Source organism: Triturus cristatus, chromosome 9 (assembly GCF_964204655.1).
Source record: "Triturus cristatus chromosome 9, aTriCri1.1, whole genome shotgun sequence".
In the NCBI taxonomy this organism is placed as follows: Eukaryota; Metazoa; Chordata; class Amphibia; order Caudata; family Salamandridae; genus Triturus; species Triturus cristatus.
In genome coordinates, this window is record NC_140592.1 from 399,024,885 (window position 1) to 399,169,063 (window position 144,179).

At 46.3% G+C, this 144,179-nt stretch overlaps 1 protein-coding gene across 1 annotated transcript; it reads right to left on the reverse strand.

The window, feature by feature from the left end:
- Window positions 1–36,426: 36,426 nt before the first annotated feature.
- On the reverse strand, window positions 36,427–81,344 carry LOC146798031 (uncharacterized). The gene is made up of 3 exons (XM_085627688.1): window positions 80,790–81,344; window positions 76,504–80,708; window positions 36,427–36,556 (listed from the first exon to the last, which is right to left on the reverse strand). The coding sequence occupies exons 1-3, from the start codon at window positions 81,342–81,344 to the stop codon at window positions 36,427–36,429; spliced, it is 4,890 nt and encodes a 1,629-aa protein (XP_085483814.1).
- Between the last annotated feature and the right edge of the window lie 62,835 nt (window positions 81,345–144,179).

Below are 144,179 nucleotides of genomic sequence, written 5' to 3' on the forward strand. Positions count from 1 at the left end.
CTCTGTGTAAGGGCAAATGCACCACGTGCCATAAAAAGTACACAGGTGGCATGAGGGGTACGACACAATAAATGATCCAGACTCACACTGTGCATCAGAAGGTACACCAGGATTATGTGCAGCACCTCAAAGCAGTCACATGCCACAGGCCACTGACGCTACCTCAGCAGAGTACACAGACACACACAGGCACAGGACATACACCTGCCATTGCCAAATGCAGCTACAAACCTCACTCTGCACATGTGCCACTAGACTGGGGGGGCTCACAGGTGTGGGGCTGGCTCTGCACGTCAGACACACAGCACTGCTCCCTGCTCGCATCAGATGGGCAGGGTATATCCATACCTCATGCAGCTGGGGTGCTACACTGCAGATATGCACCCACCCACATGACAGGGGACTTACACACACACCAATGTCCAGGGTACGCCCACATCATGTGGACACTCTCAGCACAGGTACACTGAACAAACACACATCTGTGGGTACAGTCACCTGTCACACTGGGGTGACCACAGAATCACATGAGGACTGTAGAAGCAACATTCCCAGGAGAATTAGACAGGCGTAATGTGGCATACACCATGCAGTGATTGTCACAGTAAACACAATGCAAGTGAGGACGGCAGACATGCACCACAGCATGCTCTTGCTGGGAGACATCAGGCATTCCCCCCCCCTGGGACCCACTCTACAGTACAATGCATGTGTGTCACACCTGGACACAATGCCAGAAGTCCCAGTCACAAAAAAGGGACACAGTCTGTGCTAGTGGACTCTGCACTCACCTGAAACCCTGGTCGCCCATACAGCATGGGGTACTGTGGGAGGATCACATCCAGCAATGCCAGATTCTCCTCCAGGGTGAAAGGCTGGCCCCTCTCCACAGACCTTGACATGGTGCCAGGGAATCACGAGCAGCAGCAGTGTTGTAGAATCAAAAGATGTGCAGGCAAGTGCTCTCTCATGGGACCTGGCTGCCTTATATCTGCCTTGCTGGCCTGTTTCATGCACAGGAGTACAGAGTGATTGGTCACTCACATTTGCATCCTATGTTTCCTCCAATCCCTTTAAACCTAGCACAGTCAGTGGCTTTGCTTTTTTTTTTCTTGAGCATGATGTCAACTCCACAACCACTTTGCAACAAAGTAGATTCTTTCAAACCGACTTTTGCTGGGCACCTGATGAAAAAAATCAAACTTTAAACTTGGTCTCCATGACAACCAGCATGCATGTAGGGCTTTATACTTGTCCCTCATGTGTCCCCTATGTAATTTGTAGATTCACAAACAGGTACGGGGCGTTCCGGGGCCCTAGGGCACCCCAAATGCATAGCAACGGGCCGTACAGGCATGTGTACGGTCCGTATCACTATGGGTACGCATACGCGAGCAAACCCATAGTGATACGGACCGTACACACGCCTGTACGCTCACTATCACTATCGGTGTGCTCGCGTATGCGTACCCATAGTGATACGGACCGTACACACGCGTGTACGCTCACTATCACTATGGGTGTGCTCGCGTATGCGTACCCATAGTGATACGGACCGTACACACGCCTGTACGCTCACTATCACTATGGGTGTGCTCGCGTATGCGTACCCATAGTGATACGGACCGTACACACGCGTGTACGCTCACTATCACTATGGGTGTGCTCGCGTATGCGTACCCATAGTGATACGGACCGTAGACACGCCTGTACGCTCACTATCACTATGGGTGTGCTCGCGTATGCGTACCCATAGTGATACGGACCGTACACACGCCTGTACGCTCACTATCACTATGGGTGTGCTCGCGTATGCGTACCCATAGTGATACGGACCGTACACACGCGTGTACGCTCACTATCACTATGGGTGTGCTTGCGTATGCGTACCCATAGTGATACGGACCGTACACACGCATGTACGCTCACTATCACTATGGGTAGGCCTACGGCAGCACTCCCATAGTGATAGGGAACGTACACATGCCCTCAGAGCGAATGTACGGTGCCTTTCACACATAACAGTGGTGACAGGCAGCACACAGAAAGGAATAGAGCTGACATACTTGTCCATGGATGGACATCAAGGCATTGTCTGGGCAGTAATACATGTGTGGGGCACAGGTGTGAAAGGCTGTGATGTGGCACATTACTCCTGAGTTGTGAAGGCAATAGATGTATGATGAGATGTTTACAGATGTTATGTGTGATGGTGCACTATGTGCCAGACATGCCCTTCACTCCTTTGACATGTGTGCATGTCGTACAGAACACTTGAGATGAGCGTCACTGGCATGGCACAGTCAACAACACACGCAAGTGTCCCCTGATGCCCGCTACAGGGGTTACCACACCTGACATGTGACTACCCACGTTGCACGATGTGACTATGTCATGTATGTGTGGTGTGTTCCCATTAGCTTGATGTTGGTGTTCCCTCAAATGCATCTGCAGTTGCTGCAACCAACATGTGTCTGTGTGTAGATGGCCATGGCACACTGTTACGCACACCAGGCCACATGTGGTATCGGATGTAAGGTGTGTATGTATGCATGGGACACGGAGTAGCGTAAGAAGGACCTATCTGCATCCTCTCAATGTATGTGTGGTCAGTCATGACATGTACACCTTCATGGCAAGGTGTGTGGGCTGTCCTAGTGTAATGTCATGTGACCTGTGGCTCTAGTGTTCCGCTACCTGTCTCTGCAATCAACATCCTACTTCTGCTGATATGTTGATGTTTGTCACTCCTGTATTGCGTCTGGCTGTTCACTTACACTGGGACACAGCTAGTCCCATGCCATGGGATGTGGAGGTTCACAATCTCCGTGTGTAGCTGGGTCTTGGTAGGAGTGTCACCTGGCAGCCATACGTGTCCAGGGCATGTAGCACATACCTGACTCTGTATGTAGCATATGTGTATTGACAGATTAACATGTGCTCAGTACATATAAATTGTTGTTGTAGTGCACTCACTCTTCCTTGTCACTTCCAAATTACTGCAGAGCGCCGCCTCTTCCCCGACCAATTCCGGACTTGGCTGACATGCGGGAGAATGACTGTATACGCTGCTACCGCTTCCCCCAACCGTTGATTGAGGAGTTGACGGCAAGGCTGGCACCACACCTGCAACCGCTGCACAGGTATCCTACGGCACTGACACCCAAGCTGAAGGTAATGGCAGCCCTACATTTTCTTACCACGGGTACCTTTCAATATACCATAGCTCATGTTGGTGGCATGTCCCAGAGCATGTTCAGCCATGTGCTGCATGATTTTTTAGAGGCCATGTTGCTTCACCTGGATGAGTTCATCCATTTCCCAACTCCTGAACAGTTGACAGGTGTCAAGCGTGGATTCTATGCCCTGGGAGGGATGCCCCATGTCATTGGGTCCATAGATGGGACACATGTGGCTTTGGTACCACCACAGGCACAGGAGGTAGAGTACAGGAATCGCAAGCACTACCACTCCATCAATGCCCTTGTGGTGTGTCTGTCCAACATGGTGATTTCACATGTCTGTGCTCATTTTCCAGGATCAGCACATGATGCCTACATCATGCGGCGTAGCAGGGTGCCTGAAATGATGACGCAGCTGCGCAACGAACGAGCATGTGTTGTTGGTGGGTACACTCTGTCTGTCCTGTATTTTGCGTAGACTTCCAGCCCGACTGCTTCTCCTGTCCTACTTATGTCCATGTGGTTTCCATGTAGGGGACGCTGGCTATCCCAACATGCCATGGCTGATCACACTTCTCCGCAACCCCAGCACGCCGGCCCAGCTCCGCTACAACACCGCCCATGGCTGGACAAGGCGAGTGATAGAGAGGACATTTGGCCTCCTGAAGAGCCGATTCAGGTGCCTACACAAGACCGGCGGCGCCCTCCCATATGCCCCGGCGAAGGTCTGCAAAATCTTCATGGTCTGCTGCATGCTGCACAACATGGCAGTTGAGAAAGCTGTGCCACTCATCCTGGATCAAGATGATCAGGACCATCCACCCGTGGAGGACGAAGGGCTTGGCAATGGGGCTAGTGATGTGGAGGATGTGGTTCCGCAAGAGGACATCCGGAGTCGGCTCATACGCGACTTCTTTGCTTAGTGGTGAGTACCATTGTCTGAGTGTGCACGCATTGGTCCTTGTGTGGCATGTGTTGCAATGTGTGTGTCCATCTGCATGTATGCCACGTGAGTCAGAGGTGTGTGTGGATGTGTCACTCGAGTGATGGTGCCAGTGATGAGTGTATTTCCACAGTCATAATTGTGACCTAGCATGTTGTCATCCTTACATGTGTCGAGTACATGCACATGCAAGTGGATGTGCTTTTTGTGGCTGACTTCTTGTGTGTCTCTCATCCCCAGGTACTTCCGCAAGCCGTCTGCTGGTTGCATTGTTGTGGCACTGCTATTCCTCATGGACACGTCATCGTGTGCTGACTCAGCGTTACACGCACGGACAAGTTTGGAAGTCTCCTTAGGGTAAGGGATGCATCAGGGGTGTATTGGGTGTGGCAGTTGTTTACGATGTGTGCACACTGCCCCTGTTGATGTTTGGTTCCTCTGCAGACATGTCGCATCACTATGGGACACATGACATGTAGCTGGATACACCTGAATAGATGGTCAGACTTGTAATGGGATAGTGGATTGTGATGATGGCATCAATGTGTGTAACACTGCCCTCGGACACATACGGTTTGCATTGGCTTGACATGGTGTGGGACTTCCACATCAGAGGATCAATGGTGTATGGCAGCCTCTCCGTGAGCAGCAGGGGGTGTTTAGCTGTTACCCGACACTTGTGTGCCAGTTCCATGGATATCAAGCATTTGTGGTGCAGAAGGGGGGTGCCAGTGTTGGACCCACATGTTACTCCACATGACCTGTGTATGTGTACTCCGAGTTGCCTCTGCATTCCGGAATACATGACTAATAAAGGTGTCCCTATGCCTCCAAGGTGCCTCTTCTCAGTCAATGCTGGTGTGTTGCCACGGTGCATACGGCATGTATGGCATGGTTTTCAGTGATAGTGGCTATGTGTCTATGTGTAGAGTAGCAAGATGCAAGCTGTTTGTCTGGGATTAGACTCTGTATTGTGCATGATGTCCATGACTGTGTGGGTATTGTGACATGTACCATCCCCATGCATCCAACGTTGGCCAGGCCACCATTCTCTGCATCCACCTGACTCAAGCTTGCAGGACATGGTTCTGCCACCTGTCTACACATACCTGGGTGCCCCCCAGGACACTCCACATGATCCCTGACCTCTGCGCATGACTGTTGCCGTACTCAATATGTCTGTCGGCACAGTTGTGCGGCCACCCCCTCAGCTGGTTGGGCCCATCACGGGTGTGTATGGTGCTCCATGTCTGTCTTGCCTAATACATTGTGACCCATGTGTGTCCTGTGCCAGACTCAGGCCCCAGGGCATGGATGGTTGAAGTCATATGAGAACTCAGGCATGGTTAGACTTTACAAGACACTTGTAAGGTAATAATGCAAAATGTAGGCATCATCTCTTGATTGTGTACGTTTTTATTTGTGTTGGGGTACGTGTTGGGGGGGGGGTATGACAAGAGGGGCTTTCCGGGTGTGTGGAATCCAAAGTTCACTGGGGGAGTTGGTATCCTTGCCATTGGAAATCATCAGAGTCCATGCCACAGTCTTTGTCAACATTGGTCAGACAGTGACCAGCAAGTCTATGTGGCAGAGAATGTCATTTGCTGTTGTGCTGCTGTTGGTCCAGTGGGCCAGGTGCCAGGCCAGGTGTCCTGGGAGATGGTGCTGTTGCGCCGACCCTCACGGTCTTTTCCGTGGACGACCCGCCCTCCTGCGGGAACCCTCAGAAGCAGGCCGTGACGATGTTTGGGATGCTCCGTCGGATGTATCCTCCTCCTCCTGATCCCTCCCTGTGGGTGGTGATGTTCTTCGCCTGGTGGCACAGGGAGGGTTGCCCATGTTGTCGGCTATCCGACGGAGTGAACGGTTAATTCCCGTGAGCACCGTCACGAGCTCAGCCTGTCTGTCCTCCATCCGTCCTTGGTGTCGCTGTTGACATGCATGTTGCTCCGCATGTTGCTGGGCCTGCTGGGTCTTGATCTCCTCGAGGGTCCCCTTCATCTCGTTGAGGGTGGACACAACCTGGCTCATGCCCGTGGTGTCCTGCCGGTATGTGTCCAGGATGTTTCTTACATGGGAATATACCGGTTTCGCAGCCAACTGGTCAGGCTCGCACCTCCGCCGTCCTCCACTCCCACCACCCCTGCCCACTTGCACCTGGCCTGCCCTTGTGGGCACATCGGGTCTCCGGGACCCCTGAGGGGTGGCATTTGCGTTGTCGCCTGCCTCTTCCTGGGTGCCCGGTACACCGTGTTCCTCCTGGTCAGCCTGGCTGCGTTGTGGTGGTGGGGCAGGGTTCCTGGGTGTCTCCTGGGATGTGGCAGGAGTGGGGGTGGTGGTTGGCCCAGTTGTACCTGATGCAGGTGCTGCAGGTGGTTGGACACCAGAGGGGCCAGGTTGGTCGGGGTCGTCCACAGAGTGGTGAGAGTCGTCGCTGCCGGTGGGATCGTCATCCCGCAGAGCCAGGTCCTGTGTGTCTTCCCCCCCAGTGTTGGGGGGTGATCCACGACGTTGACCTGTGTGTGAGAGAGACAATGTTATTTTTGTTCCATGCAACATCCATGTTTCATTAGTTTCAAAGTTGGCACATTTCCTCTGGGTATTTGGATATGTCTTGCATTCCACTCACAGTGCACTTGTGCATGGGTATGTCCCTTGGCCACAACTTTTGAGACTTTACCTATGTGTGACACAGTCTTACTTGCTGCGTCAATTGTGACTGCAGTCAGCAGTGGAGTGAGCAGGTGTGGCGAGCCATGCATTGGCGCCTTCCGTGTTGCACTGTACGTGGGCACATGGAGTTGTTCCACACACTTATATAATGCAGGTAGCTGGCGTTGTGCTCGTGCACAGGTTGAGACATGGCCCAGTGTTTTGCCATGGAGAAGAGAGGGGGATTCAGGCACTGGCCACCCTTGTCTACATGCACGCAGTCCACCTGCTGACGAGCAGACATTCCCACACCACCCAAGGCTGAATTGGTCTCCCTGTGTATCCCTTTCTCACTCCCTCTCTGTCCCCCTCTCCCTCCCTCACTGTGTCAGCCTCCTCCCTCTGTCCGTCTCCCTGTGTCTCCCTCCCTCTCTCTCCCCCTCTCCCTCCCTCTGTGTGTCACCCTCTGTCACCTCAGCCCAGCTTCCTAGGCACACACTTTTTGCAGATCTTTGAATGGCCCTTGGCTTGTTCATGTGAGTTTGTTTCTGATCTCCAGGCACCCATTGGGTGTAGTGTCTGTGTCTGTGCTGCTGCTGTGGTGGTGTGTGCTGCCACTCTTTCACAGTGTTGGCTGTTCATTGGCTGCTGTCATGTGCAAAAAGTGCCTTCACCCCCATGTCTTCATGCAAGGCGTCCGCCATTTGCAGGCAAGTCTTTCATGTGTGGGGACACACTGTTTGTCTGGCTGTGACCTAGGCCATATGGGCAGAGGGCATTGTTGTCTGCTTCTGAGTTGCACTATGTGATTTTTGAGGCCCACACTCCCGCCATCCGGGTTACCGTGTCTTGTGTTGGTGTTTTCTGTGGCCTGTGACTTGGCATTGTCTAACTGGGTGCATGGGGCATGGTGGCGCTAGTGGCATGTGCGTGTTTATGGAGTGTGGTTGAGTCATGCGATAGCTTTGGGGTGGTTGCGTGCATGATTGTGGGTTTGGTTGTGGATGACGTTCCCCCCATGTGAGGTGAGTTGTTTGTGGACTCACCAGGCTCTCGGAGTCCTTCTACTCCCTCCACTGCCACCACCGGCAGTATGGCCATCACCTTCTCCTCCCAGGGATGGTATTGTACGCGTCTCCGGGCCGGCCCTCCTCCAGTGATGTTGGCCTGGTTGTGGTCGTCGGTCATTTTGCGGCGGACCGTCCTCCGCAGATCGTACCACCTGGCTTGGCATTCATGCCTGGTCCTTCTGGTGGACGCAACTGCATTCAGAGCATCGACAATCGTCTGCCACATGGCTGTTTTTTCGGAAATGCTGGTCTGTCTGACCAATGTTCCAAAGAGGTGTGGCTCGACTCTGATGATTTCGTCGACAAGGACCTCCAACTCTTGGCTAGTGAACTTTGGATTCTTGTTGGTGGGCATGGTGAGGGGTGTGGATGGTGGTGGGGGGTGTGTGTGTGGTTGGTTGTGGGTGTGTGTGTGGTTGTGCAGGTGTGTGTGTGAATGTGATGAGGGGGTGTTTGTGAAGGTGGTTGTGTGAAGGTGTGCAGGTGTAAGGTGTAGTGGAGGTTGTAGTATGGTGCAGTTGTTTCTCTGTGTGGTCTGGCAGCAGTGGGTCTGTTGCAAAGGATCATGGTTTGTGTGTGTTGGGCCTTTTTATTGGTCCATTGGTGGGTGTGGCTGTGTTTGAACTTTGGGTGGGTGTGTTATAAGGAGTGGTTGTGTTTTGGGCCTCTGTTTGGGAGTTTGGCAGTTGCAGGTCAGTGAATAGGTTGTATTTGTGCTTGTTGGACATGTTTTGTGGCTTTGTGCGATTCGAATGGAGTCTTCTTGTGTTGTTTTGCTTTGTCCTGGTTGTGTACGTGTGTTTTTAGCGTCTGTACGGTGCGTACATCGGCCATTTTGTTGTACAGTGCTGTCATTGTCTCTGGCTTGGTACGACTCATACATGCGCGATGTTGGGTGAGGGTGCTGGTGTTGGGCCTGGGGTGTGCTCCGTACTTAGACTGGTGGGGTGTGTGTTCGCTATCTACATACACGGGTGGGGGTACGGTCTGTACATACACTGTTGGGGTGGGGGTATGCTCCATACATACGCGGGTGGGGGTACGGTCCGTACATACACTGTTGGGTTGGGGGTACGCTCCATACATACGCGGGTGGGGGTACGGTCCGTACATACACTGTTGGGGTGGGGGTATGCTCCATACATACACGGGTGGGGGTACGGGCCGTACGTACACTGTTGGGGTGGGGGTACGCTCCATACATACGCGGGTGGGGGTACGGTCCGTACATACACTGTTGGGGTGGGGGTACGCTCCATACATATGCGGGTGGGGGTACGGTCCGTACATACACTGTTGGGGTGGGGGTACACTCCATACATACACGGGTGGGGGTACGGGCCGTACGTACACTGTTGGGGTGGGGGTACGCTCCATACATACGCGGGTGGGGGTACGGGCCGTACATACACTGTTGGGGTGGGGGTACGCTCCATACATACACGGGTGGGGGTACGGGCCGTACGTACACTGTTGGGGTGGGGGTACGCTCCATACATACGCGGGTGGGGGTACGGGCCGTACATACACTGTTGGGGTGGGGGTACGCTCCATACATACGCGGGTGGGTGTACGGTCCGTACATACACTGTTGGGGTGGGGGTACGCTCCATACATACGCGGGTGAGGGTACAGTCCGTACATACACTGTTGGGGTGGGGGTATGCTCCATACATACGCGTGTGGGGGTACGGTCCATACATACACTGTTGGGGTGGGGGTACGCTCCATACATACACGGGTGGGGGTACGGGCCGTACGTACACGGTGTATATACACGGGTGGGTGTACGGTCCGTACATACACTGTTGGGGTGGGGGTACGCTCCATACATACACGGGTGGGGGTACGGGCCGTACATACACTGTTGGGGTGGGGGTACGCGCCATACATACACGGGTGGGGGTACGGGCCGTACGTACACGGGTGTATATACACGGGTGGGTGTACGGTCCGTACGTACGGGGGTGTACATGCACGGGTGGGGGTTCGGCGCGTACATACGAGGGCTGGGGGGGTGGTTGGGCGCGTACATACGGGGGCTGGGGGGGGTGTTGGGCACGTATGCGGGCACATGTCTCCATGGTTGCTATGGGAGTTCGGTGCGGACGGTGTTTTTTCCATACGGTTGTAACATCGGACGCACGGGATGGATCGTACTTGCGCGGTCGGACTTCACTTTTCACATTTGTATGGTAAATCGTCCGGAGACGTGTCGGACACGTTTTCCGACCCGAGGACGTGTGGGGAATTATTCACAATGCGATTCGTATGGACTTTTTCCCATGCGAATCGTACATGGCAGTTTGTACGACACTTGTACGATTCGTACGGTAAAAAGACCGGATACGAGTCGTACGGGGAAATTTTTTCCAGGATCCTAATCGGCACCTATGTTGGAAAGAGAGACGTTATTTTTTTTTTAAACAAAAGTGTGTTTTAGTTAATGAAACTAATAAAGTTATCACACTTTTTTTTCACCTGGATTTCCAGGAGCGTTTGTTACTATTTTGACCTATTTTTCGGGTTTTTGAGTGTTTCACGTTTTTGAAGTTGTCGAGGATGGATTTACATTGGATGTGTTGATTTTTAGCTTTTTTGGGGGGGCTAAATTTTTATTATTACTATGGATTGATATACAAATGGAAGGAGTCTTACTTGGTGGAATTCATCTCCTATGGCTACATCAATGGTAAGTTATATTTTTAAATAATTTGGGTGGGAAATGTTGTTATAGTTTATTGTTATATATATTATATTTAGATAAATAATTTAATTGTACATATATATTTCCTATATGAAAACGAAATGTATATGACAATTATATATTATTTAGGAAAATATAGTATTAATATATGATTGCAATTGTTTATTGTATTGACCAATTTCATTTATTAGCTGTGGGTATGTTCATTATAAAATGCTTTTGGCTATTAGTGATAGGTAGTCTAGGCCACTTGTTGATGGGTATAGGTTTACTTGACTTTGTAGTAGATCAAACATTTGTTTGGTTTGTTTAGTTAATTTAGGACCTATTTGAGTAACAGATTGTTGCATCCGTAATTCTTGGTAGCTTTGTTCTTTTTGTAGAGATTCCAGGAGTTTTTGTAGGGTAGGTTTCACTCTGCTTGTAGTTGCTTGGAAAGCATTATTCCATCCTTCAACACTATTGTTTGTTTTGGATTGTTTCTTTAAGGTACTCAGGTATACATTCCACCAAGGAATGTGGAACTTTGGTTGTCTTCTATGTCCTGATCGGTGTAATCTTCCCACCCAGGTGTCCTCAATGTAGTCTAGGAGTTGGCTTAATTTGTCTTCGTTCTTTTTGTAATAGGGACTTTCTATTAGAATATTATAGTGTTCGGCTACATCTGTTACAGGTACGTATGCTAGTGCTATTAGTTTTTTTACCTGGTAGGGAAAAAGTACTATCTGTAGCGTATTGTACACTTAGGGTGGACTTTTGCAGATGTCTCCATAGACTCTGGTTAAAATGATAATAGCAACCTTGGATTGCTGTGTGTGGATAATTTTTTAGTATTGAATTGATCATGACTAATTCGAAATCAATAATTATTTTTTGTGGGAAATAATTATTGGTTTCTTCTTTTATTTTGGTTAACATTTCTATGTATGTTGTTTGCTGTTTATTTGGTAAGAGGGCATAGATGAATGGAATGTTAGAATGTTGGTACAATCCATGCACTGTGTACAGCTGGTAGAATGGTTTTGGACAAACTTTAAAAGTTCCATCCATCATCCAAGTGTGACATTGTTGTAATTTCACTAAATTGTTTGCAGTAGCAAACATAATTATTCTTTTATCAGGAGATTTGTTATAAAAAAAAAAAATGGTTCATTAGTGTGAGTTATGCTTAATTCTGGGGGAATTATTACTGTTTCAAATGTTTTAGGGGTAGGTAGAGTTTTGGTAGTTTTTTTTTTTGTCTAGCAATAGTTCTTTTTAAACAATCAATTGAGGGTAATTGTGCTGATGCATGGTGTGGTATTTTTAATAATTGTTCTTTGAGTATTTGGGTGGTGGGTTCATCAGTGCTAGTACTTGCTTCTTTAATGTTTTCAAGAGCATTTCTAACTTCTATCTCTGTTATATTGGGGGGGGTGATTATGTTCTTTTACAGAAAGAACAGTGGTTTCTTTTGTAATAGCTCTCCCATAGCATTTGTTTGAGTAGTATTTGCTACATTTCCAAAACATTTTCAGACCACTTTGCTTTTCCTGTGTATATACATAACCCATATAACATAACAACATTTTATTTTTTTGAGACGTTATAAATTCTGCACCTTCAGTCATGTTGTTCTGTATTATGCTAGGGGAGATGAAAAAATATTTTGTAAATATAAACAATGTTATAGATATTTTTGATATATTAAAAATTTAGTGAATATACTTACAATGTTTCATTTGATGTGTTGAAAGATGTTAATTAGCTGATATCAAGCTTTCAGTTTAATCTTGGAGATAGATTTTCTGTTGGTAAGAGAAAAAAATTAGCTAATAGTTGGATACATTTTTTGGAATGTGATACTGTTTTAAGGGGAAAGTAACATTCTGGCTGCGTATTTTAGGCTGTTTAAGGATTGAGGTTTATATACTTACTTATTTCTTTGGTCCAGTAGGTGATTGTGTAGAAGGTAGTTTTGGATGGTTTTGTGGTTTTCTGTAGAGGAGAGATAAATAAATATGTATTAGAATTATATATGTAATTAATACTTGTAGGTGGGTAGGAAAAATTTAAAATATACTTACATTGATTAATATTAGATTTGTGGGGATGTCCAAAATATTTCTGTCTGTTTAGAAGGTATCTGTAGAGGAGATATGAATGCAATTAAATAAAGTGTAGTAAATTACTTTATAGAAATAGTTTCAGCTGTAGCATTCTAGATTTGTTGCTTTTTAAATAGAGTTAAACTTACTTTCTGTAGTTGTAAAATTTTCTTTAGGACTGTAAATCTTCTTTCAGGAAACAGTTGAGTAGAGTTTCATCTTATTTGTTCTTTTCAGTTTGTAGTGTGAAAGACATGTTGAAATGTAGTGTTTTTACAGTGTGAAATTAATTAGTTGCTTCATTTTATTGGTTTAATTTGAAATGTGAGCATTTCCTTGGTCCACCTTGATGTTTTTTTTCTTTTTTGGCTGTTTGTTTCCATGTAAGGGAAACGCTAATTAGCAACTTATTAGTAGTGAGTGATGGTTTATTTGTAGTATTAAATGCTTTAAAGAAATGTTTAAATGTGGTTTAATGAATGTATAATAGTTATAAAAATATTTATGTTGTGAAATGTATTCATATTGCTTATGGAATGTTTATTTTTAAATGTATGTGTTTGAAAAAAAATGTTTAATGTTATTTAAGTGTTTTATTATGTATTAAAATGCTAATGTATGTCTTGTGCTAAAAGTATATTTTCGTCATAGTTTTTAAGACAGTCGATATTGTGAAATATTCTATATATTGGTTGTCTATATTTCGGGTTTCGATAATTTTGTCATTCACATAGTAATTTAAGGTTAGACGATATTTTTGTTAACGATATTTATCAGTTCGATATAATGATATACGATATTTGGTAAAGACGATATTGTGTACTCAATATTTTAGTACTTTCTTTAATAAGTATAGTGAGTCGATAATATTGTAGTCGATAATTTGCCCACGATATTTTATGTAGTCGATATTTTGGTAATCAATATTATGTCAGTGATCCTCTTCTGGCACCTGGTACTTCATATCCAGCTTTGGAAAGACTGCTGGCACAGATGCTGGATTTTTCATCAGCTTGATACCTTCCTGCCACAAAAAGTCGATAATAGGGATTGCCCTAACCGAACATTGAGTGGACGCCTTAAAATCATACAAGAAGCATTCCGCTTGCTTGACGGGCATAGGAAGGTTGAAGCGTTGTGAACCTCTTTCAAGCAGATCGTGGAAGCTGCCGATGTCTGCAGGTGGAGAGTCAGCCACTGGCAACATGAAAGAGGGTGGTGTATGCGCTACGTAGTCCATCCACTTGTCATGGACATCAGTGTTCACTTGTGTCTCTTCCTCTTCCAGGTGATGGTCTCCACTGTCCGATTGTCCTAGTTGACATTTTCAGAAGAGGTAAGGACTTCTGTTTCGGTGGAGCCAGTGGGGTTTCCTAAACTGGAGTCATGGCAGGTTCCAACTGGCGAGAAACTGTTTTTTGGGCCACATTGGCTTCAGGGAATCGCTTGTAGTAGTCATCTAGCATGAAACGTAAGTCTGTGACTAGTGACATTGGCACATTAATGGAGGGTTCTTGATGATCTTCCTCCTCCTGTTCATAATATGGATAGTGCACCTGGAAGGTATCCAGCGCCTCTCTGAAAATTAATAGTGTACCCTCAAAGTAAATCGAAGGATTATCTGGCTGATCCTCTTCATCAGATTCCTGCCACTTCACTCACTGTTGAGAGGGGCTGTAGGCAGGGTCAAACGAACCTTCATCCTCTGATTCCTGAAAATCCAGGAGGCGAGAAGAAGGCAGAGGAGGTATTTTTGAAAAGTCTTGAGATAGAGAGTTTGAGACTGGTATGTCCATTTTCCTCATCGACGGGACCGTTGCCAGGATTGACACCAGGGACTGTGATGACGGCAGAGACGCTCGTCGACGGCGCGGCATACAATTGGACCGTTGAAGGTGAAGCTCTCGTTGACAACGAACTCCTCACCGAAGCCGCCGACGACATCACTACTTCCATCCTCGTCAACGAGACAGCCGTCGCCATCTTCACCGTTGATGTCGTCAATGTCGCTGATGAAACCGTCGATTTAGCCTTCTTTTCGACGGTCGTAGGCGGAGAATGCCTCGACGACGGGACAATTTTTGTGAGGGAGTAAGTGGTGCAGAAGGAGGTGCAGAGCCAGATCTGTTTTGGGTCTGAGGAGAGCCAGGTTGCTCTTTTTACCTCTCTTTTCCACTGAAGACTCCTTGCTCATTGATCTTTGTTTTTTCATATCTCTCTGACCAGAAGAAGGATCTCTTCCTTCCTTTTCTTTGAGGAGGAGTGAGACCTCTCCTCACTCTCTGAGTCAGAATCCCCTATAGATCTTTTCTCCTGAAGCCAAATAAGAAGCCTACCCTCAATGCCTTTGAGGGTTTTTGAAGAAAAATTCTGGCAGTGCTTACAGTCTTTAGGCTCATGCTTTGGGTAAAGGCAATATAAGCACTACTTATGAGGATCCTCTGAGAACAGCCTGGACTTTCCACAAGTCGTGCAGGGCCTGAACAGCCCTTTTTTACACTCTAACATTTTGTAGAAAATACAGAAAATAAACCGTAAACTCACTTTCTAGCAGCACCTCAGTTGAAGAGAAGGTTGAGGAAAGAGAACTGCCAGTTGAAAGTTGAAGAGTTCAAAGTAGAAACACTGTGACTGAGCAGAGCTCAGGGAGACTCCCTAACACATGACGTGCTGTAAGAAATTTGAGGTATGGTGGCTTTGCAGGGGATGGATACTCAGCAGTCTGCGATGTGATTGGCTGCAGTTTGGATGTTCCTTAATGAGGTTAACTGGTTACTAAATACTGTTGATTTTCAAGAGAGATTGTCCTTTTAGCTTTATACTGTTATTTTACTGTTACCGTGGGACTCCCACCATGACGACAGGGAAGATTTAAGCATGTGAATCTATAAAAGATACAATACTGGAGAAATGGGAATGGCCTACTGGTTGGTAAGTGCATCTGAAGCACACGAACGACCTCATGACAGTAAAATGTGTTGGATAAAATAGCCATATTTGTGTTGGCTGAATGAGACAGTGACAGTGCATACGTAGCTGGTATGGGCTCATACTTGCACCATACTACATGGCACATGTGCTATACAAACTTGCAAGTTACACATGTTAAGAACTGCTCACCCGCTGTGGGCCTCACGTACAAGAGGCCAGCCTTGGCGGAGCTTCAATTTCCATGATGCTCTGGTGAAGCAGGTCTCCCAATCATATCTTTGAGGCAACGCAAAGTCACCGAGCATGCCATAGAAGGGCCTTATATATATGGGGTAAGGAAAGGTGGTGCAAACTGCTGCGTTACCTTACTCTATGTCTAGTATGTGTTCCATGGGCCTTGCAGTGGCTTTTCCCATGCAAAACCAATGAGTTTTGACAAATTTCCAGATTTTCAAGGATATGTAAACCTGGGAATGTGATCAAAACTATGTGCTTTACTAGGGGATAGGTAACAAGGAGAAATATCTTTTTTTTCTGTGTTATTACCTATTCCAATATGGGCTACATTCTGCAGCATACATAGAAAGAGGAAAAAGCCTCCATTGACTGATGATTTTGTGCAGTAAGGTCTCCCTTACCGCATAAAAACCATTAAGACAACTACAAAAACATGCCTGAACCATGGTACAAGGGTGCCTGTGTTGGCACTAGGCAACAATTTTTGGTCTTGCGCAGTCAGAATGAACACTAATGCGCTGTATGTCAACAACACAGCACATTCCTGCTCTTTCATTTTGATGCAGGGCATCGCAGCTAAGTGACTTACTGTGCTGCCCTGCTGCAACAACTTGTAAATGAGGCTCTCTGTGTGTTCCAAAATGGTGGAAAGATCCTCAGCAATACAACACTAAGTAAAATTCTGTGTTGCAACACAGTGTTGAAGAAAGGGTCTCCATTTCTGTTGTCTGTGTGTCTACAGGTAACTCCAATGGTCATTAGGATTGTCATGTATCCAATACTTGTGAAACTGAGACATGTTATAAATAATTGGTCCTCTTCAGGTCACGTGTACTGTGGGAATGTACATTAGTCATCCTCTACACACACTTGTCATCCTATGTGCAATCCATTTTGTGCCACACAGACCTACTCTATTAGTACTACAAGGGTTCAGACTGTGCAGCTAGGTAGACCCTCATTTACAAAGGATATCTCATAGGACAGGCAGCCACACATTCAACATTTTGCTAATGTGCTTGTCTGGTGCAATGCTGTCCATTGTCTGCCAGTCCAAGCTGCAAAGCCAGTACAGCACAAGACACCCACATATCACTCCCCTTGTGTTCTGTCAACATAGTGGACACAGTACACTGCCATGTGTAGACTATCATGTCTCACATTGACCCACACACTAATCTCTCCATGGCAGTAGCTAATGATCAACAGTGACTACAACTGTCACATCTAAATATGTGTGAATGAAGGGGACAACATCATTTGCACTGGCTAAATTGTGAAAAAGTAGTAGGTCAGAAATATCAATAGTAGTCCCAAACCAAAACAATAGAGAAGTGTGAAAGCAGTGTCACCTCAATGACTGGGATTCACCACGCTCATGGCATTGCCACTCACAAGTATTACAAATAGTAAGTGTATCACCCAGGCCATTATCCGTGTATGTGCAGTACAGTGTCAGTCATACCAAAAATGAAAGTTTGTGTGTGCCAAACAATGTCAGTGCACGTCCCATAATGGTTGTAATGTGTAGGAGCTATTCAGGACATATAACAGAATGTACTTGGATGTGGGCCCATCAACAATCATGACCATTGACTGATGTTCTCCTCCTTTCTTTTCAGCTGATCAAGGATATGGTCTGCAGCCAAGGTCCATAACCCCATATGCACAGCCCTAGACAGAGGTCCAACGGATTTACAACCATGCACTTTGCAGGACCTGGTCCATAGTTGAGTGGACTTTTGGAGTCCTTAACTCACGCTTTCGTTGTCTCTACATGTCTGGAGGAAGATTGTTCTACTCCCCCCCATGGTACTTTATACTTGTGTCCTGCATTTTGGACAACATATGTGCGTGTACTAATGTCCCATGGGACGAGGGAAAAGGGGACCATGCAGGCCCAGAGGTTGATGATGAGGAAGATGAGTACCAACTCCACAATGACCATAACATTCCTGGGACAAGACAGAGAGACCAAATAGTACAGAATGTTTTTGCAAATGCATGAGTCACATCAATGGACACAAATATATGGACTATATGAAAACCATCTCCTAAAATTCTAATAAATGTATGAACACCTCCATTTAGAAAGAAATCGTACTTCATAGTCAGTGTAAACATAAAAATTCTCACATCACACATTATAGTAATAGACCCATAATAAGTTCAAGTAACCCCTCAATATAGTAACATATTGTGATGCCATTAGCAAACATATACCTCCTTGGAATAAAACAGACTTATTTTGGCTACCCAAGCTGGCCTCGTGATCACCAAAATATAGGCAAAGATTTCATGTAAATACTAATGTGCATTGGCACTGTGCATATGCTACACATATTCTTCCAGAACCAAGCCCATACAGCAGATGTGTGTCACACGACATGATATGGTGGCTGTTGGTTAATATTCTATGGTAACTGTTGATTTGCACATATCAACATCTGTCATATATGTCTAGTCACATCCATTACACATCTAGACAGTCAATGTGTCCTCCAGCTGCCACATACAGTGTAGTATAGCTGAACCAGTCAGCTTTTGTCAATCTCAGAGTGAGCAATGCATCCATAACACATCCTAGGATTGGAATGGAGCTGGTGTCGCTGGTGGCTGGTGTAGCTGGTGGCTCACTACTTTGGGATCTCAGGTGGCACAAGCCTCTCAACCATATCTATGAGGCCACACGAACAATCACCCTGTGTGGCTGATCATGACCATGTAGCTATGGAGTAAATCAAGACACCTCAATAGGCTGGCTTAGTGAACTCTGTGCCGAGGGGATGTTGCAAGGGTATTGCGGTGGGCGGGAGGGTCACCCTGCAACCGCCTGTTCAGGCGGGTTCCCTCATGCACAATAAAACACAGAGGGGCAGATTTACAAGCCTCTTGCAACACTTTTGCGCCACCGTTGCATCATTTTTTGTGACGCAGTGGTGGTGTACACAATGCGCCACGTTGCAGCCCATTTACAACGTGATGCATCTATTGAGATGCGTCACATTGTAAAGCCCTGTGTCACATTATACCTACAAAGCCATGTAGAACTGACGCAGTGAAATTTATATTTCACTGCGTCACTCTACGCCTTCACTGCATCAAAATCCCTTTGCATGTTAAGATCAGGCATAAAGAATGACGCAGGGCTTTTTGAATGGGACTCACCTATCTGTTGTGGCGCAGTGCTGGAGTTGTGTCACTTTTATGAGCAACTCCAGCAATGCGTCAGTTTTGTGCCAAAAGATGTGTCAGATATTCTGTTAATCCTTGCACCATGGAGCACAGTATTGTAAATACAGCACATCCATGGTGGCACAAGGACATTTGGCGTTGGCTCAAGGAAACTGACACATCTATGCAGATATGTCAGTTCCTTGTAAATCAGGTTCCGGGCGTCTTTAAAGCAGCTGCTCCATTTTACACATGAATGTACTGTCCCAAGGCCAGCACAAGTTGGTGGCACGTAATCGGGCATACTTTCCCTGTTTGCCCACGGCACACACTTTTGTAATGCACGCCATGCCGCAAACAGAGAAAGTGTGCACTATGCGTAATAGGGCCCCAGTAATACAAGTTACACATATGTGCACTGTCAACACACACATGCAACACATCCCAAGTCTACACGCATGTCAACCAAGAAATTATAAGCAAGAAAAGTGACCCCTGGGAGTCTTTACCTGCATTGTACCAATCAAGACGCTTTACTACACACAAAGTGTTAGTTGCATCAATGAAAAAAGTACGCTTTGGTCCGTAACGTAACGGATTGCACACAGAAAGTCATTTGGAAGCCAGCCATCAACGTCAAAGTCTCTGAAACAAAGCATGGTGCATTGCCATGTGTTGTGTGTAACTTGTGCCTTGACTAGTTTCCTACCAATGTGTAAGAAATAAATTATTCTTTTGTAGAAAATGTGACAATATAGTAGTAAACGTTACACTATAGTAGTAAACATGACACTTTAGTAGTAAACGTGACACTATAGTAGTAAACGTGACACTCCTATAGGAAAGGTGATGCATTTGCAGTATAAGTGACACTTTTGTAGGAAAAGTCCCACACTACCTGAAAACGTGAGGCTTGAGTAGGAAAGGTTACACTTTAGTAGGAAAGGCAACACATTTATAGTAAACGTGATGCTTTTGTAGAAAAAGTCCTGCTATACCTGGAAATGTGGAGCTTGAGTAGGAAAGGTGGCACTCTAATAGGAAAGGTGACGCATTTGTAGTAAAGGTGGCACTTTTGTAGGAAAAGTCCTGCTTTACCTGAAAACGTGGTGCTGCAGTGGAAAGAGCATCGGAAGGAAGCCACGCAAAATTATCAAAAACACTGCTCTGGGCATTGTCATGTGTTGTGTGTAACTTGAACCTTGGCTATTTCCGTAGCAAAGAGTCTGAGAAAAAGATCCTTTAGTATGAAATATGATACAGAGGTCAGAAACGTGACACATTCACCCAGGAAATGATGCAGTGACTCAGCCATGCTGCAAACTAGGAACTGTGAAGTTCCTTTCACTTACAGTCTTTTTGTCTGTGCTGGCAAGTGGAGGTGTTTGTTGTTTGCTGGAGAGTTTGGTGCTGTTTCTTAATCTTGTTGGTGTTTGTGCTGTCCCTGTTGTATCCCCATACTGTCGTTTTTGTTTTCTCATTGTAATTTGTGTTGTTTTGTGTAGTGTATTGTTGAGTGTTTGTCCAAATAGGGGATTATAGTTATGGGGGTAGGTGGAATGGATAGTGTTTTTGCTGTTGGGGTTAGGTTTAGGGTGACTTTTGAGGTTAGGGATATGTCGGGCAGGGGCAGGGCCAAGAACCTGATAGAGGAGGAGTTTGGGGGCCTGCGGTGGCTGATATTCAGGTACCTCCCCAACATGACCGGGAGTGGAGGCCAGGTAAGCTAGGGATACCCAACTCTTGAGCGCTGTCAGCATTGGGAGATAGAGCGGTTTTAGCTGTCTAACATCTTGAAAGTCCAGTGGAGAGTCCACCAACGCAAGTACTAGTGGGTAGATGTCATCAGCCAGGAGCAAGATCTCCTGGACCACCTGGGGATTGAAGTTGGTGGGGCTACCGGTAAGTCCCCTATATAACATGAGCTTGTAGTTGTGTGGCTTTCGCACAATGCTTTGAATGGTTTTCATACCAGAAGGCCAAGATATGTACATAGGTTACTATGGCATGATACGGGCTAACTCCATTACACACACTGAACATGCCACAGGGGCATTTGCCAGTCGTCTCATGAGGGACTACCAGACATATTGAAGAGAGGCATTGATCCAGGAATCGTGGTTGTGGAACATTGTAACCCCAACTTAATATGGATTATAACCTTGCCACAGGACAATCAGGTGGCGATGATCTACATGGAACTTCTTATGAAACCCTTGACTGAATGTGAAGGAGATATTCCTCTTATATAAAAAGAAAAGCCCTGATGAAGTTGGCTGTTTTTATGAAAGAAATCAAATCTCAATAAAATAGATTACAAATTCAAAAAAGGACTCTGGACTTTCTGTTGTTGGGTGCACCATTCTTTATTTTATGCCACAGGGGCCTGTTCATAGAGCATCACATTAGCCAAAACATACCATGCAATGCAGGGGAGGTCCAGAGGTGATGTGGGATCCATCCCCCACTGTGCAGGGAGTATTATCACACAGCCTGGTAGGTCCATTACTGACTTAGAACTGTGGGAGCCATCCGCCATGTATGCTGCAGCGGAGCGCACTCATCTGGCCACAGGTTGGACAGGGTGTTTGCCCCTCGCCCCAATGATCAGACATGCATCTATGTGACAATAATGGTAATAATTCATTTATGAGCCTGTATGGGCCTCGATTATTCATTGTTCATTTACAGTGCACTGGTCACATGTAAGGAGCTAAGTGAAGAAGACAAACACACGAGTACTGTCGGATTTGTGTAGCATGGTAAAGAACACATATTGACTTGAGAAGGCCCCAGAATGATCATACTATACATAGTTTGGTCCATCAAATTGGACTGTTCACATAGCTATCAAAGTCTGGCCCCATGTTGCAAGCTAGGCTTCTCTTGCACCTTGTCTGCACTCTGTGCACCTAATATGTGATGTGCTTGCTATCATCTGAATACACTGCAATATAGCATACATATGTTCCTAATGAGGGTGTTCCAACCGTGCCTGATGCTACAAGATCAACATACAAACAATCCTAGGTATTTGTGATGTCAGTGTACTGTGCTTCAAATGTACACAGATTACATGTTCAGCATTCACAGAGCAATGTACCATGTTTTTGCCTTGTAGTAGACTAGACCCAAACACCCATGGTGAGGTGGTGACCTTTTGAGATCCCGGTGCTATTAGTATGTGTTTCCTGATTGTTTTTGTGCTCTGTAAGGATTGTGCATGTTTGCTTAAATGGTTTGCAGTGAGATGTGAAAGGTTTTATCACTCTGCAGAAACAAGCTGTACCTTACATGTAGATTCACTACAGAAGTAAAACAAAGTTGCATGTGCTATTGACAGGGCCAAATTGGTATGTGGAATAATTTCCAATGTATACAGGTCCACATGATGGATGCCTCATAAAATAACGTGCAAGTGTTGTGGCAGCTATGGTGTGGATGCTTATGGCACATGAACCATCACCTGCCCCCAAACCTGATGGTGATTGGTTCTAATGTCTCTCACCCATACTATGGACAGAAAATCCCAACATGTTAGCTGAAGTATGTGACACAAATGTTGCATGATAGCATGTGATTTCCCTGACACAGTATGTTTGTTTAAGTCCCAATTTGAGAAGCACACAGGTGTGGTTGAGTTGAAACACATATATCAAACCATATTTCCAATTCTAAACAGCAAATCAATTGTTCACAATTGCACAGTGGACATTTTACCAAAATATGTGTCCTCCTATTGTGTGTTCATATCATACCATGCACATGCCTGCAGGTTACTGTCCTCCACCCTACCAACATTGGTACAGTATAAATGATTGAAGGCATGTCAGACATTCATGCTACTAAAACAGCAAACTGTTTTGTGATCCATACATGTACCTGTAGTACAGCATCTACCCAAAGTTTGGACTCCAGTGGACTTGGTGTACCATGTGAGCAGGCTCGGCATACCAAAACATGATTCCATCCTAGTATAGATGCTGCATTTATATATGTGTTAGTTGGTATAGTTAACATGCATCATTCAAGATAGCATAACCAGTGGGCAAGATACAGATACCCATTTGCTGCAGTAAGTGCATAAGTCCATTGTCCATGTCAATGACTTACGTGTGGGTTAATTCACCCCTTAGCCCACATTGATCACAATATGTGACAACTGCCATCCTGCATCATGGGTACCAGTGCATCCCTCAGAGTACTGTATATCAGTACAATGTGAGATGGGGTGCAAAAAGCGATATTGGGTAAATGGTATGGTGGTACAAAGGAAGTTATGATGAAACTCAATGTGAACATGGAATTGAAGGGATGACCTTCTATCTGCCTGTCTGCTTCATGTTGTTACTGTAGGCGTACACTTGGGAATTTACGGTACTTTTTATGTGACAGGTCTAAACAGGCTGTGATGTATCCAACACCTGTGCAGATTGAATAAGTATGAGTGGATGTGGGGCATATCACCAGTCCACACATGCCAATGCTGTTACTTGTCTGGCTCCTGCCCCATATATCTAATGCCCTGTAATAGACACAAGTCCATACCTTTGCAGTGTTTTGTGAAAAATAAGGCCAATGGGTTAAGTACCAAAGGCATTTGTGCACTATGTTTTCAGCATACAGGCCATTTAACCGTCCACCTACTGCTGCAGTTACCCATACTGTCTACCCCATGGAATGTCAACTTTGAACCATTTTTGCCAATTACCTGCAATATACAGCACAATGCACTCATATATTTGAGACCTAGAGCATGCATGCACACACTCATCACATGGATTAAATATGAGTTGATGTGCATCTGGGTAACAATTTTTACAGACATTTATGGATATACTCTTGGATATGTGAAGGGCCACATGCCATTGGTAGGTTTCCATTACGTGGTCTAGGTTAAAGTGTTCCAGGTATGTCCACGTGTCATCCTTGGAGAAGTGTTCATTAACAGGTTTGTTGATTTGGAGGTAACTAGCCGCACTCTCTCTATGTCTCAAGTACCTCGCACAGTGTCAATCGATGCTGCAATGTGTGTGGCCTTGTGTATCTGCCATAACAGTGAGGCACTGCTGAGGCCCAGTACATGTACCTGCTACACATTACTAATTTCATACAGGTGAAACGCCATTGATTTTACCCTCTTGCATACTACATTACTATCCCCAGGGGGTACCTTGATGGACCAGGAGTACCATTCCATGAGTACCCAATATAATTGTGAAGAATCTGTCTTAATATGCACATGGGTTAACGTTTATTAGTCCAGACACTGCCATTTCATGTACCAACAAGGCCGAGACCTGAGTACGTTTGTGTTGTACCTTTAGGAGAAGTACATGCTTCTTGTGACGTTTGGCCATGATTTATTCCATAGATGTCTCATATTTGGCTGGACATGCCACTTGTGCAGCTAATTGTAATTCATGTAAGTAATTGATGAGAACCTGGACAGTTTCAGCTTGGGTTGATTCATATCTCCTTCCTCCCCAGAAGACATGACCTCTGAGCAGGAACGCCAGTACTGCATCAGAAAGTAGCGGTATCGCCATATCAGGCATGTGGCCAAAGGCTTCCAAAGAATGGGGAGCTAGTACGAAAAGACTAGGGCAGCAGGGGCCTGGAAGTCACCACCTCGGGCCCAGACAGCACAGGACAGGGCAAGCACCAGACTGAAGTGGTCCTCTCACATACGTTTGATCCCGGTGCAGTAGCAGGACCCTCCACAGCACCACCAGCAGTGGCACCAAGGCAGTGCCCCCTTCTCCAGCTCAGCCTACGGATTTTGAGAGGTAAACCCTGAAGGACAAGGCAGATATGAAATTGAGACTGACAGGGCTTGAACTTCACATCACAACACTGTTGCAGATGGTGAAAACACTACAGCAATCAGTGGACAAAATAGCTGAGCAAATGTAGGCGCTCACTCCAAGGTTCTGCCCCTCCCAAGTTATCGTTTTGTATTTTTTATATAGTTTACCATAGGTTAGGAAAAGTTTTAGCTTAGTTATAGAGTAGGATAGTTTTAGTGTCTTTATAGATTTTAATATTTATGTGCTGTTAGGTGGGGATATGGGTTGGTAGGTTGTATAGTGGGTGGAGGGTATGTTTAGTAGGAGTAGAAAAAAATAAAAAAATAAAAACATATATATTTGTTTAGGTTTAGGTAGTTTGTGTATTTCATGTTTGTCTCATGTGCAAATATGTATTAAGGAGGGGGGGTTAATGTTTCACCTGTCTGATGTGGTTTATGTGTAGAGTAGTATAAGTTAAGGTTAGGTAGGTTAGGTTAGTATTAAGCAAGGATAGTGCAGTTGATTTTAAGTTAGTGTAGGCATAGTTGAGGTAGGAGTAGTTAGTGTAGTTTAGTTAGTTTTGGATATCAGTTGTTAATGGTGTTTTAAATAAAAAATGTTTAGCACTTTCACAACTGTTTGCTCATTGACTGTGTGGCAGTTGCTATATATGCTTTGTTTAGGTAGAGCACATGGTGTAGGATTACCTGGCAGTGCTTGTATTCATGTGGAACTAGGTGAGGCACCTAAGGAGGGGGTCCTGACAAGTTTGCAATGGAGTCACTTAAAGGATCTTTAAAGGTTATTTTGCACTATAGGTGGCACTCTTGCTGTGAATGGACACACAGCCCAAAACAGGCATTAAACTCATGTTGCATTGTGTATGTGTTGCTACATGTTTCGTGTGTATGATTGAGTTAAACTATTGTGACTGAACTTGGGTGTCTTGTGTGCCACATGGATGGCAGCCACTTATACACTCTCCCTAGCACCATTCTTTAGTCACATCCCTGTTGATTGATGGCCAGTATGCATGGGGGTATCCCCCACCTTTGCAGAAACATAATTCAGTCAAACCATTGACTTATTGCTTATTGTAGCACTTCATGCATGTGACCTTAGGTACCTTTTTGGTAGTTTATATGCACATAGCGATCACAAAAACTATTTTGCATGGCCTGTGCAGTTTTACCCCTCGGTTTATGATACACATTTATTTTAGATAGTGTCTTTAGGGTCATCACTTACACCACTGTCTACTTAGTCAAATAAAGAACAGATATAAAACACGCTGGTTCTTGTTAGTGAATTTAATGGCATGTGAAACAAGGAGCAAATCACATTCCCTGGGGCAACAACTCCAACATAGTTTGGAAGCCATTGGTTGTTCAGAGTTCATGGGGGATACATGTCATGGGGCATGTAGAGTAGAGGAGTGTTCCAGTGATAAGGAGGACCAAATTGCCCTTAGGAAAGATAGGCCACATAAACAGTCCACAAATGAGTGAGATCAACAAGTGGCAAAGCAAAGGGAGGACAGTACTAGTTGAGAAGTACACTGGCATGGCCATAAGCACAGGTAAATGTGGAAACTGGCCATGTGGTACAGAGAAATGCTACCAGCCAGGTTTGCTTTGGAAAGAGGGAACATCCACATCTTTTTCCTCTGATGTATGTGGTGCCTCCTATGATGGGAGTGTTGTCGGTGCTGGTGGGAAAGGAGGCACACACACATCAGGGCTGAAGATGTGGTTCTCCTGTCCCCAGCAGCATTTATCTGCATCAATAAGTGAGGCAGCACAGCACTAAGAAGGGCTTTCTGGTTTGCCAGCGCAGCAACAACATCTCGGTCTAAAGCACTCATTGTATGTATCTGCTTCATGCATGTTGTGGACCACCCCCAGCTGGTTAGCAACCTCGCTAGGGCCACTTCAGCAGGGCAATTGCTCGTGCCTCTGCCTCATGACAGCAGCGATGTCAGCCAGGGACTGTTCCAAGGCATGAAGCAGAGGGTAGGTGCCTCTTATGGCCTCTGAGGTGCCCTTCTTGGGACTGAGGCACCTATAGACTCCCTCCAGGGGCCTGCTATGGTCTCCATCCCAACCCACACCGCATCTACCAGCTCCTGTGGGACTCCTACAGCACAACATTGGAATTCAACTTGCGGGTCCTCGGAGTCCAGGGCTGAGGGTGGGCTGGCTTGTGGTGTTTGTTGGGTGATAGCCGGATCCTCTGGAGGCCCCACAATGCTGTTGGCCCTTCTTGCACCTGGAGATGGTGTCCAAATGGAGTACAGAATTTTCCGGATGGTACTTGGTTGAGGGTTGGCAGGCTTTCATCCTCAGCAGGCTCCTCATCCAGGACATGCAGCGGTTCAGGAGTAGTTGGTACATCCTCTGCAATGAAATAGAGATATGCAGTTGTTGGTCTATGTTAGATGGTGACATGAGTAATCTGGTTTACACTCTCACTTCCTACTCATTCCCTGTCAGGTCAACATTGATGCTTAGGACATCTGTCACTCATAGGACTTTTGCAGCGTAGTTGCCTTTTAGATGACAGTATCTCTGCATTGTTCACACAATCAGTGTGTGACAGGGCTGACCTGTCGTGTCATGACACATGTTGCAACACAGTTACACAGCTCACTGGGCCTGCCATTCCTGCATGCCTGATATGAGGCACCGTCAACCTCTGCCTTGGTGGTTGGCTTTCTTTTTAACAATGCCTAGACTGATAGTGTTTTGACATATTGACACCACTACAGTGCATATTGCACCTAGTTCCCAGGGCGCCTGCATTCACTGTGACCAGCACTCAGCCCATAGCCCACAGCTCCTGTGAAGGGGAAGATTAAGTGGGTTTTATCATGTATTTGTCATGATCCTGCATTCTGCCTTTCAAACAGTACACCACAGTACTCTGCCTAGTTGTACTGTCTTGCATGCACATTGTGCTTTCATGTGGCCAAGGGTTCAGTTCTTCTCACATATCCTGCAGCCCTCTACACAGCTTACAACATGGCAACACTGTAGGAATGTGTGAGGGCATGTAGTTGCCATGGCTTTCCTATTCAGGAATACTCATGTTATTTGATGACACACGCAGTTGTCTCCATATTTGTGGACAGTGGGCACTGTGTAGCACCCCGAGGGGATAGACACAGTCATACTAGATAGATTGCTAACACTCACACTCAGACCATTTCATCATTGACAGAGAAGGCCCTCTGCAGAGTATCAGACATCTGTTTACTCAGGCCTCGTCACTTTTACGTGTATAGTCCTCCTCTGCCAAACTTGATTTTGGGCCAGGCACTAAACTACCTGCCACACACTGATGGTACCCAGATGATAAATTAATCTCATGTGCCTAGAAAACGCACAATATGCGTGACCATATTCAATGGACTGACATGGCTAGCTGTTTTTGAGGGCTATGGGATGAGCTGTAGGCTACATGATGCTAGTGCTAAGATTGGTGACATGTACCTTCCCAGGTTTGCAACACAACTGGGCCCATCCAGCTCAGCCTCCAACCATCCCTGACTCTTGCCCTTTGTGGTGGCAAAGTAGTTCATCTTATACCTTGACAGATCCCTGTTTCACATCCTCTGACTTTGACATATGTAGCATGGTGAGACATTTATCCTTCTGGCTCTCTCGTGCCACATGCCACATCTTCACCCAGGCCCACATCACATGTTGGATCACAATGGCCTCTTCTCTGTCATCCCTTCCTGGCTACAGCACGAGTGTGAAACTGTCAGACACAGCAGTGCATGTGTCTGGGTCAGGCTACCTTGAGGTACACATATCCCTTCTCACCTCCTTGCCATGCAATGTCTCCCCATTCAGACACAGTGGCAGTCAACATGCTCAGCCAGCGTTTACTATGCACTGCACTGCCAGGGGCCCACCAGGGACATTCCAGCAGCGCACACTGGAGAGCCATATCTACAAGGCCATGTAAAGCCACTCTGCATGCTTTTCATGGTCTCATAGATATGGTGTGAGGCAACTCAGCACAAGTCACTGAATTCCCTCACACTGAGATGGGGAGGCGTGCCACAAGCGTTACGGTAGGTGCTGCCACGTAACACCCATGGCATTTGACACATTTCCGGATTTACAATATGCTGTAAACCTGGGAATGCGTCAAAAGCCTATGCTTCCCCAGGGATGGTGTAGGGTTTGTTTGAGTGAAGGAAGTGGTCCCTTCCCCCACAAAAACAACCTGATTTAAAAGCAGACACTCTTGCACCATGGTGCAACTGTGCCTGCGTTGGCGCTAGACAGCCATTTGTGCACTAGCACAGTAGAAGAGGACAGGGATGTGCCGTATCTCATAGACACGGCGCTTTCCTGCCCTTTTCTTTTGACTAAGAGCAGCACAGCAGGAAGGCTTGGGGTGCTGTCCAACTCCAAAAATTTGTAAGTAAGTGCCCATGTATCTTGCTTTGTATTGTGGGACTTGCAGTTCTAGTGACTCATGTTACACATTGCACTACAAGTGCTAGAATATAAAGGTAAACTGGGACTAGTACTGTACTTCACACATGGAAGGGATACATGTGAGGGAGTTGAACTGAGCTGGTCCACATGTGACTGGACACTTCTGTGATGTTTAATGGTACATGGCCCAGATTCCTACCTTTTGCCCTAAACGCAGCACAGTAAAGTGCTAGGACCTAGCTAGCTGCCTGCACACCATGCCTTTCTTTCCAAATTGACCCTTGTTGCAACTTACCATGTAGGCCTTGTTGTTCCTCATGGGCTGCACTGTCTTGTCCTAGAGCTCCTGTCACCAACTCCTGTGAGATGACCGCTGCCACCCACTCCTTCAAGACATCCAGCTCCTCCTGTGACACCGGACTTCCACCTCCAGTAGCCATAACTTACCAGATCAGAAGAACCAGCATCAACACTGATTATTTGCTTTGACACAATCAGTCCCTAATTAAAGACTTTTGGAAAGCCTGTTCTATCGTAACAGGAGAGTTTCATTTTGGATATCAATAAGAATTGTTTCTGCATGCATGGCAGTATCACTGACAGCCTTCGTGCCTTCTGTTAGAATCCTTAAAGCTTTCCTCTACATCATATCCCAATTTATTGGTGCCAACATTCACATATGACCTATTCGGCCAAGATCACTGATGCATACAGCATGGTATAAAAATACAGTCTTAATGTCAACATCAATACTTTCAAAAACAAAAAGGGAAGAAAAGCAAAGAAAAAATAACATAACGTTCCAAAATACAACACAGAGTGCTATGTCCTCGCTTTGTTCCCCAGCGATTTCCCCCTGCACCACAGTGTTCCAAAAGCTGTTAAATCATATGGCTGTACATTCACCAACATCGCTATTGACACTCATTCTCTATAGCTAGTCATTGGAGTTGGATGATCTAAATAAAGGCCTCGGTAGTCCTGTTGTGTAGTTCCTATAAACCTATACAGGACCTGCACGTTTAGACAACATATACTGTAGGATTGGTGTCTGGACTGATTCTAGACCACCCCACCAGGTATGTTAGCCTATATTCCAGCTAGCTCACAGTGCCACTAGAAACCCCTCTTACCAAGGAGAGAATAGTTCTTGGCAACTATAGAACATGACAACCCTGATCCCTCAGGATCGTTGAAACAGAGCGATACTTTTCGCTCAGTCACTCGTGCTCACTTTGTCTCAGAGAGATACACAGAATAAACGGTGGGGACGTTTTTCAATAAGCATTTATTGAATCAGCGTCATTCAAGTGTAAAATAGGTGTGCTGAAACAACCATGAGACAGAAGCAGATATAAATGATTAGAAGCACTAACAGCGTAAAAGGATGGTAGATTTCTACCATCGTGCTAAAACAAGGAATACAGGCAAGTATATAAAATACATACCAGTTAAATGCGTACTCCTACGATGTGACCCTAACTAGATGTACCTAAGTGCTCCTAGCATGTATGTAGGTGTAAAAATCCCTCTAGGATAACGTCAACCCCATTACCTGAAGTGAGAGACTGTGGGACCCCGTCTTGGTCTCGAGATGGACACCCCACAGGGGATGTCGGACCACTGTGAGCTGGAGTGTCTGCATGCAGGAACCTCAGCGTCTTGCGTCAGTGTATCAGCATGGAAGTCCTTTTCTACTCTGACTACCTCTGCAAGATATGGTGTTTATATACCCGAAGTGCTACCCTCAGGGGTTCTACTTTGCTGTGTCATGTCGGGCTTAGGATGACAGAAGGAGTGACCCTTATACATAGTTATTATGCAGGAGAAGGTAGTCCTGCCGAGTTTCTTAGAATTCTCATGCAAAATGGATGAGACTAGTTTTCAGGCAAAACCCTATGTCCTGTAAGCAGTACTGTAACTAGGTAAGAGGTCTGTCCCAAGAACCGTTATATAGTGTAATGGTAGGCGAAAATATAGGTGAAAGGTTAATTGACCACCTGAGCCTATATTGGGGTACCTATATGAAACATAACAGTCTGCCCATCTCTGCCAAATGTTAGGATGTTTCTGTGGGCATCTCCTGGCTTTAAATATAGGTACTTCCATACCCATGCAAAAACCCCACACCCTTTTTCCAAGCTCCCAACAAATGAGGGGTAGTAGCTTTCCATAATCTAGCAATATCTCATTTTGCCAGTGTGAGGCCCAAAAACAGTAAGTGACGCTTGTACCTATTGGCCCCAATCTCATCTGCGATGTGTAGTAGGGCCAATCTCGGTGACAGAGGGAGATCCTAGCCCAATACTTCGGAAAGGCAAGTCATGACCACCCTCCAAAACCTAGTTAATGCCTCACACAGACAGATTGTGTGTAAAAATGTGCTGTCGCTATTACCATAGCGTAGACATGTAGGAAATGCTATTAGGTGAGCCCTACAAAACTAATGTCTGATAAAGTATACACAATCCCATACGGTCCGCCGCTGCTATCGCGTTATGAGAGCGGTGAATATTATAGAAAGTTGCACGGAGGGGCATGAAGCCAGCCTTATTTGGGATGTCATAGTTCAGTTATATAGGGTAGAAGAAGGTTGGCAAGGGCTTTAGTGAGTAAATTGCCTTCAATAATTAATAGAGAGATTGGACGGTATGATGAGTGCCATTTAGGGGGCTGGCCAAGTTTAAGAAAAACGACTACTTTGGCATGTCTCCAGTCTGACGGGAGTCGCCACGCCACTATTGCAGCATAAACTACCTCAAGGTAGTGGGCTCCAAGTTGTGATTGGAATATTTTAAAAATCTCACATGGAAAGCCATTGGGGCCTGGTGCTTTGCATGAGCGGAGGTCTGCTAGAGCCGTGCCCAATTCTTCAATTGTGAGAGGAGCGTCTAATAGTGTTCAGGTCGCATCCGGCAGGGCTCTCTGGAGTAAGTTGTCCAAAAAGCGCTGTACTAGGCCTTCTGGCAGAGTGCCATGTTAAGCATAAAATTCCTTGTAATAGCCTGCAAAGCTATCGCAGATGGGTCCATGAGAGCATTATCCTTTAGGTCACGCAAACTGATAATATGAACCGCTCATAGCATATGCTGGCATAAATGGTGTAATAATGTGCTAGATTTATCTCCCCATTGGTATATCCTACCACAAGAAGCCAGCCATGCTAATCAGCCCTCCTCCAGTATTTCATCATTATAAAGCTGTTGTGTGAGAAGTAACTGATGATGCATAGGTCCCCCACCCTCTCCCCGACCCCGTCGCTCTAGGTCTATAATTTGGGCTTCAATCTGAGTCACCTTCTCGCGGCGTGGTTTATGCTACGCTGCACAGAAAGAGATGTCAACGCCACGCAGAATCAGCTTCATGTCCTCCCACAAAGTCTCGGCAGATGCCACCATCCCAGAATTATGAGTAAAGTAATTGTCCACGCTTAGTGCATATGTGTCCTATACTGCTGGTCTCATGTAAATGCCAGGTTGATAGACGCCAGCAAAAGGGGGGAGCCTGCCTGAAGCCCAAGTGCCTGCTTAGAGTGGTCTGACAGGTCTCTGGGCAATATTTCTACAGCCGAGACTCTTTGGGGGTGGCTAGAGGTCACAAACATATAGTCAAGACGGGAAAACGAGTTGTGTACGCTTCAGTAGTATGTATAACCTTGTGCAGTCGGGTGAAACCTCCTCCAGGTGTCCATCAATCCCATTCTGTCCACGAAATATCGGAACCGCGATTCCCGTGCCTCTGTCGGTCTACCTGCAGCTCGCCACCTGTCCACGGTCGAGTGCAATACGTCGTTCCAGTCTCCCCCTTTTACCGTCAACCCATCTGGACCTTCGTCCACATGGTCACTATACGTTCTACAAGGGCCCAGGCAAGGGGTGGGGGAGCGTATATGCTACCCAGGACTACTTGCTCACTGTATAGTGTACCTGTAACAATAGCGCACGTGCCCTGGGTATCTATCCATGATCTAGAATGCTCCAAGGGGACTCTACGATGGATCAGGACGCCCACTCCCCAGGAACCTGTAGTGAACCCAGAATGGAAGACCTGGATATATCCAAATTGGGACAGACATGGTGTTTTAGTTCCTAAAAGGTGAGTGTTTTGTAGCAGTAAGAGATCCAACTTGTAATCTTTAGCTTGTCAGAGCACAGCTCTTCATTTAATCTTGTCTAGGACACCTTGTACATTCCAGCTAACTAATGGGAGCCCACTCCGTGGGATGTTAGTAGTACTATTTGTCATGTAATCGGGTGATCTGTATAGGTGGGAGTGGGCCTGGGAGAAACTATAGGTGTAGATAAGAGACTTAGCACAAATAACAAGTAACTTCTCATCCTCTCTCACCACTCTCCCTCCCCAATCACTCAGAGCAGTTGGAGTATCTGTCGCGGATGGGGTGTAGTCCCAACCCCAACGGGAGCTGGAAACTGAGCCCCTCCAATGGTCCCCATCAAACTAACCATTAACCTGTGGTTAACCTGTGGTCCCCCCTAGACTTTAGTGTTTGTTTCTCAAGGGGGTAGCTCATCAATAGTGCCACCGTATTCAGCGGAGAGTCAATGAATTTATACTTTTACTACATGGTTTTTACACCGCAATACCATCACAACGCGGTTGTTACATCGACCGCGTTGTTACCACGCAGTGCCATTACAACGCAAGTCGTTACAACGACTTGTGCTAGATGGCGCACGGGACTTAGGAATAGTATGATTTACTATTCCAACTCCAGTGTGTGTGTTTCCCTTTTTCCTGCTCTGGACTAAGGCCCGAAACACTTAGGTTGTGAGAATACCATCTACCTGCCTGATGCGAGTGCATCTACAAGGAGGAATGGCCAACTATGATTGAGGAACTGAGCCTAGCTGTGTGAAAAGGCAAGTGTGTGACAGCGCAATACCCACAGTACAACGTTATCTGGGCCCAGAAGTAGCATATCACCTCCAATCCAATAATGAAGGGCAGGTCTGCTTCATCCCTGTGCCACTGGGAGCCTGTTTCCTTCACTCAGGTTGTCCTCCCTAATTTTGAGGTGGGGGCATATGGGTGCTAGGGTAGCTAGAAGCAACTAATTCTCCAACCACTGGAATTTTGTTGGTAGCCCAAGCTTTTCGGTAGACAGGGCCCCATGCCAACATAGTCTTAGTGCATGCTCCTGGTACTACGGCTGCCCCCATCACCATCAGAATACCTTGACCACAAAACAGGGCCCAGACCTGACGATCATCTGTAAATGGGTATTCAGAGTAGCCCAGCACTCTCAACAACTGTTATGCTCAATGGGTAGTCCGCAGGCTATTAGATTGTTCGACCCCAAAGGAAACTGTCCCCTCTTTGGGCACAAGAAGCCGATAATTGCATGAGGGATCAATAAAAGTCAACCAAGGAAACAGTTTTTTTTGCCAAGCTTGGAGTGAGCACTTTGTCCTGTGGGAGGTGAGCTAGGGGAATCTGTCTATGGTGCTGCATCCAGCATTAAAGCACCAGTGCCAAATCTCTATAAAGTAACTACTGAACGTTACTTTTACTTTGTAGTGTGACACTTAGGACATCTGGCTTTGGACTGTATCTCTGAACAACACTGATTCAGGTACTGCATTAGGTGAAATGATCCTTTACCGAGTATCATTAGTTTTGGCGTAGTTACACTGCAGAGACTCCCGGTAGTCTTTGTGAACAATTTTCATAAAACCTCATGTAATCAGTATTTCTTGCGCTTAGGAGCTAAACTACTACTTGGAGTTGGAGCTCTAGCTAGGAAGGCAGCAGACGTCTGGTTTTCAGTGCATCCTAGTTATGTGTGTAGAATTGCATGATTAATTGTCTTAAAAAACTTTCCTTTAGGCAAAAGAACGGACTGAACGATAACCTTAATAACTGTTGCTACTGAGAAAACATTCTGAGTTTCTAACCTCACACAACCCCCTTGAATAAGCACTGGCTGCTCCACAAGCTACCACTGGAGAGTCAAGAGCTAAAGCATATTGAGTTGGAGCACAGCATCAACACACCAGTGATAAACAACCTCAACTGTTAAAATTCAGGCATAGTGGCCTGGGGCCCCAAGAAAGGGTCCTGCAAATGCCACTGATCTTCACAGTAATTTTTAAGGCTAGGTTCAAATGCCAGGTGAAAGTTGCACTGTCAAGCCAGATCTAAACATCCAAGTAGGTTATTGACTGCCCTCCTACTATCTGTACAACTGCCCGAGAAAAGCATCATAAACTATGTAGTTACCAAAGACACTTTAATAGCAATACAATGTCATGTGTGAACTGAAAGATCAAGTTTAGGCATTAAGATAAATAAACAAAATGATTACAGCTGCGTTGAGGGCAAGCCTTTTCTTGTGGAAGCTCACATCTCCTGCCCAGTCAAAACATTTACTCCTGGCTCCCAACATGTGAGGGGAGCCACATCCTCTCTCTAGTGATGCTCACATAATTGTTTGGCGACAGCTGCGCTGTCAAGCCAGACCACAATAAAGGGAAAATGCAGGACACCATACAAAATACAAAGACAGTTCATACAACGGCAACAGAGGAAAAATATGGGGAAGTCAATGGGTGCAGTTAAAAATATTCGGGGGCACTCTCCTATACCTAGGACATCCCACAGTACAACATTCAAAAGCTGAATAAGCTGCTGCTATGTTCTAGTGAAGAGCAGTGGACTATTCTTCAGTGCACTATTCCCTATTTATTTGGTAGTCACAAATGACGCACAACTTGAACAGACCTTCAACAGATGTGAACTATGAACATTGGAGGCCACAAATCAGGGATGTCCAACAAGGGGCCAGGAGGACTTGATCCACTCCAGATCTTTAGGCTCACCATTCACCACGTAAAAGACTTCCATTTACATGCAACAAATGAAAATCTGCCATGGTTCTGCCCCTCTTGGACCAATGGTGGACACAATTGTCATAAATCAAAGCAGAGCTTATCTGATATCTTCCCACACAAATTATTAGAGAAGGGTAATGAACACCTGTCTAGCGTTTTCAATAAATCCTGCCTTTCCTTATAAATGCTTTGACTGAGAACCTAGGTGAAATAATTTCACAGATAGACCTTGCAAGCACACAGCAACTGGCACTCATGAAGCCCGGCAGTCCATAAAAAAAATTGTCAATTTGAAACAGTCACAGTACATTCACATTCATTTTGCTTTATTAATAATAGGAAACAGTTAGTCCCCATGTACTGACTGCAAGTCATAGTAATCCAGGCAGAACTTTGTGCCAGCCACCAGAGATCCAGCGAGCTTGAGAGTGGAGACCCAAGAGGGCTCAATTAAATAGTTCTTCGAGGAGGTCAACCTGTATGGAAGAACAGAGTGCATACAATGAAAAGTGGAAAACAATTCTCCAAGATGGTCTTCATGAGAAAAGCAAATTTTATGTATACATATCTATTCATGTAGACTCTTCAACAAGCGGGATAACCATGCCTATTTTTAGCAGGAACGTGCTAAAAGACAAATGTTACTTACCTTTAGTAATAATATTTCCAGTAAATACGTAAACTTCCAGCAGATTCCTCATCGTCTGACTATCCTTTCTTGAGTCAGACTGGTCTGGAAAACCTTTTCACATGAATAGCTTTCCATTGTTGACAGTTAGGGGCCCATTAGTGTGTCGGGCGGATCGCCACCGCCCGCATGGTGGTGGCGATCCGCCCGACATTTCCTCCCGCATGTAAATTCCCCTGCCATATTACTATGGTGGGGGGACCCCGGCGGACGGAAAGACCATCCGATGAGTCGACACGGAAGGGCATGCGTTCTTCTACATTGGGGGTCCATAGCGGGCCCCCAGGGATTCTAGGGGGTGGAGGGTGCACATGGGGGGTACCTTTGGTACCCCCCTGCATTTCAATGTACAACGTGGCAGGCACCGCGTGCACAACTTGGATTTTTGGCATTGCGGCGGACGGTGCTTTCAGCACCGATCGCCACAATGTTAGGAATGCGGGATGCGCCCGCCAGTGTGGCGGGCGCATCCTAATGGTATGTGCGGGACTGCCACATGCATTGCCGGCGGTCCCATATACCGGAGGTATGGCGGGCGGACAACCTAGGAACCTAGAGAGCATAATCAACAATGACAGCATATAACTTGCCTGCATACCTTCGGATCTTATTATGCACATCCCAAACTTATCAGGAGATGAAAGGGTGATTTGCAGGAAGTCCATGTGTTCACCAGAAATATTTCTACTCCAAGTAAGTAACTTTTTCATACATCTTCCAGCTGATTGCTAATATTATGAATAGGTTCAAAGCAATACCTCCTGTGGGAATCACTGACAGAATATCGAAGGTCAGAATATCGACCTACAGAAATATCGACGCAAGAATATCGAAGTCAAAAATATTGTTGTTAAATATATCGTTTTTTATTTAAGTAAAAAAATAATGTAAAATAAAGTAAATAATACATAAAATTAAAATAAACATAGTTAAAAATATTTTTTAATGTTTAAAAATTATAAGTAATATAGATATAATGTAAAAATTCATTAAACATATACATATAATATATAATACATATATATATAGGGGCAGATTTACAATAACTGGCGCATCCCTGCATATCAGCAGGGATGCGCCAGTTATTGTGCGTCACGGCTCCACCACCATGGATGCGCCGCATTTACAATGCGGCGCACCATGGGGCAAAAATCGGACATATGCTCACGCATCTGTGCCATAAAGGCAGCGCATTGCTGGAGTTGCGTCGCAAGCGCGGCGCAGCTCCAGCAAGGCTCTGGGGTGCCCTATCTTCACAATGCTGCGTCAATCCTTACACCTGCTTCAAGCAGGCGCAGGGTTTTGACGCAGCATGGGCTCAAAAGTGACTGAGTGAAATCTTGTAGATTACACTCAGCCACTTTTAAGAGGCGTTCCTGCGACGGAACGCCCCCCCCCCTACGCAGGAAAGCTTACTTCTGGCGCAGGGCTTTACAACGTGACGCATCTCCCAGATGCGTCACGTTGTAAATACCCCGCAGCATGGAGCTCGTTTTGCGCCGCCGCTGTGTCACAAAAGTGACGCAACGGCGGCGTAAAAGAGGCGCAAGGGGCTTGGAAATCTGCCCCATAGTGTCTCGGCCTTGATTCTGTGATCTCTTTCGACCGACCTGACGGGAGAAACTTGCCGTTGAGGATTGGTGGTATGATGACTGATTATAAGATTGTCAATACTGAGATTGATACTGCTGATTTTGTTGGGTTGATTGGTATCCTCCTCTTGACGTAAAACTACATCCTCTTGCGCCTCTGAAAGACCCTTCGCCTGTATTGAAGGGCACATAAAGATCTAGCGGTATCCGTCTCAGTTTTAATAGCTAGGAGGGCCTCATCAATTTGCTTGCCAAACAAAGAATCCCCGTCGTAGGCCATGTCAAGAATCTTTGTTTGGACTTCAGGTCTGAAAGTAGTGACTTTAAGGCACCCCTGGAGTCTAAGCACTGCAGCTCCAGCAAGTTGACGGAAATTGGTGTTAACAATGTCCAGTGCACAATCTATCGTTTCTGATGCAGCACGTTCACCCTACAATAGGATTTTCCTGGCCTCATGTCTATGGTCTTCCGGGATGAGGTCAATGAGACCCGCCATATCTGACCACATTTGTCGGTCATAACGGCTGATAATCGCTAAAGCATTAGCAGCTCTAATAGAGGCCGCTGCCATTGAGGAAAATGTCATGCCTATGAGGTCCAGATGGCGTCCTTCCTTGTCAGGAGGCGTGGTGATAGGCGTTGCAGGATTCTTTGATCGCTGTTGGGCGGCTTGCGAAATGACTGAATCCGGTCGTGGATGACCTATAAGGCAAGATGGGCTATTTGCAGGAGCACGGTGTTTCTTCTCTATGTGAAGAAGCACTGCCGGGATAGATGCAGGCGTCTTCATTATCTTAACCCCCTCCTGCCAGATGTAGTCTATGATGGGTACAGCTCGCATGATTTTTCTGGACTCCTCCTTGAAATCATGCAAAAAACAATCTGTCTGTTCGACAGTAATGGACAGTTGGAATCTAGCGGCCGCCCCCTGCATCAAATTATGAAAGCTCCCGATAACCTCAGGAAGAGAATCAGAGGGTAGTGGAAGAGGCGGAGAAGGCATCGGAATTATATATTCGTCCCAGGGATCCGGAATGGGAGTATTGTCAGGTAATTTGCCCTCCTCAACCTCATCTTCAGAGGAGGAAGTGTCCTGCTGCACCTGGTCAGAAGGACCCGAAGGATGAGCCGGTGTAAAAGGAGCATCAGGCTCAGGTAAACGATCAGGAACCACCGCTGGTGGGGTTGGAGTTTGAGAGACAGCCTGTTGAGGGGGAAACCTTTGGCGGTAATCCGCCAGCATAGCTTGAAGATCCTGCATCAGCGTTGGAGGAAGGTGACTTATTTCCCTCTGGTGTGACTCCCTTCTGTGGAACTGATATTTATGATGTGGAATCATAAGTTGCTCCTGATAATATTGTTCCTGATGGTCGTCGTCATCCTGACATTTGATGTTAAGCTCAGAAGGATGATGAGCTATGCCATAAGGTCCCTCATCGTCCTCGTCCTCATAATCATCATCTTCTACGTAAGTTTCTAAGAGGTGTGAAGGCAGAAGCGGAGAAATCTTACTATAATCCTGTTGCACAATGGGCCTTTGGAAAGTCTTGAGTTGGGAAAGTCCAGACGACATTGGCATTGACTGTGAAGGTACAGTAATCACCGTTGACTCGTTGATTTGAATTGGTATATCCATAGTCGACGGACTCTTCGTCGACGGACTCTTTGTGGACGGGCTCTTCGTCGACGGGCTCTTTGTCGACGGTGTCTTCATCGTCGGTGCCGTCGTTGACGGAACGGTTATTTGACGGAGCAGTAGCCGACGGTGTCATCGTCGACGGGACAGACATCGACAATGTAGTAGACTTTGTCGATGGTAACGCCTTCGTAGACGATGGAGGGTTCGTCGACGTTGCCCTCGACGATGGATTTGACGTCGACGGTGTAGTCGTCGACGGGGACTTCGTCAATGATTTTCTCGACGACAATTCTTCAAGAACAGACTTAGGGGTCTATTATAATGGCGAGCGATCTGCCCGCCATTATTCACCGCCCGCCTCCAATTTCCCCCCACCATATTAGGATGGCGGGGGGACCCCGACGGACGGAAAGACCGTCTGCCGGTTTTCCGCCGGTCTAACAGGAGACCGGGCAGAAAAGGGGATTGATATGGTGGCGGTGTCTCCAAGACACCGCCATCCATATCAAGATGAAGGCAGTGAAGTGCCTTTACATGGCGGCATTGCCGCCATGGAAAGGCATGCAGAGTCTGCATGTGGGGGCCCCTTGCAGGCCCCCAGGGTGTTGAGGGGGTGGGGGTGCACAAGGGGGGTACCTATGGTACCTCCCTGCATTTGCACACACAACGTGGCAGGCACCACGCGGTGCCTGCCACGTTGTGCATGCAAATGCACAAATGCCTTTTTAACATTGCATCGGGTGCTGCTGAAAGCACCGCCTGCCAAATATTAAAAATGCGGGATGCGCCCGCCAGTGTGGCGGGCGCATCCTAATTGGATTTGTGGGACCGCCGCACACATAGCGGGCAGTCCCATTTGCCGAAACGATGGCGGGCGGACATCGTAATAGACCCCTTAGTCTTGGTTGTGATTAAGATTCTGGTAGACAGAATAGGTGAGGTAATGGCCGTCGTCGAGACAGTTGCTGTCGACGATGGGGCAGAAGAAGTCACACAAACCATCATCTACGAGGGCGTCAATGTGACAGATTTGACATGTCCTTTACTCACGGTTTTTGAAGAAAATGTTTTCTTAGACTCCTTGACCGATGTAGAGGGTGTAGACAGCGTTGACCCAGAGGAAATATTAGGTGACCCATGTAAAGGGTCAGTGACATCATGGGAAGATTTGTGGTATTTTCTTCCCTCACTAGAAGAGCTGTCATGAGATCTAGCTCTCTTGCTAGAAGTAGAGGCTCGGTCTTCCTCCTCAGCCGAAGTGGATTTGAGCCATAAAAGTAGTTTTTCCTCTCTATCCCTAAGTGTCTTGTCAGGGAAAATACGGCAGATCTTGCAGTCTTTTGCCTCATGCTTCGGATAAAGGCAATAAATGCAATCCTTATGCTGGTCATCAACATGGACCCTTTTCTTATCACAGGTCTTGCAGGGTTTGAATAGAGCTTTCCTGTCAGACATTCTGAAGAGATGAAAAGAAGAAACTGAGAGGCACTCAGGGAGAATCCCTTCCATACGACGTGCGGTGAAAATCTGAGGAGAACTGCCTCTGCTGAGAGTGTTCCAGAGGGTGCTGGTAGCTGATTGGTTGGAGCTGACTTTTGGTTCTTTTTACCATAAGGATGTAGATAGCTACTAAGATTTAGGCCTTAGGCTTTTTTCTTTTTAGCCTACTATTTATTTATGACACTACTTTTGTATTTTACCGTGGGACTCCCACCTCGGCGACGGGGAATGATTCAGGCATGTGAATCTATGAAAGATACCCCAATTAAAATAAATTACACTTATACATATAATATATAATACATATACTTATTAATATGTTTTAATAATTATTTTAATAACTCATAAATTGTTAAAACATATCTTATAAATTATAAATACATCTATACATATAAAACAATAATATAAATACAAATTAAATAAATATATATTACAATTTTTTTTTTTTAAATCTTTTTAAAATTAATTATATACTACATTAACTAAAACAATACAAAAAATATTAGATAGCAGAGGAAATAAAATTACTATTCCAACTCCAAACAGTACAACAGTAGGGAAAGTGTTGGATAGATTAGGGGTAAAAATTAGTATTCCCACAGCAGAAATTGCAACAGTAAGGAAAGTGTTAGATAGCGTAAGGATAAAAATTACTATTCCAACTCCAAACAGTAGAACAGTAGGGAAAGTGTTGAATAGCGTAGGGTAAACATTACTATTCCCACTCCAGTGAGTACAACAGTAGAGAAAGTGTTGGATAGCATAAGGGTAAAAATTACTATTCCCACTCCAGGGACTGCAACAGTAGGGAAAGTGTTGGTTATCGGAAGGGTTAAAATTACTATTCCCACTCCAGTTAGGGCAGTTAGTGCAACAGTAAGGAAAGTATCGGATAGAGGAGGGGATAAAACTACTATTCCAACTCCAAACAGTGCAACAGTAGGGAAAATGTTGGATAGCGTTGGGGTAAAAATTACTATTCCCACTCCAGGGAGTGCAACAGTAGGAATAGTGTTGGATAGCATAGGTGTAAAAATTACTATTCACACTCCAGTGAGTGCAACAGTAGGGAAAGTGTTGGATAGCGTAGGGGTAAAACTTACTATTCCCACTCCAGTGAGTGCAACAGTAGAGAAAGGGTTGGATAGCGTAGGGGTAAAAATTATTATTCACACTCCAGTGAGTGCAACAGTAGGGAAAGGGTTGGATAGCGTAGGGGTTAAAATTACTATTCCCACCCCAGTGAGTGCAACAGTAGGGAAAGTGTTGGATAGCGTAGGGGTAAAAATGACTATTCCCACTCCAGTGAGTGCAACAGTAGGGAAAGTGTTGGATAGCGTAGGGGTAAAAATTACTATTCCTACTCCAGTGAGTGCAACAGTAGGGAAAGTGTTGGTTAGCGTAGGGGTAAAAATTACTATTCCCACTCCAGTGAGTGCAACAGTAGGGAACGTATTGGAAAGCGTAGGGGTAAAAATTACTATATTACTATTCCCACTCCAGTGAGTGCAACAGTAGGGAAAGTGATGTAAAATAAATAACATATTGATAATTAATTAACAAAAAAAATAATAATAAATACTAATAAAATTAAATTAATATTTACTTAAATAACATTAGATTACTTCCCACCCTATTCCCCCATAAATACACAACCCGCTAGACATAACAAATAACACAATTTATTTAAATATCAATTAATCAATTAATGCAAATTAATTGCCAATGTAAAAATTAACTAACAATAAATTAATAATCAATGCCATTAAAGAAAAATTAATAATTACTTAATTATAATAAATTACTTCCCATCCTATGCCCCTATAAACCTACAATCCGCATAAAAAATAACAATATTAATGTAATTATCAATTAATCAATTAATAAAAATTAATTACCAATTAATAATAAATTAACAAAATATTAACTAACAATACATGAAAAATAATAATAAATTAATTATAATTAAATATAATTATAAGTTAAGCAATTAATAATTATTAATTACCAATTAATAATTAATTAACAAACAATTAATAATCAATACGGTTACTTCCCACCCTATTCCACTATAAACCCACAACCCGCTACACATAAATATAACATAACTAATTTAATTATCATTAATAAATTAATAAACATTAACTACCAATTAATAATTCATGAATACATTAATTAACAATAACAATAAATAAAAAAGAACAATAAATTAATTATAATTAATATAATGATACATGAATCAATTTAAAAAAATAGGTACCAATTAATAATTAATTAACAATAAATTAATAATCAATAACAATAATTAAAAACATTCATTAAATAATAATAATTAAATTACTTCCCACCCTATTCCCCTATAAACCGACAACTCACTCTGATACTAAAATGCTAAATTAACTTTTTTTTTGGACTAATTTCTAAACATTTAATACATATATTTAAACATAATAAAAATACATTACAAAAAATGTTAAACATACATATAAAATACATACTAAAATATATAACACTAATATAAATATCGATATTATTAACAACAATATTTTTGCTAACTATATTACTTACTTCGATATTACTTACTTCGATATAAAAAAAAAACTATATTACTTACCTTAAGGTCGATATTTTGGTCACCGATATTCTTGACATCGTTATTCTGTCCCTATGATATTAAAAACTCGATATTAGTGTAGGTCGATATAAAAAAAACGATATTTTGACTGAGCTCCCTCCTGTGGAGAAGGGATTGAGTAGTACCGGTTAACCAATGAGGTCATGCAAAATAGACTTTGGAAAGTATCTGTCTTTGCGTGCTTGGCTTGTGAGGTAGTAATGTTTACCAAACGTATGTAAGGTTGGCCACCAGGCAAATGTCAACCAATAGAATGCCTCTGATGACATCCATGGAAGCAGCCATGGCCACAATAATGGGTACAAATGTTCTCCAAAGGATCTTTATTGGTTAGGACATAACATATATTTATAAAGAGGATGATCCAACACAATATGGTGCATTTGATTACCGCGTTGCACTTCTTAGTTCCGGCAAAGCCCACAAAGAGCTGATCAACCACTTTGTACAGTCAAGTTGATATAATACGATACCAAACCTAGGGTCCAATATATGCAGCTACACGTCCTCTTTGGTAGTATGAGGAGGAGGGAAGAAGGATGGAAGAGTAATGGACTGCATATATTCTTTTTGCCTTATGTGTCTATACGCATCTCTCTACATTTGTCACTTTTTTGCAGTGTAATCACTCGAGCACCAAGCTCTAATTTACAGACAGAAAATATTTTAAATTAAACACTAACTCACCTTTATCCTTGCAGGAAAGTCTTAGTACAGTATTTTGCTTTGAATATGTAACATTTTGGGTCTGATTTAGAGGTCAGTGAGCAGAGTACTGTCCGTCAGGGTGGTGGGGAACATCACCTTCGTCACCCAACGCACTATGGATTGCCAAATTTAGAGATGATCGCTGACACTGCAGTCATCTCTGTACATTAAAGGGAACTGCTGTCACAACAGTTCTATTGTATGTACTGAAAGTTTGGTGGATGGCCATGCACATTCTGAACAGGAAGTATTGTTCAAATATCCTGGATAATGGTACAGGAGCCAAGCATGAGCCAGCCACACCTTGCTTGCACCAAAAGGTGGGATAAGACTCACGGATCAATTGCTGGGGAGGTGTATACTGAAATAGGAGTTCTAACTTCAGGCCCAAAGGCACAAATGTCAAGATTTATTATAACATGAACTCCTGAATTTACCAGTGATCACTGAGAAAAGTCAAGGCCAATATCCAATCCAGCAGTCTAAAACACTTAGGCCAAACAGCAGACAGCTATGAAGGCTCCAGCAAAAAAGAAGGTTAGCACATCAGTCAATAGTATTGCATGGGGATGCAGGGGCTCTGGCTAAGGCACTTATGGGACTCCTTAGGAAGCACCTTAGGCACAGGAAGACTTCAGGGCAGGAAGAGCAAAGTCCAGATAAGAAGCCATGTCTCAAAAATAACCTTTCCTGGCAACAATGTTGATGGGTTACTCTTGCTACACTCAGTTTGCACCCATGTTGCATCTTTGCACCTTTCTGTTTCAGCCCTGGGGTGTTTATACATTTAGGGCTTTACTGTAGCTTCCTTCCTCACCTCCTCCTTGGCGGTGGTTGCCTTGCTGCTTCTGTTCGGCCAAGTACATTTCAGCATTGTGAATCCCCTCTTCAAATTACTGGCATTCTCCAGGTAACTGTGGTTACCAGTTGCCGCACTTACACAACTATATCATGTATAAATTACCTGAACCAGTTTCTGTTATCTTTATAACTAATTGTTCTCCGTCCTCCAGGAGACTACATGGTGTTGACAAAACCTTCACGTCCTGGATGACTGTCAGCTATCACCACTCTTGTAGGCAGCAGCTGTAGCTGCCTATCTCTTGCTTACGTCTTACTTACCCCTCTACCTCTCAAGTCGCCCCTTGGCCCTGAGTTGGAAACGCTTTGTAGACCACCCCAAAGAAAGAAAGTAAGATTCTTGTCTGCAGATCAGAAACACCCTTGATCTACACTCAAACCTGGCAACAATAAGGTACACAGGGAGGCATTATATGACTTGGCATATTACGGACAACTCGTACCACCATGCAGTTAGACAGACAGCTATACATTAGAAAACCTTAACCTGATAGGTTAGGGAAGTGTGATGAAATATGAATATGGCTTATTTAACCCTTTCCTAAATTTGTATTATTGCTGAGCTATTCATAGTAGTACAACCATGCTAATACTCGTGAATTATACACGAACTGTGTATAAAATCTAATGTGCGAATGTAAGGGTTTCGGGGTACAGGCTGGGCTCTGTAAATAACACCTAGAGAAGACAGAATCTCTGACACGTTTGTATGACTGCAAATTCCCCCTCCCCACCGCCAGAGAACAATTCAACAGGAGAGGAGTGAAAGGACACCCCTACTTCTCATTTCCCCAAAAAGGTCGCAGATACCTTTCGAGTATTAGATGACCTACCAGGATTAACCAAAATAAATCGAGGGAAACATGACAAACCACTGATACTCTCATGAAATATTCCCCAAGTGAACTACTGTTGCTTAATATGATGATTAGGCCATGCCCAACTTTTAAGCCCCACCACTTTCAAATGTCACCAGTTGCCACTGGTCCGAACAATGTCCTTTCAGGCTTAGAGTGTCGCATAAATTATGCAAAAAAGAGAAGTAGGAACCCTGGGTAGCTCCCACGTTTTTTAAAACGTGGGGGCCCTTGGTAGTTCCCTGAAACCCGCGAACTAGCAAGGACCCCCTACATTAGTGCTGACTGACATTGGGCATACTTACTGCATGTGTTAAGAAAAAATAACTTTGGTCAAAACTACAATAAAAGGATACAAATACCATAACTGAACCATATGGCATAGGTGCACACTAACTACAAAATATCAGACATGTGGCATTGAAACCCTTGGAAGAATGCTTCATGGATCACTGAGTGGTACAGAGATATAAGTGGACATCATAGATCACATGATGCCTGATTATGAGTCAGGCAGAATAGAATTACCTCTTGTAATTCTGCTATGTCTTCTTCCATGTAGCTGGTTCTTCCATACCTAGTTTGTACAGAAGCCAAGCCTCATTCCTGTTTCTCTTTCCTGGTGGCCTCTGCTAGAAAATACTTTGGCCTTTATTTACTTACTTCCCCGCACCCCTCTTTCACACCTCATCCCACCCATAGGCACACACATACATGTGAAGCCGCAGGCGATGTCAGGCCAACAGGAGAATCAGGAACAGAGACAGGAGAAGGAGACACAAAGTCCTTACGACATCGAGAAAGGTGAGGTCGATCTCGGAGCCGCATCCCTGTCCGAGCGATATCGAGATCCATGCCTCTTCTTTTTCTTATGTTTCTTGGACTTGGAAGCATGCCCCGACGTCGACTTCGACGCCAACCTCGATCTCGACCTCGACCTCGATCTTGATCTTCTTCGACCTCTTTTCTCCTTTTTCATCCTGGCAATGAATAACTTGACCTCCCTTTCCTTCAGAGCCTTTGTGCTCGTCTTGCGGCAGCAAGAACGTCCTTTGACATCATGATCCGATGAAAGGCACCAGACACAGTCCTCGTGCGGATACGTAATCGACATGTGCTTACTGCACTCCCTGCAAGGCTTAAACCCAGACTTCTTAGTCGACATCTTCAGCTGCAGACAAGAAGAAAGAGAGATACCAGCAGGAAAACAAAGTATCCAGCTAAAGCTACAGAGAGAGTCCCCGAAAACCGTTAGTGTCGACGGCGCGGAAAAAAGGGAACTGACGTCATCACGCCGACGAGGTCTTCTTATGGATCCGGCGACGTCAGCGGAGTCGCGAGCGGAGCTGTGTCTCTGTGACGTCGTCTTCGACCTCATCGGCGTGGAGTGCTACAAAAGTTTCCGAATGTTTCTGGCGCAGGGGATATTCACATGGTGAGGAATTCACTGGCAGATGTATCCATCAGAAGGTAAATGTATGTATCGAGTGAAACCCCATGGATTGGCAAATTCTGTGTGAGTTTTATGGCTGGATAAATCGTCCCTACATGGCACTTCCCCTTTCCAATGGCCTTTACTCATAATTGCATAGTACTGGGGTGACATCACCGCAGGGTAATTGTACAATCACATGTGATTTACCATTACCCAAGTACCATGCAACTCATAATCTGGGTAATAGTGTTGCTTTATGTGTTGATAGACAAGGCACGCAGGCAGAACGGTGAAACTGCTTCTCGGAATAGTGGAGCAATTTGGTACAGTCTCCAGCGTGAAAATAAATTGGGGCAAATTTTATTACTTGCACTGAGTGACAGGCCAACAGGTTTCATCTCACAGCTCCTCCTCAGGTGGGAAGCAAAGACTTTTCAGTATTGTGATGCTCACACATTGTACTAAATGAAGCCAAATACTTAACATATGGAGACTGATGGCTAGCTTGAAAAAGTTGCAGGACTTCAGGATGAAACTATCACTGTCTTTGAGGAGCAGAGCATTGTCTAAAATGGCGGTTCTCCCCCGGTGTGTGTGCATGTTCCATGGATGCACATACCAATATCCCAGAACACTTTTTAAACATCTAGATATACTGTTAACACAATTTTTCTAAGTGGTTACTAGTCTTGACAGCAAAACGGGACAGTGAAGATATATAGACTGAAACTCAAGGACAAGGAAATTGGACTATTACATAGCAGTGCAGTTACAATTTATAACGGTTGGTTTGCTGTGGGAAATGGGATTGAAGGCAAATGACTGGCTGCATTACAGGTTTCCTCCTATCGAGCTTAATTGGGAAGAACCATTCCTTGTGCAGTTAGGGTCTTAATGGTGGCACCAACTATCACACAAATAAAAAGAGGAAAAAGAAAAAAATATATAAAAAGGCAACCCTCTTATGCTGAAACGGACATTTTATAAAGACGAAGGTCGTGATTTAAAGGAGGGTGGTCTTTACTCTGTTGGAAAGGGTGACAAAGGACATTACTTCCACCACACTGATGGAGAGAAGACTGCCATATTTGAGTTCACCACTGGCCCGTCAGTGATTTATGTGCCCTCACACAAACCTTTATGTCACTGCTGTTTCTCTCAAAGCTCTACAAGTTTGGTGGACGGCCACCATCTGTTGCCAAACTTTTTTGTTTTTCCGAAATTCACTCCCAAAGGGGGAGTATGTTTCTAAAAAAAAAAAAAATCCTAATCAGCCCCAAACCCTGGAAGTTTTCCATCAAGGTTTCGGGGTCTTTATTTTGTTTTCGGTCCTTGACCAACTGGTTTTTTCATGGCCGACAATAAAAAAAGACATGAGACTGTCTACTCTAAATACGGTGGGCAGTCTGAAGTCCTTACTCTGATGGCCCCTTCTCCATCTCGATGGAAGGTAGGAGTAGTACAAACATGGGAGATCTATTTGTAAATAATACATTTAGATCATTTGTGGAATCATAATGATAACATTCTTCACAAGCAATTCCTACAGTGCAAAGAAACCAAGGGTGCCTGCGACACATTCCCTGCTTGTCATCAGACGTTTGAAACACAGTAGGGTTAGTCGAGAAACGGGGAAGGGTGTAGTATCAAGATTGTATGTTATGTCACAGTCAAAACCAAGTGATGGTCAAAGCCACAGATGAGATGGATCACAGGGGGTGAGAGGTACTGCCAGACCGGGAATGGCCCAAACCATTTAAACAAATAACAAAAGCAACCAGGAACACGAGATTTGAACAGATTCAACCCAATGTCCTTTACTGAACCTACATCACAGCCACCATGCACAAAATAAACCAGAAGACCAGTAGCATATGGGTTACTTACTGCCAAAACGTCAAACCCATACAGGGACATACATACGCATGGTATGTAACTGTCCCACAGATAGTGATTGCTGTAAGAAAATCATTAATACAATATCAACAAACACTGGAACGCCTATATGGAAAACTGTTGTCAACGAAAAGTAAAATTAAGACAATGCAGTGAAAATGAAAATCACGCCAGTAGGAAGGCACATGGACATAAAATGAACAAGCCTTCACCTACTGGTGGTCATGGATTGACTGGGGTATTTGGAAGACTGGGTGAGGGGTAAGGAAATGTTCAGGTAAACGATGAGAACGGATCACAAACTACAGAAAGACTTGAGAGACCGAAAGAAGTTTAGGTTGGCCATGCTGCTCACATAGTACATATACCCACCATGACCCCCAACAATAAGCGATAAATAGAAACTATGTATAAAGACATAATGGAGTGGGAGAAGGGTTAGAACATACTTATGGGAGAAGGATTATATACAGACATTTTTTTCAATGCTGCTTGACATGAAACCTGCATTTCCTTGGTTGTTCTGTTTTTTTTTCATAGATGGTTGTTTTTTTCTAAGCCACAATTGTTTTTTCATTGTTTTTAAAGTACTGTTTTTTGTTCATACATATGTGTCAGGCCCCTTTCAATGCAACATTACAGGCAGGGACTACTGTGTGACTGATGTTGTTCATCTTGGAGGCCATCCTACTATGGGCCAAGCACAACCGTTTCTGCACTTGATTATCAAGCTAGAGAAGGCAGTCAGACACAAGCGCCTTATGGAGGTAGTGTTGGGGGCAAGAGCTTAGAACTCAATCAGTCAAGACACAATATTATAATATCCAGCGCCATAATTTTGCTTTAAGCAAAAATGTACAACATAATTCTGTATGTAAGTTATACAGGTTTACCAAATTTGCAACCTAACAATGAGACACTACATCTCCCTTCTTCCTGTTAATCATCTCCCCTTCCATAGGGTCAGGTGTCCCCCTAATAATGTCTCTACCCCTCTGTGGGATTAGACAACATCCGTCTCAGATGTAGATGCCTCAAAACGTAATTGCTGTTTCTCTAACCATTGTTTTACACAATAGTCTCAGGAGGGTATGTCAGGGTCGCCTGTGAGCCTGAGTCTCTTGTCCATTTGTGTGGGCTAATGCCCGTGGTTTATCTGTGTTTGTTTGCAGTGATTCAGGCTTTGTGGAGGGCACGACAGGTCACAAACACACTCTCATGGCTCTTCTTCCAGAGGAAACTATGCTTTTCAGTCCCAGGTTTGCATATCATGAAGAGGGAGTTGTAGGGAGAAATGGCAAGCACAGCAGCATCTGACCTCGGCAGCATGTCTCCACAGGACAGCTGCAGTGAGGTGCTATTCAATAGCAGTTCAAGCAACTGGCTGAGTTTCTTGCAGAGACGACTGTGCTAAAATCTGCTGCATCCGGGCTCATCTGAATTCTCCCCTGCCATTCTGCCTTGCCAAACTGCTACTGACAGTGGTAGCAGTATCCGTCTCTTGAGCCCATGCTAGACCGTAGGACTATAAGCTAGTTAACCGACTTGGTACTGTTTACGCTTGAACTGCACAAAAGAGACCAGGTGGCACCCTTTCCAGCACTGACCACTCTGAGATCGCTCTCTTGGGTCATCAGGTTCCCCTGGGGCTCCTCAGGCCCGTAGCACAATGGGGTTCTCTTTGTGGACAGCCTCTTCTACTACAGTGCCAGAGACACTTCTTCCCTCGTTCACCAGGCATACAGTCAGGTGTCTAGGCTCTATTGGTAGACCCTCAGCTCATTCAGCATAAAGCATTGACTTCAGGTGATGTCCCCTCACCTCTGAGACAATAACTATGATACAGACACCAGCCCTGGATGCACAGCATCTCTCCCGAGCACCCCCTTCCATGGACAAGAATAAATTGGACCTAGAACAAGATGTTTTGGTTTAGATCCCATTTTTACACACATTTTATAGACATGGGGTGTGGCCACACTATCTCATGCTTCAGAACCAGTTTGGGGTGGTTCTTTTTCAATTGTCATTTCCAGGCTGCTCTCCAGACACAGCCTTTGTGCACAGTGTTGGATCATACAGCAGAGAGCAATGAGGCGGCTCCAAACAGAGGCATCCACAACAAGGGTACAGTGAAGTGAGATGACTGCATCTGGCTGCCATTAGCCAGTCTTTGGGGAGTAGTAATCATTTTCTGTGGGCTATGTGGGCAGGCCTGCAGAGGTGGTCTCTGTGTAGCATTTAGGGAGGAGAGAAGTCTGAAGAGGGTCCTTCATGGTGACAACGTGTTTTTGGTGAGCCACTAGATGTTGGTTTATATTGACCTTTGTCTATGTGTTTTACCTTTTCTGAGTGTTTCTTTTTTAGTGGCTAAATAATCCACATTGCTTCTCATGTATGTTGTGGTATTTGGTTTTTTAAATTCTGGTAAAGACAACTTTAACTGTTACCATAGTTCATGACAATAACACGACAAAGCCAACTGTTCTCATCATTCACTGTCTTTACTCAACCTTTTGCCTTGCCAGTGGTTTTTGCTGATGCTGTTCCACATCAGCAGAAAGAAACAGCATCTTCAAAAATATAAAAAAGCTGCTTCATCATGATGACACATTCACACAAATGTATCACCAGGCATTTGTTGTGATGCAGCTACCTTGTTTTTCCACAATTGTTAGGATTTGGTTATATTATATGGTATGGTTGTGAGACTTGCAAAAACTGTCTTGGGTTCAGTCAGACTTGCTTGCAGAACCTCTAGCTCAACCCTCGGTAGCTGTGGATTTGAGCAGTGAGGCTTAAATAAAAGAACTAGTTTGAAGCATTTGACAGCACCAAAGAGAATAAGACAGTCACACAACACTAAATAAATCCAACACCATTTTATAAAAATAGATTAGATTTTTATAAAGTTTTAGAGTTCAAGATGAAAAAAATTCAGTGGAGGGTTCCGGAGAGATATATTTTTAAAGAAAACATAAATGTCAGTTAAATTGCAAACAAGCCTGAGAAATTGTACAGTTTGTAAACTTTTGAAAAGTTTGTAAGAGTTGTGTTTAGCTACTCCGGCCCGACTGGAGCAACCAAATCCGATAGGGAGAAAATCATAGGGGACAACAAAGGAGGATTTGGACAGTTACCTGACCTCCAAAGCGTTCTGCAGTCCACTTATGAACTTTGCAGCAGGACCAACATAAATTCAATTGAGTGGTCCTGATGCTGCAGATGCAGGAGATGGAGGATGCTCCAGGATGCTCTAGATGCTTTGCAGTTGACGGGGATGTCCTTGCGGTTACTGCTGGATCCACGTGGGGTGACTTTGGCCACAGAAGTTGGGGTCCCTTGAAGTCCTCTTTTAGCAAGCAAAAGGCCTGCTGCTGCTGGGCTACCGGTCTCAGTTCACAGCGGTCCCAGAAGTATCCTTTGCTGGAGGCTGGTGTCCCTCTTGGGTGACCAATCTGGAGTCAGGCAACACTCTCGGGCCCAGCAGGCTCGGGTGCAAATTTTGGCTATGGCGGATCGGTCTCTTGGGGCACCAAGCAGCGGTCATTGGGTACTGACTTTCTGAATTGGGCTACTTCAGCTTTGATTGTCCTGGTTCCACGGGGTCAGAGGACTGACCTTTGTAGTCACCTTTTTGGTCTGGGGCGACTTTTCCTAAAGCCAGGACCCACAGGCACAGTCCTCTTTTTGGTAGCCCAAGGTGTGGCAGGTGCTGTCCAGCAGGTGGTGCAGCCTCTCTTTGCCAACCCCAGGAATCAGCAGGGCAGCACTTCTTTGGTCTTTACTCCTGCTCCGTCATGATCTGAGGTTCAGGGTGCCAGGGGTGCCATATTTATTCCCAGGAAGTGTCCTGGGGGATGATGCGGTCATTAGCCAATAAGCTCTCAGGATCCCTCCCATCCTGTAATCACTTCTGGCTATATGTGGGATCTAGCAATCCCAGAGTGCACTATTCTGCCCTCTCTCAAGATGTTTTAACACTTCCCCCACCCTAGTGGGCTAAACGTCCACGGGAAACCGGTTTGGGCACTGGTCTCCCCTCTCTGTTCCCGCCACCAGCCTGTCTAGCTAAACAAAGGGGCAACCTACCAGGAGTGTGATCGTCATTGGCCCACCAAAGGCATCTTCGCCTTTGAGGCTCACCTTTTATTTATTTATTTATTTACAGGGTTTATAGAGTGCTCTGTCCCCGACTGGTATCCTGGCGCTTGTCACTAAAATGGAGAGACATGAAAGCTAGAAGTTTGAAATAACCATAGAACATGGAAGTTAACAGATCAAATAATCAGTATCAAGACCAAAACTCAAGTTACTTAGGAAAAAGCCAGGTCATAAGGGAATTCCTAAACTGCAATAGATCAGTTGAGGACCTCAGCGAAGCTGGGAGTTGATTCCAGAGATTAGCTGCCCCGACCATGGCAGTACGGCCACCTTGACTTGATTTCCTAAATAGCAGGTTGGCTAAAGAACAGTGAAGAGATATGCTGTGGATGTATCTTCTTAGCCTCTTTTGTAATGGAACCTGGACAACACCCTGAGTGACTTCCTGCAGCGGGAGGTTAACACCTCTCCCTGTAGCAGGCTGCTATTGTTCCTGAGACTGGGAGTAATTCACACTACACCCAAAGAAGGCAGAAAGCTGTCTGGTGGCCAGTGACCGTATGAGGCCACTGGACAAACTAGGTCACAGAGTGCCAACTTTCTAAAAGTTGTGTTTCCATTAAAAGTGGCTTTAAATCGACGTGGGCATCAATTCAAAGTTTAATGCTACAATTAATTTGATACCCAGAAATACTCATCTTAGTATTCCCTTTCAGAAGTTAGCATGGCTGAATGGTCAGCTGGTAACTCTGTGTTAACCAACGGGGCTACTAACTCTTACACAGCATAATCAACAATTTGGGAGCTTTGCTGCTAGGACATATATAAAAAAATACACTGTCCACTTATTAATGTACAGCTCCCTGCCTTAGTGCCGTAGGCCTTTCTTAGGGGAGAAGTGGGGGCTTTGTCATTAGTTTGAACTAGTAGTTTTACCTGCCCTTCACTTCTGCAGTGGCAGGCTGGGAGCCATTTTGTACTTTGTCACAGACAAGGTTGCACGGTGGACACTGTCTTACATACCCTGGGTACCATATACTAGGGACTTATAAGTTAGTCAGTCTCTGCCAATTGGGAATAGCCAATTCAACATACACTTTGTAATGGATTAGAACACTGGCACTGAGGTCTGGTTAGCAGGCCTCAGTGTGCTCTCAGAGTCGAAAAACCAGCAGCATCATTCCAAAACTGTGGGGGGGGAGATGCAAAAAAGAGGCATTTCCTTACGAAAATTAATTTACAGTTCCTGGACAGCAGATGCCAATTTCCCAATCCTGGTCAGGATAGACTGTGCTCACGTCCATGGAGCATGCAGATCACTCTACTCTCTCTTCCTCACTGGATGGACCCTTGCATTTTAGGGTTGACTCACCCAAGACATAATTCCTGTAGGATTGTCAGGCTCCTTCCTTCTCTCAGGAAGTCAGTTTTGTTTCCATGGGCTTCTGGATAGGAGGATAATTTCTTCCTTCGAGCTAAGCCTCCAGGGGATGTCCCCTCACCTCTGGGAAGCAGTGTGTCAGACAGACAGCGGCTCCATTTGCACAGCAGTCCTGTGAGTACTCTGCAGAGTACTACATTCCTTGGTCAAAGAGAACTTGGAACTGGAACAACAAGTGAGTCTGTAGCTCCTACTTTTATACAGTCAAAGCAGACAGGGATGTGGATTCTCTATCTGAACTTTCAGAACAGGCTTTCAGTACTTCTTCTTTCATATGACCTCTCCAGGTGGTTCGCCAGACACAAGCTTTGTAGAATGATGCACATCCACGATAGGTGGTCTCCAGCCTGGAGTACCCAGGAAAGAGGCACATAGAGGTGTGAGCTTTCTGGATATAATTATATTCAGCTTCACTGAACAGTAATCACGAAAGAGAAAAAATAAAGGCCTCATCTGAAAGTACTTTCTTACCCATAACAACAAAGACTGCAGTCCCACCCTTCATCCTCACCATATACCAAATGGCAGTTTTCAGGAATAGTACCCAGCTGCTCCTCTCAACAAAAAGGACCTAATCAAATTTTTACATGAGCCCTGTCTCCTCTTTCCCCATAGAAGTGTCTAGGTCTCCTCCCTCCATCTTCAGGAATGTCAACAATACCCACCTATTGTCTGGGAAAACAACCTCTTTCATCTTGTGCACAGGAACAGGCCAAGGACTTCTGATATGGAACTGACTTTACTCTGGCTCACTCAAACGCACAACGCATGTACCACAAAGGCTGTATACATACACATTCATAACATAAACCAGAGATGTTAGTGCTAGGATCTGGGTTAGAACTTTACACGAGCGGTCCTGTAGTCCCCCACTCCAGGAACACAGATAAAAAGGTCTGGTCACCATTCTTGATTCACAAGGAACACAATACTTACCTTTGGTAACACATTATCTGGTAGAGACAATATCTAGCTGCAGATTCCTTACCTTTAAATTCTCCAGGTAACAGGCTGGATCCGAAAACGTTTGTGTGAACAGTACGCCTGCGCACTGACGGGTGGCTCTATTCGGCTCCACCTGATGTTGTCGTCATCGTTAGCTTCGGTTATGACATTTGCGATCACCTATATAGGCACCACCCAGGCGCGTGGACGTCAGTACTTTTCACTTTTCCTGAGCAGAAGCTCAGAGCCATGAAGTGACTGACTTTAGTGTGTGTCATAACTAGGGTCCTGAAAAAAAGAACAACCTTAACCCTAACAATTGAGTCCGCAGAGCGGAGAGGCATGTGTGGGTCTGTAAGGAATCTGCAACGAAATATTGTCTCTACCAGATAATGCATTACTTTAGGTAAGCAACTTGTTAATCTGAAAGAGACTTCTAGCTGCAGATTCCTTACCTTCGAAGAGAAACCCAAGCCATACCATCCTGGAGTTGGACTGTGGACAGATTTCTTACATTAAGAAGTCCTGCAGAACCAAACGGGCAAAAATGTCTGTCCCTGTGGACATGAATATCAAGGCAGGAGTGCATGGCAAACGTGTGCAAATATGCCCACGTTGCTGCCTGACAGATGTACAGGACTGGGACACCCAGAGGCAATGCTGTGGTCTCAGCCCTTCCCTTGGTGGAATGAACTCTCAAGCCCTCAGAGAGCTGCTTTCTAGCCAGGGCATAGCAGACCTTAATTCAGAGACAGACCGAGCAAGAAATGGTCCATTTCTGCACTGCCGACCTTTTTTTAGCTCCCACATAACCCACAAACAGTTGGTCGTCACCTGGGAACTCTTTTGTGTGGTCAAAGTAGAACGACAATGCTCTTTTTGGGTCCAGATGGTGGAGACATTCCCCTGAGCAAAAAGGGTGGACAGTGTGACAGTTTGACCCAGATGGAAAAGATTCACCACTTTTTGTAAAAATGATGCTCAGGTGCCATGTCAACAAAAGTCATCAAGTAAGGAGGATTGCATGACAATGCCTGCAACTGACTCACCCTCCGGGCAGATGTTATCGCCACCTGAAAGGCTGTCTTGATTGTAAGCAGCCAAAGGGGACAATTGTGCAAAGGTTTGAAAGGAGTACGCATAAGAAATGTGAGAACTAAATTAAGGTCCCACTGTGGCATGAAAAAGGGCATGTGTGAAAACATATGTACAAGTCCTTTTAAGAATCTATTTACAACAGGACAGTTAAACATGGAGAATTGGTCCGTCAACCGCAAGAAAGTGGAAAAAGCAGAAAGATAACTCTTGAGAGTACCCAACGCAGAGCTCTGCTGGGCAAGGGTAAGAAGGAAAAGAAGTATAGTAGATACAGAGGCAGAAAGAGAGTTAATTGACCTTTCTGTACAATATATATTTTTTTGTGCCAACGGCAGGCATATACTGTCTTAGTGAAGGGTCACCAGGCTGCCAAAATAACATTACAAACTTCCGGAGAAAGGTGGAAAGCTATCAACTGTCGCAGCTCTATCTCCACGCATGGAGTTTGAGAGTTAACAGGTTCGGGAGGAGGACCCTCCCCTGCTGCTGCGACAGAAGATCTTCCCGAAGGGGCAGCCTGATCAGACGATCGATGCTCATTCAAAGAAGCCTGTGATACCAAACTCTCTGTGCCCAGTCCGGGGCCACAAGAATGGCTTTGGCCTTGTCGCTCTTGACCTTCTTCAAAACCCTGGGCAGAAGTGGTATAGGCAGAAAGGCATACAGAAGGCCTGAGCTCCACTCGCGGCGAAAACCGTTGTTGAGCGATAGCCACATTGAAAACTCCAGTGCACAAAACTGCTGACATTGCAGGTTCTCTTCAGAGGCAAACGGATCTAACCAAGACTCTCCCCACTGCTAAAAAAGATCATGCATCACCTCAGATTGGAGACACCATTCATGATCTGCTAGGCATCGACTGCTGAGTTTGTCTGCCCTGGTATTCAAAGAACCTGCCAGGTGGTGAACCACCAGGTTTAAGCCCTGCTGTTCCTGCCATGTCCAGAGACGGATGCCCTCTTGATGAAGGGTCTACGACCGCACCCCTCCCTGCTTGTGGCAATACCACATGGCGGTTGTGTTGTCAATGAACACCTGCACTAACTTCCCCTTGACAGAGGGGAGAAATGCTTTCAATGCCAACCAGATCAACCGAAGCTCCAACAAATTGCTGTTGAGCCCGACTCCGTCGGAGACCAGTTAACCCATATCTCCACTTCTCCCACATGGCCGCCCCATCCTAGGAGTGACACATCTGTCACTACTGTGAGATCTGGTTGAGGAAGGGAGAAGGGTTTGGCTCTGACCCATTAGCAGTTCGTCAACCACCACTGCAGTTCATTTGAAGTTGCCTCTGAGATGTGGACCATTTTAGGGAAATTCCCCTGTTGCTGCACCCACTGAAACTTTAGGTCCCACTGCATAGCCTTCCTACGTCCTCTGGCCTGGTTCACCAACAGGATGCAGGAGGCCCAGCATCCTCAGAGTCAGTCTACCTGAAATCCAGGATAGAGGCTGAAACATCGGTATTATAACCTGAATATTCTTGACTCCCTGCTCTGGAGGATAGACCCAAAACAACACTGTGTCCAGAGCAGCTCCAATAAAAGGGAGCATCTGAGAAGGAATCGGTGTGACTTTGGCACATTTATAGACAATCCCGGTGAATGCAAGAGGTTCGCTATAGTTTGGAAATGAGAAACGACAGCTTGGGGCGAGGATGACTTCAACAGCCAGTTGTGGTTGTAGGGGCAGGCTGAAACCCCCAACCTGCACAGATGATCTGCTACCACCACCATCACCTTGGTGAACACCCGAGGGGTGCTGGTAGGCCAAAAGGTAGCACTGTAAACTGAAATCGCTTGTGGCCTACCTTGAACCGCAGGTAACGTCTGTGGCCCGGCAGGATGGGGATGTTAAAATATGCTTCCTACAAGTCCAATGCTACCATCTAGTCTGCATGGTCTAGGGCAGACTAGACCTGAGCCAACATGAGCATCTTGAACTTCTCCTTTTTGGGGAAGAGAGTGGCGTCCGAAGATCTAAAATGGGCAGCAACCATTTGTTCTTTTTCAGAATCAGAAAGTAGTGGCAATAGCAACCACCTCCTACTTCTGAAATCGGAACCCTCTCTATGGCTCCCTTGGCCAGAGGAGCTTTAACTTCCTCTTGGAGTAAAGTTAGATGATCCTCCACCAGCCGTTCTTGAATTGGTGGAATAGAAAGAGGAAAAGAAAGGCAAGGCAGAGAATAGCCACTCTAAATGATCTGAAAGACACATTTGTCCGATGTTATGGACATGCAGCGGAGGAGATGGTGATGAATTCTCCCTCCAACTGGAGTGGAATGGTCTTGCAGACTCCAAACTAGGAGTGCTTGGAGGTTGCAGCAGCTGAGGGCTGGGTGACCCTCAACAACTGGCTACCATTCCGAGTTCAGAATGAGCCACCTCCACATGCTCACACAACTTAGGGAGTCTGTGCAGCACGGTGGCTTGGATACAGTTGACACGGTTGAAAACCCCTGCCATTGCCATGAAAGGGGCAAAAGCTAGACTGGCCATGAGATGTAACTGAGAGACCAAAGTATCTGGCCGTAGCAAGAGAATCCTTGAAGCACTCCAAGGAAGAGTCAGCCTTCTCACCAAAGTGACGAGTTCCTTCACAAGGCCTGTCCATGGAATTAACATGAACATCACCCAAGAAGAAAGATGTTCTGAACCAGGCATGGCGTTGCAAGGCCACCTTTGACTAAACCGTTCTGCCCAGCGAGTCAGTCGTGTCTAAGCCACACCTAATGGTGAATTTTGCAGCATCTCTCCCATCCTTAACTGCCTGGGAGAATACTGCCCCGGTCTCCTCTGGGTCCTGTGCCAGCACTTGCACAAACATCTCCCAAATGTTGTGGGAGAAATGTCCCAATAAGCATGCAGTATTCACCAACCGCAATGCCAGGGTGATAGAAGAAAACATTTTCTTCCCAAGTATGTCCAGCCTCCTGAATTCTCTATCCAGAGGAGCAGATGGGAATGTGCCATGGTACATCGAAGCCTGCATCACCAAGCTCTCAGAGGTAGGGTGTTGGCTGAGGAACATTGGGTTGCCCGGAGCAGGGCGATGGTGGCGTGCAAATGACTGTTCACAGGAGCCCCTGTGCTAGGCTTGGACCATATGCCTAGAAAGACATCCATCAGTGCTTCGTTAAAGGGCAATAGGAGTTCAAAGGTGGAAGCCCCTGACTAAAACACTTCGGTCAAGAGATTAGTCCTGATCTACATGGAGGGCAGCTTCAGTCCAAAGACCTCGGCGGTCCTCCTTACCACCTTGGCATAAGAAGCCCCCTTCTCCATAGTCACAGTCAGTGGAGAGAGCATGCCAGTATCTGGGGATGTGTCCAGTCCACTGGCCTCCCCAAGTTCCTCATAACAGTCCATCTGTTCTACCGGAACATCTATTTAATGTTCTAAAGGGTCCAAAGACCCTTCCGAATCCTCAGCCATGTCTGAAACTTCCTCAAAATCGCCAGTCAATGCCATAGAACCTCTGGGTTCTGCTGGAGCCAGAGTCGATGTTTGGCGACACTGGCCTGACTCTGAGTCATCGGGAATAAGGATGGAGCTGGCATGGTCGGTGGGCGCCCATGGCGCTGAAGGCACCAGCTTCGGGTTCGACATCAGGGAAGGCTGCGTTGGCACAACCGGCGTCGACCCGGATCCATAGATGGATCAACGAGGCTCCACCGGCGCCATCGTTGGAGCCAATGGCATCGAATCCAATGGGCCCCCCTCAAACCCCGTGGGCCCGAAGGCTCACCAGAAGGGTCCGCCTGCTCAAATACATGGCGCATGGCCTCATAAAATTCCTTTACTTGAACGGGGGTTGATTCAGCTCCCAGAAACGGGGGGAGGCGTGAAGTCAAACTTGGCTCCGGCTCCACAGAACCGTGCCTAGACCGTAGGTGCCCCCTACCGCTCTTGTCGACGGATGACAGATGAGGCCAAAAAGCCTGCTTGGACTTCTTCTTCTTCTTGTGCCTCTTCCCTGAGTCTGTGTATGGAAGACCTCGAGTGGAAGGAAGTGGACGTGGGGCTCCTGGAGCGGTCCTGCGACCTCGTCTTCTTCGAACTGGAGTGGGATTCCCATGGAGTCTCGCTGGCCGGTGTCGACTGCTGGGCTGCAAGGAGCTTCAAAGCTCACTCCCTCAAATTTGACACCTTCTGATAAATTTCACAGTCTTTGATGTAGTGGTTGTCAGGAAAACAAACCACACTGGCATTGTCACCCTCTTTCCCATATGTGTTTCACCACAATCAGGGTGTCTCTTAAGAACACCTCAAAGCAAAGTCAAAGAAAATAAAAAAAGACAGTTTTCTTCCTCAAAAGAGGTTTGAAAGACGACTGAAATGTGTAGTGAAAGCAAAACTTCCTCAAAATTTAGTGTTAATAGCGAACAATAGATCACTTGAAAGCAGAACTGTATTCAAGGTCTTTCTCATACAATGGGACAAACAAAAACATGCTGGGTACAATGGGATAGTGCATCATTCTAAAGTTCTTAAAGGAGCAGGGTAAATTTGTACAAGTTTGTTTTTTTTACATCATAGCATAATTTCCTGCTATAATTTTTACTTTTTTACTTTAGTACACTGGGAACCAGACATAATAATGGTGATATCTAAATCCAGCAACAGATAAGGAGCCAACACTGTTCAAAACTTATATTAGAACCTCTGGCAAAAAAACAAAGAAAATACAAAGGCATTAGGCCCAGTTTTAGTTGCCTTATATCACACTGTTTATTAAATAAAAGATTACATTTAAAGGTTACAGAACTCTCTGGTTCAAAGACCTCAGCTGGTAGACAAAAAGATTAAAGGTCTGACGAACAAGTTACTTACCTTCGGTAACGCTTTTTCTGGTGGATACAGTATCTGCCTGTGGATTCCTCACCTTGTGAATATCCCCTGCGCCAGCAACATTCGGAAACTTTTGTAGTTCTCCACGCCGACGAGGACGACGTCACAGAAGCACGGCTCCGCATGCGGCTCCGCTGACGTCACTGGATCCATAAGAGGACCTCGTTGGCGTGATGACGTCAGTTCCGCCCTTTTTTTCCGTGCCTTCGAGGCATACGGATGGACCGACAACAATATATACACAGTATACACAGTACATAATATTCAACCCAACACACACAGTGTGAAGTCAATGAAGGAAAGCAAAAGAAATAACACACTTCCTTTGACAGTAACAGACAAATTTTGAAACATTATCACTATTGTTGGAATACAAGGGTGGACAACGGGGAGGAGGGTGGGTCAGTGAGGAATCCACAGGCAGATACTGTATCCACCAGAAAAAGCGTTACCGAAGGTAAGTAACTTGTTCTTCTGATGGATACATCAGCCAGTGGATTCCTCACCTTGTGAATAGATTCCCACAGCAGTCCCCACTCCCGGAGGAGGGTGTCCACCCTTCTATATCAAAAAGTCCTGAAGGACGGAACGTGCAAAGTGTTCGTCCCTCCTCAACTCGGTATTTAAGCAGTAATGCTTCGCAAAAGTGTAGAGGGAGGCCCAAGTTGCTGCTCTACAAATGTCCTCCACAGGAACATCTCTAGATAAGGCAGATGTAGAAGACTTTGTTCTGGTAGAATGAGCCCTTATACCCTCTGGAGGTTCCTTACCAGCCAAAGAGTAACAGATCTTGATGCACAAGATAATCCATCTGGAAAGGGTGCGCTTGTGCACCGCTCTGCCTTTCCTGCAGCCAATGAAGCCCAAGAAGAGCTGGTCATCCACTCGAAAGTCCTTAGTTCTGTCGAGGTAAAAACTCACCGTCCTCTTAGGGTCCAAGCGGTGAAGCCGCTCCTCCTCCTTGGAAGGGGGAGGATAAAAGGTAGTAAGGGTAATGGACTGCCCCAGATGGAAAGGAGTTACCACCTTAGGCAGAAAAGCAGCCCTGGTCCTGAGTATCATTCTTTCAGCATGAATGGTCAAGAACAGGGGTTTCAAACCCAGAGCTTGAAGCTCACTTACCCTTCTTGCCGAGATAATGGCAATGAGAAAAACTGATTTAAAAGACAATAGTCTCAAGGGACACTTGTGCAAAGGTTCAAAGGGAGAACCCATCAAGTAAGATAAGACAAGATTTAAGTCCCATTGAGGCACAATAAAGGGAGTAGGCGGAAATTTGTTGGTAAGGCCCTTAATGAACCGTAATACAATAGGTGATTTAAACAAGGATGGCTGATCCGGTAAGCAAAGGAACGCAGACAAAGCCGATAAATAACCCTTCACAGTACCTACAGCAACGCCTTGCTGAGCAAGAGAGAGAGCAAACTGAAGGATGTTGGATAAACGAGCCCTCAAAGAGTCAATAGACTTCTCCCCACATCAATGGACAAATTTGGACCAACTATAGGAATAGGTAGACTTGGTGGAGTGACGCCTGGTAGACAAAATCACGTCTACCACATCAGGCGGCAGAGAAAAAGAATTCAGGTTGCCCCGTTCAATCTCCAGGCATGAAGGTGTAAGCTCTGGAGGTGGGGGTGTAGAACCTGCCCCATCGACTGCGAGAGGAGGTCTGCCCTGATAGGGAGACGGAGCGGAGGGCACGAGGAGAGGTGGAGAAGATCTGCATACAACACCCTTCTTGGCCAATCCGGGGAGATCAATATGACTTGGGCCCGGTCTTGGCGAATCTTCCTCAGAACCCGAGGAATCAAGGGTATGGGAGGAAACGCGTAAAGGAGATGTGAATCCCATCTCAACTGTAACGCGTCCCCCAAAGCTTCCTGCATCGGATACTGGAGACTGCAGAATTACGGGCAGTGAGCGTTCTCGTGAGTGGCAAACAGGTCCACCCGAGAAGTTCCCCACATCCGAAAGACGTGACGAACCACCTCCAGATGGAGCCTCCACTCGTGGTCGGCAGAGAACTGCCGACTGAGACTGTCTGCACGCACGTTCAGAACTCCGGCCAGATGATTTGCCATCAGACAAATCTGATGATCCTGAACCCAGGACCAGAGACACAGAGTTTCTCTGCAGAGACAATGCAACCCCACTCCTCCCTGCTTGTTGACATACCACATCGCGGTAGTGTTGTCCGTCGGGACCTGAACTGACTGACCGTGAAGGGAAGGGAGGAAGGCCTTGAGTGCCAAACGTATCACCCGCAATTCTAAAAGGTTGATGTGAAGCAACCTTTCCTCTGGAGACCAAAGACCCTTGATCTCCAGATCCCCCAGATACGTATCCCACCCTAAAGTGGATGCATCCGTTATCACTGTGGCCAACGATGGAGGTAGATGGAAGGGCTTTCCTTGAGACAGATTGCCCTCCAAGCTCCACCAAGACAGATCCGCTTCAGCTTCTCTGGAGATCCTCACAGACTCCTTGAGAACTCCGTTGCGCTGATACCACTGCCTGCGGAGGCACCACTGGAGCGCCCTCATGTGCCAGCGTGCATGGTCGACCAACAGAATGCAGGAAGCAAACAGACCGAGCAGGCGAAGGACCTTCAGGACTGGAACGACCGCTCCATTGTAAAACAAGGGAATCATTTCCTGTATGTCGAGAATCCTTTGTGGAGGAGGAAATGCTCGACACACAGTAGTGTCCAGTACCGCCCCTATGAACAGGTTGCGCTGAGAGGGCACCAGGTGAGAATTGGGCACGTTTATCGAGAAACCCAATTTGTACAACAGTTAAGTTGTAACTTGCAGATGATGAAGCACCTTCTCTGGCGACTCCGTTTTGATCAGCCAGTCATCCAGATAGGGGAAAACTGGAACCCCCGACCTTCTGAGATGGGCTGCCACCACTGCCATCACCTTGGTGAAGACTCGAGGTGCAGTAGTAAGATCAAACGGGAGAACCGCAACCTGATAATGTTGCGACTCTACCGTAAAACGGATATACTTCCTGTGCGACTCCAGGATGGGGATGTGAAAATATGCATCCTGCAAGTCGATCAACACTATCCAGTCGTCCTGTTGCAGCGATTGAAGAACCTGCACAAGGGTGAGCATCTTGAACATCTCCTGCTTCAGTAAAAGGTTCAAGATGCTGAGATCCAGGATTGGACGTAGCCTGCCATCCTTCTTGGGTATCAGGAAATACCGGAAGTAGCATCCCTGACCCCTTTCCCGCTCTGGAACCACCTCTATCGCACCTTTTTTCAGCAATATAAGGACTTCATCCTGCAGGAGAAGACGGTGGTCCTCCGAGCAAGCACCTTGGCAAGGAGGGTAATTTGGAGGGAATTCCCGAAAAGGAGCATACCCATTTTTTACAAGATTTAGAACCCAAAGGTCTGTAGTGACCGATTTCCAATCTTGTAGAAAATGGGTAAGCTGACTCCCCACAGGACCAACATGATCCAGAATGGTGGATCTAGGGCTGCTTTGCAGTGGTAGGAGGGAGGGAGGAAGAGGAAGAGGAGGAGGAGAGCCGACGACCTCGTGGACGACCTCTGTTCCTGCTCCTGTTGTTCTTATACAGGGTATTTTGCTGCTGCTGCTGCTGAGGCTGCCTATAAGTCCGAAAGGACGACCTCCCAAAACCTCTGTACCTCCTGTAAGAGGAACATCTAGGCTGTTACTGCAGGCCTAGAGACTCAGCTGTGGCTTTGCTGTCCTTGAACCTTTCCAAGGCTGCATCTGCTTTCTTCCCAAACAGCCCAGAACCATCAAAGGGCAGGTCCAGAAGTGTTGCCTGCACATCAGGAGAGAACTCCGACGATTTAAGCCAAGCACTTCTCCTTGTGGCAACCGAGGAGACCATGATCCTGGCAACAGAGTCCGCAGTGTCTAAACCACTCTGAATAACCTGTCGTGCAGCCGCCTGAGTGTCCGACAAGACTTCATTAAAATTCTGCCTGTCCTCCTCAGACAATTTAGGTGCCAGCTGTTTTGCGGAATCCATAAGAGTGTGGATATAACTGCCCAAAAGACAGGTGGCATTTGTGGACTTCAAGGCCATACTTCCAGCGGAAAACACTTTCTTGGCCGACTGATCAAGCTTTTTTGACTCCCTATCACTAGGAACTTGCGGAAATGCCCCAGATGACTTCTTTGAACAGGCAGCTTGAACCACCAGACTTTCAAGAGAAGGATGGGATGTAAGAAAGTCTGTATCTCCTGGAGCCACCCTGTACCTCCTAGCAACAGATTTGGACACTGCCGGAGCTGAAAAGGGCTTACGCCAAACCTCCATGACTGGCTCAGTGCTGGCATCATTAAAAGGAAGCAAAGGTTCTACCACATTGGAGGGAGAATGAAGAACCTCCGTCAGGATGTTGGATTTAAATTCAGCCTTTGGGAGTTGCAAGTCCAAGAGCTCCGCTGCTTTCCTTATAACAGTGTGGTAAGGAGCCACATCCTTAGAGGGAGCATCTGGGGACAAATCAAGACCACTTGCTTCTTTTAGTTCCTCAAACAAGTCATCTGACTCTAAGAGCTCACCCTCTTCCATTTCTTCCACCTGATACCTCTGCTCTTCCAATATTCTCTGTGCCTCTCTCCTGGATCTAATCCTCAGAACCGGCGTCGGCGGTGCCGCACACGACTCCGACGGAGCCGGCGTCGAACACGGATACGGAGGTACAGCCTAAGACGAATGAGGTCGAGTTGGTGGAGCCAGAGAAGAAGGAAGCCGGGAAATGCCAAGACGACGTCGCTGGAAAGAATGGCATAAAAGGAGCCTGCGCATAGGCCTGAGGAACCCCCAAATTAAAGGCCATTGGACCCATGGGACCCGAAGGTGCTCCAGAGGGGTACATAGCTCTAGAAAAGACACCATACATGGCATTCAAATAATGCGATGGGTCTTATCCTGGGCCAGGAAAAGAGGGGTAAGGCTCAGACTAAGGCATTACCGGACTCAGGCCAACCGGCGCCAACGGTGGAGCCATTGGAGTCGACGACGCATCAGGAATAGGAGCCTCTTCCACCGGAGCCGGAGAATGCGTCGGCGTTGGAGACAGACGGAGCCGGAGGCGGAGAGCGCTCCGGAGAAGCTGCAGGCGAAGCCGCGAAAACAGGTGAAGCCGGAATCAACACAGAAGGAGAGCGAGAAACATAGTCCTTACGACGTCAAGGATCTGATGAAGTCAATCTCGGAGCCGTCTCCTTATCCGAACGGCGTCGAGAGCCATGCCTCTTCTTCTTTTTATGTTTCTTTGACTTTGAAGCATGACCCGACGTCGACTTCGAACCCGACCTCGACCTGGACCTTGACCTCGAACGCCTTCGACCTCTCTTCTCCTTTCTCATTTTCGCTATAAATAGCTTGGCTTCTCTCTCCTTTAAGGCTTTTGGGTTCATCTTGCGGCAGCAAGAGCACCCCTCGACGTCGTGTTCCGACGACAGGCACCAGACACAATCCTCGTGTGGATCCGTGATGGACATGTGTTTTCCACACTCCCTACAGGGCTTGAAACCTGACTTCTTCGTCGATATCTTAAGAAAGAAGCAAGATGAAACCAGAAACACAGCAGAAACACAAAGTAACTAGAAAAGCTACGGAGAGTCCCAAAAAACCGTTAGCGTCGACGGCGCTGAAAAAAGGGAACTGACGTCATCACGCCGAAGAGGTCCTCTTATGGATCCAGTGATGTCAGCGGAGCCGCGTGTGGAGCCGTGCTTCTGTGACGTCGTCCTCGTCGGCGTGGAGGGCTACAAAGGTTTCCGAATGTTGCTGGTGCAGGGGATATTCACAAGGTGAGGAATCCACTGGCAGATGTATCCATCAGAAAGTCTCTTACAGAACTGAAAGCATAGGTCTCAGAGTGGCAACCCTGTCAAAAGAGGGCTGTATGTAGAGAAATGTAGTTATCTTTTCCCAGTAATGTGCTGTAAATAAATGTGCTAATAGCATCACACTAGAAAGACTTCCAAGGTGACCTTACCATTTTTAGTGATTTCTACTGATTCTTCTGGCTTTTTTCAGCAAAGGCTTATACCACCTTCATGTCTTTGGTGAATGAAAAAATGCCAAAAGGCCTGTCATGCCACCCTGGCATGGCAGCCTGCCATTACTGTTGTGTTTTGCCCAAGTGAATCCCGCCCCCTATGGGGGATCCTACTTTGCCTTCCTACAGTGGCATCAAGGACATAAAAGATCTTTTGTGTAGACACAACACTTTGATAGCTGTGTAGCTGGAAATACTGCCCTTAAAACCAACATCCTTTACCTTTAAGTTAGCATATATGAGGTGAAATTATGGCACAGCCTCCATGTTTTGATGGCATATTGTTGTCATCCAAGATTAGGAGAGGCCATCTGCGTAAACTGTTATACATCTGAATCTTGAAAGGTTTAACTTGTGAGGAGTGTTTCACATGTCATCTGACTAAATTTCTGGTACATATGCATAAAACTAGTTATAGAGAATGCAAATTGTAACTGTATTTGGTTGACTGTGGGGTCAGCAACGGTGAAGCAGCAACCACAATCCTTGTCATGCTAAAGCACAATCAGACCCCAAATTAACCTGTGCTCAACCCCCAGGCGGCTTGGCTCAGAGCAGTCAGGTTTAACTTAGAGCCAATGTGTAAAGTGTTTGTGCAGCACTTCAACCAGTATCACAGTGAAAACACACCACAAAAGGTTCCCACAATAGTATTAGAACACATAGAGTGATTTCTAATATATAAAACAAAACCAAATTGACAAAGACCTAATCAGTAGAACCGGAGATATTACATTTCAGAATATAGTGTCAAAACGTGTAAAGTGCAAAGTGTGGATATCTGGTTGCACCTGACCAGGACAGAGTAACAAGATCAAGCCCACTGCGATGGAGTGTTGGCCGGCTACAGGGACTAAGTTAGGCCCACTAAACAAAGTTTAGTGGATCCATGTCGAAGATGCACCATGCAGCCGAAGCGATGCATTGGTTACAAGATGCGGCAACACTGCGGTGGAGGTTTCTGTTGCATCAACTTTGATGTGAAGTCTGATGTCTGGGGTACAGCCCACAGTCGGGCGATGCGTAGGTTCCAAAGAGCTGCAAAGCTGCATTGAGGAGTTCATCGTCGAGGCTGCGGTTGACGAGAGATGCAAGGGCCTGCGCTTATGGATGTGTCGCTCATCAGTAGCTCCAAAGGCAATGCAGGTTGCGGCAGTGATGCAAGTCTTTGTGATCGGTCCAATCCCTGAAGCAGTCAGTTTTGCTTAGGGCTACCCTCAGCAAAGATGAGTTGGTTCCACTGGATCCACAGAGGCTGGCAAAGAACCTTAAGCCCACTTCCAATGGCCCACGACTGAAGTGGCACCACTTGGCAGGTTAAACTTACAGATGGAAGAGTCCAGTTGCAGATGCAAGGTTCTTGGAAGCCTGTTATGTCCCTGAGGCTCCAGATCAGGAGGCCAGCCAACTAGCCCTTGGAGTCACACTGGGTTCTGGGGTTAAGAGATGCAGGTCCAGTCCTTGTCACCTAGGCAATAGGGCAGAAGACAGCTAGTCAGCACAGCAAAGCAGGAGCCCAGCAGAGTGGGAGTCCTTCAGCAGCACAGCAGCCCTTCTTCCTTGCAGAGTATCCACAGGTCAAGTAGTGTACTGAAGTGGTGGTGTCTGAGATCCAGTATTTATTTAGAGTTGTGCCTTTGAAGTGGGGGAGAAGCTTTTATGGGTTTTCATTTAGAGTGCCCCGGTATCCTGCTTTCCCTGCCTTGACTCGAAACTAACTACAGGGGGCATGCAGCCCTTTGTGTGGAGACAGGACACAGCCTACTCAGGTGTAAGTGAAATTGGGCCCAGCTTCTTCCTCCCATCCTGTCAGTGATGGCCCATCCAGTCACACAAACTCCCATTGTGTGTGGCTGTCTAAGAGGAATACACAAAGCCCAACAGCAAGCTACACATTTTCAGAATGGCAAATTAATTTCTGACTTCACCATAAGTTAGGAGTCTAAATTGTGATTCCAGAGACACAAAACTTGAACTGGTTATCTATTCCCATTTGGAATTTACACTTAAAAAATGTAATAAGCAACTCCAATGTTATCCCATGGAAGAGATAGGCCTTGCAGTACTGAAAAATGAATTTGAGTGTTTTTCACTACCAGCACATGTAAAACTTAAACATATATGTCCTACATTGTACTCTGACCTCTGGGCTGCCCATGACCTACCATAGGGGCGAAGTTTATGTATTAAATGGAAGGTATGAGGCCAGAACCGGACTGGGAATCCAAACCAGCCTGTAAAATGTGGCCAGACCAGCCCCCGTACAATGCATATTGAGTGAGAGCAGTAAGCGAGCCTGACCACTACAAGAAGGACTTGGGGAAAGGGTTCTCTCCCCCAAGAACATATGGGAAAAGATGGCAAACATGGCACATTCTACAACACATCTTTCATTATATATTCAATTGCATTAGCTTTCAAAGCATATTAGAATATTAGAATATTGAGCACTCCATTGCAGACAATGAAGTGCTCCAGGTAGAAGCCTGAAGAGCAACATTCTAATGTTTTTTTTTATTCACAGCTGCTGCTGTGAACAAAGGTCTCTCGGAGCCCAAGTGGATTTAAATCTCCTCAGGCTCCGAGAGGCCTTTGTTTTATTTATTAGAACATTCTGCCCTCTAGTGGCAGAATATTCGAATAGCCTTATAGCCCTCCGCAGATGGGCTATACGACCATTAAAGTCCCACTCCCTTGTTAAAGGCCTGAGCCGAAAGCGGGCCTTTAATGGCCGGTATAGCCAGCTACGGTGGGCTATAAGGCTATATTAGAACATTGGAACGTTCAGAGCTCAGTTGAAAACAATGGAGTGCTCTGGGCTTCTAAGGGCCGGTAGAAGCCTAGAGCTACAACATTCCAATGTTGTCTTTTACAGCTGTTGCTGTGAACAAAGGCCTCACGGAGCCCGAGGGGATTTCAGTCCCCTCGGGCTCTGTGAGACCTTTGTTTTAACTGTTAGAACATTCTGCCTTCTAGTGTTCTAAAAGCCTTATAGCCCTCCGCAGCTGGGGTACACCAGCATTAAAGTCCCACTCCATTGTTAAAGGTCCTCGCCTTCAGGACCGGCCTTTAACGCTGGAGCAGGGTTTTAATGGCCGGTATATCCCGCTATGGTGGGCTATAAGGCTATAGTAAATGATGACCTTACAGTGCCTCAGGATATGACAATCTTTGTTGGGGCTCTTCAATATTTTCCTCACTATCAACTTTCAACAGTGCATCTCATCTAACCATAACCCCTTTCTCACTTGTATTTCATTTATTTTATGACGCCTCTCATACCAGTGTAGAGTGTAAGAGCACTTTACACGACACACATATACAGAGACAGTGAATAAAATGTGTGTACATCAGTATATAAAAAATGTTACATAAGACAAAGGGGACTACAAGGTGTAGGATTCACGTCATCTATACTTGTAGGCATTTTTTTTTTTTATAAATCTTTTTATTGAAACACACATCGGCAACACAGTACAGTGCAGAGGGTCGCAAGGCTACACATTACAGTACGTATGGGTGAATGGATACTTTGACTTCATCATAGAGAGGAATATCATGGGGATATGGGGTCATAATGATCAACACTTCGAGGCGGTACACAAATCTACCCTCTATATACATTCCATGAAGTCCAGATACCGGACCACTTCCCAGGCCACCCCCTTGCCAGATATACCGTTTTTTCTCTAAACATACACCAATCAAGGTCCTTTTTGTAGGCATTTTTTATAAGCATTTGGTCTGGGGAAGCCCAAACTCAGGATTCAGAACACAGTGGTTAGGTTTGGGTTTACTAATATGAATTGATTTCTACCCAAACAAACCCATTTTTAGCAACATTAGGATAGTGAAATACTGGATAAAACATACTTTTTTAACCTGTACCGGTCCGTGCAGTTTGCATGCAACTATTTGATGGCAGGTCATAGCTCACTGTGCTAGAATATGTCTGTAACTTATGAATTACACAGTAACTAAAGGACTTCTGTGACAAATGCAGTTACACACTGAGCTATGCACATAAAATACAGTTCTGTGATCTGTATGGCACACGTTCTTTGCAGCAGGAACATTAACCATATGAGCTACCTTAGATGAGTCATACCTGCCAATAGAAAAACATCTCATCTCTCTCCAGCAAGAAGATTAATCACCAGAGATATCTTGACACCTATATTGTTGCCTTAAAACTGCTGGATGCAAGGAACTCTGCAGCAGGTGCTTTAAAATCACGTTACTGCTAGAAAACCAGCCCACAGTAACAAGACCAGCCCCTCACCCTTCCAATCTCCTGGGGAAACACTTAATGCCCGGTACGGCCAGTCCAGCCTTGATTAAGGCCTGGCAAAAGATTTACTTTGCCAGGTCGAAATGGCAGCTTAAAACTGCACACAGAGAGGCTGCAATGGCAGGCCTGAGATGGAATTAAAGGGCTGCTTCAGTGGGTGATACGATCAGTGCTGCAGGCCCATTAGAGGATTTAATTTACAGGTCCTAGGTACTTGCAGTACCATTTTACTAGGGACTTATTAGTAAATTAAAAATGCCAATTGGGTGTAAGCCAATGTTACCACGTTTAGAGGAGCGAGCACAAGCACTTTAGCACTGGTTAGCAGTGATAAAGTGCACAGAGTCCTAAGGTCAGCAAAAACGAATTCAGCAATATAAATAGGGGAAGGAAGGCAAAAGGTCTGGGGATGACCCTGCACGAAGAGCCGATTCAAACTCTAACCATATGGGATGTGCTCTTTGAAACATTGACAGCAGGAGCCAAATATTGCCAAAGGGAATTCCACTACGCAAAGTGTCAGGTTTTGCTCTTGCAAAATCTCAAAATGTGATGTTCTTAAGTGCACTATTAGCTCAAATGGGGAAATCTTTTTGTAAATGATTATTGGAACACAATAGTTTTCTTGGGCAATATTTTGGGCAATACAATACTGTGCTAGGCTCAGGACCATTAATTGTCAGGGACAGTGCACACACTGCAAGGCCTTGTGAGTCAAAATGGGACATGGTGGCAAAGGAGCACACCCCTCGTGGTGGCTCACAAGTAACGTCGTATCCATAAAAGCACAAAGACACAACAACAAACAAGTTAAACATTAGAGTCATAATAAAACCATAGCAGCATACAATATACAGTAATCTTTAGGTTCATGAAAAATTCATTAATAGGTAGTGTAAAAGCTCAAGGATTAAAGTAAATGTATCATTGTGCTTCCACAAAGATTGACAGGGGAGTTGGTAAGCATTCATAATGGGGAAGAGGGCTAGTCAGATGTATTTCGATGTGAGATAGATTACTGTCCATACCAGGGGAGGAGACACCACTAATCTCAAGTGCTGTTGATATTAATTCATAATGTGTGATTTTGTTTTACAATGCTACATCTAGATCTTAAACGGCCAATGACTGTAATGTGGCTGCAATGCTACAACACTGCAAAAGTGAAATACAGAAATGTATGTTAGCTCTTTTTTGCAGGCCCAAGTTTGAATTCACTGGGGTTTGCAAGGAGCAATGGAAAGATTCACTCCTCATGGTGGCTCAATACATCGGTAATACACACACTATCTCCCCATGGTGAATGAATACCAGTGGCGGCTCCTCCATTAAGGCGGAGGAGCGTTGCCCCACTGCTCAAACGGAAAAATTAAATGATAAAAAAGTAACGCTAAAATCATTTTATTTTCCTATTGCAGCCAATGGTGGGGCGGGACTGGCCAAAGCAGAGAGAGGAGTGGTTTACACTCCCTATGTGCTCATGACTGTCTGGCCGGCCCTCTTAGGCCAGCCAAACAATCACGTGTACTTTGCTTGTTCCCCACCAGGCTGCATTACACAGCCTGGTGAGGAACTTGCACAGAATCCCTGTCCCAGTCTGAGCGCCAAACCTCGGGGCTCAGACCAATCACAATGCTGCACTGCAGCATTGCGATTGTCTCAGGGACTCCTGTGTGCCCTGGTGCTTCATGCTGCCGGCCGGGACATGAAGAAGGAAGATGAAGAGGCTGGAGGAGAGGCGGCAGCCGGCCGTTCCAGGTAAGTTATTTTTTTTCATTCACTCGATCCCCCCCCCCCCCACCGCCTCACTACCCCCGCCCGGTAGCAGCCGCTACTGCTGAATACATCTGCAATACACACAAAACCTGAGAGTACAGGTCTAAAAAATGTATATCTTTTGTCACAGATATGTCTGCTGAGCTTTTTGGAAAACTGGTGGTGTTTGGGTTTGACAAAGCTCTAAAGGTGAGGAATTCCAGGAAGATGGGCAGGAAAATTGGGCCTAATGAGCCTCAAAAGCCCTCTAATTTCACATCATGGTACAACTTGATTATTTGATTATGAAGGACTGTATGTAGTTTTAGTTCTAGATTTGGAGGTCCCATATTATGAAGAGATACTGAATGTTCTTAGTCAAACAAGTAGCTGCCACATTTCTAGGGGACCAAAAAGGCAAGACATCCAATTTTATTCTGGATTTTCTTTCTCACAAGCCAGTGGATAGGAAGTCAAGATGAAAGCTGATGGCTGTCCCCACCAACACAACCTGATAAGGTGGATCACAAAAAGAGGATATGTCTTAGTTTGATTAACTTATGGAAGTAGCTACCAAAGTTGATGCCAATTGGGCATTTCATGAAAAGCCCCTATTGAAGTAGACACCTAGATGTTTGTTTACATTAGCTGACAGTGCAATGTGCTGGTCGAACAATCAGGGCATACAGGTGTGATTCCTGGAAGGGTGTGGTAGTCCACAGTGCAAAGGCCATTAGCATTTCCAACATCACTGACAAACACTTGTCCACCTGGTGAACTGGACAATCCCTTTAGGGGCGGATCAAGATCCACTTGCAAATGCTTGGCCTCTGTGTATTGTGGCATAGTGAGCCAAAAGTGACACAATGAAATGCAATCCAGAGTAATCATCAGTGGCTGAAATAAATTCAATCATTTGATCTATACGTTTTCGGTCTTCTCTATGTGGGAGGGTTTGCCCAGACATGCATCCTGTAGCTCGCAGTGCCATAGTACTCAACCTTTACCTCATTGATGTGGCCAAATCACATCAATGAGGTAAATCACATCATATTATATATTAATTTAGTAGGAGCACGGTCTAGCAGTTTGATTCAGACTTTCCCTTTTGGGGCTATATCAAGGGTGATTTGCACATTGTTGGACCCTATTTAAAGTAAAAGAGCAAGCTAAGAATGATGGACCAAATCTAAGTCTAAGCAATTACGAATTATTGATATTAATTCAAGCATGTCATCCATCACTTTTTTCCTTTCTCATTATTGGTAATGCAGCCTAGTGTCAAGCTCTGCTGATGTACTTTAGTCTCACTTTTCAGTTAGGCAAGCACTCTGATTGATCCAACCCCACCAATCAAACAGATACAAGAGATAAGCGGCAGTAAAACCTTTTCCTAATATGCCTGGCGAAATTGGAAAATTTGCATTGGGAAAAACAGACTAAGTGTTCCAACCTGCATGACAGTGTTGTTTTCTATCGCAGGATATCCAATCTGGGAAAAGGGAAGCCTCCTTCGACTGACAACAGCTGGAGACATGAAGACTTAGCATTTGATTGGACAGGTGACAGGGCAGGGATTGGGCTTTGGCAGAGGAGCTGAAGCTATGAAGCCATATGTGGGATGTAGGAGTGAGGGATGGCTCTTGCGGACTTCAGCTTGTGAGTACTGTGGCCAGGGACAAAAAAAGGTGTTGGAGATGGGCTTGGGACATTCTGGGGTTTGGGCTCTAACAGGGATCTACACTCTGCCATCAAACATGCAGGAAGGGTCTCCCAATGATGAACAGGGCCTCTGATACAATCTTTACGTTTTCTTTGAAACTCCATGAGCTTTGCACTTTGAAAAACTGATGAAATTTACAAAGTTGCGAGTCAAAGTGCATTGCAACTTACACACTCACAAAAGAAACCTATGTGTAGAGAAAGAAGGCAGGGCTGTGCTGCAGAGAACTAGCTGACCTCAATGTAGGATTCAAAACAAAAGACCACTCTAAGAAGAGCGTGTGGAGAAGACATATCTAGGAACTGTACTTGCCCAATACTCAGAGATGTGACTTACCACTTATCTACATTTTCCGGTAGCCTCCTCTCAGTCTGGTTAATGCTGAGGCACTTGTTTGGACAGGGGCTGTCCACCCGGAAGGATGGCCAGAGTCCAGTGGGCAGAACCTTCTCTGAAATCCCTTTTGCCTCCTGGTCTGTTTCAGTTTGGGATGTGGAAATAGCAGAGGACGCTTCACCTTGAATTCCTTCAGCTTTTTTTTCTTGTGAAGCTTGAATAAGTTCTCCTTCTTTCTTCTCCTTTGTCTTCTTTAGTTGTTTGTTTTCAGGTTGGGAGGGCAGGTTAGCTTTTTCCTGGGACAGGTGAGCAGAATTTGTAGTTCGCTTTTGCTGGCTCTGAGATCGGAATGGGGGTTTGGAAGTGGCCCTCACTGTACTCTGACCTTTCACTTTCATCTTGGTTTGGGATGTAGCCTTGGTGAGGTCACCCTGAACCTTGGGATGGTTAGGTTTTTCCACTAATGGATCCACTAGTGGAGGGGCAGAACCAGTGTTTGAGACTTCAACTTCAGGCAATTCTTTACCAAGAATAGCAGATTGAAGAATTGTCTTTGCGGGAGAGGTAGGCTCCTTTTGTCCAGGTGAGGTTTGAGGATGTGCCTTGACCCGCATTGTATTTTGCGGTATGTTATCTTTGATGGTTACATTAATTTTTAAATCGACTGGATGGGGGACGGTGGAGTTTCTCAGCTTAGCAGGTGATCCACAGCAGGGAGTTACAGAGCGAGAAAAGCTTTGGGGATTCTTGTCTGCCACAGGTGTATTTGGTAGTATCTGACCATGTCCTTGATTTGGCAACAAAGGTGATTGCTTTGTTTTTAAATCCTGCTCGGGGAGCCCTGGTTTTTGAAGACCTTGTTGTGGGAATCTTTGTACACTATGCAGACCTTCCTTAGCCTGTGCTGTCAGATTCTCTTGACATTTGCTTGTAGTCTGGCCAGTCACGGATTCGCCTACAATGAACCCATTCTGAGAAGAAGATATGGTCTCATTGTGCACCAATGATTCAGGCATGTTTTTGTTTTCCTCTGCTTTTGTGATGCTACTGAACTGGAAATGGTTATTAAGCAAGTTCTGGCTACTCCAATCAAATGTGGGCTTTGCACCAGTGAAGTTAAAGGAAGCCTGCTGAGCTGAGGTTCCTGATGTCTGGATGATTTTGGGTGTCTTATTGTTTTGGTGGTCTTGCCTTTCGGGATGTGCAACAGGAATGAGAGGACACTGTGACTCTGAAATCTTTGCAGCTGGGCTCAGGACACAACCCTCACTTGTCCTTTGGAGCCTTGATTGCTGTACCGGCTGTTTTGACTGTGATATTGTAACTGCTTCTTGCAGCATCTGTTCTTGTCTTGCCTGTTTTAGAGTATTTACCTCATGCAGCAGAAGCTTCGCTCTCTGCTTATGGGGTTTTACTGATTTTACCAGTGTTTGAAGGCTTGTCCCTTGAAGTGATTCCTGTACCTGTGGTCCTACTTTTGACTGTGTTAGGGGATCTGCCTCCTGCCGCAGTTGCTTTTCCAGTTGCTGTGTCGTCTGCTTTAAGGCAGTTGCTTCCTGTGGCAGATGTTGTGCCATCTGATGCACATGTGGCATTATCTGATTATTCACCTGCTGTTGGGGCTGTGTCTTTTGCTGTGGTTTATCCTCTGTTCGGGCCCTTTTCTTGGGCAGCTGATCCTGCTGCTGAGTAGTCTGCTTTGAAGAAATTTCCTTCTGTAGATGTTGTGCCTTCTGCAGCACTTGTGCCTGGTTTTGAGTACTGACCTCATGCAGTAGAGGTTGTGCCTTTTGCTGTTTCACCTGTGTTAGGGTCCTTGTCTTAGGAAGCAGACCCTTGACCTCCTGCTGATTGGCCTGAGTTTGGGTAGAAATCTCCTGCACCTGATGTTGGGCTTCGTGCACATATCGTTGTTTTGCTTGTGCTATGCAGCCCGCCTGTTGCGGTTGGAGCTGGGTCTGTGGGATTTCTCCAGGTGACAGTGGCCTTGGCTCAGGCATTAAGGACTGTACATTTTGCTGCACTTTTAATTGCGTTAAAGTACTTGTCTCATGCAACAGGGGCTGGACATGTTGCTGTGCTGTCTGTTTCACTGCATTTTCTTCCAAAGGTGGGTGGTGTGCATTTTGCTGCATTTTTGCCTGTGACTGTGGCACCATTGGGTGCAATGTATTCTTTGCCTTTTGCTGTGATTTTGATTGCATTACAGAACTTGCCTCATGTATCTGTCGCTGGGCCTGGCGGTGTTTTGCCAGTGTCAAATTCCCTCCCTCATTGCAAAGGTATTGCACCTGCTGCTGCTGCTGTACATGCTTTGACATATTTGCCTCCTGCGATGGATGATGGGCTTTTGGCTGCACTTTTACCTGAGATTGGACATTAACATCATGCAGACCAGGGTGGGTCTTCTGCTGAGATTTTGCTTGCATTAAGATTCTCGTTTCAGGTAGATGTCGTTGAACCTGCTGTGGTTTTGTCTGTGTTAGAGTGCTCGACTCGCTGTGCTGGCGCTGGGTTTGTTTGGTCTGTGCAGCCAAACTTGTCTCATGCAGCACGTGCTGACCTTGATGGTGTTTGGTCTCCCTTAACGTACTGGCCTCACGCAGCAAATGCTGAGACTTATGTTGGGACTTTCTCTGTCTTGGGGTACTTGTCTCTTGCTTTACAGTCTGGGTCTGATGTGATTGATGCTTAGAATATTTTGAAGGGCTGTTCTCAATGACTTTCTCTTTCTCTTTGTTTAACTTCTTTTTCAGTTGCTCATATAGGATTTCCTTCATCTGGTCAGCACTTGAGTGATTCTTGCAGGGGGATGAAGGTGCCATGGTGGAAACTGGGATACTATCATCCAATTTTGCTGGAGCAGACTTTTTTTTCCCGTAGGGGGTGTCCAGGGCTAGGGGTTGCTCTGAAATCATGTGAGCAGACCTTTGCTGAGCTTTTTGTTTTAAGGCATCTGCATAGGACACCCCAGAAGAAAACGGAATGTTCCCCCTTTGCTGAGCCACCTCAGTACTAGAAAGCCCTTGAATGAGCACGTCTTCTGTGTTTTGCTGAATGCTCACATCTTGCTGAAGGAAAGACTTTCTCCCTTCCACCATGGGGCTGGTAGTGGCTACCACAGAGGCATAGTTTTTTAAGCTTTCGTTTGTCTCATGCTGTGCCAGGTGCTTAAGAGTGGGCATGAGTTGCAGTTCAGTGACTGTGGGTGTTTGAGAGCTATCATCTGACAACTTTGGGTCCCCTCCCTCCAGTACTCCATCTCCATGCCCCCCAGCAGGTTCCTTACAATTCTTTACCTGGTTGTAGTCTTCATCCTCGCTGCAATAACCTTCTCCTAACAGACTAAGTTTGCCGTTTGCCTCAAAATACGCTGCGTCCTCCATATCCTTCTGAGTAAAAGATTTCGGAAATGGGGTTGCTGGTCTTGGGTAGGGTACGCTGGTACCCTTCACTCTGAACAGTGCATCTGCCACCCCACCATAGGTCTGTTTTTTCGTCAAAAGAAGAGGTTCTTGGGATTTATTTTTTTTCAGTGACCCTTTCTGCTTGTCTCCCTGGCTCTCCTTGCTCATTGTGTGACTTGCATGAGTGTGGAAATGTTGATTCTTGCCTCCTGAGTGGTGTATCTTTTCACTGGAAACTGAGTTACACTGTACATTTTGTCTGCGGTCCACATGGGTGAGCAAACTTTGACTGTGAGCTATGTGGTTCTGTGGTTTCTCACCGCTGGTCGCGTGTTTGTGTGTGTTTTCGCTGTGGGCTGTGTGGCTAGGCACACTCTGACAGTGGGTTACGTGGGTTTGTAGGTTTTCACTGTGTGCAAGATGGCCTTGACTCTGTGCTGCTTGGATGTTCACACTCTGAGTGTGCACACTGTGGATTTGACCATTTTCCCAGCTTGCTTCTTGGCTATGAACATTCGAGGAATACGCTGCTTGGGTGTGAGTGCTTTGACTGTGAGAAGCTTCACTGTTCACATTCTGACTACTGCGTCCTGCCGGGCTGTGCAGTTTCTGACTGTTTGTTCCTTGGCTGTTCACGCTATGACTTTGGCCTGAGTGTTTTTGGACATTTTGACAATACGTCTTTGTTCCTGATATCAGCCCTTCTAAGGGTGTGTTATTTTTGGTTGGATTGGAAGTTTGTGCTACTCTTGGCAATCTCATCCCCAATGGATCTTGTGGTTTTGACAATGGACTTGCCTCGCCTATTGGTGTCAAGTTTAACTGCCCTCTCTGGTGTTCTGTAGCACTGCTGGACCCCTTGACCTTTTCATTAGGCACAGCTTTCTTGGTTTTCAAGTTATCTTGGGTGGGAACTTTAAAACTAGTCTTCAGAAGACTGGGGTTTGTGTTCTGCTTGTTTGATTCAGTACTGGCGGCTGGGGGATCTACAGATTCACCCTCAGAGAGTCGACTTCCCAGACAACCTTGGGCAGTCATGATGGCCTGTGCATTAGGTGGCGTTGTTTTTAATCCTATGTCTCTGGGAGAATTTGCTGTTCCTTTGATAGTAGTGGCAGTAGGCATGACGCTAGACATTTTCCCTACACTGGAGCTCCACCTCTTGGTAACCTTCCAGGACATATTCTTGCTGAACTTGCCTCCCATGTCTGCAGTTTCTTCCTTGGGCTGGCCTAGCCTGGATTCTCTATTTAGATGCCCAACGTCTTTGGATACATACGTCTCTGCATCATCACAAGTTCTACTTTCAGCTTCATATTTGATTTTGTCGAGAGTATTTGGGCTGTTTGTTTTCTCTAAAAGTTGCACATCACTCTTCTCTTCACTCTGGGTAGAGGAGGCCGTTTGTGGTGTTTCAGATTGCACATTCCCCATTCTTGCTGCTCATCTTCTCGGGAAACTGTCCTTGGGACAAAAGAGAGCAGGGTAGTCAAGCAGACATTCCACGACAGACAACACCTTTGCTGAGGTCAATCAATCCATCTATTCAAAAACAGTTATATATGGGGTGTTACTCTGCTTAGAACATCTGCACTTCTGCACCATAACACTGCTTTAACCACCAATCCACATTTGCTTTTCCCAAAAAGGTATTTTTGATCTGTTCTCAAATACAAAGAGGGTGAGAAAACACAAGAAGTTAACCCCTTCGCTGCGGCGGAAATTCCGCCGCAGCGCTGGGTGGTGCGGGGGGGCAGCGCGGTGGCCCGGTGCTCATGACGGAGCCACGCCGTCATGAGCCACGGTTGGGCTGTGCTCATGACGGAGTGGTTCCGTCATGACTCCGCCCACAGCGCTAATCGCCCGCACAGGCGGGGAATTAGCGCCGCATGGGCGGCGCGGCCGCCAACGGCCGCAGCATGACGGAACCACTCCGTCATGAGCACACGGCAACCGTGGCTCATGACGGCGTGGTTCCGTCATGAGCACGGAAGGAGTTAAATAAAAGGCAAAGCACCACTACAGCTGCATGTGAAATCCTGGGACGAAGTGGGTCATCCCAGAAGTATATCACTGAAGTGCTGGGACATGGAAGCTCCTTTTCCACATGAACTTTAGGCTGCCAATACAGTGTGTGTTATGTTATGCAGATTTGTAGAGTGCACTATCTCAAGGAACGGTGTCCTGGCACTGTGCAGGTCTGAGCCTAGCCAAACCTAGAGCCTACTGGGACTGCTCGTAAAGCCAGGTCTTCAGTTTTGTGTGGAATTCAAGATGTGAGGAGGAGGCTCTTATGTGTAGTGGACATCTGTTCCAAGCTTTAGGCGCAATGTAAGAAAACAAGTTGCTTACCTGTAACTACAGTTATCCAGTATTGGTATCTTTCATAGATTCACATGCCTGAATAATTCCCCGTCGCCGAGATGGGAGTCCCACGGTAAAATACAAAAGTAGTGCCATAAGTAATAAATAGGCCAAAAGATGCCAAAGGCTATATCTTAGTAGCCTATCTACGTCCTTATATGAAAAGGACCAAAAGTGAGCTCCAACCAATCAGCTATCGGCACCCTCTAGAACACTCCCAACAGAAGCAGTTCTCCTCAGATTTTCCAAGCACAAGTGGGAAGTAAATACCCCTAAAATAACTGAGAACTGGTTCTACGGGGAGGAGGGTGGGTGCATGTGAATCTATGAAAGATACCAATACTGGATAACTGTACTTACAGGTAAGTAACTTGTTTTCTTATCCAGTATTAGGGTATCTTTCTTAGATTCACATGCCTGAATCAGAATAGCAAGCAGTATCCCAATTGTTCTGTCGTTAGAGGATGGTGGGAGACATGTTATTTAAAACTCCCAATACACATCCACAATCTTGAAACATTGCAAAGACAAAGCATAAAAGCAATAATCATACAGTGGATATCAGCATGAGAAACATATAAATTGAGATACCTAGGAGCAAGAACACTGTAAGCAATGTAAAAGTAAAGAAAACTAATAATAGACAAGCGTTAAAGAAATGTAAAGAATCTGACCTTAGTGAAAGAGATGGCGTAACACAGCTTGTCCAACCGCTGCATCCTCCTTTTGTGCAGATTGGAGGCAGTAGTGTCTTGTGAACGTGTGGACATTCTTCCATGTCGCAGCACGGCATATCTTGTCCAATGTAACTCCAGCAAACAAAGCTGTAGAAGCAGCAACAGTTCTGGTGGAGTGTGCTTTAGCCTTCACCTTGAGAGGTTTGTTTGCTTTTTCGTGGCAGAATTGAATGGCAGATGCGACCCATCTGTCTATTGTGGCTTTTGTTACAGCTGTTCCCTGTTTTCCTTGACCATAGGCCACTAACAGTTGATCCGTCTTTCTAATATCCTTTGTCTTTTGAAGATAAAACTTCAAACATCGTTTTACATCCAATGAATGTAATGTCCTCTCCGCTGGACTAGGTGGATTCAGGAAGAAAGTTTGCAGCATTACTGGTTCGTTCAAGTGAAATTGTGTGGGTACTTTGGAATGAATTTAGGATTCGTCCTCAGGATTACATAGTCCTGTGTAACACGCAAGAATGGTTCTTTGATCGTAAAAGCCTGAATCTCACTAACCCTCCTTGCAGAGGTAAGACCCAGCAAGAGGGCTACCTTCCATGTGAGATATTTGAGATCTGCTTTATGAATCGGTTCAAATGGTTGTCTCATCAGTTGTGCTAACACCACATTGAGTTCCCACTCCGGAGGAGGCGCACGCACAGGAGGGAAAATGCGAAAAAGTCCTTTCATGAATTGTTTTACAAGAGAAGACAAACATAAAGAAGGAAGCTGCGGAGATTTCCTTTACCTGGAAAGAGCAGCCAGGTGAACCTTGACTGATGAGAAAGTGAGTCCGGACTTGGCCAGTGAGAGTAAGTAAGGTAAAATCTGTTCAGCAGGAGCTTGAACTGGATGAACTTTATTGGTTTCACATCAACAACAAAATCTTTTCCATTTTAAAAGATACGTTTTGATAGTGCTTTCAGCATAGGATTTAGACAGTATGTCTTGACAGTCTTGTGAAATACTGAGATCTTTGAACTCTAGGAATTCAGGAGCCATGCGTGCAAGTGCAGGGATTGCAGATCCGGATGGACTACCTGACCACTGTTCCGTGATAACATGGTCGTTGTCTGATGCAGGCGAATGGGTTTGTCTTGCGACAACAGAAGCAGCTCCTGGAACCAATACTGTCTGGGCCAACGGGGTGCAATCAGAATTAGGCGGCAGCCTTCCAGTTTCAACTTTTTGAGCACCCTGGGGATTAATAGAATGGGGGGAAAAGCGTAGGCATAGATCCCGGACCATCTTATAGAAAGGGCATTCCCCCTTGACCCCGGTAGAGGGAACCTGTTGGCGTTATATCGGCATTTCTTGTTCTCTTGCAACGCAAACAGATCCAGAGCTGGTTTGCGCCATGTCCGAAAGATCTTGTTCACCTGAGTTTGTTCAAACTCCCACTCGTGGCAGCCGGATAGAGATTTGCTTAGCGAGTCTGCTAGTGTATTGTGTAGACCCTTGACATGCTCGGCCTTCAAGGATATTTCGTGGAACGTTGTCCATTCCCAAAATTCTTGCGCTTCCTGGGAAAGCGTTACGGAACTTGTTCCTCCTTGTTTGTTTATGTAGTACATGCTGGTTGTATTGTCGGTACGGACCAGCACTGAGGAACCTGCTATCCTTGGAAGGGAAACCTGAAGCGACAAAAATATGTCTCAAAGCTCCAAACTGTTTATGTGCTGCTGTTTCTGTATCTGAGACCACTTTTCCTGGATCTGTAAATCCTGCAGATGACCTCCCCATCCTTTCATGGAGGCGCCAGTCGTTAATACGAAGTCTGGGATGTTTTGCAGAAAGGTGAGACCTTGGGCAAGATTTGCTGTTTGTGACCACCAGCGGAGTGCTTCCACCATACGTCCAGTTATTTGGATAAGATCTTCAAAAGAACCCAATGCTTGTTGCCATTGTTTCTGCAATTCCTCCTGAAGAGGTCTCATTTTGAGCAGCGCTAAAGGGATCAAGTTGATTGCTGAGTTGTACATTCCTAGGAGCGATTTGAATGTTCGAACAGAAACTGACTTTCTTTTTTAAATGGATGTTGCTAATTTTTTAAGGCGCACTTGACGGTCTTGAGACAAGAATGCTTTGCACTGGACGGTGTCCAGGGATGCTCCGAGGAATAAAATGTTCTGAGTCGAAACCAAATTTGTTTTGCCCCTGTTCAAAGTGAGACCTAGTGAATTGAACAGGTGGAGACAAATTGTTGTGGCAATATTGGCTTCCTGCTTCGACGGAGCTTTGAGCAGCCAATCGTCGAAGTATGGGAAAACTAGGATCCCCTGTGTTCGTAAAGTCGCTGCTACTGGTGCTAAGCACATGGTGAAAATCCGTGGCTCTAATTTTAGGTCAAACGGGAGCACCTTGAATTGATAATGGGTGCCAGCCACTGTGAATCGCAGATATCTTCGATGTTTTGGATGGCTAGGGATATGAAAGTATGGTTCTTCCATGTCCACAGAAGTCATGAAATCTCCTTTGTTTAAGCATCCCACAATATCGGAAAGTATTACCATCCGGAATGTTTGCTTTTTGAGAAATTTGTTGAGATTGCGGTGATCCAGAATCGGTCGCCATTCTCCTGACTTCTTTTTGATTAGGAAGAAACAAGAGTAGAAACCTGTTCCTCTCTGTGTGGATGGTACCTCTTCTATTGCTTCCTTGAGGAACATGATCAAGGCTTCTTTGTGCAATAAGTGAAGACGAGGGGGAGGAGGGTCCCTGGGTGTAGTGGTAGGTGGTATCTGGTGAAATTCTAGTGTATGACCCTTAGTGACTAGGTCCAGCACCCAGCGGTCTGAGGTGATCTCTATCCACCGATGTGCATAATCAGACATTTTCGCACCCACGAGTAGGGGGTAAGGTTGACTGGCACCCTGAGAAGCTTATTGTTTTCTGGCAGAATCATGGCCTTGTTGCTGTGTCCGCTTCCGGCCACCCTGGCAAGAGAAACCAGCCGTCGATGTCTGACGGAAAGACGATTGGTTGTACGACTGTCGGTATTGAGATTGGTACTGACGATACTGCTGAGTCAACTAATAGCCGCCCGATATGAAGTGAATCCTCGCCCTCTGGCTCCTCTGAAAGGTATGCGTCTATATTGTAGAGCACCTAAAGATTTTGCGTTGCCTGTGTCATTTTTGATTGCCAAAAGGGCGTCATCTATATGTTTCCCAAACAGTGAATCCCCATCATAAGCCATGTCCAGGATCTTCGTCTGAACTTCGGGTCTAAAGGTAGTCGTTTTCAGCCAACCATGGCGTCGAAGAATTGCTGCCCCAGCTAATTGACGAAAGCTCGTGTTGGCGATATCACGTCAATTGATTCGGAGGCAGCTCGCTCACCCTCTAATAAGATCTTCCGAGCCTCCTCTCTATGATCCTCTGGGATAAGATCAATCAATCCCGCTATATCGGATCACATTTGGCGGTCGTAACGGCCAATGATTGCCAAGGCATTGGCAGATCTAAATTGAAGCTGCAGCTATAGAAGATAATTTTTTCCCTAAAAGGTCCATACGACGTCCCTCTTTATCTGGAGGAGTGGTAATTGGTGTTGCAGTGCTTTTCGAACGCCGCTGAGCAGCCTGGGAAATTACTGAATCTGGCCTCGGGTGACCTATGAGGCAAGATGGACTGTTCTCCAGAGTGCTCTACTTTTTCTCTATATGAGGTAGCACCGCAGTTATTGATGCTGGCATCTTCATGATTTTCACGCCCTCTTGCCAGATGTAATCAATGGTGGGAATAGATCGAATGATCTTTCTAGTATCCTCCTTGAAGTCATGTAAAAACAGTCTGTTTGTTTGACTGTAATAGGGAGCTGGAACCTAGTAGCTGCTCTCTGCATCAAATTATGAAATCCTCCGATGTCTTCATGAGGAGAATCAGAGGGTAAATGCTGAGGTGGGGATGGTGTCTCAATGAAATAATCGTCCCAGGAATCTGGAGCATCTGGAGCATCTGCCTGCTTAGGTACTTCGCCTTCCTCAACCTCTTCATCCAAGGAGGAAGTGTCTTGATGTCCAGTGTCAGGTGGACATTGAGCAGGAGCCGGTGTACTGGGTAGAGTAGGCTCTGGTACTGGAGCAGGAACTTCTACTTGTGGAATTGGTCTCTCTGTTGGAATTTACTGCGGCAGAAATCTCTGACGATAATCCGCTAACATAGCTTGTAGGTCTTGAATAAGTGATGGAGGAAGAGGGGGCGGAGCTTAGCTCGCAGCGAAGATGGCTGCTTGAGCTCGGAGCTCCGGCGAGCTACCCACCCGATCCTGCAAAAATCCTGTCCCTACCACCTACAGCAAAATTGGCACCGACGCGGGGGCGCCTACCTGGCCGCGCTACTGACTGGCGGAATCCTGACCCCGGGCGGGCTGTAGATCGGCTGCGGGAGCTGGCGGCGCCGAGAGTGTGCTGGGCTGGAGATCACCGGCCTGGCGTGCAGGCGTAGACGGCTGTGCGGAAGTGTGCGTGCGGCCGGCCGCGCGAGGAGGGGCCGGCCCGGGGCTTCTCGCCGTCACTTGCGGCATCGGAAGAAGTGGCCCTGAGGCATGCGCAACGGAGGGGAGCACCAGCACGAGTGAGGGGACGGAGAAGCTCGATGCCGCGCGTCTCCGCGGGGATCCGCCTGAGAGCTCCTGAAGCTGCCTGCATAGCGTCTGACGTGCGGAGCCCCTGGCGAGCCGGCGCATGGTCCCAGCGGTGAGGTGACGGCACGGACGGAGGCTGGTGCGGTGAGTGCCAAGGGCGGGCTGCCTGGTGCACGCTGGTGGCGCGAAACAGACACTCCTTGGTCACAGACCCGGACTTGGCTTGTACAGCAGCTTGGGATCGCCGTATTGGCGTGGAGGCTGGTGGGACCGCGCTGCAGCAGTAGAGAAGAGGCCGCACGAGGTGAGAGCCGGTGGCCGGTGGGGTGGTCGCCCGGCTGTGGACCCTGCAGGTAGCAGGAAATATCGGCGAGTAAACCTAGGTGTGGGGGCGTCTCCTGGCACGAGCCCCGCGCTGGTCCATTGGACTCTACCGGAGTGTGCTGAGGCCTGTCACAGTGTTAAACGGAGCAGAGTGGAGAGAGGGGTGCAGCGATTGAGAGACTGAGCCCCCGTGCGATTGGCGGAGGCAGCAGACGGGGTGCAAGTTGTGTGGGCGGCCGCTGCGTGGTGCAACCGAGTGGAGACTGCGGAGCGAGGCCCAGCTACACGGCGGAGCGCACGGGTGCACAGGCTTGGCGCGCCCTGGGGGTCTGAACCACGCTACGAAGCGCTGAGAAGTGAGATGGGTAAGACCGATAAATCCCAGCCCAAGCTGACCTTCGAGCAGCGGCGCCCCAAAGCTCAGGCGCCGCTGGAGGCGGCATCGGGGGGCACACCTGCCCCCCCGGAGGAAGAGCAGGACATTCGGGGGCTATTGCTGTCGATGGAGAAAGGGTTGCAGAGTGGCATAACTTCCCTCGGAGCCAAGATCGACGCACTATCGTACAGGATGGATCGTATGGGCGAGCGTATAGACAAACATGCGGAACGCCTGGACCAGTCTGACAGACGTCTCTCGGAGGTGGAGGGAGCGCAGACGTCCCTGGACGTGGACCAAAAGAAACTCGAGCGCCAGATGCAGGTGTTACAAGAAAAAACGGAGGATTTAGAGGCCCGTTCACGTCGGTGCAACTTGCGCATTACAGGCCTTCCGGAGACGACTGCGACGGGCCGCATGGAGTGCTTCGTAGAAACGCTGCTGGTCGAGCTGCTGGGAAAGGAGGTGTTTTTGGGGATGTTCGTGGTGGAGAGGGCGCACAGATCTCTGGGCCCCAGGCCCCAACCGGGAGCGCCACCCCGACCGATTATCGCAAAACTGTTGAACTACAGAGGCAGGGATGCTGCTCTGAGGGTGGCCCGCGAAAAGAAAACCTAGACATACGAGGGGTCGACTATATCACTCTTTCCGGACTTCAAAGCCAGAGTGCAGGAAGCTAGACGTCAGTTTGCCCCAGCCAAAAAACAGCTCTGGGAGTTGGGCGTGGATTATGCGATGCTGTACCCGGCCAAGTTGCGGGTCAACAGACAGGGCAAATCACATATTTTCCAGGACCCCAAAGCACTGCAGAAAGCGCTGAAGGACTGGACTAAGGAGCAGCGTAGGAGCCCCGCGACGCAGCTTCAGGAAGGTGCGAGGGAAGGCGGACTGAACGAGCAGGATTGACCCCGAAGGGCAGGCCAGACTGGTTAGAATTCATTGACTGTTGAGCAGAGTTGAGCTGGGGTTGGTGGGTTGGTGTGGTTATTGAGGATGGGGTCAGATGATAGTGGGCAGAGTGGAGCCTTGTACATATCCTCCCGCCGGTGGAGCGGCCGTGGGCAAGTGCCCGCTGCGGGGGTTTATCTAGCCGAGTGCGGCGCCTACTGCCTGAGGGGTTTAAATATATTGTCTTTCTTTTGTTTAGTGTTTGCGAGAGCTCCTGAGCCCTTGGGACCCGAGTACAGCCACCGACCTGCGGTCGACTATGGCTGATGGGTGGTGGACGGGCAGATAGAGGCTCGCCGGACCGGGTGGTTGCCGTTAGTGACTAGGCGCTTCCACACTAGGGTGTGAGCGCTGAGCAACCTCCGCCCGCGAGTGCGTTCCACAGCTTTCAGTGGGTCAGTGAGTTGGGGGTAGGGAGGCGGGAGGTTCAGGGCGCCCATTTATGGGAATTGGCAAGGCCAAGTTGGGACGGGTCTGCTGTGGGTGGGGGGAGGGGGGGATGCAGTTGCAGGGTTTTGAGGTTTAACTGTCGGTATGCACTGATTTGTATATTTGTACGCGCCTGCTCCTTGCGACACAGAGCTGCGGGCGATTGGCGCCCCGGCAACAATGCTGTCCACGACAGGCACAGATATGTCTGAACGCCTTGGCACTCTCAGAATTCTGACCTGGAATGTCAGGGGCCTGAATGATCACCGTAAGGTCCGTAAAGTTATGCACTACCTAAAGAGGCATCAGATAGATATAGCTTTCCTTCAAGAAACGCATCTTCCTAATAATAGTCCTATGCTGCGTACCAGGGAGCTCTGCGACGCGCATGCGGCGGGGTTCACGACACACTCTAGAGGGGTACTGACTTGGGTCCGCCCTCGGGCGGAATATAGAACGCAGTTAATAGCTACGGACGGCGCAGGCAGATTTGTGCTGACGCGCTTTCAGGGCAGCGGTTTGGATGTATTGCTGGTTAATTGTTATGGGCCGAACTTTGATTGCCTTGAATTCTACACAGTGTTGGCAGGCACGGTTAGGGACCAAGGAGCGCGGAATGTGCTGTGGGGAGGAGACTTTAATGTTGTTCTGAATCCCGAGGTGGATAGATCGGGTGGACCGGTACGGGCGCAGTCTGCGGCGGCGAAGGCGATTATGCGAGAAATGCTCTGCTTAGATCTGGAGGATGCATGGAGAACTCGTAACCCGGAACAGGGGGGCTTCACGCACTACTCGGCATACCACAGCTTGCACACGCGGATAGATTATTGGCTTGTGTCATCGTCTCTCCTTTCGCAGGTGCGAGCTTGTGCGGTACTCCCGCGCACACTCTCTGACCACTCACTGGTGATGATTTCACTAGCCGCGCCCAGAAAGACGGCCCCGCCATTTCTTTGGCGATTTCCCCCATACTCGCTGCTGGGCCCCCTCTTTAAGGAGGAACTGGCGGAGGCCATTGAGTAATTTTTCGATACCAATCTAGGTTCCGTGGACAACTTCCAGAATATCTGGGAGACCTTTAAGGTCTATATCTGAGGAGTGGCGATGGCCAAACACTCGGGGTGCTACGAGACATTAGGCAGCGGCTCACGACGCTGGAACGCAAACTGGAGGTCCTGGAGGCTAGACAGCGCGAAACAAAGGGTGAGGGCATCCCTGAGGAGATGAAGACACTACTGGCGGAATTTCACGAGACCGCTGATGCAGAGGTACTGCATCTGGGGAAGTACGCTACCGCCAGGGTGTATGGGGAGGGTGATAGGCCGGGATCGATATTAGCAAATTTGCTCAAAGCCCGTAGACGTAGATCCGTCATCACCCAGGTCAGATCGGAGGAAGGTTTGCTCTTAACGGAAGAGGAAGACATAGTTGCGCGCTTTCAGTCGTACTACACTAAGCTGTATGCTTCTCAACAGTCTGGTATGGAGGATAGCATAGGGGACTACCTGGATTATATTAAACTGCCGTTTCTCACGAATGAGCACAGGGAATTTCTGGCCCTGCTGATTGAAAGGGATGAAATTCTAGAGGCACTGGCAGGCATGAAAGCGCATAGCGCCCCGGGAGCGGATGGCCTCACTGTTGCATTCTACCGAGCCTTTATTGATCAGCTCCTCCCACACATATCGACATTGTTCGATGACATGTGCATTAAAGGGCACATGCCGCCGTCCATGCGGGAGGCCCTCCTGGTTGCGATCCCAAAACCGGGTAAGCCGCCGGAGGAATGCAGTTCTTATAGGCCGTTATCGTTGCTGAACGTTGATGCTAAATTATACGCGAAAGTCCTGGCCACTCGCCTGGCCCTGCTCACCCCGGAACTTGTAGCCCCTGAACAGGCGGGGTTCGTGCCTGGCAGGAACCTCACGTACAATCTGAGGAAGGTGTTTGGGGTCATGCAACATGTGCGCCCAGATACGCGTGCATTAGCTGTCTTTCTTGATATGGAAAAAGCTTTTGACTCGGTAGAGTGGCCTTTCATGCAGCAGGTCCTGACAAGAATGGGGCTGGGCCCGGTCTTTCTGCAACTGATCGGGGTGCTGTACAGCGGCCCCACTGCGAGATTACGGCTAGGAGACCGAGTTACGGATGCGATGCCTATTTCGAGAGGGACGAGACAGGGCTGCCCCCTGTCGCCTATCTTGTATGCATTGGTGGCGGAGCCATTGGCGTGTGCTCTGCGTGAATATCATAGTCTAAGGGGAATTAATTTTCCAACTTATAAGATAATGGTCTCCACGTACGCGGATGATACTTTGCTATACGTCAGGGACCCAGAAAATAACCTAGCCCCGGTGCTGCGGGAGGTGGTTCAATATGGAGCACTCTCAGGTCTGAAGGTGAACTGGAACAAGTCTATAGTGTTCCCGTTGACGCCGGTCACGGCCCCCTTCGACATGGAATATCCGCTGCAGTGGTCGGACGACGCGGTCCGCTACCTGGGGATCCAGCTTCATACGGACTCGGAGGTAGTGCTGTCTGAGAATTATGGCAGGGCTATCAGTAAACTCGAAGATGACGTGGAGACTTGGATCAAGATGCCTCTCTCACTGCTGGGACGCATATCCATCATGAAGATGGTGGTGCTCCCTAGGTTTCTGTTCTTGTTTGTAAACATCCCCATGGTGCTATCGCGCGCCTTCTTCGCGAGGCTGAAGGCGTCATTGCTGAGGTTGGCGTGGGCGGGCAAGCAGGCACGGATCAGCTGGCGGGTCCTGACGTTGCCCTACCATCTGGGCGGCCTGGGAGCGCCGGATCTGGAACTGTACTACAGGGTGGCGCAGGGGGCTCAAGCGCACAGTTGGATGCATGGGGACGAGGCCGTACCGTACCTCAAATTGGAGACTTTGTTCGCAGCACCGCTCCCGCTCCCCGCTGTCATTTTTGAGCCACCGGACCGCCGAACGGTGTTCTTAGACTCTTTGAATTCAACCCGACATGCTTGGAACAATATATTACAGCGCACGTCGGGGGCGCAGCTTTATTCGCCGGCAATGCCACTTGACTGGGCGGTTTGGCTGTCCCCCTGCACGGAAGAGGGGGTGTTGCGGTCACTTAGAGCATTGGGTGTACACACCATGGGAGACATGTTCATGAACGGCGTAGTCAAGACGTGGGAGGAAGTGGCAGCATCGGAAGGGGGTGGCACACAGCTGCAACGTTTCCAATACCATAGAGTCAGACATGCTTGGAGACAGTTGCTGGGGGATGACATGGCGGAACCAACGGAGGTTCCGGAGTTGTCCTTTATTATTAAGAACACAAATCCCCATCAGTTGATCTCTAAATTATATCGCACGGCGCAGTCGCAAAGGTCGCAGGAGTTTACTAAGGCCCGACTGGCGTGGCAGAGAGATCTAGACATTACAATTGACGATGCCATGTGGGCATACTGCTGTACAGGGATACGACGCATCTCCCTGCATGGCAGACACCAGCTGGCCCACTTCAAATATCTAAACAGGATTTATTATACTCCGGAGCGACTGCATCGATATGGCTTGCGAGAAGAGTCAGCGTGTGAAAGATGCAAGCACCCGCTGGCAGACTTCATGCACCTGGCGTGGCACTGCCCAGGTATACGCAGCTACTGGGAGGCGGTCTATCGGCAGATAGCGGAAGTGGAAGAGGTGGAGTTGGCTCCGGATCCGGCTGTGGCACTGTTGGGACACTCCAGGGTAGTACCAAGGGCGGTGCGACGTTTGGTAGATATGGGGATGCTTGTTGCGAAACGGCGAGTCGCAATGTGCTGGATGCGGGGCCCATTACCCACAGTGGCGCAGTGGAAACGTGATGTACTCTACTGTTGTACTCAGACAGAGAGGTTCAGTGAGCTGCTGCCGCCGCGCAGCCGGCCCAACAACTTTTGGGGATTGTACACAGAATATATTGGCAGGAGGGATAAGGAAGCGGAAAGCGCCCCGCGGTGTTCCGGCACGGAGGCAGCTGAGAGAGAGGCTCCTGGGGAGGGTGCTAGTGGGGTGGAGGCCTAAAATCCGCACTGGAGGGACCGGATTAGAGGCGATGAAGATCTTCCGGGACGCTTCAAGGTGTCGGGATGTGGGTGGGCAATGAGTGCAAACTGCTGAAACGGTGGCGGCTGACAGGTGACCTCAACTGTTTAGATTAGGTGGGTGGGCTGGGGGGGCCTGGTGGGATCCCAAGGCGGGGATAGGGGGTTTAGAGTTTATTGCAAAAGGTACGGAACTGAGAACAACAAGATACGGGTAAAACACGCTCGGACCTTGCAACTGTCAGGGGGTCGCTCCAAAGACAAGGATAACAAAGGAAAGCGAATTGGAATACTGCAGGAGCTGTGCCAGCCGCACACGGTGTTGCCCGGCCTCCAGGATGTGGGATAGCCGGTGCTGTTGGGTTCACAATTGCAACACTGTAGCCGGCCCCCGGGTTGTAGGCGCAGAGCTCTGTATGTTAATGTGCCTTTTTGCAGTCAATAAAAATATTTTTTTTTAAAAAGTGATGGAGGAAGATGAGCCATTTCCCTCTGATGAGATTCCTGCCTGTGATGGAATTGATATGTATGACGCAGAGCCAAATATTGTTCATGATAGTAATGCTCCTCCTGATAATTATCGTCCTCATTAGTGTCTTGGCACTTAACGTTCTCAGACAGACTATGAGCCACTCTGTATGTATCGATCGTCCTCCTCCTCCTCATCATAATCCTCATCCTCTATAAAGCCCTCTAACAGGTGGGATGGTGGTAGAGGGGAAATGTTATTATAATCCTGAAAAGGCTGTTGAAAAGGCCTCTGGAATGTCATTATTTGAGAAACTCTCGTCGACTTTGGCGTTGACGGTGCAGAAATAAGAATAGTGGGAATGTCTCTCGTCTACGGTCCTGTCATCGACGGTGGTAATATAACAGGCACATTCATAGACGATGTCTGCAGGGTTATCATCGACAGGCTCGTCGTCAATGGTGCCATCGCCGATGCTTCTCCCGTTAACGGTTGCAAAAACAACAATTGATGGACAGAATGCAGAACAATGTCATACATTCACCCCAGTACAGAGATCTGGGCCTAAATCCATCGTTTTTTTGCTCACCATGCCATTCCAGTTTGAACCCAGCCATATGCAAATCAGTCTTGACCCTGTGCCCCATGGGAACAGTCCAGCCCGAACTGCCAAGCCAGGTCCTCCTTGGACTGGAAACAAGCATCCTAGGACCGGTTTCGGGCTTTCAGCCCTCGTCAGCCAAGATAGCTTGGTTCCAGTGGCATGGAGAGCACGGGACTCACGTCTGAGCATACCCTTCCCACTCGGGGTGACAAATGCAAAAACAACAATTGATGGACAGAATGCAGAACAATGTCATACATTCATCCCAGTACAGAGATCTGGGCCTAAATCCATCGTTTTTTTGCTCACCATGCCATTCCAGTTTGAACCCAGCCATATGAAAATCAGTCTTGACCCTGTGCCCCATGGGAACAGTCCAGCCCGAACTGCCAAGCCAGGTCCTCCTTGGACTGGAAACAAGCATCCTAGGACCGGTTTCGGGCTTTCAGCCCTCGTCAGCCAAGATAGCTTGATTCCAGTGGCATGGAGAGCACGGGACTCACGTCTGAGCATACCCTTTCCACTCGGGGTGTCATCGTCGACGGTGTCGACGGTGTTGTCATCGACGGCGCAGTTGGGATCTTTGTCGATGGTAGTCTCATCGACGGCTTTTTCATCGATGGTGCGTCGTCGACGGGCTTTGACTAAGGTCTCGTCGTAATAGTAATCCTCGTCGACGAGATATGAGATAGAATAGCCGTCGTCGAAATAGTCGACGTCGACCATGGCGTCGACGACGTAACACATACCGTCGACGACGTGGTAAAAGTCGTCGACACAGATTTTTTGTGTTTTTTACTCACAGATTCTGAAGAGGATGATCTTGGACGCTCTGTGAGTGGAGTAGAAGGCGGAGATGATGCTGGCTCAGAGGAGTGTTTAGAACTCCTTTCTTTGTGAAGAGATTTTTCCTGGGAAGTTTTCAGATGCTTTCTTCCATCACCTGAGGAGCCTTCTAGGGACCTAGCCCTCTTGCGAGATGTGGAAACTCGGTCCTCTTCCTCAGCCGAAGAAGAAGGACGTTCTTTAGACTTGAGCCATAAAAGTAATCTTGCCTCTCTGTCCCTGAGAGTCTTGCTGGGAAAGGTATAGCAGATTTTACAGTCTTTAGCCTCATGTTTGGGGTAGAGGTAATAAAGACAATCTTTATGAAGATCATCAACATGGACCCTCTTCTTCCCATAGGTCCTGCAGGAGCGGAAGAGACCCTTCTTGTCAGACATACTTGCTTGAAGAGCTGAAGAGAAGAAAATTGAGTAGCGCTGTTTTGATTTGTTCTGCATTCCGTCCATCAATTGTGTGTCTTTTGCTTTCTCGTTCTAAGTGCGCCAGGTATGCCCAGACGTGGGTCCTGGGCTCACTGTGCCACTGGAATCAAGCTATCCTGGCTGAAGAGGGGTTAAACCCCAAAACCGGTCCTAGGATGCTTGTTTCCGGTCCAGGGAGGACCTGGCTTGGCAGTTCGGGCTGGGCTGTTCCCATGAGGCACAGGGTCAAGACTGATTTTCATATGGCCAGGTCTAAACTGGGGTGGCAAGGTGAGCAAAAGAATGATGGATTTAACCCAGATCTCTTGACTGGGGGTGAATGTTTTGAATTGTTCTGCATTCCGTCTATCAATTCTGTGTCTTTTGCTATTTATTACTTATGGCACTACTTTTGTATTTTACTGTGGGACTCCCATCTCGTCGACGGGGAATGATTCAGGCATGTGAATCTATGTAAGATACCCTAATATTGGATAAGTGAACCTTGCTCTCTGGATCTGGTTTTCCGTATGCATGAGATGTGAGCAAGAAGGAGTTCGGAAGAGCAGAGGTGTCTGGAAGGTTTGTGAAAGCTGAAGCCATTGTTGAGGTATACTCAGCCAGTGTTATGTAGTGCCTTGAAAGTGTGGGTGAGAAGTATAAATTGTGCTCAAATGTGTATGGGGAGCCAGTGGTGCTTCTTCAGGTGTGGTGTGATGTTAGCATAACACGAAATGTTGAGAGTGATTCTGGCTGCCAAATTCTAAGTGGTATGCAGCATTCTGTTGAGTTTTGTGTTGATCCCTCTATAGAGGGTATTCCCGTAGTCAAGCTTGCTTGTGACCAGGGCGGTATGACAGTTTTCCAGGGGCTGCTTTAGAGACATTGGAAAATCTTCCTCAGCATCTTCAGGGTATGGAAGCACAAGGCAGTGACTGAGTTGACTTGGGCGGTGGTTCCACATTTTCAATGAGACACCCAGTACTTATAGCATCAAGATTGGCAATTCAGCTAAAGGCATTGCAGGCTTCTAAAGTTGTTCTTAGAGCCTACCACTGGAGCTGCCGAATATTCAGTGTTGCTGAATACCAATGCAGCCTAGTCTAGATTACTTCTATCTCAGGCCTTTATTGTACCACCATACATTTCTGCCTCTTTATCTTACACTAGCAGGCTTTTCCTATCTGGCTCACTCATTTCAATTAATCTTTCTCTTCCTCATTTTTTCTCAATTTCCTGGCATTCCCTCTCTTTCTCTGAGTTGAAAAGACTGATAATGAAAATCATGTCCAAGTCTGTAAAAATGAGTCCCATTACCTTCACAAATTAAATACTGTCTATAAATTCCTGTTGTTACGACAAAGAAAACATTTAATTGTGAGTGCTCTTCTGTGGATACCTTTATACAGGCTGTTTGCAGATCCGGCACTTCTAAGGTAAAGCCCCTATCTATTTAACAAAAAGCAAAATTCAGTGCTTCAAAAGCTTCACGAACATATTTACAGTTATATATTTATCAGCAAATAAAACAAAAGTGCAGGGTATTGAGACAGCATCTTCATATTTTGGCTGAAGTAAGAAACCTCTGGGGAATTGTGGACTACTGTTGCTGTTCATAACTAAACTTAGATAGCCGCAGAGGTCTACAATTACTTCAAACATTGACTACCAACACAAAGACTTCACAATCAAATTCACACAATATGTATTTGTACATATGCTCATTGAATCCATTTTTATCCATTTGATGCACATCAATGAAGATGTTACCTGTTTCCCTTGAACATTAACTCTTAATTCAATGCATTTTCAGTGAAAATACCTATAGCCAGGGTTATAAACCATAAAAACATTTAAATATATTTGTCAGAGGAGCAAAAAAACGAACAATTTATCAAATAAAATAAAGATTAATAAAATCAATTTTTACAGCAAAAAGTCCACCGTAGAACTCAATGTGTACAGGACGAACCATCATCATTGAACATGATGGTACCTCTATCCATTTTCAACACAAAGAGTGCTGTAACTTACCTAGTACTATGATAGTTCTACAATACTAAGTGAATCCCAAAAACATATTCTAGGCCGATTCATAAATATAATGCCTAACAGAGGATAGTATTTAAAGTTTGCATACAAAACATCTCTCTCCGAAGAAGTTTATCTGCTTCATACTCCAGAACATTAGAAATAGCTGTATCCCAATTCTGCATCTCATTTGATGTATACTGTGGAGGTTCTTTAAACAATGTGAAGCCAAAGGAAAATTAATGTTCTTATTCCTGGTGTTGCTCCAATATTCTGACAACCTGATTTTAGGCAAAGTCTTTCCTATGCATAATCTGACAAAGACATTTAATGAATATACACATCTCTTTATATGTTGCATAAGACATGTGGGGTTATTTATATGTTGGTGGTATGTATATACATTCCGCCAACATGAAGGTACGCACACCTGATTTAACGGAAGGAGGACCTTAAGTTTTGCCATAGCGGAGACTACTCTCCTATGGGCCCTGGGACTAAGGGCCATCAAAGAAATGGCTACATGTCCGCCCGTCCAGTTTAGATGGGTAGACTTGTAGTGATTTTTTACTGTTTCTGATTAAACCTGGCGGTAAGGAACAGTAAAAACATTATTATGCTACCCATGCCATGGGAGCATTATATATTTCTTTACATAAAGAAAAATCCTGTTTCAGGACTTTCTTTTTGTAAAGAAAAACAATTACTCTGTGCCACAGGGTTGCGTTCTGCTGACATAGCCCTGTAGGAAAGAGTAAAATGCACTGACAGGAACCGCTGTGATGGTGCTTCCTGCCAATGCTTTTATAAATGATTGCCTGCTTGGCCATCATTTATACAATAGGTGGGCAGTTCCACTGTCATGGGAACAGAGTAATTTACTTTGTCCCATTGGTGAAATGGTGGGCCGCATGCCTATATATATCACCCCACTTAGGGCCCACCACCTTTGCGGAGTACTTCCTGTTGATTTATATATAGAACGGGAGAACCACCATCCATCTTGTAGGAAGGAGATCACTAGTCCTAACGGAAGTAAGGAGCATGCAGGGAATAAAATCCTCCCTGTTGGATAGCAGTCTGTCAGCGTTGGTGTGGCGGAATCCTGCCTGCCTAATTTATATATCTCCGCCAGCATTCTGGGTTCGCAATGGAGTACTGTCGGAGGAAATACATTGCAAAATGGTTTTTCCGTGGCATAGCGTTCCATCTGAAAGATGGATGTTTAAGTCAAGCACCTCAGCGTAATGTTCTAAGTGGTCACACCTGCTGAGAACACTATAAAGCACACCAGATGCTATACCATGATCCATTTCCTTTTTCCCAAGCAGCCTGCAGCAGATAGCAGTCTGGGCTTACATCATTTGGTTTTCCCTGTGCTATTTTCCTTCATTTTCCATTGTCATATATTGTTTGTTCCCTTTTCATCTACTATATCTGGCTTCTTATTTTTAAAACATGGCTGGGAGAAGAAACCCCAGATTTATTGACACAGAACTGACAGTCATAGTAAATGAGATTATTAGGGTAGAGTCCCACTGGTGGTGGTTCTCCCAGGCCTATGCACCGCTTGCCAAGAGATGAAAAGGTGTATGGGATGCTGCACACTGAAGGCTTTGCAGTGATCCCAGGTGGAATGTAGACAGGTAAGTAAAAGCACAGGAAAGTAGACAGCAAATAAATAATTACATTTCAATTCTCCAGGAAGGTACATAGAATTGGTTTTGTAACAAGAAATAATCTGCCGTAAAGATAAACATTTCCTAAAAAGGTACAGCAAATCTAATGTGAACACCCTGTGTAGGCCAGCCTATCTTAAAACACTGTAAAGGGGACATCTGGCATCTAAATTCTATGCAAATTCTATGTCCCCTTCCCTCACTAATTCTGCGCTAACCAAACCCATCCAGGTTAAATGGGGAACCCTTATGACTGACTCTAGTGACTCTCAGAGAACAAAACCAGACTAGTCGACCATATGGGAAAACCCTTCCACCAACAAAATAACCCCCTCACTGGTTCCAATGTTGCTACTGGATTGCCAATATGACCCCATGGACCCCGGCCAAACTTTATAAACTAGGCCTCCACCCTTCTGACACCTGCTGGAGTTGCAAGAAGGAAACAGTGGAGAAGTGTAGCTCACTGGTTAGAGGAGGCATACCCTGAAGCAGAGATCAGGCCCGGGACCTGGGTTCGATTCCCGACGCGGCAGGGTCCAGAACCCAATTGTCCACGGACTCGATAATTCTCGCTTCGGTGCCCACTCTAAGCACGAGTTCACACTATGCAGCTCTGGGCAACAAGCCTGCTTAATCTCCACAACAGCCCCCCGCGGCGGGATGCCTGGCTTTCACCTTGGGGATGCCCAGTATGGGTTATCTTACAGGGAAAAACCAGGACGGGTTCCCAATGCAAGCGCCAAGATGCCCGTAGGGTGATAGTTGCGCTCTATAAGTACCCAATCAATCAATCAATCAGATACATGCTTTGGGAATGCTCCTTCACTAAAATGTTCTGGCTGAATTTCAGTGACACTATATAACAAATTCTTCACACAAATTGGACTTTATACTTTACACTCATTACACTAGGTATACTTCCACCAGAAGTAAAGCAAACACTGAACAAAAATTAACAAATCTTTTGGGATATACTAGTCACAACCGGTCTCAAAGTCCTCCTCACTGAGTGGAAGGACTCCTCCAAACTGTCCTCCCGCATGTGGTGGGAATGAGTTCAATTTACCAGAGGTGCTATTAACATATCTTAAATCCTCACCATAGATTAAGGGGAGAATCTGGACCAAACTGGATAACTATATATTGAATTATCCTCATCTTCTAAGCTAGAGGTTACTCCCACCCACTTCTCATTCTCCCCCCTCCCTCACCCTATCCCCACCCCTCATATACTCCACTCCCCTACACCCCAGTTCCTCACCCTTCATCACTGACACCTTCTGACACTTCCTGTTGCTCACCTTTCACTATCTCCGTCTCTTCTCTCTACCTGTCTCTCTATTTTCTTTCACTCCACATCCACCAATATACAAATAAGCTACTGTTCAGTCGTCTATTAGCTACCAACCAAACTCATTAGCACTCCAACATTCATCAACCGAACCTCACACCAATACACTCACTCCTCCTACCCACTGATATGTAACTCTTATAGTTTATGAGTTATTCTGTTGTCTTTCACTCAGCTTATTGGTATCACTCCTTGGGTCGAATACTTTATATGTACTTTTTTCATGTATTTCCTATACGCATAAAACCTAATAAACAAAAAAACAAATGTAAAGATGCTACACGTATTTATTTCATTTTTTATAATGTTATCTAAACTCTCATGAATATGTACTTTATTTCCCGGCTGCGCGCACCATCTACCCTGACCTAGGGACCGGCGGGAAAATCCGCACCCACCGCTCTCACTCGCCCAGGACTAAGGCAGTCCCTGCATGTTCAGGTAGGGGATTGTGACACGGTGCATGTCCAAAGCTCTGCAACTACATAAATCAGAGCGCATTTCCACCTGTGAGGGGTCCGTACTGCTCCCATGCAAACTGCTGCTTTCACTATCCAATCACCTTTGAATGTACTGAGGAAGGTTGTGTCACAATGTGCACGAGTGGCAGTAGCCAAACAGTAAAGACGACACAAGCCGCAGTGGGACGTAGCCGGAAATGGATCTCTGCTGCCTTTCTGTCAGGGAACCTGGTATGGAAGGGTGAAAGGGTGTCTGGCGGCCTACGGGGGGGTGAAGGTACTGAAGCTCCCACTGAAGAGCTTACTATTGGCTGCGTGATGATCTAGTTGCATAGGCCCCTCCAGAAAAGTACGTTTATTCTCCCTCTCTGCAGGCCGGAGTGTGGACCGGAGAGCCAGTGGAGGACGAGGAAGACCTAGGCTCAGTGACACATGTGTGCCTGACCGGGAGGTGAAGGCCTGCCACGGAGGGAGGACACAAACCCTGCTGTGCGGCGGTGAGCACTGCAGACGGTGGCTGCACAGAAATATCACGGTGGGACAGACTGGCCGGACGAAATAGAGTGCTACCTGCTTCAGGGACGTTAACGGACAAGTGACGTGCGCGCACAACTTACCCTGGTAAACGGCGGTCTGAAGAGGGGCTCACAACATGAAACCTAAAGGGGCGGCGGCTGCCCAAACGAACAAACTCGATAAGTATGCGGTCCCGAGGTCGGCCCCACAGACTGAGGGTACGGCGGGGGAGCAGCCGGTAACTGCGGAACCCTCCTTGGCATCCATAATGGCGGCGATACAAACCCTAGGGACCACCCTCGAGACGAAGATCGACAAAGTGTCCATTGAAATTAACCTATTGCAGGTTGATCTCAATAAAACTGCGGATAAGGCCAGAAGTAACGAGAAAGACATTAGGGAGCTACAGGCCTCCTCTAAGAAGCTCGAACAGAGGGTTAACGAGCTGGTCCACCAACACCGTCAAGTAGCCCTGAAGCTCGAAGACCAGGAAGGGAGGGCCCGACGAAACAACATTCGCGTGGTGGGTGTTCCAGAAGGTTCGGAAGGGCCTAGTGTGGACCTATTCCTCGAGGACCTGATCCTTAACTGGCTGAAACCGAAACGGCTCTCTGCGATGTTCTCCGTCGAAAGGGCGCATCGCGCACCGATCCCCAAACCCAAACCTGGGGCCCCGCCGTGAACCATCATCGCGAAAATCCTTAACTATAGGGCTCGGGATGCCATCTTGCAAGCTGCCAAGCAGATGGGAGACCTGAAATATGAGAACGCTATAGTCAGGTTCTTCCCAGATTTCACGCTCAAGGTGCAACGGGAGCGACGATCATTTGATGGGGTGAAAGCGGTGCTGCGGGGAAAAGGTATTAAGTACATGATGTTCTTCCCAGCAAAACTAAAAGTTATTGATGGCAGCAAATCCTTCTTTTTCACCGCGCCCTCGGAGGTTCAGGAATGGCTGGACAGCGGAACATCGCGGACGTCGGCAGCTGCGGCAGGGGACGACTGGAGAGACGCCCGGCCTAAGTCACCGGGCTCCCTGGATGGTAGGCCTGATACGGACAGAACAAGTCAGCGCTCATGGCGATCGAGATCCCGCAGCCCAGACATGGATGGCACTCAGAGACGTTAGTGGAACGAAGTGAATCGGAGGGCTGCGTTTCTAGAGGTATGCAAACAGAACTGTAAAGTATAATCTTATGATATTTTGGGGGGGAAGGCCTACCTGGGACTGTACTACTGGTGGGGGGGAGGCCTTCTCCATGCCCGGAAGGAGGCTCATTTGCATGGGTAAGGCCAGAGATATCATCTGACTTTGAATACTTGCATTGCATGGGCGGAATGTCTGTCTGGCCACGGGACATCGAGAGACACATCCGATAGAGGATCGGGGAGGCACTGCAGGGGACATGGGAGTCTAATCATGGTGTGCATGCATTTGTTTGAACAGTTATTGCAGATACGGGGAATGGCGCTCAGCGGCTGGAGCTGGGGCTAGCGCACTTCCCACCTAACAGTACCAAGGGGAAGGGGGGGGGGGGACTTTTCACACCTCCCTTGAGTTGGGGCGAAAGGCACTCTGCTAGTTGGGGATGTGGGTAGTTGTAAACCTACGTGGCAGGGTAGCAGGGTGGGGGGGAGGCAGGGGGGTCTACAGTTTGATGGTTCTTGGGGGGCTATAGTGATGTTCGAAGGGGGGGAGGTGGGGGGGGGGATTTGGTTGGTCATTTAAGAAATGTTGTTGTGGGACAATGCGGTGTTGCAGGCACTATGGACAACGTACTGACATAGCATTCAGGGATGACTACAAGGTGGGATAAGAGTTTGAAGATCCTTAGCTGGAACGTCAATGGGTTGGGAGACAAGCTTAAGCGTGGCATAGTACTCTAATTTCTTAAACGGCACCTCCCAGATGTTGCTCTCTTGCAAGAAACGCACCTCATTGGTAACACGTGCTACGCCCTTAACAGATGGGGTTATAAACTGGCTGTACATGCCGGCTTCACCACGGGATCCCACGGGGTGGGCATCTTGGTGCGCCGTAACTTTCCAATGGTCATTGAACACCTACAGACGGACCCGCTGGGCCGCTATACGGTGCTCACGAGAAAGTGGGAAGGGCGTACACTTAACTTAGTGACAATATATATCCCGCCAGGCCTCCAAAATCAATCCTACCAGGACCTGAGTAAACTTCTCCTTTCCCTCCCTGAGGGGCAGCTTCTAATTGGGGGGGACTTCAATGCAGTGGTATCGGGAGAACTGGATAGGCATCCGGCTCGGAGTATCGCGACGGGACACATGTGGCTCTCCAATCTTTTGGAGGCATTTGGGCTAGTTGACCTATGGCGTACACGCCACCCAAACCTACGGCAGTACACATTCTTTACAGGATCCCATCATACATTTTCCAGAATAGACTATCTCCTCACTCCTTTACAGCACGACACCGCGGTTCAAGAGATCCAACACCTGGCGCGGGGTAGATCGGACCATTCCCCTCTGTGGGCGCACTTAACCATTGGGGATCAAAGAGTAGGAAGTGTGGCGCCCATAAACCCTTGGCACTTACGCAACCCCGGGATTAAGAGGGAGATTACTCGATCGATAGAGCAATACTTCAGTGCTAATGTTGGGACAGTGGCCTCCCCGGCTACCCTTTGGGAAGCATTTAAGACCATTTTGAGAGGTGAAGCTCTCTCCAAAATAGCCGGCCAACGTAAAGAAAGGGAGGTGCAGATGTTTACCATCGAACGTGATCTTCTCGCACTGGAGGGGGAGGCACAGGCGCACGGGACCCTAGAGACTCAGCATCAAATGCAGCTTAAAGCGACTGAGTATAAGGACCCAGCTACCGAGGCCGATAAAAACTAGCAAGAGATAGAGGAGGCCGACTCTATGATCAAGGGGACAAAGCGGGCAAATTAATAGCCTGGCTGGACAAAAAGCAGAAAACGGAGAGAGTGGTGGCCGAGCTTCAGACTGAGGGGGTTCCCCCGTTCCTGAACCTCAGGAGATACTTAACGAATTTGCAGCACACTTCAAACGAGTATATAGCAGGGGGACGAAGCGATCGGAGGAGGATTCCTCCGCACTTTTAGCTGCCATAAATTTGCCCACACTTACTGAGGATGAACGAGAAACTCTGGACGGCGAACTCACCACCGCCGAATTGGTAAAGGCTATTAATGACCTGCGGCCTGGGAGAGCCCTGGCCCCAACGGCCTCCCTATTGAATTATACAAGCTCAAACCTGACTGCCTGGGCCTGCATCTCAAAAAATATGTTTGAAGATAGTAGAACTCTGGGGAGGCTACCGAGAGACCAACGGGTCACCACCCTGGTGGCTATCCCTAAAGAGGGGAAACCTAGAGACCTGTGCACCTCATACAGGCCAATATTGTTATTAAATGCAGAGCGCAAAATACTGGCGAAACTCCTTGCCAATAGGATTAAGCCAATAATCACCAAACTGATTCATCTAGACCAATCGGGCTTCATGCCGCATCGTAACACAGTGCTCAATCTGCGACGGCTCCACAGAGTGCTGGGTCGCTGCCACATGCTTCAGGAGAATGCGGCCGTGGTATTGCTGGATGCCGCTATGGCATTCGATACGCTTGAATGGCCTTATATGATGGCAGTCCTTAGACGATTGGGCTTCGGTGCTAATTTCATCCGGTGGGTGCGCCTCCTCTATACTGAGCCCTTAGCTCAGGTGGTTGTGAACAACAAGATCTCCAAGGCTTTCACACTGGAGAGGGGAACGCGACAGGGCTGCCCCCTCTCACACTTACTCTTCGCCCTCTGCTTGGAGCCCCTTGCAGCCTGGATAAGGCAAGACCTCTCATTACGAGGGCTCCGATGGACAGATAGATGGGAGGATCGGATCTCGCTATATGCGGATGACATCCTCTTGTACCTGGCCTCCCCCTCTCAATCCCTCAGTGTGGCCCTAGATATCTCTACAAGCTTTGGGAAAAACTCGGGTTATAGCATTAACTGCGGGAAATCATTACTCTACGTACTACACGGCTCCCCTCCGTCCATCCCGCGTGACTGCCCGATCCAGACGGCCAAGGAAGGGTTCAGGTACCTTGGCATTTTTATCTCTAGGGATGTCACGGCCCGCTACGAAAGGAACCTCTTGCCACCTCTGCAAAGGCTCCAAAGGGACACGGCCATCTGGAAGGCTCTCCCGTTGCCACTGCTGGGTCGGGCAGCACTATTTAAAATGATGACGCTGCAGCGGTTTTTATACGCACTTCAAAATTACCCTGATTTAGTCCCACATAAGCATTTTGTGACTATTGAGGCCACTCAGAGAGACCTTTTGTGGAATGGTCGGCCACGCATATCACTCCAAAAACTTACATTGGGGTGGTAAGATGGGGGTATTGCATTACCGGACATCCGTAAATATTACTGGGCAGCGCACCTCTCGGCTATCAATCAGGGCAACTACGGGAGTGGGGATGATCCCGCATATGGGATGGACAGGTGGCTCCTCCCTGGGGGGAACTTTGAGGCCGCACTTTACTTACAACCTAACAAGTACCATCTTACAGGGCCCACAAAGCACACTGTTCAAATTTGGCACACTGTGAGCCGTAAATTCGGATGGGCCGACAAACTCACATTGGCGACCCCGCTCTGGGTTTCTGAAAAGCTGGGCTCACTGGGTCGCACCAAAGGAATCCGCAATTGGGACCTGATAGGGATCTCCCACATAAGGGACTTGTGGGGACCTAAGGGGGTGGTGTCCTTTGCCTCCCTGCAGCAAACTTATGAATTGGCGCAAACAGAGTTCTTCCGGTACCTGCAGATCCGACACTCACTCCAGTCAAACATTCCACCAGGAACAATGCTCCCGGAATCCTCACCTTTAGAGGACAGACTGCTTGATGGTCACTTGCCGGAGAGGGCGATCTCCCTAACGTATAAAAAGCTTATCCACCACACCCCTGACCCATTACTTGCACTCAGGAGAAAATGGGAGGCTGACGGTTTGGAGATTGATGATGAGGAATGGAGAGAGGTGCTTTCGTCCCCCAAAGAGGTGGCGATCTCGTCAAAGCTGAGGTTGATTCAGCTTAAAATACTACACCGTGTTTACATCACAGGTACGGGGCTGGTGCTGATGGGGAGGAGTGCGGATGGGCTGTGCAGAAGACGGTGCGGGGAGATGGGGACATTTCTCCACATAATATGGGAATGCCCTCAAATACAAACATACTGGAGATGGGTACACGACTGTATGAGTGCGGTCTGGGGGGTAAAATTACGACTTGAAGTTAAAAGGTGCCTCTTGAATGTCTGGGAGCCCATGGACCTGCCGGTCAAAGGTAGACTGTGGGCAACACTTGGACAGGCCATTGCAAAACGAAATATTGCACGACTGTGGGGAGCGGGGGCACCTCCAACGATTGGCGAATTGAAGAAGGATATGGACTGGTGCATGCTGCAAGAGAAGACAGTTTATGTGGCACGGGGGTGCCCGAGGAAATAGGTGGCTGTCTGGTCAAAATGGAATGAAGATCGCGGAAATTTGTGTGAACCTCCCATGCTCCCATCCCTTGATGAACCACTGACGTTATAATGCTGATGTACCACTACCTGTTCGAGTACCACTGTCCTTGTAGTGAATTTTTTGTATGATTGTCTGTGAATGCAACACTGTAAAATCAATAAGTGCAAATGTAACATGACCAACAAGTTTCTTTTTGGTGAATAAAAAGAGTTTTAAATAAAAGAATATGTACTTTATGTGTAATGTATTTTTAAAACAATTATATGACAACTTTATGTGTAATGTTTAAAATAATTGTATGACAAGTATCAATTGTATGCCCTGGTAGGTTACGTGCAGATACACAGACTAATGTAAAGCATTTCAATTCCATTTTTGCATGTCTTCTACACATCATAAGTGTTGTAAAGAAGACTAATAACTATTTCTGTGTAAGTATGTCGTTAACTCAAGACATCCCTTTTGTAGTCACACCTCTCTGAAGACTCCTCCACACATTTTTACCCTCTTCATCCTGTCCTCAGCAACTGGTATGGGTATGGCCTTAGGATAAAGGAAATGTTACCACTAAAACTATAGTGTTTGTGTTGTTGTCACTTAACATAGTGAAAGTAGCTCACACACAATTTGTACAAATACGTTATTTGTATTTACCCAGTAAATTTGTTCTGAATGTCCCAATGACCTGTACAAAAAAGTAATTTTGCCATACTCTTCCGTAGCCATATAAAACATGTTTTTGCCCTGACATAGCAGTGTGTAGGTGTGCTGCTATTTGACTATTTAGTAAATAAATATAACAACATGGAGTGATCCATTTTTGCAGTAAACAACAACAGCTGCCTCCTGAGTGGTCAATTAGTACAAGTTCAATAATGTTTTTTTAATTAAAATTCTATCTCTCTCTCTCTCTCTATCTGCCTAATACAAGTTGCAGATTGGATGGCAGCCACTTGCCTAAAACTTAATGGCAACAAGAAGGCGGTATTAGTAGTTGGTAATCGACCCTTCCTATGGGGTGAACTTAGATGGCCCAAGTCCCTAGGAAACTACCCATCCTCCAAGTCAGAAAAGTCTGGGCATCATCATTGATAGCAAACTTACCATTGAAGCCCAGGCTAAAAAGCTGTCATCAACCTGATTTAGTCTTCTAAGAACCCTCTGGAAGTTAATGAGCTAGCTGCCAAGTCCTGCATGAAGAGTGGTTGTACAAGGCTTTGTACTATCACGGCTAGTCTATGGAAACCTCCTATATTTGGGTTGTCCAAAATCCGTAAATAAGAAACTCAAGTGATCCAAAATTATGCTGCCAGGATTCTATAGGGAATCCCAAAGCTTCAGACTGCTTCACCTGCATTACCCACGCTACATAGCCTGGCGATAAAAAACAGGATTCAGTTTAAAGCTTTGTGCCTGATCCATCATGCATTGAATAGGAAGAAAATAAGTTACTTACCTGAAACTATGGTTATCCAGTATTGGAATATTTCATATATTCACATGCCTAAATCATTCCCTGTTGTCTAGATGGGAGTCCCACTGTAAAATATTTAAGCAGTGCCTTAAATCTGTCATAGGCTATAATGGCCCAAGGCCATCTAAACAGTAGCCTAACTATGTCCTTTTAAAAAAAAAGGACCAAGTGTTGGCATCTAGCCAATCAGCTGTTAGCACCCTCTAGAACACTCCCAGCAGAGGCCAGTTCTCCTCAGATTTTCTAAGCACAAGTGGGAAATAAGGATCCCAAATTCAAAGAGAACTGACTCCCCGTGGAGGAGGGTGGGTTGCATGTGAATATATGAAAGATACCAATACTGGATAACCGTAGTTACAAGTAAGTAACTTATTTTCTTATCCAGTATTGGGGAATCTTTCATAGATTCACATGCCTGAATCAGAATAGCAAGCAGTACCATGAAACTGTACTGTCGTTAGCAGACGGTGGGAGACATGTAACCTTAAACTCCCTATGCCATAGACATATACCAGAAACATTTCTAATAATCATTTAAAATCTAGCATAAAATGTGTGCACTAAACGTTCCGGAAAAATAAAATGCTAAAACCACCTCTGTTGCGACCGCTCTTTCAAGATACACGAGCATTCACATATATTAAAAACAGTCAAACAGTTATATATATGCATTTGTTGATTTCATTTCTAGATTAATGCAATACCTTTATTAGAATAAAGAAGAGCTCCTCTTATGTCAAACGAAGAGGCTGACCTTAATTGAAGAGATGCCGCAGCACAGATTAACCAACCGCTGCATCCTCTTGTTGCGTAGATTGCAGACAGTAATGCTTCGTAAACGTGTGGGCATTCTTTCATGTCGCAGCACGGCATATCTTGTCTAATGTCACTTCAGCAAAAAAAGCTGCCGATGCAGAAACTGTTCTTGTGGATTGTGCTTTAGTTCTTGCTGTCACAGGCTTGTTAGCCTTTTCCTGACGGAACTGAATTGTGGATGAGACCCATCTGGCGATCGTAGCCTTTGTTACAACTGTTCCTTGTTTTTCTTGTCCATAAGCGACCAGGAGCTGATCTGTTTTCCTTATCTCCTTCGTCTTGCGTAGGTAGAATTTCAAGCACCTCTTGATATCCAATGTATGCAACGCCCGTTCTGCTGGGCTAGATGGATTTGGAAAGAAAAATTGCAATATCACAGGCTCATTGAGGTGAAATTGTGTTGGTACCTTTGAAATAAACGTCGGGTTCGTCCGTAAGGTTACATAGTTTTCAGTGAAATGTAGAAAAGGTTCCTTGACTGTAAAGGCTTGTATTTCACTCACCCTCCTTGCAGAAGTAAGAGCTAGTAAGAGGAATACCTTCCATGTGAGAAACTTAAGCTCCGCCTTGTGAATTGGTTCAAACGGTTGTCACATCAACTGCGCCAGGACCACATTAAGCTTCCTTTCTGGAGGATGCACAAGCACCGGGGGAAATGTGCGGAAAATACCTCTCATGAACTGCTTTATAAGACTAGATGCACAGAGAGAAGGAGCTTGAGGAGATTTCCTATAACGGGAAATTGCAGCCTGGTGAACCTTCACTGAAGAGAAAGTTAGACCTGATTTAGCCAGTGAGAGGAGGTACAGCAAAATTTGTTCAGCAGGGGTTTGCAGTGGGTGAACGCTATTTCTTTCGCATCAGAAGCAGAATCTTCTCCATTTCAAACAATATGTTTTGATAGTGCTTTCAGCACGGTATTTAGCAATGATTTCTCTACACTCTTGTGGTATATTTAAGTCCCTAAATTCTAGGAATTCAGGAGCCATGTGTGCAAATGAAGAGAGTGTGGGTCTGGATGATTCACTTGGCCTTTGTTCCTCGATAACATTGTTGAGGATGGCTGCAGGTGAATGGGTCTCGACTCCGACAGCAGGAGCAGTTCTGGGGACCAGTATTGCCTGGGCCAACGTGGTGCTATCAGGATCAGTTGACAGCCTTCCGATTTCATTTTGTTTAGCACCCTGGAAATTAACGGGATGGGGGAAAAGTATGGGCATATATCCCTGACCTTCGCATTAAAAGGGCATTCCACCTTGACCCTGGTAGAGGGAATCTGCTGGCATAATACTGGCATTTGACGTTCTCCTCCGTTGCGAAGAGGTCCAATGCTGGTTTCCCCATTTTCAAAATACCTTGTCCAGATGGGATTCTTCTAGCTCGCACTCGTGGCAACTGGACTGAGACCTGCTTAACAAGTCTTCTAGGGTATTGTGCAGACCCCTGACATGCTCGGCCTTTCAACGAGATCCCATGGTGCGTTGTCCATTCCCATCATTCTTGCGCTTCTTGAGATAGCATAATGGGTCTTGTTCCTTCATGCTTGTTGACGTAGTACATGCTGGTTGTATTGTCCGTACGAACCAAAACTGAGGAGCCTGCTATTCTTGACAGGAAATCTTGGAGAAATAGGAATATGGCTTTGAGCTCTAGGCTGTTGATTTGCTGCTTTCTCTGTGCTGAAGTCCATTTGCCCTGAACTTGCAAGTCCTGTAGATGGCCTCCCCCGCCCTACATGGAGGCGTTCATTGTTAGAATGAAATCTGGGGTGCTCTGTAGGAAAGTCAGGCCTTGAACGAGATTTGTTTCCTGAGATCACCACTGTAGTGTTTTCACCATTTGTGCTGTGATTCAAATTACATCTTTGAAAGATCCCAAAGCTTGTTGCCACGGTTTCTGTGTTCCTCCTGAAGAGGCCTGATCTTCAGTCTGGCTAGAGCACATCCCCAGGAGTGATTTGTACATTTGCTCCGAAACTGACCCTTTTTTTGATATGGTCTTTGCAAGCCTTTGCAGACGTATCTGTCTCTCCTGTGACAAGAGAGCTTTGCATTGAACGATGTCTAAGGATGCTCCCAGGAAAGATATTACTTGAGTTGGATGAAAACCCGATTTTTCCCTGTTTAGGGTAAGTCCAAGCATATCAAATAAACGGAGGCAAGCTTTTGTTGTTCCATTGGCCTCCTGCACTGTTGCTGCTTTGAGCAGCCAATCTTCGAGGTACGGAAATACTTGAAACCCCTGAGACCGCAGGTTCGCTGCTACTGGTGCCAGTCACTTGGTAAAGATCCGTGGTGCTGATTTGAGGCCAAACTGGAGCACTTTGACTTGATAGTAGGTACCAGCCACTGTAAATCTCAGGAATTTCCGGTGCTTCGATTGGATTGGGATATGGAAATATACATCTCCCATATCGAGCGAAGTCATGAAATCTCCTTTATTTAAGCAACTAAGGATATCGGAGAGCATTACCATCCGGAACGTCTGCTTCTTGAGAACCTTGTTGAGATTCCTTAGGTCCAGAATCGGTCTCCATTCTCCTAACTTCTTTTTTATTAGAGAAAAACTAGAATAAAAACCTTTTCCTTTCTGAGCGAATGGTACTTCTTCTATTGCCTCCTTGAGAAGCATGGCCAAAACTTCCTTTCGTAATAAGTGGGGGAGGGGGACCTCTGGGTGGAGTGGTTGGTGGCTGCTGAGTAAATTCTAGACTGTGACCATTGGTGACTAGGTCCAACACCCAGAGATCCGATGTTATTCCATGCCACCGTTGTACATAACGAGAAATGTTCGCACCCACGGGCAGGGAGGGAAGATAGGCTGGTTCCCTGACATGCTCATTGCTTTCTGCCTGAGTCACGGCCTTGTTGGGGTGCTCGCTTGCAGCCTCCCTGGTGAGAGAAACCAGCCGTCGATGATTTGCGATAAGATGGAGGGTTATAAGATTGCTGATATTGAGATAGGTATGGCTGATATTGTTGAGCCCTCTGGTATCCTCCTTTGTAAGTGGCAAATCCTCGCCCTCTAGCACCTCTGAATGGTACTCTTCTGTACTGCAGTGCTCCCAAAGACTTTGTGGTGTCCATATCATTTCTGATTGCCAATAGAGCTTCAGCAGTTTGTTTTCCAGAGAGTGACTCACCGTCAAAAGCCATATGAAGAACCTTTGCTTGTACCTCAGGTCTAAAGGTGGTTGCTTTTAGCCATCCTTGACGTTGAAGTACAGCCGCTCCTGTTAACTGTCTAAAACCTGTATTTGCCACATCAAGGGCACAGTCAATTGCCTCTGAAGCTTCACGCTCACCCTCCAGCAGAATCTTGCGTGCCTCTTGTCTATTTTCCTCTGGGATGAGGTCTATTAGTCCTGCCATGTCGGACAACATCTGGCGGTAATGGCAGTCGATAATGGCTAGAGCATTTGCTGCTTTGATTGTCACAGCTGCCATTGAAGAAAACCTTTTCCCAAGGATGTCCATTCTACGCCCTTCCTTATCCGGGGGGTGGGGGGGGTAGTAATCTGGGTAGCCGGGTTCTTAGAACGCCTCTGTGCAGCCTGGGAGATGACTGAATCTGGCTTAGGATGACCAATAAGGCAAGATGGAAAGTTGCCTTATTGGATGCTGGTGTTTTCATAATCCTAATGCCCTCCTGCCATATATGGTCAATGATAGGTATGGAGTGTGCCACTTTCCTTGTGTCCTTTTTGAAATCGTATAGGAAACATTCTGTGTTCTTTACAGTGATAGGCAAATGGAATCTATTGGCTGCCCTTTGCATTAAGTTGTGAAACCCCCCGATATCTTCTGGAGGAGAGTCAGAAGGAAAGTGCAGAGGAGGGGATGGTGTTGGAATCACGTAGTCATCCCAAGGACCAGGAGCAGATGCTGGATCTGGCCGTTCACCTTCCTCTTCCTCTTCTTCCGAAGAGGAAGTGTTCTGTGCTCCGGGGTCGACTGCCCCCAAGCCCGGTATAACCACAGGTGTGCTCTGCAGTTGAGGACATGGTACACCTGCAGGTTCTTCCGCTTGAGGAACCTGGTTTTCTGATTGACGTTGCTGAATAGGGAATCTTTGCCTATAATCCACCAACATAGCTTGAAGATCCTTGATTAATGATGGAGGTAGAAGGGCCATATCCCTGGGGCGTGGTTCCTGTCAGAAGTAAAATTGATAACTATTACGTGGAGCCATATACCCTTCGTGGTAATATTGTGCCTCATCTTGATAATCTTCATCCTCTTCATCATCTTCCTGGCACTTCACATGGAGCTCAGTTGGGCTGTGAGCTACCCCATAGAGGCTATCATCATCATCATCATCATCATCATCCTCTTCCTCTACATACACTTACAACAGATGTGATGGAAGTAAAGGCGACACCTTGCTATAGTCCTGTATAGACGGGTGTAAAAATGGATTTGTTACTCTAGTGACCTGAGTAATTCTCGTCGACGGGGGCGTCGACTGTGCAGAAGTTATAGGCAAGGGCATTTCCTTCGTCAACGGTGCTGTCGTCGACAGAATTGTTATCATCAGTGTCGTCGTCGATGGAGGGGTGTCGTCAGTCTTCGATGATGATTGAGCTCTCCTCGTCGAGATGGAGACTTTGGTAGGGACAATAGGAGACTGGATCGTCATCATCGTCCCTGTTGCTGTCGAAGATCGCGTCGACGATGTTTCACAGATTGTCGTCGACGAGAGAGAGATTGTCGTCGACTATAGCTTTTTCAAGGGTTTCCTACTTACAGGATTAGAAGAGGAAGTTCTTGGGCGATATCTTTCCTTCCTGACACGTGTAGAGGGCACATATAACATTGGTTCAGAGGAGTGTTTCGTAGTCTTCTCCTTACTTGAAACCCTTTCCTGGGAAGGCTTAAAATGTTTCATTCCCTCACCTGAGGATCTGTCCTGGGATCTAGCCCTCTTGTGGGATGTTGAAGTTCCATTTTCTTCATCAGACGAACGAGATTGCTGTTTTGTGGTTTGGAGCCACAATAACAATCAACCCTCTCTGTCCTTGAGGGTCTTGTTAGAGAAGGTGCAACAGATTTTACAATCTCTCACCTCATGCCTGGGATAAAGGCAATAAATACATTCATTGTGTGTCTTACATGGGCGGATAAGCCTTTCTTGTCTGACATGATGTCTAGATTTGCTGAATAGAAGAAAACTGAGTAGCACTCAGGAAGACTCCCTTCCACACGACGTGCGGTGAAAATCTGAGGAGGACTGGCCTCTGCTGGGAGTGTTCTAGAGGTTGCTAACAGCTGATTGGCTGGATGCCAACTTTTTGTCCTTTTTTAAAAAGGGCATAGATAGGTTACTGTTTAGATGGCCTTGGGTCATTTTAGCCTATGAAGGATTTAAGGCACTGCTTGAATATTTTTAACATGAGACTCCCGTCTCGACGACGGGGAATGATTCAGGCATGTGAATCTATGAAAGATACCCCAGTACTGGATAAGGGGCCACAAACTTTGCAGCATTTGATCAATCTCTACTGCCCTACAAGTAATATAAGATCTGGGAACCTTTGGAGGGTGTGTGTTATTGAAAAAATGTCTAGTCCTGTTAATTTTTGTTTTTGGCATTGCTGAATTAATGCTGTGTTCTCTGTTTTACCATGCCTCCTTTGTCTGGCCAGATTGTGTGTGTGTGTTTGCCATAGACCCTTAACCATTTGCCTTTGTTCCACATGCCATGTGTCCAGGGGGCATTTTGTATCGTCCGCGTAAGAGACTACTTTCACCCCTCTCGAAGAGATGAGAGCTGCCACGGGGGTAAGGTAGATATTGTAAAGTAGTGGGCTTAAAGTTGAGCCCTGGGGCACTCCGCAGGTAAGTATTTGACTGGAGAAGAATAAGAGCACAGAAAGACTCGTTAACAACAGTCTTCAAGACCTGATCCAGTCGTGCCAATCCCTGTATGCTCATATGTTCCAATCTTTCCAACAAGATTGAGTGGGACACCATATCGAAAGCTGCTGAGAGGTACAACAGCACAAGCATGGCAGCAGAACCTCCATCCACAGATATTCTCACTGAATCGGCTACTTTTACCAGCACTCTCTCTGTACTATAGCCTGACCAGAAGCTGGATTGGGAGTTGTGTAGAAGTCCATTGGCTTCTGCGAAGTTGGATAATTATTGCTTGGCCAATTTCTCAAGAAATTTGTCCGGAGCTGCTAGGAGAGAGATTAAACAGTTACAAAGAACTTCGGGATCAGCATAGGTTTTTTTTTAACAATGGAAGCAAAGAGGCTTGCTTCCACGTAGCTAGAAAAATTCCTGTCTTAAAACACACATTCCAAATTTGGTTTAATGCGGTATTAAGCTGTATGGCCATGGGCCTGAACCATCTAGCTGGGCAGGGATCTCTTAGTGAACCTGATTTACATTTCATGAGTTCAGCCAGTGTCTTCTCTGCTGGGACAGGGAGAAATTCAGAGAAAACTTGTGGTCCTTTATAGAAAAATAGATGGTCCTTGCAACTTAAGGATTCTGCCACCAGCTGAAATGATGAATACAGTTTTAGCATTTTATCCTCAAAGAATTCTGACAAGTTAGAGCACAGGGTCTAGGAGGGGTGAAAATTACGATCCAACGCTGTAGGGTGAGTAAAGAATTTAACGATCATAAATATTTCTTCAGCAGAGTTTTCTTCATTCTCAATACATCTGGTCAGATGTTCCCTCCTCTTACATCTTAAGAGTTTATGGAACTCATTGTAGGCACTTTTAGCTGCAGACAGATAGAACTTTCTCCACTCACATTTCCTTCTTTTTTGTAGCTGCTTTTTTCCTGTCTAAGTTCATCCGAGAACCAAGGGGCCGACAGAGTGGATCTGGCGGGAGTAAATGACCTCAGCGGAGCCACCATGTCAAGATGTCAACCAGATGTTAAAGCATGAGGCGTCACTGTCGGGGTAGACTACTAAGTGTGGCATAGTTTCTTCGAGGACCGGGCCCAAGGAATTAGTGGTGACCCTGCTCCAGTTCCTCTTTACTTCTGTGATTTTTGTGCTTGGTAAACTTTTAGACTTAAAACTAAACCTGAGCGAGACCAAAAAATGGTCCTTTCAAACCAAACGCTTCGGCTCCTCAGCCCTCAGGTCCTACAAGTTAGGGCAGATGAGATCTAACACATGGCCTGCTTTGTGGGTCGGTGCTGAGACCAACTGTGTTAGGTTACAGTCATTAAGTGCTGATATGAAGTGTGCAGCCTGTAAGCAGCTAGGATCAACCACATGTAGATTAAGGTCTCCCAACACTGTAAAATTAGCGTAGTGTAGGGACATCTGGGTGATAATATCAGCAAGCTCCGGCATGTGGCTGTGTGGGCAATTTAGTGGCCTATAAAGCAGCAGCCCTGCCAAGGAGAAAGATGGGGCTATTTTGATACAGAAAAGTAGGCATTTGATGTTGCCTACGTGGCCCAATTTGGAGGTAGAGATCTCCCTGGTTTCCTTCAAAATGATAGCCACCCCACCACCCGACCTGTCTCCCCTCCTGTTGGCCCCCACAATTTGAAAACCTGGGGAAATCGCGAGGGCCACATCGGGGTTGGTTCCCTACCTAAGCCAATTCTCAGTCAGGAACATAATATCCCACCCATTGTCTATGAGGGAAAGGTAGATATCTGCATGCCTTGGTTAAGGCCTGCAGTTGATAAGGTAAACTTTAATGTCAAAAAACCTTGCAGGATGGTGCGTGGAGTAAGCTTCTGTTTCTACTTTTGTCTCTTGTTGCATTCTAAGAGTAGAATTGCAGACCGAGCAACAGTGCTCCACGTGTCCCGCCCCCCAGGTCAAAGCAAAGCCTACCTGAGCATGGTTCTCCTTTCAGAGTCATGAGACTATCTCGTGCCCTTGTAATAACCTTGCCTCTATCCATTTCGGCAGCGTGGCTGGCGTTGGACGTGATCTGGACATGGACGGGCGCAGTCGGGCTTGCCTTTGGTGTGCCTTTGGCGCACCAGCGGCACGTCTGCGAAGCAGTGTGCATTAAATAGGCGCCGGGAGGGAAGTAGGCACCTAGACTGCTAACCCACCCAAAAGGGCGTCCAAATAGTGCCCCAGCAAAGTGAAGGAAAAATGGTGCTCCTCAGATGCTGAAGTGAGGGCAGGCCCCGAGGTAGCGCCTTATTCCAAGATAAGGAGTACTCAGAGGGGCAGATATACAACTGTAAGCATATGGCGGATAGAATATAAAACAGTATGGATCGTCAAAAACCTCTTGCCATGCACCCTGATACATGCAGAGGTGCTGAGATAAAAAACAATAAGAAACGCTATAAAAGCATTAAGAAACCCTTGCTGTGCATCCTGAAAAATGCAGAGGTGCACACTAGCACTCCCCCTACCCCCAGACGACCACACAGCATGCGAAAGCGGTCAACAGCAGTACGAACTTACAAGTCTTTGAGTCCACAGACAACCAAGCAATGAAATATTAAAAGATGTCCTAATCAATGTCCCAGGGCACCAAACTGGCTAGTTAAATGCGATTCCATCACTAAAACTCCTAATAGCGAAAACAAAAAAAATCGATCACCCAAACGCCACCAGCCCCAAAAACATTTTCAGAAGTAGAAATACTACCTGAATGCACAATAACACACAAAGAGGAACAATACCTTCCTCATAACAGTCATGAAAAAATAATTATCATCTTTGCCACCCCTAGTAATATCCAAAAACGAAAACAATGCGAAACCTGGATGATGGATGGGACATTTGAAATATGTCCCAAGCCATTCTACCAATTATACACTTTCCATGGAGAATACTAAGAAACAAACATCCCTTTCATATATGCAATACAACCCAATAAACATTCTACAACCTACATAGAACTCCTAACAGAAATAAAACGGCAGAGAATGACTTCCCAAAAAATAATCATTGACTTTGAACAAGCAATGATACAAGCAATTTTAAAAATGTACCCACATTCAGGAATACAAGGATGCTATTACCACTTCAACCAGAGTATATGGAGGCATCTACAAAAATCTACTCTTAGGGCCCTATTACAAGTCTAGCAGTCCGAGGACCGCCAGACTCGTGGTGGCACAGCAGTGGCTGGTCCAGCCACCGCCGCACCGGTGGTCCGGCCGCCTAGGACCGCCGGCTGAAGGAGCAGCGGTCAGAGGCCGCAATATGCTTGGCGGGTCCGCCACGGTCCCACCAAGCATATTGCGAGTTTCCTCTCAGCCAGGCTTTTCATGGCGGTTCCATCGCCATGTAAAGCTTGGCAGAGAGGAAACAAAGGGGCCCTAGAGGGCCCCTCTGTACTTTAAACACATGTGGATGCACACAGGGGGGTATAACATGTGCCCCCTTGTGTGCATGCACATAGGTTCCTGCATGGCATGGACTTTCGAGTTCATGCCGTGCAGGAACTTTGTGAGGTATTCCCATTGTGCTTCCTTTTCAAAAGGCACTGGCACATTTTAAAGGGCATGGCAGGGGGAACTGCCTCGCTGCCTGTCAGACCACTTAAAATTAGTAATCTGGCGAGCGGCAACCACCGACAGAGCGGTTGCGCATCTGTTTGCACCAAAGTTCGACCACTCTGCTGTAAGGTCATAATGAGGCCCTAAGTGCAGAATATGCAACAAATAGTAACTTTACATTCAAATAAAAACATTAATAGCCCTAGCCTACGTCTCCATAACTGAACTGGCAAACTACTACAATCTACTTATAGAAAGACTCTTCTACCAATCAAATGAAACAAAATTAACTCCCTTCTAGACTATTTTTGAAGACACATGGGTAAGGAGACTACACAAAATCAATACATAGAAGACAACCAAAATTCCACATTCCATGGTGGAATGTGTACAACAGTACTCTTGCCCCAAATAGCTAAAACCAACAATGCAGTGGAATGGTGGCATAATGCCTTCCAAGCCACATTAGGAAGAACACAACCAAGGCTACACAAGCTACTAGAATCTATAAAAAAGGAACAAAGCTAACAAAAACTAAGGGTCTAATTACGAGTTTGGCGTAGCGGCTGCGGCGCAATGCCGCCTCTGCTGCGCCAAAGCCGTGCAAGGACTGCTGACCGTATTACAAGTTAAAAATGTGCAACTCGTAATACAGTCAGCAGTACTTTGGCCGTTCCCATGGCGGTGTCTTAAAAATAGGCACGACTATGGGAACGGCCAAAAAGTTCCAGCATGGCATGAATGGTGACGTCTATGCCGTGCTAGAACTAGAGAGAATACAGATAGGGGGCACAACAGTATCTCCATGGCGTGGGGGACATGGGGGCCCTGTTCTTGCCCTGCCAGCTTTTTCATGACGGGGCTCCGCCATGAAAAATCTGGTGGTGCAAGAGCTCAAAATATGCTGAGCAGGACTGCGCCAGTCCCTGCTCAGCATAATGTGTTGTGGTGCTCCTGCACCACCTCCTGGATACGACTGTTCCCTGGCGCAGCAGGCGGCCCACCGCCGATACAACTATGTAAGTCACAATCAGCAAAACAGTGGACCGCCACTCCTGTGCCGCTGCGAGTCTGGAAGCCGCAAGACCGCCTGACTAGTAATCAGCCCTAAGACTAGACCAATCTGTAACTAAAATAGGTCCTAAACTAAGTAAACAAACCAAAACAATGTACAAGCACCTACAATACAAATCAAGATTATATCCAAACACCCAAGGACTAAAATACCTAACTATAATTGTAAAATCGTTAGCCTAAAAATATTAGCTATTCAAACACCACCTACTACAATAATCAAAATACACCAAACAAAAACTATTACTTCGCTTTAAATTAAAAAAATATTATTAAATGTTTTTTAAATATTCGAACAATAACATATGACATAATACAATTATTAAAATAGAAAATAAAACAGCAAAACAAATCACAAAAATAAACAAAATAATCAAAAATAACTTACAGTTTTGTTGCAGAAGATTCTCCTCAAATAAGTAGATTTCCTAAAAAAAGTCGATCCAAACCCAATTCCATATACAAGAATAAATCCGTTCAAAAAAATTCAAAAATACAACTGTAGAAAAGGGATCCAATGTTACAATCCTCTCTATAATCAAATCCTCAAAAACACCAAAAATAATTTAAAAAAGAAGAAACGCCCCAAGAACACAAAAAAGTAAAAGGAAATGTATGTAAAATTAATAGTTTTAATGAAACTATCCACAAAGAGTGCAGAATCCCAATTCCTGAACCATTCTTTATTTCAAAGAAGAGAACACAGCATGTACTGCTTCCTTACGTGTTTTGGCATACTGCCTTGATCACAGGTGAGTGGATTCAAATTGATGATACTTACTTGTATTTAAAGTTCCAGCAGCACGTAACTTTGAATTCATAGTGGCATACAGTTCCCAGAGTGCACCAGATCTGTATATCTCGAGTCTGAAGTGTATGAAACCATATAAGGTTTCCTTTAATAAAAACAAAACACATCTCCTCCTCCACTGTAACTCAGTAACGGAAACCTGCAAAAAAACACAACACCCTCCCAAAAAACACATACAACCCCACATTGTCAGGATTGACCAATCTAAACCTTCAGGTCCCTTTCTGTTTGTTACTAGGTGAAGGAAGAGGGTGCTAAACTACCCATGGAATCGGCTGCGTCGATTCTCATTTTTAAAGTGTCCCACGTTTTTCCCCTTGAGTTAGCGTACTAGTGTTTAAGCAGCTCCTTGTAGGAGGACAGGTGTTCGTGCTCGTGCGTTATTAGCACTGCGCACTTCAACTGTCGTTTTTGGAGCGTTCAGGCGTGTTTGAGTCCGCGCTTCAAGTTTTCCTAGAAATTTCAGTCAGGGGAGACTAGGGCTTGTGTCTCCGACTGACTCCTTCAGCAGCAGCATGTTTTTGAAGCCAGGACTGGTATTTCAGCTTTAGTACTCGAGTTCCAGCTCTGAACCTTCGGGTACACTTGTGAGTAATTCGAGTGAGAGTTCTTGGCGAGTTTCTCACAAGTAAGTGCAATTTTCTTGCCTTGAATTCAGAGCGCAGTGTGTCTTTTGTTCAACATTCTTGATCTCAATCTTGATTCTCAGTTAGTAGCAAATACTCTACAATCAGCAGCCCCTCATTTGACAATTTCTACTCGGATTAAGTAGTGAACCATCGAGGTGGATGAAATCTCAGTAATGATCGACTCAGGGGCTACTGGGAATTTCTATTATAATAAGTTTACTTAGGCCTTGGAAATCCAATTTTTAAAGAAGGCTAAACCTGAATCGGTGCAAGCAGTTGATGGTACCAATTTGTCTTCTGGTCCCATCATTTATGAAACAGAAGAAGTAACTGTGGAAGGCCCAAGCTCTCATCAAAGTTATTTGAGATTCAGTCCCTCATCGATGCCCCACAGTTCCAACTGATTTTGGGACTTCCATGGTTGACAGAACATAATCCTGGCATAGATTGGGCAAAGAGAACTATAGATTTAGACTCTGACTATTGCAAGGAACATTGCTTCCATTCCCGAGTCTTCCATCATAATCCTTCTCAACCGTCTCTTTTGGCGCCTCTAGTGATTTGCGCAGTGGAAGCTCAAAAAGTTCCTGTGGAATATCAAGACCTGAAGGCCGTTTTCGACGAACTAGAAGCTGAAAAGTTACCTCCTCATCGGGAGTATGACTGTAAGATCGAGCTGAAGCCTGGAGCCTCTCTACCTTGCAGCCGAATTTATGCGCTCCCAGAAAACAAGAACTGTCATTTAAAGGAGTACTTAGATCATTATTTGGCTGACAGGTTTATCAGACCCTCGGAGTCTCCAGTCTCCTCTCCAATTTTTTTTGTTCCTAAGAAGGATGGAACTCTGAGGACCTGCATAGACTATTGTACTTTGAATGCTGTTCCAAAAAATAATCGTTACCCGTTGCCGTTGATTTCGGAATTGTTGGACCAATTGAAGGATGCTCATGTGTATTCAAATTGGATCTCAGAGGGGCTTATCACCTTGTTAGAATGGCCAAAGGGGAAGAGTGGAAACCACATTTAGAACACGATTTGGCCTATTTAAGTATCAGGTCCTGCCCTTCGGTCTGTGCAATGCCCCTGCTGCTTTTCAACACTTTGTAAACGACGTACTCTGACAATTCTTGGATCGTTGTGCTGTAGTCTACATTGACGACATCCTTATTTTTTCACCTAGCCAGGAAGAACATGTTCATCATGTGCAAGCTATTTTGCAGAAACTGCTTGACCATCAGCTGTTTGTGAAGTTAGAAAAATGTGTTTTTCACTCCACTCAGGTGGAAATTTTGGGATTTGTTTTATCCCCTGAAGGTGTGTCTATGGATGATTCCAAGGTTAAAGCAATCAAGGAGTGGCCGCCTCCTTGGAGTGTGAAAGAAATCCAAAGTTTCCTTGGGTTCGCTAATTTCTACAGACATTTCATTATCAACTTCTCTGAAAAGGTAGCTCCCATTACACGGCTCTTAAAGAAGAAGGAGAAATGTATTTGGAGTCCTGAAACAGAGGAAGCGTTTCAAGATTTAAAGAATCTATTTACTTCAGCTCCTATCTTACAGCATCCGAATCCAGAAGATCCTTTCTTTGTCGAAGCTGATGCTTCCAATTTAGCAATTGGAGGCATACTGTCTCAAGGGCATATAAACACTGGGCAGCTGCATCCTGTTGCCTATCGATCACGGAAGTTGTCTGCAGCGAAAATCAACTACTCCATTGCAGACAAAGAGTTGCTTGCAGTTAAAGACGCCTTTCAGGAATGGAGACATTATTTATTAGGTGCTAGACTTGAGGTCACTATATTCACAGACCATTGTAACTTGCAATTTTTGAAATCTGCTCACACCCTGACCCCATGACAATTGAGGTGGTCTCTATTCTTTGCTGATTATAATTTTGTCTTGACCTACAAACCCGGCTAAACCAATGGAAAAGCCGATGCCTTATCTTGTTTGAATGTAGGGGATCAGGAGGAAGCAAAAGAAGAAGGACGCATCATTCCAGAGGAGAAGATCATTGCCACCATTTGGTTTCCAGAATTAGAAGACAAGATAAGAGAGTCCATGTCTGAAGAAGAAATGCTTGCTTGGAGACAGGAAGAGTTGAGTTTCAATGGGGTGGCCCACAAAAACTACACGACCTGGGTCAATATTATTACAGTACAATAAAGTGATGGTCGTGGTATCAATTTCTTACGAACAAACAAAATAGAAAAGCGCAGTCAACACTTTTTAGTTGCTTGATGCCTTAATCAAATTTAATAGTATTTCCAAAGGCATTCAAATGCGATTCGTAACAACAGTCTTTGAAATGCTTGATGCTATGTGACCTGTGTGGTACGCGCCGCTGTGTACGCACTAGATAAGGGATTGATTTGGATGCCCACAGCGACCGTGATGATTGACCAGACACTTGTAGTGTCCCTCGATGTTTCTTCCGGTCAGCGCTAATGAATTTATTACTCCCATTGCGTAATCCTTGGCAGCAAGATGCACATTTGCGAGGGTTCTTTTCTTTATTTTAATCAGTGAGACATACCATGTCGGATAGGGAAACACTCTCTTACACCGAGGAATACATTAACAGATTAGTACAAGGAGAATCTGGGGCATATTTTCTATCATCCAATACTCCTAACATTGATTTCTCTTTAAATGAGAAAATAAATAAACTAGAGTGCCTAGAGAAAAATTGATCCGAACACGCCTCCACGGACATCTCTTAACCAAAGTTCTCCGAGCGAACATCATACCAACGGGCCAACAGGTCCGTAATGAACCAGCAATCTTCGTAGACAACCCTAAATTCAAGGAAGGGTTCAGCTTTGTGGCAAACAATTGTTCACGCCATTGGATGGTGTTGGGGGTGGAAACAGCACTTGAGCAAGTGGAGAAATTGATGAAAGAAATCAGTGACCTCAAACAAGAGATAAATGGTGACTCTGCCCTGGCCAACGCAAAGGAAGCACTTGAGAGATTAGAAAAGACCATTAAGGAATTCGACATCAACACTCAAGCGAAGAAAATTGATAAACTCGCTAAGGACGTCCGCTACTCTGACAAAAAGATAACATACCCTTACCTACAGGAAGATTATTTCAAACAAGATAATCAAGGCCATTTCTTCTACAGAGGCAGAGGAGGTTATAGAGGCAACCGTAGGTTCACTAATTTCTCAGATTCATCATATAGCACCAGCAGTGACAGCGAGCAAGCAGGACCCAGCAGCAGCCATCAATACCAGGATTCATGGTACCAACCACCACAGGGTCATCAAACAGGTGGTCAACCTTTTTTAGAGGATACCCACTGGAGACCCCCCAGGGGTCGAGGATACAACTGGAACAGAGGAGGACGCAGAGGACAGAACCAGCAGAACTGGGATACGTGATGTCGAGAAGGACAGGATTCGAAACAAGTCCGTTTCCAACCAGAGAATCATGGGAAAATCAACACCCGGAGGAGAACAAACAGATGGTAACTCATCCGGAGGAGAACATACAGATGGTTAACCAACAAGAAAGCCCTATCATCAACCTGTCCTCCCACTCATTATCCGCTAACGAAACCAGCTTCCTCAGCAAGGGACTTTCATTTGTACCAACATCGCATCCCAACCGCTTTAATGTGAAAGCAGAGCTGCACCGCTTTTTCCGGAAAGTTCGTTTAAGACATTTCTTCAGACATTCGCTGCCGATATCCTCCACATCGAACACTGGAATGCGACCACCATCCACCTTCATGCCGCCGGCACACATGATGCCACACAAGATCTTAACCTTTGAGAGCATGGTTCTTCGAGATGTCATGCAAGCATGTTCAACCAAGTGCTATGTGAAATATAACATCACAAAAGGGGAACGTGAAGCACTGAACACGTTGAAGGAAAATAAAAACATTGTAATCAAACCGGCGGACAAAGAGGGAGCCATTGTGGTGCAGAATACCCAAGACTACAAAACGGAAATATACTCACAACTCCGAGATGGCATAAGTTACACCACTGCCAATAGCGACCCCACAGATGGAATCCGAAGAAAAATAAGATTAATCACGAAAGAGGGGAAGGAGGCCGGTTTCCTCTCTGAAAAGGAGTTTGAATACCTCAACACCGAACATCCATGCCTCCCGACGATATATACTTTGCCTAAGGTACACAAAAATCTGCAAAAACCACCGGGGAGACCAATTATCTCCGGCTGTGGCTCGCTCCTGGAGCTGGTGTGTAAATACATTGGCTTTTTCCTCAAACCCCTGGCCGAAGACATAAGAGCATATCTTCGAGATACCATGCAGGTTATCAACTTAGTTGATAAAATGAAATTTGATCCTGAAAAACAGATACTAGCGACGTTGGACATCATCTGATTTACACCAGTATCCCACAATAGCCAGCCTTGGACTCTATGAGAAGAGCCCTCGACAAAAGACCACAAACGGCCAATGTGCCCACAGAATTCATAGTGGACCTATTGGAGGTTGCTATGATGATAAACTATTTTATCTTCCAAAAATGAATTCTTTATTCAGACCCAAGGATTGGCTATGGGGGCGGCCTTTGCCCCGGATTTAGCGATCCTCTTCATGGATAATTTTGAAAACAACTACATCTATTCTGATGCCAATCCAATCAGTATACACATCACTGAATGGCGAAGATACATAGATGACGTGCTCCTAATCTGGACAGGGAATGACATTGAATTGAAGAATTTCTTCGAATGGCTTAACACTTGTTCCAACGACATTAAGTTCACCATCCATTGGGACAGACAAACAATTGATTTCCTGGACATCAGAATCAAGACTACAGAAGACCACCTCTACACCACTCTCTACAGAAAACCAGCTGAACGCTATACACTGCTGAGGTACACCAGTCACCACACCACAACCTACCATTTGGCCAATTCCTTCGTATAAGGAGGAATTGTACACTGAAGGAAGACTTCTTTCGAGAATCTGAGGATTTAATCCTATGCCTCATTGAACGCAGCTATCCAAAAAGACTTGTAAAAAGAGCACGAAAAAGAGCATGGTTTAACAACAGAGAAACATTATTGATACCAAAGCAATGTTCCAGTGACAATAGTAGAATGATTTGTGTGACCATGTACTGTAGGAGGAGCAATGAAATAAAGAGAATAGTGAATGGACATTGGCGCTTGATCTCAGACGTCCTGGAAGTTCAAGATCCGCCGATGCATGCTTTTAAGAAAGCCAAGAACGTCAGAGACCATGTAGTCCGCTCACTTCTGGCCATGCCACCTAAGCAGACCATCCAAAGGATGTGGAATCTACCTGAAGTGGTGGGCCACTATAAGTGCACCAAATGTAAGTCATGTAAAACAATCATGGAAACCAAAACCTTTAACTACAAACATCACACCATTGAACTCAAAGCACACACCAATTGCAATTCCAGTGATGTAATCTATGCAATCCAGAGCCCATGCAACCAACTATATATTGGCCAAACAAAACAGAAAGTTAAAACACGGATCTTACAGCATTGTAGCAGAATCCGATGAAACACAACAGGGGCACCCCTTGTGGAACATTTCAAAAACCAGACACACACAGCTGACTCTATTAAGTGGGTGGTACTTGAGAAAGTGTCACTAGGCCAACGGGGTGGTGATCTGGGGCCCATCCTGAACCTAAGGGAATGTAAATGGATGCACTTGCTGGACACTGTAAACAACGGACTAAATGAACTAGATGGCACCAATTCACAACTACCTGGTCTGTCCATTGAATAACTCTTAGAGATGTGAGTTGTTGTATTTTTGAACACACCGCTAGGAATTCTATCAGACGTTGTGTATTTTGGCAAACCTTTGCGCCAGGGCTACAAATCTGGTACTACAAATATGACTTTTAAGCCAATCAGCCTGTGGTGGATTCCCCTCGACATGGCCCGAACACCCCAACATGGCGGATACATCACGCCTGGCCGGAAGGGAGCCCAGCGGGCTAGATAGCGCATACACCGGAAGCCGCGCATCGGCGTCGTCAAAGGCGGAAGGAGGATCCACGGACATCGTTCGGTTGACGGAGAACCCCATCGCCGTGTGTACGGGACCGAGAGGAGACGAAGGGACGGATACGCAACGCGCTGGGACCTAACCGCGAAGCGAGACCGAGGGAGATGCCAAGATCCGCTCTGGGAGCAGCGCCCCTGATTCCAGCACTCCACCAAGGGAAGCGGAGGCTGAGACTTCCCTCACCGCGATCCAGGAGGACCGTGGGTTCAGGCAAGTGCCTGGCTACTTTTCTTTTCGGGGTTGGTGGGTGGCATTTCGGAGCTGCACTGAGTGAATGCACACCCCCCCCCCCTTTTCCCTTCACTTAGACACTTCACGGGGGTAGGGACGGCATAAGGGGAGCACTATCCCGCATGCATACATACCAATACTCTGGACAGCAGCCTGACGTTTGTTTCTTTTCTTTTTTTTTCTTTTTCCTGATTCTCTGCGATGGACACAAGCACGAGAACTACAAGATCCCTACAACAGACCACTGGGACAACTCCATCATTAGGAAAACGCTAAGACTTTGACAACCCCAGCCTTTGAGGACCCGTGTGTGTGTTTTTTTCTTGTTTTCCCCTAGAACTTATTTCTGTTTTTCCCATAAGAGTTCTTTTAAGAAAGAACTGAAAAGAAAACGATGATAAAGGAAATAAAATAGTCGAAGAACACAATAAAGAAACAAGCCCTCTCCCACATCTGTTGCTCACTGTTTTGACTTTCTGGATAGCGAAAACAAAGGGCCAAAGGGCAATCAATACATACGGGATCTGGTCCTCTGCCCCTACTACCTCTCACACAGTCATAAGGAACTGACGCACAACGTGTCCATTTGATTCTGCTATGTATTTTGGCCAAACAAAACAGAAAGTTAAAACACGGATCTTACAGCATTGTAGCAGAATCCGATGAAACACAACAGGGGCACCCCTTGTGGAACATTTCAAAAACCAGACACACACAGCTGACTCTATTAAGTGGGTGGTACTTGAGAAAGTGTCACTAGGCCAACGGGGTGGTGATCTGGGGCCCATCCTGAACCTAAGGGAATGTAAATGGATGCACTTGCTGGACACTGTAAACAACGGACTAAATGAACTAGATGGCACCAATTCACAACTACCTGGTCTGTCCATTGAATAACTCTTAGAGATGTGAGTTGTTGTATTTTTGAACACACCGCTAGGAATTCTATCAGACGTTGTGTATTTTGGCAAACCTTTGCGCCAGGGCTACAAATCTGGTACTACAAATATGACTTTTAAGCCAATCAGCCTGTGGTGGATTCCCCTCGACATGGCCCGAACACCCCAACATGGCGGATACATCACGCCTGGCCGGAAGGGAGCCCAGCGGGCTAGATAGCGCATACACCGGAAGCCGCGCATCGGCGTCGTCAAAGGCGGAAGGAGGATCCACGGACATCGTTCGGTTGACGGAGAACCCCATCGCCGTGTGTACGGGACCGAGAGGAGACGAAGGGACGGATACGCAACGCGCTGGGACCTAACCGCGAAGCGAGACCGAGGGAGATGCCAAGATCCGCTCTGGGAGCAGCGCCCCTGATTCCAGCACTCCACCAAGGGAAGCGGAGGCTGAGACTTCCCTCCCCGCGATCCAGGAGGACCGTGGGTTCAGGCAAGTGCCTGGCTACTTTTCTTTTCGGGGTTGGTGGGTGGCATTTCGGAGCTGCACTGAGTGAATGCACACCCCCCCCCCCCCCCCCCCCCCTTTTCCCTTCACTTAGACACTTCACGGGGGTAGGGACGGCATAAGGGGAGCACTATCCCGCATGCATACATACCAATACTCTGGACAGCAGCCTGACGTTTGTTTCTTTTCTTTTTTTTTCTTTTTCCTGATTCTCTGCGATGGACACAAGCACGAGAACTACAAGATCCCTACAACAGACCACTGGGACAACTCCATCATTAGGAAAACGCTAAGACTTTGACAACCCCAGCCTTTGAGGACCCGTGTGTGTGTTTTTTTCTTGTTTTCCCCTAGAACTTATTTCTGTTTTTCCCATAAGAGTTCTTTTAAGAAAGAACTGAAAAGAAAACGATGATAAAGGAAATAAAATAGTCGAAGAACACAATAAAGAAACAAGCCCTCTCCCACATCTGTTGCTCACTGTTTTGACTTTCTGGATAGCGAAAACAAAGGGCCAAAGGGCAATCAATACATACGGGATCTGGTCCTCTGCCCCTACTACCTCTCACACAGTCATAAGGAACTGACGCACAACGTGTCCATTTGATTCTGCTATGTATTTTAAATCAATATGTATGTAGTATGTTTCTCAAGGATCATTCCCTATTGAGATTGTAGACTTAATATACACCAACAATGTCACATGTAAATGTCACGACCAACATTGAAAACAGTCATGTCATGTGAAAAAGTTCTCTTTTTGTACTGTATTCCTCTCAAATTGACTCTTTTTCACTACAAACACTGCGACTAGTTTTCTTCCTGTATTTGGAACTATCATTGCAGAGTCCCTCATGGACCAATGTATTATAGTGATATACTAGATTCAGCATCTTCTTAACAGACAGGAACACGTAACAGCAACCTCTTTTCTTTTTAAATATACACGTTTTTACACGTTCCCCAAAACAACCTCTTTTCCAATTACCCCTAAACAGTAAACTTTCAAGATCTTTCGCATTATCCCTTGACCTTTGCCGGCACCTCTCTGATTGGACAGCCCCATACAAGCCCCCGAGCAGCATCAAGCTGCTGCACATCGCAATGCATGCGCGCCACGCTGTCACCACCTTTTAAGCGTGAGCTTTGACAGCCAAATTCATCTCTGAGCCCACCGGCCGTGTAGGAGGTAAGCGCTTCATAAGCGATACGTAACAACTGTCTTTGAAATGCTTGATGCTATGTGACCTGTGTGGTATGCGCTGCTGTGAACGCACTAGATAAGGGATTGATTTGGATGCCCACAGCGACCGTGATGATTGACCAGACACTTGTAGTGCTCCTCGATGTTTCTTCCGGTCAGCGCTAATGAATTTATTTCTCCTATTGCGTAATCCGTGGCAGCCACCGCTATTAGCGGCACGCAAGTTAAACGCTCTTACAGCGGCACGCATCAACTGCCGATTAATCGTATCATTTAGGGCCCTCTTTTAGTAGACACCACTGTGATCTTACTCATAACGGGAGTTTCTTTTTGATATGCCGGGGTGAACGTTCTAAATGGTCATCGCCATCATTTCTTTTCCTATTTGGTTAACGCATAGATTGTGCCGCTCAGATGTATTTTGTTGAGTCTGCGACAAATTCTTTATTGCACATTAGATGATAACAGGGATGCGTAGGCAACAAACTTGGATTACCTCTAGTTTGACACTAGGTTTCCTCTCCAGCCCCATTGTGTGTTTTTAACATGAACACGAGGGGCACTCATGAAATCTCCTGCAGGCCCGGGCTCCCTAGTGAGGCACTCCCTTTCTCAATTTGTTTCACTTTCCTCGCTGAGCTTTTATTTGACGAGCCCCTTTGTTGTGTATTTCCTCCGTGGATTAAGTTCCTTGCTGAGTTTTTGTTTGACGAGCCCCCCTTCTTTTTTGTGTATTTCCTCCGTGTACTAGATTGAAAGTGGATTAAGTCCCTAACTGCGATTGAGTTGTCTTCAGTAGTATTCATCCTGAGTAAGTGTTATATTGAGTGTCACTTCTGAACTTAATGAAGCTTGAGATTAGGATCACTGATTGTATTCTCATGTGTTTTCCCTCTGACTTTTAACAGCTACGTATGAGCCATCCGCGTCCGTGAACGTACAGCATAGTCACACTGCTGTTGCCTTAAGTAGGTAATATTTACCACACTTTTTTAGCGCCAATCTCCTTATATTTACAGTTCTTTCTCTCACACACACTTTTGCGATTATTCACAGGTGCTCTTCATGACCTTGTCCTGATAAAGACCCCACCGTGAGGACTAATCTACCCTCTACCACAGGGGTCGAAACGTAGACAGCCCAAACCTCAACACAAACTCTAAAGACAAATTTGTAAAATAAACATGTTCATTAGAGTTATGTATCTATTCAGGAACAATTGACCTGTGTTAGGCCGGAAAGGTCCTATACTATGTACAAATGATGTATACAATACCTTTTTCTTGTCCTTCACTCACATATTCACCACCTTCTACCCACTTCTCTTCCCTCTCTCCTAAATCACCAAGAGCACTGTAAATATTCTGCATCATAACTTACTGGAGCAACTGTTGCCACGACTGAAATGCTTTGAATTTGAATCGCATTCGAATGCCTTTGGAAATACTATTAAATTTGATTAAGGCATCAAGCAACTAAAAAGTGTTGATTGCGCTGTTCTATTTTGTTCGTAAGAAATTGCTACCACGACCATCGCTTTATTGTACTGGAGTCAGGAAGAGTCAGGTAGAGATATCAAGAATGGCAAACCATACCATCAAGGCAACTTATTTGTTCCTGAAGAAGAACCACAAAAGAAAATTATGGAATTTTTTCATGATGATTTGCTGGCAGGCCATAAGGGTACTAAGAAAACCTCTCAACTGATTAAACGTGAATTTTGGTGACCAAATTTAGATGCTCAGGTGAGACAGTATGTGGCTTCCTGTGAACAGTGTGTAAAGGGGAAGGCTCCAAGATAGGCCCCACAAGGTTTACTTTTGCCCTTGCCAATAGCCCCTGTTCCGTGGCATACAGTTTCAATGGATTTTATTGTAGACCTTCCCTCAGATCAGGGTATTTCCACCATTTGGGTAGTGGTAGATCATTTTTAGAAAATGAGTCATTTTATTCCCTTAAAGTCCATTCCCAATTCTGCTCAACTGGTCACTCTATTCACTCAACACATAGTGAAGGCTTATGGAATCCCCAAGGTTGTCATCTCTGATCGAGACCTCAATTCATCTCTCGTTTCTGGAGGGCCTTTTTGGTAAGATTAGGTGTAGATTCTCGATTGTCTTCCAGATTCCATCCTGAAACCGATGGCCAGACTGAGAGAGTCAATCAAGAACTGGAACAGTATTTACGCCTTTATTTGATGGATCATGAAAGGGATTGGCCTGATTTGATTTGGGCGGCTGAATTTGCGTATAATAACGCAGCTCACTCTTCTACAGGTTATTCCCCATTCTTTTTTAATTCAGGCAGGCATCCAAACACGCTAGTGGGTAAAACCAAGAGTGATGTCCCAGCAGTTGAAGAGGTAGTGGGTGAGTTACAAGAGGCCTTTCAAACGGCTACTCAAAATTTAGTGGAAGCAAAAGAAGCACACAAGAAACAAGCTGATAAGAAGAGAAGAGGTAATCCAGTGTTTAATTCTGGAGATGAGGTCTGGATTTCCACTAAGAACATGAGGTTAAAAGAGAATTGGAAATTCCAACCTAGATTTGTTGGTCCATATGTAGTCTACAAAATGGTGAATCCTGTTAGTGTTAAGATCAGGCTCCCCACTAACTCTAGATGACACCCAGTTTCCCATGTTTCTTTAGTCAAGAGAAATCCGCAACATTTGAGGAAGATTCACCCACCAGCTCCCATCCAGTGTCAGTCAGGAGAGGAGTTTGAGCTTAAACACATAATTGATTCCAAGCAAAAGAAGGGAGAGATTTTCTATTTGATGTATTAGAAAGGTTTTGGGCCGGAGGACAGATCTTGGGAACCTGCTTCTAATGTTCATGCCCCTAGATTGGTACGTGAATTCCATAGGACTCACCCCACCCGACCTAAGGAGGGAGGAGGAGGGGCTTTGGTGGGGGGTACTGCCAGGATTGACCAATCTAAACCTTCAGGTCCCTTTCTGTTTGGTACTAGGCGAAGGAAGAGGGTGCTAAACTACCCATGGAATCGGCTGCACTGATTCTAATTTTTAAAGTGCCCCACGATTTTCCCTTTGAGTTAGCGTTCTATTGTTTAGGCAGTTCCTTGTAGGAGGACAGGTGTTCGCACTCGTGCGTTATTAGCACTGCACACTTCAACTGTTGTATTTGGAGCGTTCGGATGTGTTTGAGTCCGCGCTTCAAGTTTTCCTAGAAATTTCAGTCAGGGGAGGCTAGGGCTCGTGTCTCCGCCTGACTCCTTCAGCAGCAGCATATTTGAAGCCAGGACTGGCATTTCAGCTTCAGTACTCGAGTTTCAGCTCTGAACCTTTGGGTACACTTGTGAGTAATTCGAGTGAGAGTTCTTGGCGAGTTTCTCACAAGTAAGTGCATTTTTCTTGCCTTGAATTCAGAGCGCAGTGTGTTTTTTGTTCAACATTCTTGGGAGAATTCTCTGCAATTTCAATTTAGCACACTTTATTGCTTGGACTCAGACCATTATTAAGAGCATAGTTTTTAAGTTATCTCTTAGCTAAAAGTATAGCTGTTTGGAGTTCTGCATGGACTTTATAAATATTGATACAGCCAAGCAGAGTCAGATCTCAACAGACAGTGCCAGTACTATATTCTTCGTTCCTCATACATGCGCTTGTCCTTAGCTTGATCTATAGCGAAAGACTTGCATAAAGCTAGCATTAGCCCAGAGTTTACTTATGGTTCCAGTGCTATAAGACTCTTCACCAAGATAAAAGACAGAAAGCGTAATTTTGGCAGCATTTTCATCTTCATATCTACAATGTATGTAACAATATATATATATTTTACTTAACAAAGTATTTGACTACTGCCCTCAAAAAGAAAGTCAGAGCATAACAAGAGCAAAATATTACTGACATTTTCTTCAAACCCTACTGCATACAAGAGAGAAGCTAATCACTGCGGAGGTGAAGGTAGGATACACAATAGGGTTGAGGGTTAGGAGTAGGGGAGGCATTGGTAGTAAGGAAATGTTTTAATGTTATGTTTTGTGTTTCAGATGCCTAGCTGAGCAGGAAAAGAATACCTAGCAAAGCAGAGAAGAGGCATAGCAGTGGAGTCTCTCTTTTATCCCATCCTCCTTTCCCCCTCTCTACTGGCAGTGAATTTGAACATACGTTCTCAGTGGGGAGTGGGAGTTGGGGGAAAGTCGTCTGCTCCTGTATAAGATCAGGTTTTAAAGGTGCGTGGTACTTGACACACATACATTAAATACAACAATCAATCAAACATGACACATAACCAAAAACATCTAATAATCTCTTAAACTAACCTACACTTCCGAAGCACGACAAAAACACTGAACACTACATTACCAAAACTACATCATACTACAAAACACAACTATAATTAACACGCTACTAACTCTACCTACACATCTACTAACCTCTCACCCTAAAATTAGCTTCAAAATAATTTAAAACAAACTTACCTTAACCGAACAAATGCTGCTCCCAACTGCAAGCTTCCTTCGGCCAAAGAAGCCAAACAACGAAATAGATAGAATACAAAAAAAAAGTTTTTAAAAAATGGCAGCTCAATTAAACTGGAAAAAAGACTATTTCCCTTATAGAAAACAATAGGGAAAAATAGAAAATAGTCCAAAAAAACTTATGATTTGTTTTAGAAAAAATAGAAAAATGTTGTAAAAAATATAAAGGGGCCGATTACGATGTTGGTCGGAAGTGCGTCCAAGGTCCTGTCAGAGGCGGACGGACCCACCAATCTGGCTTCAGATGCGGTAGCTCCGACCTCTGTATTATGATGCCCAAAACCCACTGGTTACCGACCAACTCAGTTTCTCCGACTGGAAATGCCGTCCGCGAAGCCCCCGGAACCGCCCTCCCATTACGATGTATATTTTTGATGTGCCGCCTCGATTGGTCCAACCAACTCGTAAGAGCAGGAGGAAGGGGAGTGTATGAAGAACGAAAATCGGCCCATCACGCTTCCTATGAAATCTGTACAGCAAATATGGAGTCCATTGCGCATGTCATCCCTCTACTATATATCATTGATGTATATGAGAATCCGAACCTATGCGGACATTGCCATCGGTAAGAAATACACCTACCCCTACACATTAACGTAACTACTAAGCGAAAGTAAATAGAGTTTAAAATGTAGCATAGCATGTTGAGCATGGCAAAAGAAGGAATGTCATCATCAGGTATCTACTTTCTGACCGGCAAATACTGGGAGAAACACAAATTTAAGATTAGATCAGAAATGGCTATAGCTACATATATGTAAAAATGCCTACATGAATGGGTGAGTACACCACAGCACAAAAAGCAATATTACATGGCAACAGAACATAAATGCACTCAAAAAGTATGTCCACAGAAACATGCACCGGCACCAGGGCCGCTCCTTGATTCATCATTTCCCTGGGCAGAACCTGAATATATGAAATGCATGTAAATTCTATAAGATGTCATGTCATAGGAAGTCACATTGCAGAAAGTGACATTAAGTTACCATATTTACCCTGCCATTGGTGAGCCAGCTTTGCAAGAAGCACTTTATCCAGTGTGAATATCCCGGAAATTGGCTAACAATATGTATAAACCCCACACTAAAATTATGTCAAAAGTTACGGCAGATCTGTCAAGTGTCAATACAATACATCCACCCACTTGGATGGAAAAGCAGGGCCTAACTCGTTTACAATCTCACATCTTACTTAACCTGATGCACCAATTGTTGACAGATCAATACATGACTCTAAACACTAAACTGATTAATATAGTCCAACCTGGCCTGCCACTCCCCCATTTGCCCAATCGCACAGTCCCATATCCTGTGTCCTGATGAGTACAGCAGTCTCGGAGCAGGTATCCACCAGAGTCTCTGCTCCCCATGATCCCAGCCTCACCGCAGGGCAGATAGCCAGGTCACTATAGACAGTCACAACCAGCATGGGATGTTATATGTGTCCGTAATAATAACAGTTGAAGAATTCAGCACATATCCAGCACAGGACTCAGATATATGAATTCCTTCCATACAATCCATATCATGTACGCAGGTCTGTATGCACACACACATCACTCCAATGCATTGGACCACAACTATCATGGGGCCAGTATGCTTTGTCAGACCAGGTATACATGTCACTGGTGGACCTGTGGCATTCTTCCACCACTGTTCACTGTGGCCAGCCAGCAGGGCATGAGCTAGGATCCCTACCTGTGCAGTCAGGACATGGTCTCAAAATGTCCCACTTGGAGTTACATTTCTCAGGAAAGTCAAGAGTAATAAGACTACACACTGATCAGGCTTCAATTCTGCAGGCACATAAAGGATGGTTCATGACACAAAACCTTGGGAAAGGAAGACACACATCTAAAAAATAAGCCAATTTCTCACGTGAAATAAAGAGGCAGGTAATTACGTTTGGCATATGGGTCAATGTATATAGCTGCACATGAGTCACAAGACATTTCCACATCCAAAAAATCTCTTACTTTCATCTTATGATCATGTCTTGGGAACAAATTGGTATGGATGTAAATCATCTTTCATTAAGCAGGTAATGCAGATCTGGTCGGCTGTGTATAACAAACATTTATCACTGAGTCAAGTATACCACAACAGGAGCATATTGTACAATACTGAACAACTTCAAAAAACACAATAACCAGAACAAGACAGGCGAGCACAGAGGGATTCTGGGCAATTAGAAGGTCAGCATCCCACATACCTCACACTCCAGACATGGGTGGTGAGACTGTGGCCTCTAGTACAACAGCCACTATTAAGAGTTGACATTTTAGCGTATGTGGATTTTAAGAGACCCCCCTCCATGTGATCAAAGGAGGAGATGTCAGGCACCCAGTCTGCCTCACATGACATAGCAGCTGCTTCATATAGCCATGTCAGGACCACCTCTGATAGGTCCATGACTACGTGTGCAAGCCTGGCCCTTCAAAGTCCTTCACCCATCCAGTTGCTCTTCCTGTGTATCCTGTAAGTCCTGTAACAAGTTGTCCTAAAGCTTAGCTATTGCACTCATGTGGAGGCACACAATTTACTCAGTGCACAGCACAGTTGCCTCAGCCCTACCCCTTTAGAGAGTCATTGTGCCCAAGTGTTACAGTGTTGGGAGTTCGGAGGCCTAACAATGCATGCAAATGGCCTGGCATGCTATGAGCATTTACAAATTCATCCTTTCATTGGATATCTTTTAAAACCTCATCAGCATGAATATCCCTAGCTGCATCTCCTTCAATGGAAGGAGGTTGACCCAACCCGTCACTGTGTCAAATACATCTGTAACTCTGGGTCATAGGTTTGCAGCATACAGCTATGTCCAGAACATATGGATCAAATCCAAATTTGGTGCATGACATTGTGGACACAGAGGACAGGATATAAACTTTCAGGGTAGGACATCTGGGGTGAGACATGCCCTGTGTTGGATGTTGAACTGAATGTCCTGGAGTTTGGCATCACAAGATACTGTACATCAGTAGTGCCTAGTGCATTGCCAATCCTCGGCTGTTAGGGCTCGTCCCACATCAGTGTCTCATAGCCAGCGAATGGGTGACAGTGTCTCATGTGTGCAAAGCCATTAACAAACAAGGTCAACAGTCTCTGACCTCAACCGATGGCGTGCAGTGCATGGGTTAGGGGGATATGCTCTGTATCAGTGTCTGTGACTCTTCACAGGTGTCCCATCTCAGCTATCAGTGTGCTATGTGCTAAGAAATTGCCCCATGGAATGTCAGGATCTTCCTGCAACTGGCCAAAGGCAATTTCGTGTAGTTACTAGGAATCCCCAGGACCTGTGCGTTTTGGATGACCTAATCTGAGGGCTTGGTGTCCAAACCGATTCTGGACACCCCACACACGATACGTCAGCCATTAGACCAGCTAGCTCTACAGTGCCACTACCACCCCTATGTATCTTACAGTGGTGTAGGGAGTTTCTGGGAACCACTGAACATGACAACCCCAAATCCTCAGGGATCGTGGAAAATAGGTCCCCCACTGAGGTCAATCCTGTGTCGCTCCATGCCGTCAGTCCTTCCCTAACAATGCTTGTATGGAACAGTGCTAGGAAGTGCAGACCAATTGACGGAGAGTACAGGTTCATGTCTGACTCAGGCCCTTATAGCTCAAATAAACCGCTTTCACCAGGCTGTCAGCTCCACAGGGGAGCTGCGCTCCAGGGAGCAACATTGATGCTGCCATCTTCTGTACCCTGCATGTTGGGAACATGCCCACTTCGTACACTGTGTCCCAGCCAAACATCACACTGGCCATTGCAGTGGTGCTGCCATGAAACATCTCATAAAACCTGCACACCCTGGCCACCCTTTCACACAGGCAGCTGCAGCCTCTACAGAGCCACACTTATCCTGCCCTCCTCCAGGCACTGAGGCAGCACTTGCACAACCGTGTCCCACACGAAGTGGGTGTAACAGCCCAATAGACATGCGGTGTTTACTGACCGCAGTCCCAAGCTGGAGGAAGATAACATCTTCTTTCCGAGACGATCTAGCTTTTTGGAATCCCTATCCAGGGGAGCGGTAGGGAATGCGCCCTTGGACGTGAAGGCTTGGATTACCAAGCTCTCAGGGGTGGGGCGTTGCGAGAGGAAAGTGGGGTCGCCCGGGGCAGGGCGGTGGCATTGGGCCATCATCTTGTCCACAGGAGCCCCTGTGTTGGGCCTCTACCGGGTGCCTAAAAGGATGTCTGTGAGGGCTTCATCAAACGGCAGCAGGGGCTCCGAAGAGCTCGCTGCCGGTTGAAGCACCTCTGTCAGGAGGTTAGTCCTGACTGCCACCGTAGGTAGCTCGAGGTGGAGAGCCTTGGCAGCCCTACGCAACACCACTGCGTCTGACACTCCCTCCTCCATAGCCATGGTAGACAACATGCCAAGGTCTGGTGAGGTATCCAAACAACTGGCTTCCCCCAGTTCCTCTCTCCAGTCCTGCTCATACACCAACTGGTCAGTTAAAGGACCCCTAACCCCTACCAGTCTTCCTCACCCTCCTCTGGCTGCCAATCTGGTCTGAAAGAGCCAGGGTAGAACAGGGGCACAGAAGTAACAGTCGGTGTCAGATCCGGCGTCGGTCGACGCCGGTCCGACTCCGTGTCTACCTCGAGGCAGAGGCCATGGTCGACATCGGCTGGGGACACAGCCAATGCCGGTAGCAGACGTGGTGCCGGTGGAATTGGCGCTGGGGGAGGCGCGTCAAGGTCGACCGGAGCCGATCGAATCCAGGCCTGGATCCAAGGGGACCCTGCGGAGCCAAGGCCAAAGCCACCGAAGGCTCATGGCCCCAAACCGAGTTGGCGTGGCCCGAAGGCGCGCCAGCAGAGTCGGGCTGCCCAAAGATGGCGTGGATCGCTTCGTAGAACTGACGAAGCTGGGCAGGGGTTGCTCCCAGTCCCGTGCGGGTGGGGGAACCCGGAGTCGACCCTACGGGCTCCGCACGCAGAGCTGCAGGACAGGCCCCACCCGCATCCATCGTCACAATGGGCAGGGAGAAGTCAAAGAGCAACGATGCTTCTTCGACTTCTTGTGCTTCGACTTACCTGACGCCGAGTGCGAAGACTTAGAGGAAGAATGGTTTTGGCTCCACCATAAGTCCCTCGACTTCCTACGCGACCGGGACCTCAACCGACGCAGAGCCGACTGCCGGGCCTCAAGGAGCCTTCAGGACCACTCCCGCAAAGACTTCGGGGCCATGATCTGGCAGTCAGAGCACGACTTGGGGTTGTGGTCGTGCTCCAGGCAGTAGACGCACACGCGGTGCAGATCCGTCACCGGCATCAGTCGGTTACAGGAACCGAAAGCCTTAAAGCTGGGCATCCCTCGTGCACCAGGAGTCGATGGACTCAAAAAACAAAGTCGACAAATGTCGAGAAAAAAGTCAGTCAAAAAGTGACTGGAGGTACCGCTCTCTCCAGATCTGCGCTTGCTGGCGTGGCAAAAGAAAGAACTGACGTCAGCACGCGAGGGCGGCATCTATGTAGCTACCGCGACGCCATTCCAGAGACCACGACGCCGCCGACGAACGTGGAGTCGACCGACGCCACCTACTGACGCGCAGGGTACTGCTGACGAAAAACTTAACAGATCCAGTCTAACACCTGGGGGTAATTCTGAGGTAAGGAATCTGTAACTAACTGTTTCTTTCAGAAAATGGATGTTAGGACGTCAGTTCGGTTGGGTCACTTTTGGGTTTTACCAATGATCCCAACAAAGACTTCCGCATGGTTTGCGGTTGTCTCCAATCACTCAAGGTGGCCGGAGAGATCTACAATCACCTGGGGGCAAGTAAAAGCTCATAGGCCTTGTAGAGCTTGGACGGAAGGCCGTCCAACCCTGAAGTTGTCAATATGGCAGTGTGCATAATACTCTGTGTATCTCTGGTACCAGCCAATGGGTTGTTAATCACCACATGTGTTGCCGGATCAAGTACAGGCAGATTCAATCCAGTCAGCAATTAGAAAATATCTACCTTGAGCTCAGACTATGGGGTAATGTATAGGCCATGATGATAGAAAATGAAGGATTCATGGATGGCTGCCTCACTAGTGCGCATCTGGTGCAGGCGATCCCTAATCATCATCATGTGCTGGGTTGTTGTTATGCAATGGAGAAGGCAGGCCAGGAGTTGCCCTGACTGATCTCCCTCCGCATTCATCTCAGATTGTCATGATTCAAGGAAAAAGCAACGCAGTTTCTCAATGAGATGGGTGTGGATTGGTTTTTGCGCATCTGTCAGCGTGGGTAACATCCCAGGCTGCAACCGGACCGCAGTCTCCTGCTGACCTAGTGGTGACTCTGTTTCCATCAAAGCCATGTGGATATTGGCCCTAGACCCCTCTAAAACCCCAGGCATCCACCACTCTGTACTGCTTTCAGTGCTTCCCAGTCCAACAACCTAGAAGTGGCTGGGTCCCAGTTGTCAGTGAAATAATTGGAGATGTATTCCCTCAGTAATTTACAAAAGGCATGGGGTAACATCAACGTAGGCTGCAGTTAGCATGTGAGGACTGGGGGAGCTGCACACTATACCCAATGTGTATGTGTATAGGGTTATGTTCTGAGAATGTTCTTCACAGGTATTCAGAATCTAGCACCTCAGGCTGTTATGTGTGCTGATAACAAATATTCCCATTCAGAATGTGCAGATTGCAGGCTGCAGAGTAGTAGGAGTACTCCTGGTTCTCCAGATGTAGGATCCACCAACAGTGTCGGAGGGACCAGTGTGCAGCCCCTTGTGTAAGGAACGCTGTCAACACTGGAGAGGATGGCAAGCGTAGTGGAGAACTGTTAATCTGTGGCTTTTGGACACAATTGAAATAGCCATCCGCAAGCCAGGGGATATGGAGAGACCTCATGAGGATGAGGGATAGGCGCTGAATGAAGTTTGGTTTGGCCACATTCGGCACATAAACACAGCCCAAAACATTGGCAAACATCTAGGAGCCCCTCTACAAATACATATTGCCCTCAGGCTCCATGGCAGTGTCTAATGGGCTAAATGGGACCCCCTGTATGGACCCACATAAGGGCTCCCCTTGCCAAAGAGTAGAGGATGCAAACAAAAATGGCTATGCAAGCACTTCTGAAAATGGGTCTCGTGATCCAGTGTCACATGGGTCTCTTGTAACAATGAAATGTTTTTGGCCTGCACATCCTGAAAGATCATCACAATGCATGTCTCTTCCTTGTCATCCCAATACCTCTGACATTCAAAGTCATAATGTCATAAGTACTCGTGTGTGTATAGTGTACTGAGAAGTGTGGGGAGGAGTTTCAGGAGAATACTGCCCCAAGGTGGGCCAGCAACACACATACTGGAATATTTCCTGGGGGGCTATGGGCCCCAATCGATGGCCTGCTACTCAATGGATCTGAATCACAAAGAAAGAAATCCGGAACCCTCAATACCTCCAACCCAGGGCAGTATCAAAGGGAAAGACTGAGAAATCAGTGACAACATCAACCTACTATCTATCAAAACTATCAGTCATGCACACATACAACTCAGCCAAGGCATGCATTGTGGAGGCAACATGTCCAGTGAAGCCAATAGGTTTCGCATATGCTAGTGGTCTCCTGGCAGCCATTCCAACAATCTGTAATGCATAATCAGTGGCAGGCTGCAAGCAGTAGCTAACAAAAACTACCTCTTAATCTGGCAATAGTTCTTGCAGACTTACATGTACCTATCCGCTCAATGTGTACCTTTTCATATTATCTCTTGGCCTGCCTAATCTTGTGCAGGTCTGACCCCTCTCACATCCACCTCAAAGTACATGCTCATCTCTCAACCTATCCTTCATCCACAAGCTCTTTACAATCACCATCTGGTGCTGCCATCCTTAAAACCATCTCTTGCCTCCAAGCTCTACCCTTGAACTCTTACTATTCCACCCAGACCCTTACATTCTCATTCTGATGCTGCACCTCTTATATCAACACCTACATTCCCGCACCACTCTTCACCTCTATGTACACAACACCTCTCCCATTCATGCTATACACACAATGTACTGTACTTATCACCTCATCAGTAGACGATAACCGTATCATGTCAAATGTACCCCTCTCATCCCCACCTCTCCCCTTTCCAATGGCTTTGGGACACTCATTTTTGACAAGCTGCACCATTATATTCACCCCTTCAATCTACTCTTAACACCTCAACACATCTCTCACACGGACATTTACATTGCTCAATGAATCTCGCCTTATTCATTAGCCTCTCATGACTTTTTCACTCTACTCTGCTTAACGCCTAATCATAGTCATTTGACAAACTAGTGCATCCACATATTCAAACACACTATCAATCTACTAGCAAACACCTCGCATCTCTCCATCCAACATCCTAACTTACACAACTGGTGTATCCCCTTGACATCCACCTATCTACTGTGTTTGCCCAAAAATGTTAACCTCGTCTCACTGTGTCTCTCTTACATCCACATCTCAGTTCCATGTTCCATACCTCTTTTAACTTCTGCATATTAACAACTACCTTTCTCATTGAATCTGCCTCTATCACAGCCATCTTTCAACATAGTGCCACAGACTGCAGCTCTCATCTCCTGCCTGCTTCTAATCTTGTCTAGCTGGTTCTACCTCTATCACATCTACCTATTCCTAGCATACCTCACACAGGCTTTAACCAGTTTCTCAAGGTCCTACACTCTGATATCCACACCCCAGCATTTCCAACAATTCCCATTGTAGTAATGAGGATACTCTACGAATCCTATATAAGCACTGCCTTTGACCTTAACTCCTTCCTTCTATTCTTATCTACATTATTACTTGTTCATCCCCTATTACGTCTGAGTCTAACTCCATGTACAAAATGGCAACACAGCTCACTCTCACTTCTAACCTTGTTTAGCTAGCTTAGCCCCCCA

Coding starts and splice junctions, on each gene's coding strand:
- LOC146798031 (XM_085627688.1), bottom strand. CDS start 81,344: ATGGGGAATGTGCAATCTGAAACACCACAAACGGCCTCCTCTACCCAG. Junction 80,709..80,789: donor ACTTGAAAACCAAGAAAGCT/GTGCCTAATGAA, acceptor CCAATAGGCGAG/GCAAGTCCATTGTCAAAACC. Junction 36,557..76,503: donor CCGGAAAATGTAGATAAGTG/GTAAGTCACATC, acceptor TCTTCCATACAG/GTTGACCTCCTCGAAGAACT.